The sequence below is a fragment of the Tinamus guttatus genome, unplaced genomic scaffold (genome assembly GCF_059628265.1).
Source record: "Tinamus guttatus ecotype Peru unplaced genomic scaffold, ASM5962826v1 Tinamus_guttatus_pri_ptg000172l, whole genome shotgun sequence".
Lineage (NCBI taxonomy): Eukaryota > Metazoa > Chordata > Aves > Tinamiformes > Tinamidae > Tinamus > Tinamus guttatus.
Genome location: NW_028288706.1, coordinates 6773402 through 6898225, shown reverse-complemented (window position 1 = coordinate 6898225; position 124824 = coordinate 6773402). Strand labels below are relative to the sequence as shown.

At 40.6% G+C, this 124824-nt stretch overlaps 4 protein-coding genes across 5 annotated transcripts; 2 read left to right on the top strand and 2 right to left on the bottom strand.

The window, feature by feature from the left end:
- The first annotated feature begins 23251 nt into the window (after positions 1-23251).
- Positions 23252-28548, top strand: GPRC5B (G protein-coupled receptor class C group 5 member B). The gene is made up of 3 exons (XM_010223218.2): positions 23252-24278; positions 26733-26845; positions 28072-28548. Exons 1-3 carry the CDS (start codon positions 23273-23275, stop codon positions 28114-28116), a joined length of 1164 nt encoding a protein of 387 aa, XP_010221520.1. The 5' UTR covers positions 23252-23272; the 3' UTR covers positions 28117-28548.
- Positions 28549-32678: 4130 nt separating this feature from the next.
- Positions 32679-66763, bottom strand: IQCK (IQ motif containing K). 2 transcript variants are annotated; one of them, XM_088523206.1, is made up of 9 exons: positions 66673-66763; positions 65129-65187; positions 64079-64214; positions 61942-62039; positions 57034-57086; positions 56843-56920; positions 50436-50520; positions 45858-45969; positions 32679-32985 (listed from the first exon to the last, which is right to left on the bottom strand). In XM_088523206.1, exons 1-9 carry the CDS (start codon positions 66719-66721, stop codon positions 32885-32887), a joined length of 771 nt encoding a protein of 256 aa, XP_088379332.1. In that variant the 5' UTR covers positions 66722-66763; the 3' UTR covers positions 32679-32884. The 2 variants fall into 2 exon arrangements, with proteins under 2 accessions (XP_088379332.1, XP_088379333.1); XM_088523207.1 differs by having other exon boundaries at positions 64079-64187.
- Positions 66764-66817: 54 nt separating this feature from the next.
- Positions 66818-76756, top strand: KNOP1 (lysine rich nucleolar protein 1). The gene is made up of 5 exons (XM_088523201.1): positions 66818-66861; positions 67772-69173; positions 73432-73500; positions 74000-74077; positions 76357-76756. Exons 2-5 carry the CDS (start codon positions 67773-67775, stop codon positions 76666-76668), a joined length of 1860 nt encoding a protein of 619 aa, XP_088379327.1. The 5' UTR covers positions 66818-66861; position 67772; the 3' UTR covers positions 76669-76756.
- A 1066-nt stretch (positions 76757-77822) lies between these two features.
- On the bottom strand, positions 77823-123565 carry VPS35L (VPS35 endosomal protein sorting factor like). Its single transcript, XM_088523200.1, has 31 exons — positions 123515-123565; positions 121200-121299; positions 120154-120321; positions 119674-119796; positions 119305-119329; positions 118284-118360; positions 117554-117682; positions 115416-115500; positions 114323-114382; positions 112963-113059; positions 112536-112583; positions 111606-111699; positions 109384-109461; positions 108916-109038; positions 107300-107346; positions 105919-106030; positions 105647-105763; positions 105256-105309; positions 104772-104852; positions 104124-104186; positions 103336-103421; positions 102807-102887; positions 100497-100560; positions 98703-98801; positions 98060-98137; positions 97292-97406; positions 87437-87576; positions 84831-84996; positions 84344-84462; positions 78735-78881; positions 77823-78046 (listed from the first exon to the last, which is right to left on the bottom strand). The coding sequence occupies exons 1-31, from the start codon at positions 123529-123531 to the stop codon at positions 77948-77950; spliced, it is 2892 nt and encodes a 963-aa protein (XP_088379326.1). The 5' UTR covers positions 123532-123565; the 3' UTR covers positions 77823-77947.
- Positions 123566-124824: the final 1259 nt, after the last annotated feature.

Here is a 124824-nt window from a genome sequence, read left to right as displayed (position 1 = left end):
TATTGTAATGTGCAACAGAATGCGGTATTTATATAATAAATATAATAATAACTTAAGCTTAGAGTAAGGTATTAGCAGTAAATATAAGGTTTTTTATATTGCATCCTGAGTCAACCAAGGTCTGCCTTGGGCAGGGCAGGCGGCAGCCGCTACTGGAGACAGACAGGGCTTCCCTGAGGCTGCAAAACCAGCCAGCCCTGCTGCAGGGAGTAGCTGTGGGCAGCTAGACGCAAACTCGGCTCTCTGCAGCCAGCGAGGAAGTGCCTGGGTTATCAGTGACCCCTGCTGAAGTCCACTGTCCTGCTAATAGTATTTTCTCCTCATCTTTGCAACAGAAGTGTAATGCAACTTATATTCAATTATTTTCTTATGACAAAATAAAGTTTTAAGTATGTTTGTCTTCATAATATAATAGGAGATTCTAATCAATTCCTATTCAGTTAAAGCAACTTCTTATTTTCATTATTCTTGACAGTTACTGTTGAATGTTCTGTGCATAATCTATTCTCTCTCTCCATTCCCCAACACTTCATTTCCACTACTTTACACTCAGTTTCTACAGGGAAAAAGTCTGTTGTTGAGTATTTACAGCCAAAACAGATGCCTCAGGAAGAGCTCGGTGGGAAGAGGCGAGCGAGGCCTGCTCCGGGGCAGAGGGTGAGCTCCACGCATCCGCGAGGAAACACGCAGGAAGCGGTGGCACAGGACACCGTGGCGGCCCAAAGTGCTCCCTTAGCCTGTTCCTTGTCTTGCTCCCAGTTCAATGGTGCCACCTAGTGCCACCAGGTCTGGCTGAGGACACTGCAGAGCAGTGCGGTACCTGCACCCTTCCCTTTGGGACCAGCCTCAGGCCTGCGCCCTGGCTGGCGAAAGCCCAGCACAAGCAAAGGAGCAAAGCTTGAGTTCAGCGGGAGCAAAGCTCGAGGGCAGACATCTTGCTCTGGAAGGGGACATGTGGAGAGGTTCCTGCTCAATACCTGCTGAGCGTGGCCTGACTTTACCTTGGGTTTAGGCTGTCTGGTTTCATCCCCTTTTCTCTAGGGCAGGAGAGGGAGATCATCTCCAGTCACAGCAACTCGGCCGGTTTCCTCGGCCAGTGTGTGCAGCCTCCAGCACTGCCGCAGCTCAGGAGCTCTGGTCCAGAAACCAGATCAGACACAAGAAATAGCTGCGTGCTGAGGAACCTGCAGGATGCAATTTAGCTGTCAGACTCCCCTGAATCAGAGGTCTAACATCCTTAACAGGAGCTGCAGGGCTGGCGTGTTGGGTCTGGGCAGGCGTGCCAGGAAGGAAGGAAATGAGCTCCCGATGCCACCGCCAGCAGAGACGAGGCCCGGCCGTGGGAGGCTGCATGTGACAAACGGAGGCGTCTGCTTGGATGACTGCAGCAGCACAACCGCATGAGTAACGGCACGGTTGCTCCAGAACTGTAAACAGCATCAGTCCTCCATGAACTAGCCAAGATCCCAACCACTAAAAAGGGTGCCCAGAGCACCAGGTTGTGCAAGAGAGAGATCTGCAGGTCGGGGGCTTTGGTGGGAGCAGGTCCCTGTGCGGAGAGCCAACGGGGCTCAGTGTTTTCCTGGGCCTAAGCAGGTGAGGGCCAAATCCTGCAAACCAGGAGGCAGAGGGAAACCTCAGTCCCACCAAGACGTGAGCCATGGGCTGCTGCTGCGCTAAGGGCAAGACACAAGACCCAGGCTGAGATCCGGCAGCTGGTTATCCTGAAAGCTGCAGCATGTGACAAAGGTCATCTTAGGCATAAGTCACTGCTCTGTGCCCAGCTATTTTACCAGTGCTCTATACCCAGATGTTTTCTGCTGGTTTCATATTGTGCCAGAAGGTGGAGTTCAAAGGCCAAACTCAAAAGAAGGGAAGAAAGGGGCCTGGTTGCCTTGCGGGCACCTCTCACCTGCCCCAAGAAGCACAATAAAAGTGACACTGCTGCCAGGGCTCTGCTGTCCAGGACGGTGCTTCAGACCAAGATATTAAGGATGATTTTACATGGTATTTGCTTAAGAGGGATACCATATTAAAAACTTTTTTTTTTTAATCCTGAATGTAATGAGAAATGCATCTACTGGGGACATTTTCATGTGAAAAAAAACAAGCCAAAATGTTCTTAATATTCCAAAGTGCCACTGCACATACATCTAGGTAATTTCAACTAATTTAGGGTGAATTAATTCTTGGTGTCACATTTTCTATATGGATATGGGATTAAATTTTACTGTTACCATTAATTAGGGGAGCTGGTCACTTAATGGTGGATTCATTAGAGGGCTTGCCTGTATCACTGGAAAATCCGAATGCCACCATCCCATCCTAGCACGCGCGACACTGAACTCCTCCTTCCCTCTGTCCCCTCGTTTTGTGCTGAACACGAGCAGGGCATGAGTGAGGACTGCAGAACAGCTTCCCTGTGACCAGCACCCACAGCTCTAGCACAGACGAAGCAAGGAAGCACCCAGGCCCTGCTGCAAGGAAGTGAGGATGGCAAGGTCTCTGCAGCCATTCCTAGAATAGGGCGTATTTTATCTGGCCAATCTGCAATCTCAGAGGTTAAACACGTTACCCTGCAGCAGTTTCCCTCTTGAAGATATATATTGTCCCTACTGTCAAAGGGGACTTGTGCCACGAGGTGGCACCAGCTCCTCTCTGCAGCCCTCCAGGATCAAGCGGCTGCACCTACAGACTGAAGGTTTCAGCCGTGGGCACCCAGCGCACAGGTCCCTGTCCCTGCCAGCAGTGACACTTCTGCGCTGCAGACTTGAGCAGCCAGGCAATTCCTGGAGCTTGAAGTGCACCGGGGCTGCCAAGCTGAGCAGCTCATACAGCCTTGGTGAGGACGGTGCCGCTCAGGGTGTCCAGGCATGGACAACAACAGGTTGTTGACAGGTTCTGTCCCCAGTGGCAAAGTGCAGCTTTGCTTCTTCTGTCAAACTTGCCCGAAGAGGGAAAAGACAAGCACAGAGATAACTGAATGCTCTGGCCCTCTGTGTGCCTTGAAAGAGAAATACCATGCAATAACTTTTTTTTCCAGATACCTCAAAATTTCCTAGAGAGGTGCAGTTGTTAATACACGGGTTCCTGATAAATCCAAGACCTGTCTCTAATGTTTATACTCATCATTTTGTTGCTCTTTGATGCGCTTGCCCATACATCACCAAACATGACTGCACGTTGCTCATATTGAGCGCTGCCCACCAAGGCACCTTAGATTCAGTTGCGTTTTCACCCATTTCACATCCCAGCACACAGAGGTGAGGCTCTTTCACTCACACATTTGCCCATATTTCCTTGCAGATCAGCAGCAGAACACAAGGCCGCCAAAATCCCCACTCTGCCAAACTCTTGTTGTCTACCACCTGCCAGCACAAAAAAAATGAGGCGGGCGAACGGCATCGTCCCCGTTGCTGTGGGGTTGCATGGCGACGCCGCGTGCCACACGCCACGCGTGCCACACGCCACATGTGCCACACGCCACGCGTGCCACACGCCACGCGCGCCACACCCCACGCGCGCCACACGCCACGTGCGCCACACGCCACGCGCGCCACACGCCACGTGCGCCACACGCCACGTGCGCACAGCGCCTCCTTCGGCAGCCTGAGGCAGGCCGGGGTGAGGATCCCAGCAGGCCCGGCCCCATCACGATGGTGCAGCTGAACCCGACCCGTAACTTCCTCCATGTCCTGCCCGTCTCTGGTATCTGAACGGATCTGTGAGCAGAGCATTCGGGTGGGCTCCATCTAGCAATCAGCAACGGGCGCTCCATGCCTCGTAAGGGAAAAGTTGTGGCAGAAATGAGCAATTCCTGTGAGCACGTAGCAATTTCTGGGTGGAAGGGTTTGCAGCCACATGGCTCCGGAGGGCTGCGGCTCGCTCTTCCCTCCTCCCCGGTATGTTATCAGGATGCTGCATTTCCATAAGTGAAATTAATTGTTTGCCACCCCAGAGTAAACCAGTCTTTGCATGTCTGAATAGAATGCCTCCCCCTTCCCAGCACAGAGCTGGCTCCGTTGGCATGCGGTGCCTCCCTGGGATGCTTGAAGGCTGCACAGAAGTGACGGCCGCAGGCAGAAGGGACAGGCAGGGCTCCTCTCCGAGGAGGCAGGTGACAGGCACAGGGAGGACAAGGCACAGGGCAGGAGCACAGCAGGCTGTCAGCTCCAGGGGAGCCTCCCAGCGTCTCGGTGAAGGCAGGAGCCTCTCCTGAGCGCTCTTTCCTCCTCCCCACGGCCCCTTTCCCAGGAGCTCCTGTTTGGGTGCCTCTCTGTTACACTTTCATTTTCATCAGACGAAGACAGATTTTTGTTTGTTTTTCTTCTTAAAAGGAGAAGCCACAAATTTGGGGCCCTATTCTCCTACATAGCACAGACCCCTGGCATGGAGCTGATCAGAATTTTCACACATGTGGCCTCCAGCAACTGCCCTTGTCACCCTGGGCTCTCATGCAGTTCGGAGCCACCTCCCTCCTCGCACAACTCCATGGTAAAGAGTCACAGCCCCTGCCACAACACAGCGGTTGTGCTCCCGCCAGCTGAAAACCTCCTGGAGCTCCTCTCTGGGGGACAGTCACTGAAGTACAAGGTGGGTCTGCGCCAGAGACGAGGTCAGGGGCACCTGGGACACACAGAGGAGGGAAAGGCTATGTTCTCCTGGCCAAGAGGCAGAAGGAAAGCTCCCCAGCCACATTCCATAGGGCCAGGAGGTGGAGAAGTGGAGTTGGAGGCTGCTCAGGTGAGAAGTGGGCTCTTCACAGCTGCTCTCCTCACACAGCGAGGAGCACACGCCGCACTGCTGCCTTGGTAAGGCCTACACCTCTGCTCAAGTCTTGTTAAATTTGTTTCCAAGCCACAAAGTTATCAGATGTCATCAGTGAGCAACCGTGTTCCTGAAGTCAGAAGATGCAGGAGCAGGTTCAAAGAGGCCAACAGCAGTGAGGTGCTCAGCCGCTCAACTAGGAAACTGTGGGGAAAGCCTGGGGGAAGAGAGGACTCGTTTCTAGAACCTCTCTTCCCCATGTGAATTTGCTCACTTTCGGCAGCATCACAGCACCATCTGTTGGAAATAAATTAAAACTGGCTAACGCGCGCTTCGCATTCTCAGCTGACAAAGACTGTGTCATGCCCGCCCAGATGAGGAGCCAGTCTTGGAACAGAAGCCCCTCAGCCCCTCAGCAATCAAACATGGACCTGCAAGCCACTGGCCTCAAAAAAGCAAAATGAGAAGCTTGAGACTCCTTGGAGAAGCAACCTTCACCTAATGCGACATCAGCCTAATCCGGGTGGCCCTTCCTGCTGCTGAAGTCTGGTTACTGCAAAGATATGAAGACATCTGGTTGCAATAAACCTGGTCGCCTGCAGAAAGGAGTTGAGAAGAGCTGTGCTCCAAAGAGGTCACAGGCTCTGAGCACATGCTGCAAGATGCAGAGGGATCATGGCTTACTGGGAACAGCACATCAGACAGAGAAATATTTGCTCTGGAGAGCCATGGGCCAAATTTAGTCATTTATGATTATGATTGGTCACAGTGGTAGACTTTACACCTAGAAAAATTGACATAGGTGAAAATGCACCGGGTATATATGCAGTATGCTGTTCTCATGTTCTGCAGTATGTTATTCTCAAGGGAGATCCCTGATTTGTTTGCAATACAGTAAGACAAGTCAAATGGTACACATCGCCCTCCTCCCCTATCCCTTTCCTGACAGCAACCATCGTGTAGATAAACCAGTGAGACCATGTTAATGTCAGTCAGCATTTCACCCACAGAGGAGGATGAGTATATTCTAGTGATGAAAACCTCCTTGGGTGCCTAGAAAAGTGCCCGCATTTGGATCTGGACTGCTAGTCTGCCGTCTACCCAGATGGTTCTGAACTTCTTTTTCCCTGAGAAAAATTTTTCTCAATTCTGTGAGTTAAACTGATTTCAAAGCTATGGATCCTATCCTGGCGCATGAGCTCCCACAGACAGAGCTTCAGTGGCACAACTGGCCATGCCATGTGTCTTACAGTTCAGCGAGGGCATTTCTGTTAAAAATGTAACAAAACAAACAGCTTTACAGAGCTTGCATCTTATTAACGAGGATGCTTTATGGCCTCATTCCTCTCTAGTGACTGCAGAGGAATTAACATATGGTTGCCCGTGGCCATCCAGCACAGCGGCTGCAGCAGGAGGGTTGCCGCCCGCCCTGCTGCGAGTCAGCAGCCCCTCGAGAGGGCAGAACCCCCAGGGAACCCTCTGTCCCTTCCTCTGCTTCATTCCCATCACCTGCAGTGACGCAGGCTCCATTGCTGCAATCCATTGCTCTCTCTCTGCATTCATTTACTGCCTTTCCTCTCAGTATTATTATTTTATGTAATTGGACATGTTAAAATAGCCCTTACATAACCACAGGCACCTCAGGCACATGTCTTGAAACACATGCATGCCTCCTCTCCCTGTCAATTGCAATATTTTGCACATGGATGGATTCAGCCCTTCTCCAGGAAACACTAAAGATAAGGAAAACACACTTCAAGAATCAGAGACTTACTGAGTTCAGTACAAAGCCTGTCTGTTATTTTCTCACTGATTTCTCTTAATTTTCAGTTTTCTCACAAACTGCCTATTACAACAACAAAAACATGGAAAAAAAAACATATTCCACTGGAAAAAATAGTAACTTGCTTTACTCATAGTCACCTTCTCTGCATTTGAGAACTAGAACAGTCGCAGAACATACATTTATCATATTCCTTGGGGAAGAAGTATGCCTTAAATATTTGCAAATGCACCGATCTGTGTACAAACCACCTATACAGACCGGAGACCTATACGAAGGCTTAAAACACTTCGGACAAAATAATTTTAATCATCTAAGTGATTTCATTGATTTTTCTGGGTTACTCACATACCTAAACTAATCCAAACGTTTGTATCACTGCTGCCCAAAATTCAGCTGGCTAAAAGCATTGGCACTGTAACTTCCTGTGAGATCAAATGTATTACTGGCACATAGAACCGTGTGTGACTTGTTCACCACTCTACCTGCATGGATCTTTTGGAAAGGGCAGAGTATCGGACACAGGCAAAACAAGACAGATCCAGTTTTGCAATGGCCAAGTTAAAGAGCACTTTGTCACTGACTTCAGGGAAAATGATACCAAGGCCCAGACAAGGAAGTCATGATTTGTTTGCAAAGCCAAGAGACACTTATTTCACCTACTTAGTCCCTAAGTAGAGAGGGACTTAGTCCCTGCAACCGAACTACTTCACTCCAACAGCAGTACGTTTTAGTCTCCCTTCTCTTCTTTTTTCTCCTCCCACCTCTCCTGTGCGTGAGGTGTTTGCAGCACCCTTCCCTGGGACTGCAGAGCCAGTATCTCAGGGTGCTTTTATTCACCAAAGGTGAGCTGGGATCCAATCATATTTGTTGAACTGATTTTGGCTAACGTTCCTGAGTGCTGAAGGCACCAGTTGTTTCTTCCTTTTTATAGTCAGCACTTTATTTTATAGGACTCATTACGACAGCCATTTAATACCCATGTAGACTGCTAAAGTGTTATCTGGCCTGAAAATCCTTTTAATTTATGAGATGATGTCAAAGCCTTGGTGCTGTGAGTCTCTGCTGACATCAGCCCAGCCAATGATGGCCTTTTTGGAAGGAAATTGTTTTACTTTTCTCTTGGGCTATTATCACAGATTGTGTTAGGGTTATTGATGGTGACCATGGAGTCATCAGACAAAGAGGTCAATCCAATACTAATCATTTAATTACAGGAATGACTTTTCCAGCTCAACAACTGAGCTGGTGCTGAACTTTCCTTGTGTATTGGCACACTGGAAACAAATGTGCATTCCTAGGAGCTGATCCACTGCTCCACAGAGCACAGAGATGAGGGAGAAGTAAAGAGATAGTGTCTTTCTCCGTGGTGGTTTTAGGCCAGCTAGAGATTTGGCCAGGCCTGGGTATCAGATGCAGCATCTGCTGTCTGAGCTGTGGTCTCAGCTCAGGCCAAAGCAAGGCTGCAAGGCCCAGCCAGCCATGCTGGTCAGGCCAAGGGCTTATTGCCCTGCACTTACACAAGCAGAGGTAGGGAGAAAATGTGAGAATTTGGAGGCAGAGATGTACCATTCCCCTGGGCCTCGCCCCCTCAGGGCACCTGGCACAGCTTAGGGCACACAGACCAGCAGGGGGCTCTTCTGAGAGCGGCTGTTTGGACTTGATCATTTTGTTCTTTTTAAATTAAAACGACTTGACTGGAGTAGAACTAAGTCAAAATACTTCATTTAGATTGTCCACACTCGAAAACTCATCACCTTTGGGCAACTCTATGGTGTTTCTGGAGAAAAACTGAGCTAGCCGTGCAAGCCGGCTGCTGTACCTCACGCACGGGTACCCCGGCGAGCACCTGGCTGCTGGTTGTGATGAGCACAGGCAGGGCAGCAGTCCCTGCCAACAGGACAAGTGGCAAAGCCCAGCTCCGTTTGTGTGAGAAACCAAAATGTTCAGGATTGACAGAAAGTCTTCAGGCAGCTCTAATGAAGACTCCCGATTCCCACCAGCCACACGGGGCCATTACCTCCCTGCTCTTCCTACTTTCTCCCTCCGGAGAGCTCGCTGTCTTACAAGCATTAATTAATTAATGCTTCTCACACACTTAAAATGCTTGCTGTGAGGGAAGGAAGGGATTTACGGATCACTTCAGTCACCATTGAAACGCAGCCAGCTCTTCCCGCAGAGGCGTGTGCGGCCGGGCTGCCCCGGCTCCTGGGCCGCACCAAGGCCCTGCAGCTCCCTGGCATGGCTGGATTTTTTTTTTTTTCACATCAGATCTCAATGTAAGCAAAAAGAAAAGGCAGGGGATAGAGGAGGGTGGCGAGGGGAGGCCCGTTCAACACCAAAATCTCATGAAACTCAGCACAAACAAAATCTTTCTCCACTCCTGAAAGTCTCCTGACTTTCCCCAGCTCCTGCACACCTCTGCTCCCACATGCCCAGGACTGTATGAGAACAAATTCAGACCATGTACACTGACATGCAGTGGTAAGAAGGACCGTGCAAACACCACAAGTAAGTGCCAAACACCAGCACAGCAAATGCCTTTCCGTACATACGGAAAACTGCATGGCATTGCTCTTTTTAGAGCAAGGAGGGCTTCAGAGGTGACTTGACTACACAGGACTCACTTCAGAGAGGAACTAATTTCAGGGGTTTATTTCTTTCTGGTCTTATAACAGCAAAAGTTTCTAACCAACCAAATAATTATTCTTACAGTGTAAGTATAATGCTAGTGTGGGAGCATTTCTGCTTAAGTTTATAAAGACCAGATTAGGCTTCACAAATAGTTCTAGCCAGGAGCAGAATTAATCTCATTTCACAGAGGAGCAGCAAGGAGCAGAGGTACAAAGCGCCTTACACAGAGTTTGCCAAACAGCAAGAAAATGAGGAAGATTTTAAAGCATCTCAGGGTTTCTGACTTGCCTCTGAAGCACCCATGCACATTCGGACTCAATATCAGGTGGCTCTTGTCTGATACATGTTTTGCCATACATGTCCTGTTGCGCTCTGCAATATCTCTGTGCAAACACACAGAAAGGCACTTGCATCAGACATTAATATAACTGTGCTCTTAACGTCAGCCTTGCGCTGGGCGACAGAAACCCAGGCAGCTCCTCAGCATCGACACGCGGGGCCGCTCACGGCAGAAGAGCCCGTTGATGTCAGCGCAAAAGCAGCCCAGCAAAATGCGCTGGTCAGAGGCTGCTCCCGCTGACTGCAACACCACTGGGTGGTATTTGAACAAATAACTTAGTGACTTATCTGCATGATTTGGGGGAGGCCAAATGTGTTGAATTTGACCAAAATTCGACAAAATAGTTGAAAAAAAGTTCATGACTTTATGCTCACAGTTCCAGAAAGAAAAGTTCACCAAAATTCAATGTCCTACTTCTGAATTTAGGAAAAAATCATTTTTTAAGTATTTAAAAAGCTTAAAATGGAGCTGAGTTTTGTTTTAGATTAAAATGTTTTATTCACACATTTTTTTTTCTGTGTCTCAGTATAAAAAAGACTTTTTTGGTTGAGCAAAAACTATCCTTTTAGCAAATGAAGAAGAAACCTTTCAGGTCAGCCACCAGCTTCCCCTTTACCCAGCAAATCTCACTTGCTTACTCAATTCTGCCCTTAAAAGTTGCTGTGGGGTTTGTAAATCTGTATTGGGGTGTTTTATTTAATATCTCTGTTTCCTGCCTTCCTTTCATTTCTCGCTTAATCAATACCATTAGATCAAAGCATTCTGATGCTTTGTGGATCTGCACTTCTGTGAAACCCAAAGCTGGCTATTTTAGAAGTCTTTCTCAGCAATCCCTGTCAGCTTCTCAAATTCTAGTAAAGCAAAGCTAGGGCAAGTCAATAGCAGTTTGTTACAGCACAAAGCATCCATCTCGGAGGATAAACAAGTTATTGACGTGGTCTTTCACTCCTACAGCATCACACTCTCCAGCCAATTATAGCACTATAAATAGTGGAACAAAGCAATACTTCATCCTGCTGGCTAAAGACCTTTATCTTCTGATGTTTACAGTGACAAACACCAGGCAAACAAAAATACACTCTCCCAAGCCTTAACAAAATAAGGCTTAAACCTAGATTTTTTTGTTTTGTTTTGCATATGAATGTTTAATTCCCTGAACACAGAATTCGGCACACTGCTGTTGTCTCAGATGTAGCTCTGCAGACATCCAAACTCTTGCTCAATGTCACACATGAACTTCTTTCCATTTAAGTCACCCAGACAAGGAGGGAAAAAAGTAAAACTGTGTGAAGCATCTGGACCTATCTTAGTAACAGAACTTCATTTGGAGGCCTCTTGCTGGAAATGTGGCTCTTCAGTTTATTAGGACATAAACTCAGAGCTGAAAAAATGCTTGAAGTGCCATGATGGCTGAGGGTTCAACTGAAGTTAAGGAGGGCCAACTAAACACAATACCACTTGTATTGAAATATCCACAAAATCAAGACATCTTATAAGCACTTTAAAGATGCTGATCTAACCAGTCTGTGTTAATAAGAAGGCGCCTCTCACCAAGTCACAACTCAGTCCTACTCATCCTAAATGTGAGGCGGAGGTGGCTGCTCCTGTGCGGAGCAGCACAGGGTGCTGTGAGGCGGGTGAGCTCACTGTGCAGGCCCCCAGCACGCTGAGGCGGCCGCGGCTCCGCGCTGAGGCGGCCACGGCTCCGCGCTGAGCGCGCTGCAGCTCGCCCCTGCCCCTTCCTCCCCAGCCCGAGCCAACGCACCCGAGAGCATCCACAGGGACCGTCCTGCGTCCCGCGTCCTGCGGAGGTGCCGCCGTCACACAAACGCTCCAACAACTGCAGTCAAAAAGGTTTCGCTTCAGGCAAGTCCCAACAGCTGCGTGCAACAAATCAAGCCTAAGAGGCTAGCAAATATTTACCATCCTCATGCTGAAACATGAGAGCCAGGCGGGAGTCCTGTTAACTCCAGGAGAGGTTCTTAGTGGGACAGACAAGAGCGGAATCTGCCCCTTTCGCTGGGCTGGCCCTGTCATCAGAAATATTTCTGAGCCCAGATCAGCTTCAGGTGATGAAAACACAGCACAAGGAATTTCTCTTTGACCTTCATTTCTCCCTTTTGCTGTGATACATCATTGCGTTTGCACAGCTTGAGCAGTCTCTGTTTGCTGGATTCATTCAAGACACATTATGTTTTTGCCCAAACTCCATTTCCTTCCTTCCAAAGCAGTAAGAGCTGCTTATGACTCAGCCCTTCAATAAAATACACAGCAAGGACCATTAAAATAAATGTGCAGTACAGGAATAAAACCCATAGGATACATTTTTTACACTAGACTCTTCAGAGCCCTTTATTTACCCCCCAAAACAACATTAACCCCTGTTATGCTTCAGTACAACGTAAATCTACCAGGAAAAGAGTCTCTTTAAATAAAATCCCTCTCCAGTGTTGAGAGAAGCCATGTGATAAATAAAGTGATAGATGAGAACTGAACATGCTGCGTGTTGCTGCCTGAAGGGTCCAGCCCCCTCGGCCTACACTATTACAGAGACCACACTGCAAAAACATATTCTGCCCAAACAGCAATACCACCCAGCTCCAAGGAGATTGCTTATTGAGGAGTGGGGGTGGATAGGAGAGAAGGAAGCCAGAGGGACTTTTCTGGATTTACATTCACAAATTTGAAAAGAGCATTTTGGGCAACAGCGCGTGGTCTCGGCGAGACAGGAAAGGCTGCGTTTTTTCGTCGTTGATGTTTGTGTGAATTGGCTCCAGGCTCTCCTTGGCTGGGAGCCAGAAGTTTCTAAATCCTCTTGATACTGAAAAGTGTTTTACTCTTTTACAGCAGTGCACACGGACTGGGTAATGCAGTAACACAGCAACAACCCTATAGGGCAGGTAAACACCATTAACCTTGCTGTACACTGGGGGAAGTGGGACTCAGCATCCTGTATTAACCACCAGACCAAAGCATCTCATGAAATTCACACGAAACATGATCCTAAACTCTCTGAAATGACCCTTTTCACTGAGCTCACTGGGGTTTCACCCAGACACCAATCTCTGTGATATTTTTAAAGCTGTTTCATAAGGCAGACATCCAGGCTCACAGAGTTCTCTGACAGAAATTAAAGTTTGTGGGTGCTCAAGCACAATGCCGTATTTCAAACACACACACACAAATCTACTGAGAAGTAAAAATATAGCTACTCGTGCATACGCTCAGTGCTAGGACAGACTGCACACATGTGCACATGGTTAAAACACACCTCTAAAGTGCATGAAATGCATTTTTACAGGTGTGAATTAAGAGGCACATGGAAAGACATCCTGTGAAAAAAATCTCTTTAAAGATTCAGCACAAGATACAGCAGGGAGCTTGAGGGATACATCAGATGTGCTTTCAGGCAGCAAATACCCTTGTGTAACACCAAACAAACTAAGAGTAGCTGTCATCAAACAGCCTCGTATGGCACTAGCTTTCCTCTCCTATCTGGAATCCTGCAAAATGCCAGGAATACCTCTCAATTATATATAAGAAAAAAAAATCCTTTAGAGGAAACTACACAAAGTGATGGTGATGCTCCATTACAGTATCTGGTAAAGATGCAGTTTGGCAGTTCAGCACCTACTATCCAGTTCAGTAGTTCATTTCCGTCTCTAAAAAATAGGGAAAAAAAAAAGAAAAAAGCTCAATAGTACATTACAGGCAGCCCATTAGTACATTCACCTGTTCTGAGAGCTGGGAAGGAACAGGGGGACCTGGTCCTTGAAATGAGAGGAATAAAGCACCGTGTTGCAGGCAGCCAGCTCTGGGTCAGTCCACACAACCATGGCTACTTGTATCCTTGTGGACTGTGATGAGAAATCCAGGTTTTCTTTGCAACACAATAAAGACTTCACGAAATGTGCATGTTTTGTAGATGAGGAACCTCTCTGTTCGCTGATCTACAGAATTACCGCTCTATTTACAGTCAGATAAAACAGGAAACCTCAGCAGTGTAATTTCTGAAAGCAAAGCCCGATTGCCACAAACAGGCTGAGACGCTGTTACCAAGAGCGAGCTGCTCTGTGGCCGGTAGGTGACAGTCTTATCAACAGAAAAAACCCGAGCCGCTCTCAAAGGGAAGGACTTTTGCAAGTAAATGATTATTTGTTTTTCTGCAGGTAAATTATGATTATTTGTTTTTATACATACAGACAATTCACAGCAAGGGGCAATATATTTAATCAAATGTGCCTATGAGAGGGAATCCAGGGAAGAATCATGTGTAGAAAATCTATAGATGCACTTGAGGTGACAGCAGCTATTCTAGACAGCGCTGCCTGCACAGCTGCCAGCTCCTATAACTACAAGCATATAATTTAAGGGAAAAACATGGGCAGAATGAGCTAGTCCACACCACAACGATTCCATTTTATGCCCTCCTGTAAAACTGTCACTCTGTCTAAAAACCCCACTGCTACCATCACCATCCACAGCTAATAAATCACTAGAAAGAAGATGGTTGTTTTTAAGGAAAATTTACCTTTTGGCAAGGGTCACTAGCTCCCCAACAAGTACAATTTTAAGAAAATGTTTCATGCCAGAAACAGAAAGCCAGAAAAGATTTGGCTGATCAAATCTATTTCAAAAGAACTGGGCCTTTGCCTGAGCCAAGGTCAGGAGTTTTAATCACATGTGCTGGGTACCACAGTATACCTTGATCTGAATTGTGCATTAATAAAAGTCTGTTGAGAAAAGGAAGGAATACCACATTAACCACATCATAAATCTTGCCTGCATTGCTGCCCTCCTGTCCTGGTGTTGAGAGCTGAAGGGAATGCTGCCCTTTTGTGTAACAGGATGTCAAGAAAGCTCAGAGTGACAGTGTGAACCTCAGCACAAGTTAGTGTCACTGCCAGCCACTCAGAGAGTTACTAGAGCAGATGCAATGCTATAAGAGTGTGCTCTTACCTTGGTTTGGCCAACCCAAGCCAGCTGATTGAAGTTGAAAAACAGGTGCAACTTGGTATTAAACATGGATATGAGACCATTACTGTGGTCTTTTACGAGAGCTATCCATCCTGGGAGTGACGTTATTTCCGGTCATGGACATAACTTCTTTCAGAATTCATTTCTCCTCCATGTTTCAATACTCCTTTCTCTCTCCTTCATGGAGATGAAAGATCTCTTTCCTATCCTCCATTTGTGCTTCACATTGATTTCCAGACTCTTTCCTTCTCTCATTTCCTCTTCCTCTCTCCTCGCTAACCACATTTGCCCACTCAAACCCATTTAGCACAGGGTGCTGCAGAGCACTGGAGTGGGCTCTGCCTTTGGACTTTGCAAGGAGCAGCGTGTGGAAGTCTCTGCAGTTACAGAGAAATTGTCTGGCACTGGTCACACAAATCTTGCTATCTTCTTAATGTCGTCAGACAAGAGGATACTGGGATTTGTATCCTGAAAAAGCAGGGCAAGCATTAGGCAAACTAATCACACGGCAGGGATTTGTATAATGAAGAGTACCTTTCTGCTTGTGGGTCAGCAAGGGTGTAAAGCAACCGCCATCCACTGCTTGGGGCAATTCCATCCCAGGATGTCTTTATCCTCTTCTGTTAACATTCATTCGTTGGGTACGTGCACACGTAGGCAGCCACATCAGAGCCTGCTCACTCTGTGATTTAGCTATGTAGCTTGTCTAGGGGTGTCCTTCAAGGAGCCCTGGAAAGAAAACTGGTTAGCAGCTTGGCTGGCACTCAGGAGAGCTGGCTCACCTCGCACGGAGCCGTCCCGTGTCTGCCTAGGCCTCTAAATGCCCTGGTAAAGCAAACAACAGCAATGCAGACTTCCTGACTGCTGTCATTTTCACGTGCCTGTTACCAAGCTCTTAATGAAATACATCATTAAATAGCGCTAGCCCTGCCACAGCACCCTGCTGGCCGGACCCACAAGACCCATCTACCAAGCAAGAAGGCTCTGCAGGACCTGCAGGACAACAGGGCAGGTGCTGCAGAAATACTGTTTGACAGTTTTTCTTACTGCTCCTGCAGTAAGTATGACACATTCCTGGCTTTCTGCAGGAGAGAACAGGGGATGGAAATTTCCTTTACAACTGCTTGGAGCAAAGAAGAAACTCTGAAATGAGCATGCCGTTTGGTGGCAATGCAGATCTGGCGTTCAGCGATGGCCAGGGCTGCCCACCCTGCGCGGCTCGAACAGGGCACCCTCTGCCCTGGCACCCTGCTAAGGGCACTGCTGCGTGAGGGACAATGTCACACGGCCTCTCTGATTACGGGGAGTTCATATTGTCATAAGTTGGAAGTCAAAAGGTGAAAAAAGCTAGAAAATAAAAACTGATCAAGTTGTAGGAAATAGGTAGAGTAAAATTACTGAAAGGTAGGGTGGTGTTTTTCTTTAGTTGAGCACTGAGTTTGTATGTTTTTAAGCTCTGGAAAGTATTGCATGGCATAAGCAGAATTGCCCTACGCTTCACCTTTGCCTCGGCGTTGCACATGGCACCCCCTTAGCAGTCCTCACGTGCAGGCAGTCACAGGCTGCAGCTGTGGGGATGTCCAGGCCAGTCCTAGGAAAGGCTGTAGGAGCTGGGAGCACTTCACATCATGTAAAACCAGGGGATTCATACAGTCTATAACACTTGGATGGCTATAGCTTGGGTAGATATAATCCTTACTGCATCCTTCTGCTAGTTCTCCTGAGTCTAGGAAAGGCTAAAGTTGCTGCTGGATTAACTGATGGAAGTATTTTTCTTCTGATAAAAGCTGAGCATATTTTCAACATTTACCGGTACAAGCCCTGGGAGCTGTGAGTTAGTTCTGCAGCCCTGTGAAGTCCTCCTATAATTTCCTTAACAATTTTGTGTTCTGTCCTAGGCACTGGTGAGGCAGCCATTGCTAAAGAATGCTCACCGGGGAAAAAGCCGGTATTATTTGCTAATGATCCACACGTAAGTGTTGACAGGGGCAATAAATATCCATCTCTATGATGGCGGAGGCCATTTCCCTCCCTCGTACCAAAGGTTGTGTTAGAGACGCACAGAAAGGAGCAGGGAGCAGCAGTGGGGATTTGCATTTGCTGAAAGGCTCAGTTGCATCGCTCCATTGTTAGTGGGCCAAGACCTTCCGCACATGAATCCGTGCGATTCATCCTCCCCTCTGGTCTACCTCTCTGTCTCCAGTGTGACACAGAGGACTCTATGTGCTTATTTATACACAGAGAAAGAAGCTTTTGGTTGTTATTGTAGTATTTGGGTGCTCGCCTCGTGCTCCCAGGTGCAGAGAAGCACAGAGAGATCCGGGGACATCAGTATTTCCTGCCCTGCCGCTTAGACTGCTGTGTGACCGACCTTGGGCAGTCGCTTCACCTCTCACCACCTCAGTTTCCTTAAAATTAAACTGACTTACTTTGTACAGCACATAGGTACTTACTGGTACAAGGACAGCTAAAGCCTCAGGTCCATGATCAGAGGGACAAAGAGAGTGAAAAGGAGTAGAAATGCCAAAGCTGTTCTGTTCCAGCTGTCCTTGCCCTGCTGCTCTGGCGCTGTTTGGCACAGACCCAACCACACCACGCTCCTCACTCCATGCTCCACCCAACTTGGGGAGCTTGCAGGAAGCCCCAGGCTACCCCTTGCTCACAAGCATCAGGGGTGGCCAAACAAAAGCATGAAGAGGGCAAGACCCAGTTTGCAACGCAGAGTTATCCAATGTCTGCAAAATTTCAGCAACCACCGTCAGTCCAACCAGCAGTTCAGGTGCTTGCACGCATATATTTTGGGAAGCTGTTGTCTACAGGAGCAGACACGTCCTTTGGAGGCAGCTTTGGGGAACGTGTCCAGCCCGTGGCAAAATCCTCAACTATCACAGGGCGACGAAAACTCCCCCCTCCGCAATCCAAGCAGTGCGCACCCCCCGCGCCCGCGCCCCGCGCGCGCCGCGCGCTCCCGTCACCCCGGGGCGGCACGCGGAGCCGCGAGGGGCCCGCGCGAGGCTGCTCACAGGGCCGAAGACGTGCGGGGCTGCACGCGCTGCGGGGTGCACACGTGTGTGAGTGCGCGTGTGCGAGTGCGCGTGTGCACGCGTGTGTGAGTGCGCGTGCACACATATGAGTGCACGTGTGTGTGTGCGCGTGCACACATGTGTGTGTGTGTGCGTGTGCGCGCACACGGCGCCCCCTCCGCTCGGGCGCCCCGCGGGCCCGTCCCGCTGCCCCGGGAGCGGCTCGGTGCGGAGCGGGGCCGGGCCGGGGCGGGGCGGTGGGAGGGGGCTCGGCCGCGGGCCCGGCGGGCGCAGAGCGCAGCCGGGGCTCGGGCTCGCCGCTCCGTGCGCTCCCCGCCGCCGCGGAGCCGCCGCGCAGCCGGCGCCGGGATGTGAGAGGGCGCGGGCCGGAGCGCACAGAGCTGCCGGCGGCCGCAGGACTCGCGGGTGAGTGCGGAGCGGGGAGCGGCGGGCGCCGCGCTTCGGCCGCGGGCCTCCCCCTGCCCCTGCCCGCCCGGGGGGTCCGGGCGCTTCCCCGCTCCGGCTCCGTCGGGGCGGCCCCGGACGAACGTGCGGCCGCCGCGGGGGAGCGGAGCCCGTGGCCGCGGCCGGGCAGCACAAAGGCGGCGCGGAGCGGGGGCTCCCGGCGCCTGTGCCGCCCCATTAGCCCGCGGCCGGGCTGCGGGCCGGGTCTGGCACTGCGGGAGGGGGATTAGGCTGGATCTAGGCCGGCGCGGGGCTGCGCGGGGGCTGCGCGGGCTGAGCGCAGTTGAGCCGCCCCGTTGGGAAGGGGCTGGGGGCGGGCGGGAAAGCCCGGGGAAGAGAAAGCGGCGAGAGAAGAGAGCGCGGGGACAAAAGGCGGCGGGGCCGGAGCGGGCTGGATATAGGACGGAAGGAGGAGGCGGCTGCGGGCGGATTAAGGGGAGCCGGGCAGGGAGGCAGCCGCGCGGAGGGGGCCGCGGCCCCGGGCTCCTGCGCCGGGAGCCCCGCGCTGCTCTCGTCGCCGGTGCGGGCCGGGGGGACACCGGGCGCTGCCGCCCCCGCTGCCCTGCTCTGGCCCCGGGGCTGGACGGGGGACCCCGGCCCATGGGGAGCCACCGGGGGCTGCACAGCTCTCCCGCTTTCATATCCACTTAGCACTAAAATGCCCTATACCTCTCTCCCAGCTCCCGAACGCCCAACGGGGAGGACTTAGCGCTTCTGCGAACCCTTTGTTTACACCTGATCTGATGTTTATCCCGAGGCTAACAGGATTTGCTGTACGCTGCTCTGAGCACCTCGCTGCGCACCGCGGTGCTGCTCGCAGCACTTACCCCAGCGAGTGTCCTGCTGAGGGGCCCTCGCCGCGTCCGGGCAGAGCAGTGAAGGAAACCTGCCTGTCACAGGGCTGCGCCATGAGCAGGGGCAGCAGGAGGGCTAGCAAAGCAAAGAAAAATACCCTGTTATCAGTAGTGTAACGAGTGCCAGGTTTGATCATCACAAGTATCTAGGCATGGGTGATAAACACAGAATGTGGCTGAGAGGAATCTGGAGCTCCTGCAGCATTAGAGAAGTCACCTCACAAAATATCCAGCATTGCAAAGTATGTCTAAGTAAAAGCAGTACTTTTTCTACCTGTCTTTTCTGGAGTGGGGTCGTGCTTTCTGCAACAGGGAGGCTGCAAATAGCGGTATGTGCTATAATGTAGAGGAAGTCTAACTCGCCGCCGTGTTTTGCATACAAAGCACAATCCCGCTATTAATTATTATTCTGGAAAGCCGTCTCTCCAGCAGCCTGATCCCGGCTTGGCTGGTGCTGCTCTCTTATCAGTCCTGACGGGATCCAAAGGAGCTGGCAGGGCTCCTGTGTTGTGATTCACCTCTCATCGCCAGCATCTCGCCACAACACTCGGAGGTGGGGGCGGCTTTTTGGAAGCCGTACAGTGAGCCCGTCTTCTGCCTGTGCACAGCAGAACAGGTTGCTACTTGCGCTACTATTGCTTTATTTACTACATAAAATTTACTAGGCTGTTTCTCTTCTCCGCAGTTGGATTTATCTTCCTGTATCAGTTGATTAACATTAGGAACCAGTAACATCTAGCCATGAATAGCATTACCTTAATTATTTGCATGGTTGCATGGTTGCATATTTATATGCATTTTTTTCCTATTCTCTAAAAGCATACGGTATTTTTGTCTAGATAAGACGTATTTACAGTCAGTGTTTGGAAGGCTTAAGCTATGGAAAGCCTCACTGATTTTTAACCATAACAACTTTTTGGTGACAACTCTGAAACCTTCAGGTCCTGGTTAGTTGCTTGCAGTTGTGCATTGTACCCACTGGGGAAGCTTCGTGTCTGCTGTTTCTGTGACGTTTCCTGCTTTGTCCCTTAATCAGACAATATAGGGAACTTCATTCTATTGAAAGCAGTGAAGTTATTACTAGTGTAATGGGGAGCAGATCTGGGGCCTCTGTGTCTGAATTTGCAAGCGGCTCTGCTGTTTGCTGCATATTCCTGCAGCATCTAAAACATATTGATTCTTTTTATGAACCCCTAATTGCAACTGGGTTTCAGGTATGTTGTCTTAACCCCTTTTGTTATGGAATATAATTTTGGAGGAGGATTTGTGGACAGAGAAGAATCTCAAGTTGATTTCCCCTCTGCATTAGCTGTTCCGTGCAGCTATGCTGGGGATGTCAGTGCCACTTACTCCATCCGCACAGGAATGTTTCTTGGTCACTATTGCCGCGCTGCTCTTGGTAATAGCAGGAGTGCGTGTGCTGGTCAAATAGAGGGCTCTTGTTACTACCGTGAGGTTACATAACTTTGCTAAAAGCTGATACAGGCATAAGGAGGCAAAAATACAATTCTTGTACAGTCACTGATTTAGGTGACAGCTACTGATTATGTGCAGACAGAAGATTTTACTACAAAAACTAGTAATACTCAGAGTTCTGCCAACAAAAAAAGCTTTGAAGAAACCACTGTTTTAACAGTAACCCCATACTGATACTCTTTTTCCCCACACAGCCTTTTTAGCCAGAAACACTTTCTAGATTTCCCTTAAATTTAGCTGAATCTGTGTTTTCAACTAAAGCTGTGCTAATACCTTGCCAAACTTCTCTGTTGTAATGCAGTGATTTCCCTTGTCTGTGTAACAGTCCAGTGCTGAGTAACTGTGCTAGAAAGAGGGTTTGGGCTGGCATCATTGTGGCGTTTGATAGTTAATGTTGCCTTTTTTTCACCTGCTCAGGCAGAAACACATGGTAAACAAGCTCCCAAACACGGCCTTAGTGATAGCCTGGCAAGGCTCTAAGTCCGGTTTGGGAAAGATTTCAAGCCCTGCTTGCGAGCTCTGGTGTGGACAGGATCTTTGGGATGATTTACCTTACTGCTTAGCAAGGCATACTGACATTGGATAGCGATATGATTTCACACCAAGAAATCCTGTCAGCATTCCCAGAGATTTCTCCGTTAATACTGTTGCTATTTTGGAGCTTTCTAAGAGAACCACTTTCCACTTCCATTAGTTCTCTTAGAAGTAATTTCATAAATGGAAGTAACTTGGAGAAAAACTCCTCTGCAGTTGAGCACCTCTGCGTTCCTGAATTCATAGCTTGTCGCAGATGAATTGCCCTTCTCCAGAAGAACCTCCTTCCTGTAGGGGGAAATACTCAAAATCCGCTGACCCTCCCTGCCCCCTTCCAAAGAGGAAGAGGAAACAAATGATGGGCTGCCAATATGACTGCTTACCCATGCAGCACCATCGCCATGGAAACAGACTGCCCTAGAATAGCTCAATCACATGAGGGTTACATGACATGAATAAAGTAACCAGAAAACTGGAAAATATCGCAGAACTGGCAATACTTGCATTTAATTCATTGCCTCCCAGTCATGATTTGTATCGTGATTTGTTAGTGCAAAAATTATGGCCCCCCTCTAAAGGGCTGTTGCTTGTTTGGAGCTGGGAGCCCTGGCTCGAGAATGAATTTTGAGTGATTTTCCCCCCGACCTCTGGCTGCTTGAAGCAGTTCCCTGTGGTTCGCAGGGCTGCCTGCGTGGAGCCGAGGGGCTTCCTCCTCTGTTATCAGTTGGTCACTCTGCACTTTTTAGGACATTTTGGCTATTCTTAAAACTAAGAATAGTTGAAGTAAGAGCAGCCCGTGCATCTAAGGGACTGAGAATTACCTTCAGTATGTTTCTTTCTAGTCACTTAGGGACTCATAGGGCAACTAGGCCTAGTTAGTGTAACCATTTTCTATAAAAAATGATTATCATCTATGGCCGATTACTTTTTCTCTGTTTCTCTGTGTTTTTAAAGTGAATGGTATGACAGAATCATTGAGAAACCTGTCATACAAATCAGATAAAAACAAGTAAATATGCTACCAATTCGGCATAAAGTAAAAGATAGCTCGGTAGAAAGAAAACCAGTAATCACAGCTGTATGTCACAGCGGTGTTAGAATCTTGTAGCCCCTAGAGGAGTGACAGAGCCCTATAATTTCAATGGGCAGGCAAAGATTATTGATGAATTCTTCCTGTTTGTGTGAGCCCAGATCGCATTTTTTGCCACAGCTTCCACTTCTGAGATCAAGTTTTGTAATAAGCTTTTTTTTTGTCTGTTGTATGACCAGGAAAACCATAAAACTATTATGCATTTCTATTAGCACATTTGCTGTCTTGGTGCCTCAAATAGGAAACAGTGCTATTTCCATCATCTGTCTCTTCGCAGAGACCTATAAATGGACATTCTTCATTACGTGGGGAAAGGGAATGAACATTAGTTTGGAAGATTGAGATCCTCAAGATTTAGCTTTGATCATTACAGGACTACAGGTCAAAGGAAGAAAAATCATAGCTCTCATCTGTAGATTAGGTACCATTTGGTACAGTATATGTAAATAGTTTATGTTGGTTATGACTGATCATGTGCAAATAACATTGCATAGTTTCTTTAAACCATTTTCAACTTGCATGAAACTTTGGTATTTTCATTAAATGCATTTCTAATTTATAAAATATCTTTTTAAAGATACTTATTTGGGGTTGTGTAACTCATAGAAGAGCTAAAAAGTGTTTCTCTTTTTCTTGCTTGACACATTAAATGTCACGAGCTACATGAGTAACATTGTTGCCTGATTACATGCTGCATTTTTCCTATGCAGTTTGAAAATACCAAGCCAGACAGAAGTCTTAATTCTGAACATTTTCATCTAGGCACACAGTTCACATCAATGCACATAATCCTCCTGGAACCAGCAGCAAGTGAAGGTTAACAGAATCAGGTTTCATAGCTGGTACAGGCTGTGTTTACTTCAGACTGCTCTTACAACGTAGCTCTCTCTGGGGTGGTTGTTCATTTAAAGACTGTACTTTTAATGACCTCATTCTTTGCCCCGATTTGCTTAATAAACACATATGTTGTAATGTATACCTTTTTGACCTGCATTCCTCCTAAAACCAAGTTGGAATCTGTTCAGACTTTTGGTCCCCATGGTTAGTCTGCTGTTCCTGGAGAGTTTGCAGTCGTTCAGTCTGTGGATCAGGGAAAATGATGCTCTGTTTTCTGTTGTTTGTTTCATTCAAATGGCTTTACATTGGTTAAGAGGCACAATGAGTCGTTCATTTTTGATTAGTTGATTAATGACAAGAGTCATGACAAGAGACAAAAGTAGCTTTCCGGGAGGGCAGCAAAGGGGAATAGAGCTGTATTTCCAATTGTTGTGAAGTCTTCCAGGGTGAACAGTAGCTAAATCAACCCACCTTATTGTCTCAGACAGGAAAATGAAAACCTCCCCAGCCCTTGGTTTCTGCCTCCTCTTCGTGATCAGCTATGGCTCTTCGGAGAACTCGAGCACGTCGCGCGGCTGCGGCCTGGACCTGCTGCCGCAGTACGTTCACCTGTGCGACCTGGACGCCGTGTGGGGCATCGTGCTGGAGGCGGTGGCGGGAGCCGGCGCGCTCACCACGCTGCTGCTGATGCTCATCCTGCTCGCGAGGCTGCCCTTCATCAAGGACAAGGAGAAGAAGAGCCCGCTGGGGATGCACTTCCTCTTCCTTGTGGGGACTCTGGGACTGTTCGGGCTGACGTTCGCTTTCATCATCCAGGAAGACGAGACGGTGTGTTCCACCCGGAGGTTCCTGTGGGGAGTTATCTTTGCTCTGTGCTTCTCGTGCTTGCTAGCTCAAGCCTGGAGACTTCGTAGACTAGTTCGGCATGGGAAAAGTCCATCCGGCTGGCATCTAGCTGGCGTGGCCATCTGCCTGATGCTCGTGCAAGTCATTATTGCGACGGAGTGGTTGGTACTGACCGTCGTGAGAGATCACAAGCTGGCCTGCAACTACGAGCCGATGGATTTTGCTATGGCTTTGATTTACGTTATGTTCCTGATGGTGTTCACCATGGGGTTTTCTCTTTTCACTCTTTGTGGAAAGTTTAAAAAATGGAAGAAAAATGGAGTATGCCTCATTATAACGCTTTTTTTCTCCATTCTGATTTGGGTAGCCTGGATGACTATGTACCTCTTTGGTAACGCTGAACTAAACAGAAAAGACAAATGGAGTGATCCCACTCTTGCTATTGCACTGGTGTCCAGTGGTTGGGTGTTTGTTATTTTTCATGCTATACCAGAGGTCCACTGTACCATCCTGCCATCGCAACAGGAAAACACACCCAATTATTTTGATACTTCACAGCCAAGGATGCGTGAAACCGCTTTTGAGGAAGACATACAGCTTCCTCGGAGCTACATGGAAAATAAAGCTTTTTCAATGGATGAACACAATGCAGGTAAGGATTTGCTCTGTAGAGCACTACATTCTTCTGTAGTAGCAAAGCAAAACATGTTTTAAAGGTGTTCAAAACAAGGCTCCTTACAAATGCTCTATTTTGCACGCTATACGTTCTCTTTGTCCTTTAAAATAGTTCATTAAAAACATCGTAGTAGTAAGAAAAAGTGGGGGGAGAATATAATACAGCAACTACACGTGTTTTGTTAAAGTGGGCTTTGGTCTTTTTCATTGAAAAACGAAACAATTTAAAGGACAAAGACAACTCAGAAAAGGATCAGTGTGAAAAAAATAACCTCCAGTTTAAAATAGTTTAACATTCTTTGTCATTATCAGTTGTTATTGCATTTTAGATGAAATATTTTCCTGAAAGTTTTATAAAAATAGTCTTTATTCTCACAGCTCTAGTAAATTAATTTCATACTATTGTAACATGACGTAATTTCAGTGGAATTATTTCTGACTAAGACAAATGTCAGAACAAAACTGAATTTGCTCTATGATTCTCATTCATGCACACATTTTAAAAGGAGTGAAGATCTTCTGATCTAATCACATCAGTGATTTTTTTTTTTTTTAGTGAGATGGATAGAGGTATGGTCCCTATATCCAATTTCAGTATTTAATATAGTGTAATTCATGATGTTCTGCTTTAATCTGATATTGTATTTCCAACATAATATAAAACAAATTTCCTTATCTGGTATCCTTGTTAATCATAATGAATACATGTCATTTCTATTCCTATGGCATCTGGAAGAAGGATAAATATATTTTTGATAAATCAAAATGGATGCTTTACACTTCCAATTCATTATTCTGCTGCAGTTGTTAAATTAAATATAGACCTATGACAACAGAGTTTGAAGATAACACTTGCTAGTATGGTAGAGACTTAAAATAAATGCAGATAATAATATTCAAGTCACATACCAGGGCTGCTGAAGCGTTAATTGAAGTCAAGTCACTACATTGATGGTTGTCAGTGGCTAAGCACCTGGAGTCCATTAGTAATTGGCTCTCTGCAGGTATACAGAGAATAGTCTTTTTTTTAAAATTCAGTTCAAAAAATTATTGTTCAGAGCCCAGAAATTAAAACAATGGTACTTTTTCTTTCAATTATGCCTAAGAATTATATTTCATATGCAATCTATTTATTCTGAAGTCTTGGATGACATGATAACCATAAATCACACTGAGGTTTTCCTTTTTCTTCTCCAAATGTTCTTATAAAAAGATTTAAAAACCCAGAGGAGCTAAGGTTACGTATGTACGTGAAGAAAACCAGTGGAACATATCTATGCTAAATCAATAGTGTTCTCTGTGCACAGTCCCCAGTGAGCAGCGTAGCGATGGACAGAGGACAGCATATGGCAGTAGGATCCATCTAAATCTTGTTGTGCACACTGCAGCAGTATTAAATCCTCGCTTTGTTAAAGCCTACAACGAAATTCTTGTAAACCTCAGTTGGTCTAGAATTTCAGCCAGAGTGTGCAGAACTGTAATTCGAATTAGACCTCTGAGAGATTCTTGCCCCAGGTGCCTGAACCAGGCAGGTTTCTGTTTACCAATTCATAGATGTATTTCCCTAGTATGGAAATTGTAAACACTCAAGTTGCACGTATAAATGAGATTGCTTAGCTGGCAAGATATGAAGCCACTAGTTATCCTTAAAGTAAAAAGAAAGTATGCCCCAATTCCCTGACTGGTTTAGGGAGAAAGAATCAAATCCTTAACTATGCCTATCTCTCGTTTCAAATATACATTTTGAGTCCAAACTTCCTCTGAAGTTAATGGAGGCTGATGTATTTCTGGTACAAACATTCAGAAGGACAGTATCTCTGCTTTTGTTTCCATCAACTTCCATCTTTAAGCTATTCAGAAAGAAAGTTTACTTCATATTTCTAGTTTCTCAGAGTAAATATAATCTGAAACATCTGGAAAAGCCTCATTGCTTCATTACTTCAGTCATGCTGAAGTAATGCTCAGGGGGCTGTGAGTATGCTTACTGGCTCAAGCAGTACTTTGGATCTCAGGCCTCTGAATTTGATAGAAAGCAAAACGTAGTATCATTTTACTTAACCCCACAATATCCTGACCGATGAAGCAGGCATTGCACAAAATATATTGTGCAAGATGCATCAAAGACTCAGTGCTTCAAGACATTTAATTCCTGTTGAATTCAGAATAAGAAAAATTAAAAAAATCTAGCTTGAAGACATTTCTTCCCTTTCAATAGTATACAGTTAATTTTAGGTAGAACTCATACTTTTAAGATATATCCCCAGCTACATAGTTTAAAGGCCATTTCAAATCCGGTACACAATGTAAAAGCTAAAATCAATGGTGAAGTTCCCACTAGCTAAACTGGGAGCAAGATGCTTTTAGTGATTTTTAAAGGAAATACAGAGTATTAATTGTGTTCATAAGACTAATCTCTCTCTCTTAAACGCAGCACTAAGAACGGCAGGATTTCGAAACGGCAGTTTGGGAAGCCGACCCAGTGCTCCTTTTAGAAGCAATGTTTATCAGCCAACTGAGATGGCAGTTGTGCTAAATGGTGGGACTGTAAGTATCAGAAGTGATGCTTTAAGAAATCTTTGACATGTACTGATCTATACAGCCAGTACTAATTGAAAAACCTTCTGATGTAGCTTATTCATAGCAGGAGGCAAAGCTATAAATGAAAACTCTGGCGCAAGTATGCATGTAATGCTTCCCTTCCTCTTTAGAAACGATGCAAATATAAAATATTTTGCATTTCCTTACTTGTCTATTCAGGTTTTGCAGTGTAACTTCAGTGAACCAAGTTCCTTGGTGACTCTACATATTCAGAGCCTCTTTTGAATTAAATATATGTTAAGGCTGCTAACATAACTATTAAGTGACACAATTTCTAGCTAGATTTTTTTCAAGGTTCTGCAAGTGACACAAATGTATTCAGGCCAGTACATTACTTTGAATAAAAATCATGGTTCCAGATTGTGGTTGTCCTTCACATATCTTCAGTTTTTTCTCAGATGTAATTCATTATAAGTTACAGATGTATAAATTCTCTGGGAAAGAGATTCATGAAAGGAGAATAGAGAATATTTTGTTATTTTTTTTTCTTTCTCAGACAATAGTTTGGTATGTCATCATTTGATACACCCCTTTTTCTGCAGCCTGTAGCAAGAATGGCTTAGAGCTCTGATGCCCAGCAGCCTCTGTTTTTTGCATGATGTATATTTAACTGACACTTGAAGAAATTGCATATAGCACTTGCACTGTTAAAAGAATTTTTCATCCCCATAATCTTCATGCATAACTACATGCTTCTTAAAAATCTACCCATGAGCCAGTTTATACTCATGTAAGTTGGCTTTTCTTTATTTTGTATCATAAGCTAATTCCATGCTTTGCTTTCAGTAATGAATAGCATCCTTTTGATGCTTGGACTAATCTATGCCTATGTTTTTTGATACCAGAATAGGCAGATCACAGAACAGGCAGCTCAGGATGAGACGCGTGAGACTTGGTGGGTGGGAGGGAAGGGAGCAGTGTTTTGTACTGAAGTGGACGCAGAGCTTCCTGGAGCACGCTGGCACATAAATGAGAGCTTAAAAAGCTCATGCTTTTGACGTGTGCCCAGGTGATGCACGTACATCTGTCCGGTATCGGCTGAAGTTGAGTTACACTGTATCTTTCTGCTCTAGAAAATTGGCTCGAAAGCTCTCATGCACATGTAGTATGGTAACACTGATTTTTGAACAGACTAGATCTCCTAGTTATGGGTTTATTATCCTTGTTTCCAGATACCAACTGCTCCGCCAAGTTACACTGGACGACACCTCTGGTGAAAGGCTGTAGGCTCTAGAAAAAAAGAATTTTTGTTACAGATTTTGTTCCCTGGCAGTGTGTCTTTGAGGGAGGAATCCATAACAGTACCAGAACAAAGCAGCAAAACATCCAGGAGCTTTCGAAATCCTACAGAGGATTTTACGTAAATGTGAACATCACTTTACTGATAAGCTAAATGCAAAAACAAATTGTAAAGCTGAAGCTGAATCTAATTTAAAATAGAAGCAGACACACTAAAATGGAAGAGGGGATCTTGTATTCTGAGATGTAAGATATACTCTGTCTGTAACTAGCGTGCGAGGCAAGCCTCCTCTTTTCTGTTGGTTGCCCGTTGCTTGCAAAACACCCTCCTCTCACCTAAATTTAATTCATGTTGTCACAAGAGATTGCCACTACAATGTGAAAACATACAGGATTTATTTCCCTTTTGCTCTTTTTCCCTCCATTTCAAATGTCATGAAAATATACCTTGTTTGCTTCATTATCTATCTGTACTGTAACATCATTTAGCACCACTTGTAGTTAAGCATTGCCACTTTGTGGCAACTAAATTACCGTTACACTGTACATTGATACTCTTTTCTCTTTAAAAAGACCATGTAAGAAAAGCAGTTTTGGGGAGATGAAATAATCTATGCATGTTCCGTGCGCGCTCCGGAGCCTCCCGAGGCAGCGCGCGGGCGCAGCAGGCGGAGCTCCTCGCAGCGCGGGACGTTTCCCCGGGGCTCCGGGCGCGAGCGGAGCCGGGCGTTCTCGCTGCTCCTGCGGACGAAGCTGTTCAAGGAATCTTTGGAGGGACACGCGTTGGCAAGGACTTAGCTGGGGAGAGGAGGTGACCGGAGCTCGCCGGGAGGTCTCGGTGCCGGCGGAGCGGAGCGGAGCAGCCCGCGGTGCCGCGCAGGACGGGGCTCTGCCGAGGAGCAGCGCGGGGGCAGCTGGATGGCACCGGCCTCGCAGGAGGGACTCGGCCGCATGTAGGATCAAGCCCTCGGTTTCCCTCCCTGTTCACGAGTAGTCCCACGACTGCAGTTGTTTGTGCATTTAAATGTGGTTGTGCATTTTGGTGCCTAGCTGGTAGAATCTCCGTTCTGGAGGTGGTTTGTTGTTATTTTATGTTTTTAAGGTGGCTTCTTCCCTGTCCCCCCTGCCCCTCCACTCCTCTGAGTTGACAGAAGGCTGACTTGCTCGAGGCTTTTTATCTTTGCTTTCACCGGGTTATTTAAAGGTTCCCATTGCCCATTATTTGTGCCATGGTTTTCATTATGTTTAAGCAAATCATTCCTTTATTTAACATTTAATACATATCAGACACTGAAAACATCATTGTATCTTCACTGTTTTGCCAATGTTAATCTTAGCTTTCCTCAATACTAAAAGCAAATTGTTTTTACTTGAGGGCATAGGAAACATATAAGGATTAAACTTTGCATATGCTGTAATAAAAATATATATTTTCAAACTAAGAAAAAATATAATGTACAAATAACTGAATAGCATAGTAGCTTCACAGAAAGAAGTTACTTTCTGTATTCTGCAAAAGAAAGACAAGCTTTTTAAAGAGTCTTCCTGATTCTTCACATACCTCCATTTCTACTGAATTAGGAACCGAGTCCTGCAGCCCTGTACCCCCGGGGTAGCCCCGTGAGCAGCAGCAGGTCTAACCCTGGCAGTACAGGCTGCACGACCAGTCCCTCGGTGTTGCACACAGATATATACGTGTATTATATATATGAAAAAATTATATATTGCCATTCTTGCCATGATCATCTTATAGGGGTTTTTATTCAAAGCCCTTCTCTTCCAGAAGCAATATTTTTCTGTCATGCATGATGAAAGGAGCGTGTTAGCTCCGTGTCAGTTGTTCCCCCTGCCCTTCCCTCCTCAAGGCAAAGGAAGCATGTGCTTGTGCTAAGGATTTTTGTTTGTTTGTTTTGTAACTTGGTGGTCTAAGTAATCAGGTCGGGTAGGGGTGGCTCTTGCATGCAAATCAGTGACTTAGAAATACATTTTGCTTGTTAAAATTAAAGTTATGATCAAATAAGGTAGTAGTTATGATAATGTTACGATAACCCAGAAGTTGCATAATTTGGAACAATATAAAACCTCTTGATCATCACTTGCCTGCAGAAGTTTGTTTTAAAATAAATGCATAAAGTCTCAGAAAACTATTGTAAAAACATATAAGATGACCATGGCATAAATGGTAGGACAGTTTTCCTTTAAAAAAATTATCACACTACAGCTGAGATTTATGAATTATTATGAATTATATGCATTTTACAGACCGTGGACAAGACTTGTACAAGATGGAGTTACCTTAAGAAATGTTTGTTCTTTTTCTAGATGTGACTGAAATGATAGAGTTCCCAATCCTACTCTTAATGAACTAATTGGAATTTGAGGCCATATGCAAAGACATGGCCAGATCCTAAAAACTCACTCATGTGACTAGTCTCACTGGGTAGTCATGTGGACTATTTGCAAATGAAAAATTAGCAGGATTGGGCTTAATTTGTGGTGGTGAAAGTGTGGCAATAGATTAGGAGGGTCCTTATTTTATAATTTCATACAATTAGTAATAGGCAACTTTTCTGTCAGTCACTAGTCTGTGATGTAAAATGCCCTGATTAAAAATGTAATTGAAGAAAGGCACTTTTACGTTAACTTATATTTCTGTTACAGTAAACAAATTGTTTACTTTTGCCTTTTATGAAAGTTATCTAGAATGTAGAGCATCTGTGAACAACATAAGTATGTGTAAGCACAAGCCTTTCACAGTTCAGTTTAATTATAATTAGCTTTTATGCTATAAAAGCTACTATGTTGTCCCTTGATGGTCATTTCCTCATGGTATATCAATACAGGAAAAACTGAAATCCTAAAGCTTCTGAAAATATCGTTACCAAAATAAATTTTTAATAAGTGGCTTTTGCTCAATGGCTAGGAATTGTTCAGGGCCATAATGTCCAGACCCTGTCCTGCTTTCAAGAGAGTTCAGGGTCTTTGGCACATGCCAGGAAGCATGTAGCATCTTGCAGGTGGCACTCTGGATCCACACAGTTGTTTCTATAAACAAGGTACATGAAGTATTATAGAATTAGCTGTTTTTAGTGTAAACACAGGCATCTTGGTTGGCTTTGTTTGAGCTGGATGTCTTGGGTCTAACCAAAGGCTGTAAAAAAGGGAGCATTGTAGCTTTTATAATAAAACAATTGGACTATTCTACCAGCTTACAGGATTACAAAGCAGGTGCTTTTTATTAATTGATGAGAGCTAAAGCTCATTTTTGATAGATAATATATATTTATTAAATGTATTAATGTGTGTTTTATAACGTACCCTTTTTTTTCCGCTGATTGTTGCATATTAAGTACATCTTTGAAGGATTTTCAAGACAATCAATGTGTACCATGAAGACTGTACATAAGTATACAAAACTACAAAGGTTGTAAAGCATGGGCAAATGTTTTATTTTCAAAATGCTGTTCTTAACGAGAATAAAGGCTTTACTATTTACTTACAACGTTTGTGTTAACTTGGTGTTAAAATCGACACAAAATTTTTGCACTCCCACTGTACAGACAGCATTAAAGCCAAGCTAACTAAAGGACACTGGCTCCTAAAGGCTCAGGCTGCCTCTCCACACTTGTTGCTACCAGCTCTGGCACCTCCCAGAGCCCCGGTGAGCCGGTAAGGAGCTGAGCAACCAACACTATGGTAATAATGATACTTTTTTTTTCAGCTGCCTCAGCAGTTTCCTGAACTGACTCAGTTTTTGAGCAGACAGGGGCTAGCGCTGGTGAAAAGAAGGGGTCAGGACCATCCTGATGTTTTCTGACACCTACATATCTGTGCTTTTGTATGGTTTAGTGTTCCTGACCTGGATCAACAACCAGCATCATAAAATACTATCTAACAGCCCTGGGGTAGGTGTCAGTATAACAACGAAGGCAAAGCTTAGGTCACGGAAAAAAAAATACATATTGGAAGACATCAAGAGTTAGAAGGTACCCATGTTTTACCATGGTTTATTCAAACCAAATAGATCTTTGTTGGATTTATTTACAGTTCTGATCTAATTCTAATCATTCTATCCATCTCTAACTGGGAAATTGAAAATACAGGACTGTGCCTCACAGGAGTGAATTGGAGAATAACAAGGGGTTCTTCATCTGAGGGCCAGGTCCATTTTTTAATTTGCTTGCCCTTTTTATAAGAAAGTACAACTCTGAAAGATCGTGACAAATGCTATTCTGGGATCTTAATTTTAGACTTTCTTGGCACATGGATTAAGTGACAACAAAAGACCCTTTGAACTTTTGTCCTCTGCAGAAAGGCCGAGCACCCAACACTCTCACTGCCTTCCCTGGACTCGGCAAAGGCACAGCCACTTTGAAAACTAGACCACTAGGAACAGAGTGGCGCAAACTGCCACAGCTCTGCAGAAGCTGTTTATACCAAAACAAGACTTTTGCCTTGGTTTTAACACTTAGCCTGCACCTGGATGTAACCCCATTTATTTCCTCTGGAGTTTTGTCTCCATCAGAACCTTAGCTCTAGGACTCAGAACATCAGCTGAACATGGGCGTGAAAATTTTGGCCCAGTGCAGACAATCCTGTCTGTTTTAACAGAATTGTCCTCACACAGGACAGAATTCGCTCTGGCAGGCCGAGTCCTTATGTAAAGTCACTTTGATTTACAACACCTCACGCGTCAAAGTAAAACTGTAATGCTAAGAGAGTTTCTAAATTAGTTCCACACAGAGTTCAGTCCTTGATCTCAGTGTTTTGTGGTGATGGTGAAAGAACTAAAGGAGATCCTGAGTGATCTGGTGTAGGTTCTTCTGAATCTTCTAATTTGCTTCCCACTGCAACCATATAAAACAAAATATTACTTAACTTTCCAAAACATTTGTAGAAATGAAAAGCACCCGTACTTCCATAGTAAATACTCTGTTGTTTAGTACAAAAATCCCCAAAAAAATCACCCCACCAAATGCCAAAGACCTGCCTCCCATGCAGGGCACTCTTTGTTCTGACCCAGACCTCACGCGCTTGTACACGTTTCTCAGTGCCTGCTGTGGGAGTTGTGTATGTGCAGCTGAGGACAGGGATGTTTGCTAGTAAAAAAAGTCATTGGGCTGTTCACTTGATGTTCAAAAAAATGAAAGCAGCTCTTTGAGTTGTTTTTACTTTGAAGATTTTCAATTAAAAGTTAGTGATGACTGAAGTCATACTGTTCACTTAATACATAAATATATTTTTTGTCACTGAGGACAACAAGCAAGGTCAATAAAGAATAGTTTTTCTATGTCTCAGTAGAAAGAAGAATGTTATCCATGTGATTGCAAAAGGGCTGCCAAATGGGAAAATCAGTCAAACAAAGAGCACAGGGTGGCTTGCTGGAGTAAACAATCCTAAATGAACAAAAGCTCCACATAAAAGGAAAATGTCCCACCCCCCAGTGAAAGCTGTTTTTCAAAGCTCTGTATTCTTTTCAGAGGGCTCTAACACAGTTTAGCCTAATGTTTTTCTTCTGCTGATCCAATAGTCTAGCTCCTCAGTCCATTTTTATGATTTCAGCTCTCATATTGTGCCATTCTTCACATTTTTAAAACTGCCCTTTAACCTGTAAAGATAAACATCTGTTTCTGTACCCCCTACACTTCAGAAGAGGTTTCTGTACTATCTGCCCTTCAAGTAAAGAAAGTTCACTGGGAAGCTTTTATATATAAAAGTTATGTTTTATATATACAAAACAAAAACACAGATTAACCACCTGGAGCTATCTATGCTACCTAGAGCTATCTATGCTACCTAGAGTTTCAGGAGAGCCTGGTTGCCTTTCTGGAACACGCAACTGAAAACCAGCAACGCAAACGCCCCTGCTTTGTACCAGGATACCAGGTCACAACAAGCCCATGATCTCAGCTAAGGTGCTTCACGAGCTACCAATGTGGAAGATCTCATCTTGCAGAAAACTTACTGGAAAAAAGTTGCTTGGCAGTGAGACAGCCCTGATGCCTAGACATCCAAAATGCCATCTAGGTGGCAGGATATGGCCTGTACTACAGTGGTCAAAGCAATAGGTGCCAGTTGGTACAAGGCATTTCTGGATGTTTAGGACTTGGTTAGGGCTGATAAAGAGGGAAAATAGACTAGATTAAATATCCCGTGACTGTATCATACAGAGAATACACTAACTATTGGGTAGAATCCTGTGTAACATTCCCCAATGTGATGCCAGTCTTTGCCAATGATTCCTAAAAGCTTTCCACACATTCAGAAACGCCAGGCCTAAGGCACATGGCTCCAGGTCAGAACCAGCAGGTGTTTCAGGGAGCTGCTCGCAGTCCTTTAGTCAGGAGCTCCCCTGTCTTATCGCAGCCTGTGTTAGTTAGGCACAACATTTTCAAATCACATCACACTAAACAGGACACCCAGGTTGTCAGGAAGGATCTGGATTTCAGGCAGTTATTTAAATAGCTTTGGACATACACTTGCTTCTTAGGCAGACAGAGAAGTAAGATGTCCTCAGGATTCACATACGCTAAGAAGATGGGGAAAGACTGAACGACTAAGTCTTCTCACTAGAAACTTCCATCAGAAAAAAACCGTACACCTCAAAGTAAACTAGCTTCCATTTATCATTCTGAAAGGCCTAGCCAGTAAGTTGAATTGGTTGATCAATGTAGTTCCCATGAAGTTTAAAACAACTCACACTAGCTGGTTATCCCACCCTTTATTTTCAGACAACACAGCTAAAAGGAAGGACCAGTGTAAATGTCAACATGAGCAACTTGCTTACAACTACGCAGCTGCAGACAATCTCTTTTTCCTTTAGAAAGATGCCATGAACACAGGGAAAGGCTGTGGGCACGAGCAGCAAGGACAAGATGCCCCAGGATGTCACTCACGCAGCGGCTGCTGCCGGGGCCCCGCCAAGGAGAGCTCCCCACAGCGAGACTCCCCGAAAGGGGGACAGCTCAGGCCCCACGGATCTGCTTAACAGAGTGTGCAGAAATCACCTACCGAGAGAGCCAACGACCCACAGCAACTCCTGGGGGGTGAAATACATCAAATAAAAAAAAAAGAAGCCTTCAAAACCCCATTAGACATCCAAGGATTGCATAGTGAGGCCTCTGTCCTATTCATTTATGCATTAAGTTCACACATCTTTACATTTATTTATTTTAGATACAAGAGACATTTTTCCTTCATCTTAATGCAGATGCAGAATCAAGACTGACATTCTGGTTTAAAGACTTGGTTGTTTCAGTGTAACAGTGAATAAACTATGACCTACTTTATACACTACACTATAATACCACTGGTTTGTGACATATCTTATGAAAGGTTTATACACCCACACTCCTGATTTTGTTTAAATCATAAGAACTATGAGAATTACATTTAGTAATTTAAACAGTTGACAACAGTAATGAAAAATACCATATACTCAGACAGTAAGAAGATGAAAATCCATTAAGGAAAATCTATTGGAATAACTTATTAGTAGGGGCTTAGAGTAAAATTTATAAATAGAAAGGAGTTTCACCCCAGCCTTCCAATGAAATGCCAAAGAAGTCTGAACATGAAATTAGAGCTGCCAGCAGCCTTCTGAAATAAGACCTGACTTTTAAAGAGACAGTTCTTTATAAAGTGTATATATAAAATTTTGGCCCCTTAGTCTTTGAAGTCATCATGCATGCCACAATTAGTGAAATTTGTCACCTAAAGTATCTTCAGTCACCAGCGATAGAAGACTGATGTATTATAAACAAATATATTGAAAAAAGCCACATAATTAATTGAAGAAATTGGAGATTACACCCACAGATGCATGTGCTATCATGAACCTCCCAGCAGCTCCCTCACTGGGACGCTGTGTACGTTAACCGCGCGCACGGCGGCGCCGGCCCAACGCTCCGTAGCGACAGCGAGGTTGTGCCAACCCCTACCCTTGTCTGGGTGACACCGACCGCAGGAGCACGTCAGGTCTGAGCCCCGGCTCTGCACAGCTCCGCACGGGGCAGCGCCACGTCCGAACGCAGCACCGGCCCCCGAGGGCTGCCCACGGGGCTTGGGAAAGGCCGGGCACACGCGGACGCTCCCTGCAGCGAGCGCCTTGAGGGAACACGCACGGCTTGGGCAAGTCCATCCACCCACTGAAGAGCTGCGTTAAGGAAGCAAGGACTGACACAGAGAGGACAACTAAACACCAACAACCAGTAACAGAACTGGCAAAAACGCGTGAGAGGTTCCTAGCTGTCCTTGTGTCATGCGCTGTGTTTCCTGCATCTTTTAATAAAAAGATGAAGGCGACACATCCGTGCGGCATTTTTACGAGTCAAAGCACACAAAGAGAAACGCACAGGAAGAAACACTGAAAAATGAGATTCTCAGAAAGTAACACAACATTTTGGGGAAAATGAGCCTGGACTGTGGAAGGAAAAATCCAGAATGAAGGCAGTAGGATATCTTCGTTGGGAAGCAATCAATGAAGCTGTCCCCCATGTAAGTAGGGGGGTGGATTTAAGAAAAAAAAAAAAGGTGAAAAGCGAAAGCTGACCCAAAGTGGGGAGAAATAACTACTGTGTGCTAGAAGCCAGCAAAAAGCAGCTTGGGAATTCCAGAAGGAAGCCAAAGAAACTCCATGGGCCTGCATTAGCACACCTATTTCTGCAATGCTGGAAAACCTGTCAGGTTCTGTGAAGGCACCAAACTCAAATGCTCACACAGAGTAAAACAAACGATCAGGCACAAAGCTACATACAAAAGCTCCTCCACGTAACTAATAACCACAGCCCGGATTTAAAGGGAAGTTTGGGGCTAATCAATTGATATTCTGCAATATATCACTCCTGAGCACACCTACGAATCATATTTTAAGACTCCATTAACAACTCAGGGGTTTTTCTTTTCCCCTTCTTTTCCCCCTAAAAACATCAAATCTTGTTTTGCTGCAGGACTTGATGCTGGTTTTGTTTCTTAATTGAGGATAGTGTTTCCTCCAGCACTAAAGTTACCCTGTGGTTAGCTGGAAATTTTGTTTTCATACACCTGAATGACCAACAGAAAACAAAAATGAATTTTCATGTAAAACAATCTCATGTTTTTCACTATTATCTTGAGAAATGAAAATAAAGAGACAAAACCAAACTACCTTCCCCTACAAAAACTGTGAAGAATTCCTCTTCTCCTTCAAGAGGAAAACAAAACACCTCAAACGTATCTATCTTTATATATCACAGAATCACCACCAAATTGTATTTTTTTCCCCACTGCAGATCACTATTACAACCTGCAAAGCGAAGGGTAAAACCAGATCTTTGGCACTGGAGGATTAGTTGAGCGAGCTGACAGAACTGCACAGCAGTAAGTGCATTTCAGAAGATCACACATTTCATAGCTTGTCTAAATTATCATCTGTATCTTTTTAAATATTCCCCATGCAGTTTCAGAAATTAAACATTACTGCAATCTATATGGCTTTTCAAAGACATTTGAGTCTGGGTGTGGACCAATAAAGTGGAATCTACATCACGAGTCTCATGACTTTTATCACTACATTCTCAGCTGTTAGTGCCAAGATTAAACTTGCAGAAACATCTCAAGCATCTTGAATTAGGCTTGATGAAAAACACCACATACTAGGCTACTGGCACGGCTTTGTTCTTGCATTTTCTTTTATTTTAAGTATGTTTTTAAGGTCTCTTGTATAACTAAAGGTTTAGATATTTGCTTTTAAAATGCATGCAAATTTATATCTGAACCCATTTAAAATCATGTTGAATAGAGCACTTTTGCTTTACGAAAGAAAGATTAGTGTTTTGTATCAGCAACCCTAATATCTATAAATAAAATGATGTTTAAAAATATAGAGTAAAATTCTTTTAATTGCACAGAGCACTCTATTGACAGCAATTAGTCCTCTGCTTTAAACCTCTTTTTTTACTCTATACAGTCATTCTGAATGAAAATCATTCAAGGAAATACTTGCAATATGACAGATCTTAACTGATATTAATAGAGAAATTCATACATTTTAGAAGTATAAAACCATGGAATATTTGTGGTGCCCACTTTCAAGAGCTCCATAATAAGACACATTAAGGATCTACAGCTATGGTAAGAAGAAAACAGATGAAGTTAGAAAGAAATGACATTATGTAAATTCCCTCTAAAATATAACTGAGTATCATCCATTCTTGGTCAAGGTGGAAAATAAGGAAGGAGGAAAACTCTCACAAAAGAATTATAAAATACCCTATGTTTTACTGAGATGAATTTTTCTATATAAACCACCGAGGTGTAGTTTTTATGAGATCCACTCTCTGTGCAGGCTACATCTGCTAAACCAGAACTATAACCTACAGTGCATTTTAAGTGTTTTTTAAACCTCAGTTAAGATGCCCCTTTCATATATCCCCTCTTTGCTGTTTTGTTTGAAATCTTAGTTGTGCAAACATCCAGGCAATTGCAACCTCATGTACGGCCTCATTAATAAGGATCAGTTGGAGCACATGACTCTACTCACATGTTTACTTGTTTATAGAACGAATTCCAAGAAGGTTCACTCTGTAGATATTTTCCTGGGTAATGAATTATATCACTCCTTCCTCTTTTTAAAACTCTATGTTTTGTACTCTGTGCTTTTCCTCATCCCTGATGCAGCCATTCTCCAGAAGTGTGCAGACTTGACTCTCCCCTTCAACCTCACCTGCTAAACACACTCCGCTTTCAAACCTTTCTTTCCAATTCAGGTGGAGACACCACAGCTGTGTAAGGAGCGGCTGCATTTCCTTGTTTGACAGTAGGCATCTGTTCCTGCTCTAGTGCAGCACACGCTCCCAAATATGCAGGCTGTTCTCCCCTTTATCTGCAATCTCATTCTGGTTTTCAAGGATTTTCCAATGACAGACCACCTACATTTTGAGTTCGTCTTCAACACACTGCTGGCTGCATCTTCCTGAGGAAAAGGAGTCATTCTTCGGAAGAAATCTCTCTAAAACCTCTCACTGTCGGTAAGTAATAAGATACCTTTTACTGCCAGAGAGAAATATAGCTTGAAAACTGAAAGGCATGTAAAGGAATATTCCCCTCCTGTAGAAATCAGTCATCCCCTCACGCACACCTGCTGTTAAGATTATTTTGTTTCTCCTTTTGGTTTAACTAGATTTTTCACATACTGAGTACATTCACTGTTAGAAAAGCACTTTGCAAAGCTATTATCTATGGCTGATCTGTAAGAACTCCTAAGCAAATAGGGTCACAGGTTTTTAACAAAAAAAATCACAACTTCATCCAATATCAGTGCTTTTTAAAGATAAAATTATACAACATTTACCAGGGAAAGAAGAAAAGAAAGTCTTTAAGAAGAAAATAGCTGAAAGTACTAGACAGTGTGTACAGAACCGCATGTCTTTTCAAGAGTACACTCGGACAGAAATAACCGCTGTAACAGATAGTGTCAGTAGAGCGCTCTGTGCTCTTAAGAGATGAATAAAGGTTTAGACTTTTAAAAATAAAGGTCAAATATTTTCAAATTCCTTTCACTGTTTGACAGATACTTTTGCATTCTCAGTGCTGCCTCATGGGTGCCACATCTGCATAACATTGCTCCGAATTGAGACTAGACAGAGCTTGTCCATTGTACAGAGGCACAAAAAAAGAGGAAAATTAGAAGTTCTCCTTTAATTGTAGCCCCTTGCAGAGGTCCCAGTTCCAAGTGCTTTCTCTGTACTCTCCACTTCTCCTTCATCTGTCACTGCCAGTTAAACTATTACAGAATAGCTCTATTTCATTCCCATGAGGATCTGTTTTCAAAGACATAATTAGGTCTTTAACCAAAGCGCAAAGGTTTACGTTCAAAAACGGTAAAGGAAACACATGAGGGGACAATATGGAATACCAGGTAAGACAAGATGTAGCAAACAACAATTTCAGAAGGATTATTTTAGGCTGCAGATATTGACAAAATTCGTATGGACAGCCCTAGAGAAACGCGTGCCGGGAAGGGACGTCAGAGCAGACGGACATTGGCGCAATAGGTCACCAGCCGCATCGAACCCAAGCGGGTCTTGCACCGTGTCCCCTATTGCACCACATCCTGCCAACCAGGATCCCAGGCAACAAGCAGTTATTGCTTGCTAATGAAGAACGTATTTAAATAAAATTTCTATTAAAGTTGCTTCAGTGAACTCAGCTAACAAAACCAGAAAAGACAACATCTTCAGAAAAAGCCCCAGTCCATCTGCTGTTCTCTCCTATCCTCTGGAGTTTGTTTTTTTCTCAGTAGCACTTTCTGTAGAAGGCAGTATTTTTAGAAACATCTGTAAAAGATTCAGGAACCAATTTATCCCATCCACTGTGCTAAACCAGGACAGTCATTTTGGGGGCGATTCTCCTCTCTGCAAGTGTAAACCTGTGAGTCACTACACCGACTCTTCAGTTTTATGCTTCTCTACATTTTCAGTCTGAAAGCAGAAACCATTTAGAGCAAGGACTATCAGACCCTAAATACAGATCACAACCAGTGTAGCAAACAAAATAAATGATTCAACTGTATGATCTTAGATAAGGGGTGGAAGAAATGCATCTTTTTCTTTTGAACGCAAGAAGAAATTAAGCACGCAAATGCATTAGGAGAGCTCAGCAATCCCGCAAGATACTCCTCATTTCCAGACTGCATTTTCTATAGCAATTTTCAAACAAAGTTTTAATATATATCCCAGAACACTTCTTCAACATTTTTAATATAAGGAAAAAAAACCCAGAGATATACAAACAAAAAAATGTTTTGAAGTGGGTGGCAACCAGAGACTGGCATAGAGGTCTCATGATATCCTGGCCTATGAAACCCAGCAGACGTCCTGCGCCGCGCAGGGCTTCACGTGATGCAGCAGGCACAGGGCCAGCAGCTCATCTAAAAGGGAGCTGCCATCACAGATGGGCAGTTTTCCTTCCCTCTGTTCCGCTGCACCATTTCCCTTATACTGGATCTAAGGATCAGGTCACTGGAGTCAGTTCAGCTGTCTGATCCAGCAGAAAACTCCCCCAAGCCACACCAGGAATGAAAATGAAGGGCAGTTTTTGGTCAGCCCAGCCAGCAGAATTAAGTGACCCCAAGGCAAGGCTGCTGCAGCCCGGCACGGCCCGGACGGCAGGAGCGCTGCCCAGGGCAGCACGGGGCTGCCTCTTTAATGGGCCAGTTGCTGGAGCACCTGCTGCCACACAGACATCCCCCTCCCGGTCCCTGCGTAGCACAACTCAAGGGGAATTTGCTCTGGTTCTGTTCTAATGAAAATTAGCACTTCAGTATTTGTCTCAGTAGTAATGCATGTATGTGAACACACTTCTGAAAACAAATGACTTTGAATTTCTATATAGAGTAAGCTTACATTTATAACTTCTATTTAAGATCCTCTTTACGCGTCACAATGTTCAATATTATACAAACACAGACTCATAAAATTCCAAGCGTTGAAGCCGCACACAGGAAGCGCCGCACTGGGACGCACAGCAATGGTCTGGCTCCCGCGGGCAGAGTCTTTGGCTGGTATTTCCACGGAGGGTGTGCTGATCTTTCTAGTAGTGTCTGTAGAATCACATTACTGCTCCAGTCAGCATTTTCTAAGAGCTATTTGGCAGCTCAAACCATTCATCCCCTACACTTAGATCCACCTCTCTTTACAGCACTTAATAAACAGGTTTGAAGTCACATACAAATTCAAGAAATAATTCATTGTTTCAAATAATGTAATACAGTTTGTAATAAAATGCTGTATCTATTTTAAGCTTTCATTATTATTATGCATCTAATTCTTTTCTTGTGACATCTGAGTCCTGAGCAACAACAAATGCTTTGTTCTGCCTGGTACAAATAGCTCAATGGTTTAACTAAAGGGGAGATTTCACAGTAATTCAGTTAAACCAATGTGTAGATAGACGAGCTTAAAAAGTAGTTGTGCTGTGCTATCCATTATTGTATGAGCGCTCCTAATCCACTTTAGTGCAAAGTCAGCTGGGTTAAACTGAATCACCTATGCTGGCAGTTTAAACTAACCATTTTGACTTTACAACAAAACAGGGTTTAATAACGGTAATAAACAACAGAATAATAATAGCAGAAATAAGAACAGCTGGAGTATTAACAAAATTATGGCATTGCAGCTGAGATGGATAATGAAAAACACTGGACAGGAACTATTACAGCTGCTCCTAAATAGGCAGCTGCCTGTGCCTCAAGGCTATTTTATGTATGGATACTCTTAAGTTAATGTAACAGGGCTCAGTTAAGTCATTATAGGAATAATTTGATAATATGAAAAGCTAAAATACTAGAAGTAATACAAATGTGAACTGGTTAAACAGAAAAAAATGAAAAGGGGCAATTTTACAATTTTCTTTGAAGTGGTAAAACAGCTGTGTGTGCTGCAGTTCTATAATATTTTGATGGAAGGAAAGCTCTGTGAAGGGGTTAAAAGGAAACTTTTTTTTTCTTCTTGAAACACATGGTAAAGAATGTAGAGGAAATCTTATCACTACATTATTCTCCAAAGCAATATATGTATAGTTTATGGAAATGCTTCATTTTATTCAGTGACAGGAGCCCCTTGAATTCAGCTACCCCGTGAGAGCAGTCCACTCTCCCTGTTTTTGTTGCCATTTTATGTATTCTTACTAGCAACATTTGCAAAATGATTTCAACCTGTCCTCTGAAAATCCACTTGTAATTTTACCTCTTATTTTTTGTATGTGTGATAATTGTGAATTGTGATTGCCCACATATACAACACAGAGCTACCTCGTGCACCTACACAAATACAGCCTTACACAATTCTCCTTGCACGCATGTGCAAACTAAAGAAATCAACGTGGACAATTTTAGCAGCTCATTTCCTAGACCAGTTTTGCTGAACTATCCCACTACTACAACATCTGGAGAGAATTCACTCACAGCATTGAGCTGGTTCCCTGCCTTAACTTTTCTGGAATGCAAGAATCCTGAGCGCCTCTCAGGGCTCCAGATGCTGCACTTGGGAATAAACCGCAGGACAGCTGTGCGTGTGCGCGCCTGTGCACGCGTGTGTGCACTGAGGCCAGTGTCCCTGGAACTGAGCCCTGCCGCAGCGATGCAGCACCGCAGACGGGACCAAAGCCTTGGTCCTTCTGCCAGCCTGGGAGCTGGGTCTGCTAGCACAGACCACTGCTCATCAGGGATGGACACGACTTTTCCCTGGTTTTGCACGTGGTACCACCTGGGAAATGTGACAAGCAGGTGAGCACTGTGCTGGGCTAATGCAGGAGACACACACAGGCAGCTCTAAAAATGCAGCAGCCTACCTGTCCTAGAGTGTGAGAGTTGCCACTGGTTCACTTAATATTACGTGGGGAAAATAAAAAGTAGATTAATTCATAAATACAAAAACAAAAACCCACTCCCAGTACGGCTGGAGTCTACTGCATGGCTGTTGTACAAGAATAGGTTTAAATGCTATTCCACTTGACTCCTTATAGAAGAAATTTTATTACAATACCACTATTTATTACGACATTTAGTAGAAACATTTATACTATATATACAGAACCCTGAGTTCATTAGAAAATATCCCCTGCAAAAATCTACTTACACCGTTCTGACAGAATTAGTTTGTTACATATCCAAATGCTTGACAGTGACATTACACTTGTATCTGCAACATTACCTTGACTATATCTTTTCAAAACTAATGCTATCCAACAGATGTGCAAGTACAAACAGGAAAAAAAAAAATGAGAAGATGCTTAGGAAATCAAATGTTATTCAACAAGGAAGCTTGAAAAGATGGAGAATTTATCAATTTATAACTATGTTTGCTATTACTATAAAAAAGCAGCCCATCTGAAACCACTGGGATTCCACACAAGCACAAGAATCCAGCATGTGTTTAAAATGTTATCATTATCCCCAAGTGCCTATTACATTTATACTGTATGAAGGGAAAAAAGTCAAAATTTGAAAAACTGAAAAGAAAGGGCTATTCTGTAACTCCAGTTATTATAATAATCATTATTAGAAACAGATCTGTCCTTTCACATATGTGAAAGGAGAAACTCCTTTTACCTTTGGCAAAGACTTTTCAAGATTGCAAACACAAAGGGAAAATGCAGGGAACTTCCATGTTGTACTTTCAGCCTTTTCTACTTGTGACTGATGATAAATGGAATGGAAAGAACAATAAAAAGCGAAAAATAATTGCAGTGCAATAGGTTAATGATCTGACTGCTGTTAATTCTTTTGGCATTTACAGAATATGGAGTATTTTATAATTAAAAGTTTTGTTATATCATCTATTAAAAAGCAGTTCTGAAATTAGCAATTCCACAATATTCAATGAGTAAAATTACTGAAGAATAGGAAAGATCTAATCATTTACTACAAGCTCAGCTTATTACAGAAGTGATGCTAATAAGTACTATTTATGTGTAGACATTCTTACTGTTGCTTCTAAATTAAAGGATGTTGTGTGAAGGCAAACACAACTCCAAAAGACACTGTTTCACACTTGTGCACGAATACAATAACTCCACTTATTTAAGAAGTGCCATTAGGTTTACATACGACTTGCATTATGAAACACCATTTGTGAGGAAGTCCAAAAGAGCATAGTCCATGCTTCCACTTAGACTTTTAGTGCGTAGGAATTGGGTACCTTTCTCAAGGAGCTGAAATAATGAAACACCAAGACAGTCTATAGAGATAGGACAGACAAGCATCTCCATAGAGTGACCCACAAATACTCAATGTTGAGTGAAAAGCTGCCCAGATCATTAGGCATCTCTAAGGGGAGAGGATTCCTGTTAAGAGGAAGGTGCTAATTTCAGATGGAGCCATTTGAAGTGTAAAGTCAGATGTCTTTCTGGATAAGAGGCATCTAACTGACTTGGAGGCAGTACTTGTAAAACCTCTCAGAGGCCCTCAACCTGCAGGGATTCAAACATAAGTCTTGTTCAAGCTTCAGCCTCTTCTCATCTTTACCCATGACACATAATTCATAGCCCTCTTCTCTGTTTGAATATGGTCCACTGAGGTTTATAACACATGGACCAGTTCAGGAGCTAGAGATATTTTCAAGTGAATCCTTCCACTTTAAAAGACAAGGAGACACAGTGAACAATCAGAATTATATGGCTGTGCTTCAGTGAGTAAAGAACAACGTTGCCTCTGTGGATGAGGCCTTGCTGACAGCCATAACGAAAGCAACCCTGTTATGCTGTTAGTTGTTAAAGCAATGTGCCTTGTTTTCCCTTGTAATTATACATGGTCGTTTGGGTTTGTTTTCTTTCTTTAGAACTGTACAGTCCAACTTCTGCTATAAAAAAACTACTGGAAAATATCAGTGTAGCATTTACCAGACAGAAACCACAGTGCGAAACCTGTCTAATAAAAATGAGTATTTAAATTCTCTACAGCTCGTAGACAATCCTGCCCTAGGAAATATCGTGTCCCAACATATCATAGTCGTACACAATACTGAGCACTGTACTGTACTTTTCATTACCGTTTTTAGCTATTCCAGCAACTAGCTTAGAATAAACAGCAATTGTAAAGAAGCAGCAAAAACACTTTAGTCAGACCTTGGCTTCTGTTTTCACTTCTGATTAGTGTGCTACAGTACATTTCTTAATGTATAGCATAAAAATTAAACACTTGATATAAAAAAAATCCTGAAAATATCCAATTTAGATAACTTACCTTTGGCTTCCTGCTTAATCCAGAATTCTTTCAAATTTTGAATAACATTTTTTTCCTCTCTCAATTGCTTTTGCCACTGACGGAGCATTTTTACCTCAGGATTACGGCGGACCTGGAAAAGGAAAATAGAAAATATATCTAAAACTACATATGCACATGGATCCCAAGAAGACTTTTATTATTATTATTATTTCTGTAGGGCTGTAACTATGCAAAACACATGACATCCATCATTTTTATGGGCCAGATGTAAAAGCACAATCACAGGTTTACAGTTTTCCACTGACCTAGAAATAAACCCCATATAATTGACAAGCCCCACTGAAAACATAAATATGCCAATTATCAGATCATCCTGATTACCAAGCACTCCTGAGAATGTGACTTGAGTGAGATGTTTATTGAGTAAATTAACATTTAAGCATTATACTGATGGGTGATAGTGCCTTTAGAGAACCACAACACTATAAAATCAACCCACTGACCAACAATAATAGAACAGGAGAGGTGCATGAAGGGTCATACAGCAGAAAATTCATCCCAGCAAACCAATTCACACCTGCTACCAGCTGCAAATAGGCTTAGTGACAATCCTAGCCATACCAGGGGAGTCATTAATCCATTATTTAAAGTATTTGGAATGCCCTACATGATACCCGTTCTTTGCCCGTCATCCATACAAAGAACTTCAATCTGCTGTCATAGAGCACAATGATAAAAGGCACAGGCCTTTGTCTTCATTTAAGATAAGTTATATTCTTCTGTTACTTCTTTAGAGGTGGTGTAGATCCTACTTACATGAGTAAGAGTTAGTTTTGCACCAGTTGCTTTTACTGCTCTGCTACTTAAACTCGCTCAGTGCAAGGCCTTGATTAAACAGCAGTTGAATATCTTCCCAGGTGTCCTCACTGGCACAATTCCCACAATTACTACACCAGTGCTAGGAAAAATGGAGAGTAGATGCAGTCCCTCTAAAAGTGAGGGAAAGGAGGATGTACTATTTATTAGATTAGACATGGATAAGGGATCATTCTTAGAGTCACATTTAAATTACAATCAAGTAATTAAAAATGTACTTTCCCTTTTTTTCTAACTGTTATATATATAAAAAAAAATGCCCTCATGTTCTAGGACTTACTGTTTTTGTACTCTGGCTAAAATTGAATAACAAATGGTAGAACCAAGTAGAAATACTGTTGTTTTTTTTTCCAGGATACATTTCTGCTTTCAGGCAGCCAACTACTTAGAAAATTTCTTAGATTTTTTTTTATCCTTGTATGATATGGTAATGAGTTTGCTAGGTTATTTGAACTCTATTCCATTACCTCCTAGTTTTCTCCTGCTTTCCTGAAATATAAAGAGAGCAAGACTTGCTGTTCTCACTGGTTATAAATTATTTAGCAAAAGTATTCTTTTTAGAGTACTCTTGCTAGCAAGAGAGCAGAAATACAATGCAAGGTTTCATAATCAATACAAACAGGGAAGACTCTTGCTCGGTGACCTGACATCAGATACTTCATAGGCCTCTTGCAATACCCCATATATTTGTTCTGATGAACAAATTCAGTAATACCTTCCATAAAAGTTGCAAAATAATCTTATAAGGTTATACAAAACCCTAAGCACAAAAAAAAATCTTACTAGCAAACTTCTTTTATCTAGACAAAAATTAAAACCATTTTTAAAAAGCCATCAAAATTTATTTCCAAACATAGTACATGAACCCAAATACTGGGTAGTTTCTTTAGACTCACACAAGACATTTCATCTCTTTTATACCATCATGTTCACTTTTATAGAATCCATAATTCCATATTACATGGAGTTGTTTTGTTTAGGAAACAATAAAGGAAATGCTTAGGGGACATATAAACGACAGTGTCAGAAAGGGGATGGGAAGATACAGAATCCGGCTGTGCCTCTATTTCTAAACATTAAACTGTTGAGGAAAAAAAAAATCTTCTGGGGCCACACTGATTTCTATAAACTGAATATAACATCTGAAAGATAAAATATGAAAATAGTAGATTCTGTATGGTCAGAAATCATCTGAATGAAAAATTATTTTTAGTTGACAGAGCTATTTATTTTAAGGGCAAATCATGTTAAATCTTTGATTAGCAAATTTTTAGAATATACTTTATCTTTAATGTGAAGAATTCCCACATAAACTTAATGTTCTCTTAAGTTACAAGCACAAACATAGTGTGTTATAACAATAAACATAATAGTAAACTCTTACTAATAATTTTGATTCTATATTCTAATTTCAATTAATTTATTTTAAACTCAACTTCTTTGAGATCTAATAAGCTAAAATATTATCATTGAATTAATTTTCAAGATCTCCTACATTTTGTTAACTACATTTCCCCCACTCTTCCCCCCGCCGTTTTGGGAACTGGTTTAGAATTACAAATATCATGGTAAAAACATTAATATAGCAAGGAAAGACAGTGACCTTCAGAACCTTTGCTAGAAGCATAAGGTATCTGAGCAACCTTGCAGTGTTCAGCTAAAAAAACAGCTATTGGATAATGGCTGCCTTTACAATGCTGGACTAGGAGGATGCCTGCAGTGATACTGTCGATGCTCATTAATGTTACTGTCGATGCCACCGCTGGTTAAAAAAAGCAACGGAGAAAACGAACAAACATCAAGTGTCACAAAAATCTATCAGTTAAGGAGATCACTTCAGAGGATTTCACTATATTTGCCAGCATGGTAGATTATAAAAGCCACTCTCTTATAATCTTGCTCGTTAACAGCAGAAGAAAACCTTAACAGAAAGTGTTCTATATGACTGTTATTTACAAAACACCTGGTACTTATAGACACAACTTCCAGGAGGAAAGCTGAACGTAAACTGGAGTCAAGTATGAAGTGCCCTTTCAAATGCTATACTTGAATTTCTGTACTCGCCAATATCTAAATTTATGTTTTTGTTAATATGAGAGAAACCCATAGTTGTATGCAAAGCTCCACAAGGAGGACTAGGACATGCAGGCTGACAAGCCCCTTGCAGTCTCCTCTCTTGCCTGCCCAGCTGCTGTGCTACACTGTCCACCTGGGCTGTGCTAATGTGAATCAGGACAGTCATCCACTGATCCACCCACCAACATTACTCCTATTCAGTGAGAAGTGCAGCTACTGTAAGAGCATCAAAACACAGACTTTGTGTTAGAGCATCAGACTTTGTGTTAGAGCATCAAAACACAGACTTTGTGTTAGAATGCAGCTGCCAAAGGTAAGGTAAGTTTTGACATTTCATGTGTTACTGAGTCAAATACAAAATATAACAGTATAGAATATATGGAATAAAAGACTGTGAGAATGCAAACAGAGAAAGGAATGGAAACAAGGTTATACAATCTAATGACTCTTGCCTCAGTTTCCTTCCTCATCCTTCCTTCCTTGCTAACTGTCTTCAATGTCTATCTGTTGTTTTTTTTTTCCCCCCTCCCTCCAGTCAACCTTTTCCTGTCACCCATAGTTGCTTCAGTACTCGTCTCATCTGCATTCAAATCAGGGAACTTCCTGGACTCAGCAGGGATGTCACCGAGAGCAATTCAGACATTGGCTCCCTGTTCTACATTCAGATAATCTGATCTGGTCTTTGTGGAATTTCAGAGTTAAAATTACAAGGAAAAGTCTTCTCAGGCTTTCAGCTGCAGGCTGAAACATGTCTAGAAAAGGTAGACCCTTCAGAGAATGCCTGCTAAATACTAAGAAGTCTTTGCAAATCACACGAGAAGTACACATTTTTAAAAGCCAGGTTTGCTACAGTCAAATTTAGGATATATTTTGGCCAAGGTGGTTACAAACACCACGTTGCCAACAAAGCCACCCAAATGCCAAGTACCTTTCGTTCCCAAGCATGAAGGTGTTATAGCCTTTCAAAGAAAGGCTTGTCTGAATCTATTCAGTAAGGCCAAAATTAAGCATTTCTTATCCTAACCTTAGCACTGTTATCACTCTCTATAGCGGTATCAGCCAATTTTCTTCACAGTTACGTTATGTGCCTTACCCTTCCGCATTAAACTGGTGATTACGTTCCTTTTGTATTAGTAGTATGGCTTAGAGTATCTGCTTGCCATTTTGCTTTCCCTTTCCCTGAATAACAGTCTTGTTCCTCTCATAGACCTCCTGTCACATTCTTTGTCTCATTTTTTGTCCCTTGTTTCTCTATGCTTCTATTTCTAACTGACCTCACCAAACCTCGTGTGTTTGTGCACATATCCCTGCATGAAACAAAAAATAGCTCATGCTTTAGTAACTAGTCAAAGATCAACTCAAACAAATGAAAGCTGCTCAGTGTTAACTCTAACTCTGAAAATCAAATTTCTGCAGGTTTTCTGTTGCTCAGGAAAACAAGGCGATTACATCAGCATAAATGCCTGTGAAAAAAATATAGTCTACTAGGCATCCTATGCATAGAAACATCCAAAGCCAATGAACCGTGGGGGGCTCTAGTTATTTATAGTACCTTCTACTTAAAATTTATGGAAGGATTTTCCCTAAGGCCTTCACAGTCTTACAGATTCAACATCAAGCAAAGTAATTATAGATTACTCTTACCCGATAACCTCTCCAGAATGACTGAATTATTCTGCTCGCTTCTTTTCTGGATAAAAGGAGAGACAGGGGAAGTGGTGGCCTAGGACTAAAAATAAAAACAAAAAGTTTTGTAAACCGACTTCAAAATTAAAATACATTCTTCCTTAACAACGTATCTCATAGAAAAAGACAGAGGCTGTTTGTGAGCTTGCAAGATACAATTTCTTGTTGTTCCAAGATAAAAATGTACAACAAACAGCTCCCTTAAAATACATCCTGTAGCACTACACTACCAACATTTTTTCATTAAAACAATAATAAGACTTATCAGGAGGCAGTAATGGCCCCAGTAATTGGCAGATTCACCCATCTGAGTGACTGTTTTATCAAAACTAGAGACACATGCAGCCTCAACTGGAACATTCTTTATACTATTTATACTATAGACACACCTATGCTGGAATGTTAAAAGAAATACAAGGTATGTATCCAGTCTTGTGGTTAGTGGCTAAAACATTACTTCTGCCATTTCTTTTGGAAAGATATTTTACAGCAAACCGTGGCTCAGGCTAGAAGCCTTGACAACTTACATCTTCCTTTTTCTTAATACTGTTCCTATTTGTCTCTGCTTCCTATGCTCTTTGAAGCATGCTCTTGTAGGGCTTTTCTTCACTGAAGGAGTGTTTCAACTTAAAGCACAACCTTAGCTGTTATTTAGCACTGTACCGACTGCATCATTTGAGTTGGTACACTCAGCTAAATTGGTCTCATCATCATGTCAGCTGGGTTTTGGCCTACATACATTTTATGTGAAAGAAAATCTCTGTCTGTTTGGAAGAATAGAAATAAGGCAATAATAAAAAGAAGCCTCTCCATTAAGCTAAACAGTTACAGCTCTGTGAACGTTAATTAGCATTTCTACTGCTCCAGGGAAATCATAACTGCTGGACAAGCAAGGTTTCCCAAGCAAGCTGCTTTTTATAATCTCACTTAGAAATAAGAGGTTGGACTGGTTTTGCTGACAGACCCGCATCCTCTATTCTATTTTTGATCTTTCTGAAAACCAAAACTTTAAGTGGGAAATCAGAGAAACAGACCTATATATTTTGCAGCAGCTCCACTAAAGGTACGGATATTCTCTTTGAATGAACATCGGTCTCTAAAGAATAAATAGACATTTCTTCTCTATGCAAAGCTACTCTGTTATTCAATAATAAAGCAAAGGAATGGCAGTGCAGCGTAGTTTATAAGCCAACACTAAATTGGAGAAAGCAATATAAAAATCAAGCAAGCCAAACAGGACTTAATTTTCAGCACAGCAGCCACTAGGAAATATCAATCATATCAGCAGGGCAGCTTTAAAGAACAAGAGTCATGCCAGGTCCATTTCTGTCTAAAGGAATATACACAATTGGCTTCGGGTCAAATAAAAATAGAAGTTGAGCAGAGGCAACCACCCATCAACAGTGAAGTAGGGGAGGATATGTCATTTGTGGCAGAAGACAGCTGTATCACTCAAAAAAGATTAAAACTGACAGTAAAATGTACAGTAACTATATTCTGCTTATTTAGTCTTTGATTAGAGATACTCTTAAAAGCCCATATGTTAAAGGTTTTGATATTTATTTTGATAGATACAAGGGATATACTGTGCAACTTAAGTTGCACCTGTAAGATAGCATCAATAAGAAAAAAAAAATCAGGAATCTTGCACTTTACCAAATGTGAATAAAGTAGACACCAACTAGAGGAAAGTTTATTTTCAGGAAATATGTTTCTTCCTTTCTGAGCAATCAAGCTTATACAGATTCTGATTATGTGAGACACTTAATTACATAACATTATGCAGATGGAACGTGGCACCCAGAAGATACAAACCACACTTGCATTACATAAATGTATGGGGTATTGAAAGAGGCTCTTACTGTAGACATGAATATCCAATTTCCTCTTACACTGAAGCTGGGTTTCTCAATGAACTTGATGTTCTCCAGAAGGGAGGAAAAAAAGTATATTTCTCTTTCTTGTGAGAAGGAGAGAAAAGCTAACAGGCAGAGATTTATAATCACACAGATGGACAGTGTGCCCAGCATTTTCACCACAGGCATCTTCAGAAGCCCCAATTGTCAGTAAGCTCCCAATTTACCACAGAAATTGAAAATCTGACCCCTTCCTTTAAAAGTTTACCAAATACAACAAAGGTAATATATGGAAAAAAACAATCAAACAAAGTTTTCACTATGTATCATCTGGGATATGTAATTGCTGGTTTTAATCAGCTCCAATTCCCAGTAGTCGCTCAGAGCCTCCACTCCTGCAGCTCCCACCGTTCTCGCAGCTCCCTGCCTGCAGGATCACGGCGCTCACCACGCGCACCAGCAGGACGGTGCGCAGGGAGCAGCACAGCCGCCGCTGCCGGTACGCGGCCACGAGCGCTTCCCCTTCCCTTGGCTGTGATGCTACTGTCCTTGTATATTTGTGTATGGAAAACAACAAGGACCTTGCATGCATCTGAGAAACCCAAGAACATCAACAACGACAAAGTCGGTGCGGAATTCACAAACGAAAAGAAAAGAAGAGCAGACAAAGGAATGGGGATAAATAGGACATGCCAGGAGATGAACATGGTGTTCTGCATGATTTTTAAAGAGAGTCTGATAAAGTGTTGGATTTTGAAAGTACTTAAAAATGCAGATGCTGGTCTGAATAATAAAAAATCACTCTGCAAATTTGAGACAAAATTTTCTATTTCCACTATGCCTGTTTTCAGGAATACTACTGTAGTACCCCACCTTTTACAATTATTCCTTTCTTCTTTCACGCCTTTTCAGCCATGCAAAATTGTGCAACTACAAATCTCATATTAATAATGGAAAAAACAAAAAAACAAAGCAAATGAAATGTACACTGAGCAAGGCTGGTTTAGAGACAGTCTAGTGAAATACAGCAGTGTGCAGAGAGCAGTCTGCAGAAACTGGGCACAATATGGGAAGAAAGAAAGCAGCCACCCATGCTAAATTACCCCTATCGGCCATCTGAGAACTGACAATGAAATCAACTGTAAAAGCAGCTGAGACCAGCAGACTTTACCTAATTAGAATATTGAGGGAGGAGAGGGGAAAAAAAAAAAATCCATGTGAGTGCATGCCTCTAAAGATATTTCGGCAACACCTTCTTCATATTTAGTGAACATTATAAACATACATATGTGCTATCTGTCTATATCTATATAGACATATATATCTGTTATATTAAAGGTATGATAGATCTATTTTCTCTCTATCTGCACATTTGTTTTGGAACTCACCAACAGAAACCCAGGAAATGTGTCCTTCTGAACATGACACATGTTCCTGATATAGAGTTATCAAGAGATACCCCTATACAGAAAAAAGAGGAAATGGAATTTTTTTCCTCAAATTAATTCTTACAATTGAAAATTTATTTATAAAAGCATCTTTAGTTCTTGTAACCCCTCTAAAATATGCATACAAAGACTAGTCTTCAACAGAGGAAAACACATGTGTGTCCTCCAATCCCAGATCTATATACTCTTTCATTGAACTCAGGGTGGAAGGTGAACTTGAACAAAACTGAGTATTATCAATGTGACAGTAAACTTTTATGATGCTAATATTTTGCAGAGCACTGGAGTTTTCTTTTACTGTTTTAAAGTTTCTTTGATTAAAAGGTTCAAGAAGGTTGGGAAATCATACTCGTGACACTCAGAATCAAGACAGACCTGACTTAAAAAAGCAAAACATAAGAGGTACAGGGCACACCACAGATGAATCTTCTCCCTAACTCCATGCAAACAGCTTGGTTACTGGCGATTGCGCTCTACGGCTGTTCAACCAGAAAAAAAACCCTGGGAAATGCTGACAAAAGGCAACTGTGTTGCTTGTTTGCATATTTATAGGAGGAGAACAAAACAGTCAGGCTTTAATTCTGTTTAGTTTACTTGAATAAATGAGTTGTCTTGAATGTAGGAATAGGGACAAGAGTAAATATCTAAGTAAATTTCAAAGACTTGGGTTAGCTGCTTATTAAAACTACAGTTTTCTCTCATCTTAAAGGTATGGTTATTCTTCAGGACAACATAAATATTCTGTGTGCCCCTCCAAGTGAAATGGAGACTGCCACTCAGTACTGGGGCTATTCCTCCTATTGCTTCTGAAATCTGCTTCAGGAACCACGGATTCCCAAAGGATATAATATTTGTCAGTGTTATTGCTAGTACGCTGCACACCTACTTCATCTACAGAAGCCAGCTTCAAATTACAGCTATGCTGTTTGCATTTGAAGTTCTGCAAACAGATGCAGCATTTGGGTCTCCTTCTGAGGAAAAGCAGGCTGCAAAATCTCATTTAGAAACACTACACTGAAAATGAGGCTGGTAAGACTGTGGCTTTGACTATTCTATAAAAAAAAAAAATCACATTTCAGCTTCAAAGGAAAAACTGGAGGCACTGGAAAACGGCCAAAAAAGTCATATTCAAGTATGTACTATATTAAAAAAGCTGGATCTCTGATAGAAGAAAAAAGAACTATCCCTCTTTTTTTTTTTTCTGGTAAAGATGAAGATCGCTCTGCACTAATAAAAAAAAAAAATCCTGTTTAACACAGGATAGTGATGAATTCCTATTTAACAAACCTTTCTGAATCTTTTGCAAATATAGGCATGCAACTGAAAAAGCAAAACAGTTTATTTCTTACAGATTTGTAGCAACATCTTCTGCCTCTATCATACTTCTACCATCTAAACATTTAGAAGGAAGTTTCACATCAAAATTTGACCATTGCTAAGCATATTGTCTCTTACATATTCATAAATCCTCATCAAAAATTGAAAACTGCATTACAATAAAAATAGAAACTACAATAAAAAAAACACTGAAACCAGTAACTTTTAAATCTTATATCCACAAGGACATAATAATAATAACTTGTTTTCTCATCTCTAATATGGCAGATATTTCACTTTGCTCTAATAATGATTACTTTAGAAGTGATATTTGTCAAGAAATCTATAATTTCAAAATATATTTAGAAAAAGTTGCTTTTTCATGCAGTGTTTTAAGGATCTAGATGTAAATCTAGAGGTTTTAAGATCAAGTAAGTATCAATTCAAATAGGACTTTGACACTTTGGTGTCCTTGTGGAGCTGTCACTATGTTATTTAGGAGCACAAGTCCTAACAGAAGCTATGAGTCATGCAGGCTGTGATTCCACAGTGTATTTCTCTTGTTGGCAAAGCTGACTCAAGCAGTTCCTGCCACCACCTCTGTGTCTTACTGCCTCATTTGTTCTCTTCACCTTGCCCCTAGCTCTTCATTTTAATCTGTTGTTTATGCCAGTACAAAGGCTTATGAGACCCTCAGGTGAACCAGATCAAAGAATTGTTCTAATATTATCAATACCTATGCAAACTCTCACTTCATATTTTGAGAAGTTGCTTCTAATTCAGATGATTCAGAGGTTCCTGATCAGAATAGTCAAGCAGCCAGGCAAAGAGACAGTGTGACCATTTCAGCCAGCTTCGCTTCTGAGAGAAATGTCTATAAAACCACAGTCTTAGTTATCTATCTTAAGTATATCCATGCATCCATCCTCACAATTCAGTGGTATCCAAGCCAGCTTTCTATTCAATGTCTCTTTACCTATGAAATTTTATGTCATTAATTAATTAATGTCATAGCCTCACTCCATTTCACAATCCAAAGTGTAATTTCCATACTACAAAATCTAGGACTGTGAAGCAATCTTGTTGGCAAGACCCAGCAGACTGTAATGAAACTCTTAGCTGTGAAGTGTCCCCCGTCGGTGGGGCATTTGGTGGCTGGGCAGTATGATGTAGCAGTAGGTTCCCAAAAGGAATCATCCTCCAGAGATTTCCCTCTCAATACAGAGACATCCCACACAACTCTGATCAGGTGACTACCTTTAAGATAGCTAAAGCCAGACTAGATGAATCCCAACTGTCCTTGCCTTCCTCACCAAGTTGTCACTAAAGACCTGTGAACACCATGGACCTTTCCTCCAGCTGAGGCACTCACTCAAAATTCTGTTTCTTCTAAAAAATTTTCTCTAAAGTTTCGTTCACACAGCATAATAAAGTGACCATATACATGAAGATACTCATCACTGACTACTAGGCTATCAGAATGCCCTGCACCCTACAATAAATAAATAAATAAATAAAGGTTTAATTATACTTAATTGTTCCATTAATGATCCTGGTACAAAACGACTTGTAACTAATGCACTATCAAGTTAGAAAGCATCACATAGTTAATTATTTGTTGCAGAAAGTAAAGGGCATTTAAAGGGAACAATTAAAATGCATTTAAGCTCTATTACTGTTTTGGAATAACTAGAGGAGAAGAAGAGAAGGAGAAAAGGTTACTTGGAGTAGCGTGATAACTTACTGCTCTTTTAGCCAGTCGCTAACGAAAGGAATGGAAAAGAATGCTGTGAATGATTCATCTTTCCTCTTCGGGTTCTTGCTGATTTAAAAAACAAAAACCTCATGTTAATCTAAACTGGAGCTATTCTACTTGTAAAATAATGTATTGGAATCATTAGACATAATTAATTGTAATGACAGTGATTAACTTACTTGTACAACCACTCGGTTAGGAAATCACAGGCGATAAATTTGGTTCTTTTTCTCTAAAAACAGAAAATAGTTTGAAATTGTTTATTATCTTTGGATTGGTCACATATTTTTACAAGTGACGAGGAAGAAAAGCTAAACTGATTGTTTTTACTAAATAAAATATACAGTACACTATTCTGTATACTTTAATATTAATATAGCCAACAGTCAATGCTTCAGCCAAAATTTTAGAAACTGCACTTGTAGAAATGCTTCCCAGACAAATCTAAAAAGGAATGTTTTTTTTTTTTTTAAAAAAAAACACATTTACTTATTTAAATTGATATTTAAAGATCAAATATAAATATATAAACATATCTATATAATATATACAATTAGATATAACATACTCAGGCACATATATAACAGTATTGCTTGACTGCTCAGTTAAAATTATCTGCTGGGGAGTCCAGAGCAGACAGCGCAAAGGAAGCTTACGTACACCCCCCGCCACACACACCACGGGCAGTCAAAACATCAGGCAAAAAGAGCCTGGAGCTTTGAATCAAAGTTCGTCCTCTCCCCCTAATTCCAAGACTTCATCACTACCAAAGGCAATGCTGGAAAATGCTTTGCAGAAGCTTATCCTTAGCGACTCATGCGGGCAGGACCTGCTTAGCTTGACTGCTTTGCACTCCATAAAATAAGTTTTGAGGACAAAGTTCAAGGCATGAGCTTTGATCATTACAAAATTGATTGGGGCCTTCCTTTGCCTAGAGATTTTCTTTTTGTGCTCCATCCTTACAGATCAGCTGTAAAGAAAAAGTGTAAATTCTTATCCTGCTTACTCACAAACCAGGTAACCATGACGTGTGGAGCACAACCTAGATGACTGGCTGGAAGGAGAAGATGTTGGCTAGCATCCTTCGGTCCCCTCACTGGATGCATTGCATGTATACACAGTCAGAGAATGAGCACTAAAAGATACTTATTCTGTTTCACAGAACAGAATTTCACAGAATGTTTCACAGAATAAATTCTATGCTTTGACAGTAGAATTCGATTTAGTCTAGCAGTTGTAATTTATTCCCTTTTAAGTAAATTGTTCTTTCCTTTGCAAGGTGGGAAAACAGAGCAAAACAGTGCTATCCAACAGTTCTCGCTGAAGGAAGTGTTCTGAACTTCGTTTATCCCTATTAAATCCAGGCAATTTATCAGAAAAGAATTCACTCCCTCTGACTATTCTTATTATTGTTTGCCTGGGAAAAAATATTTTTGAGAGTTTATTAAATCTTACTTGTACATCAGCTGACCTTTACAGAAGGGAAAAAATGACATTAATTGACCTGCCTGTAGCACATCCTTCCAATGCTACACAAATCAGGACAAACACAGGAAATATCTGCACAATGTGCATTGTTAACCTGCAGATGTGTTTACAAAGTATTTATGCTCAGACTTCATTTCAGATTTTTCATCTTCTATAAGATAGATTTGATAATAACAATGCAAAAATACTGGTGATCAGAAGATTGCAGAAGTCATTAGGGAAAATTATTTCATTCACTTTCCATTATCTAATATACTTTTCAAAATATTTCATTAGAGAGTCTTCTACAGTAACCTCTTTCTGTGATCATCAATAAGAAAGAAAAAGCGGGGTTATGGTAATAAACATGTTTAAACATTGTTGAGATTTAATTCCGAAAAAAAAAAAATGAATGCATTAGTCAACTCTCATGAGAGAGAAGATGTAAGAAAAGAGTCTTTCCCCTTGAGATACTTAGCAACAGATAGGATAAAGCACAGGAAATTTATGGTATGGAAGAAACCTACTTCAGCAAGGCAATATACTGGGAGACCTAGGAGGTTTCTTTCATCTCTCATTTAAAAATGAAGCTTCTGCAGACTGTGCCCATATTTATGTCAGTCTGAAGTCTGCAAACATATCTAGCAGATGGTTGTTTTTAAGGCTTTTGCATTTCAGATTCTTCAAATGCACTATATAATGAAAAGAGACTGTTTAAAATTAACTGCTTATGTTCCCATAGTTCTGTATCACTTTTCAGGGGATCTTGCATGTATCTTTCCTTCACAAACGGCTACAAATAGCACCAGCTTTTCCCTTTCCTAATTTTCCCTTCTCATTCCACAGGTCTTCCTTACTAGACATGAATGCATCTTCTCTGCTCTCTTCCTTGATTTCCTCTGTTGCTTCTATCTCCCAACCTTCTTTACCCCAATTTCAATTTATAATTGACACACACTGCTTATGTTTTCATTCTCTTCTCGTTCTTCTTTATTTCCCTTCAAAGCACAAAAATTAGTCCCTCTCCTCTTATCAAAAACCCACCCTTCACTCCTGCTTGTTGTTCTTCCCTTCTCCCAGGCTCAGGGAACACTCATTGCAACCTCTTTTACTGCTCCTACTTTTTTTCCATGGTCTCTTCAGTCTTCCACTGCTTTACTCTGTTGGAGCTGTCCTTGACAGGCTTTAATAACTAGAGCCTAGTTTGAACTAAATTCAAACCCTGTATTCTGTTCTCATTCTTCATTATTTCAGTGACCTTAGTCACAATTCATTCTTTACTTGTTCTCTCATAACTTCCATAAATCTTTCTTCTTTCAGCTCTCCTATTTTTGAAGCTATGTTCCAACATGCTCATTCAAAGACCCCTTCTCCCTGTCCCCAACTTTCTCTGGCTTTTCCAGGGGCTCTGTGCTTGACCAGAATAAGCATTTTAATGCAAACAGGACCATGATCTTTTCTTCTAACCTATACAGAACAATGCATTTCTTATGAATCAGAAGTATAATTAGAGTTTAAATATTTAAGTCAAATAAGGGAATGGAACATCTAAGTATTAAGCACCCGGACAACAATGAAAAATAACACAAATATTCACGTCAGGAAATGAAGAGCTATTGTTTTACTACTTATTTTTCAGAAAAAGGAAGAAATTATGTCATAGTGGAAAATGATCATCTGACATAACACGGCTTAATTCTCTAGCAACCTGGCATTTCTCCCCTTCAAAGCAAAAATCACTTAGTGTCTTTTTTGATAAGAGGTGTCCTTTATGTGAAGTTCCAAATACTGGTAAAAGGTGCTTAAACTTCTCATTTGATTTTTATTAATTTATTATAAAACAATATATGCCGAACCACATACAAAAATCTGTTTTCAGAACAATTACTTCCTAAACTATCTACCATAAGGTACTGAATCTTTGAAAACAAACAAATAAAAACTCAGACTAAAAAAGAGATATAGTAAGCTCAAATTTGTACCGAGTTTGAAAATGAAATATTTCTAAGAAATCTCATATTTTTACACTAAGTACTGCTTTATTGCCTCTTATTCTTCACAATTATGTAAGTCCTATTAAGGATTGTATTTTAAAATAACTTTAAGAGAGGCCTTTTTCTATTGACGGAGATAATTTTCCTTAAAAAAAAAATCAATATAAATTTCATTAAAAGTGTGATGACTAATATATATGTGCAATCCCTACTTGGATAGATAATATAAATGTGATGGCAGGAGTTATGTACAGAGTCATTCTGTAATCCCCTGTAGAATAACCACTTGCCTATTTCACAGTATTAATCACAGATTTTATATAACTCATATAATATAAAATCTATAAATCTATAGACCAATAAGCTTATAGACATATCCATCTTGGCCAAGTTTTGGCAAGGTTCATACTAATCTACTGTTATGAGAAGTACGGATCTGAATTTGAAAGCTGAGTTTGGGATGTCCATGCAAGCACAGAAAGTTTGGTGGGTTTTTGGTTGTGCCCAGGGCAGTGCAGCACACATGCACTTCAGGAGCTGTTTAACAGTGCCTGTTATCACGTGCACACAGGTCTGCATTCAGATGGCACACGAAAGTAGGTCACTGTCAAGAGCTGGCGTGGAGGTAGACCAAGATATGAATAATAATCTACTGGCATGTTAAATCATTCTTACCTAACAGCCACTCTAGTCTGTAAGCCCACGAGCCCAGACTGCATTCCTCAGATACATAGCCCATACACCAAAATTATTGCTATTTATATTAATTACTATTTATATTATGATGCTGTAAGTAAGATGTGGCTCAGACGCAGGCATAAAGATACAGGGAAATTTCACACCGAATAATGCTGAACACAGAAGTTAGGAAAGAAATAAAAGAAAGATTACTTCCATGGTGGGAGAAAAGGGTAGAAATCACAAAAGAACCCACAACTCCCCATTCCTAATCTGTTGCTGGGAGTCTCTGTGTTAGATTGTGATGAGGCAATGAGCTTTCTTTTGAACCAGTCCTAAGTTATTTTAAACATTCAAACATACAATGAAGAGTCTGTTTCTACATGCGTGTTTATACACACACAAATATAACAAATACAAATATTTATGTAGCAGATAAATATTAAAAAGTACTGTCTTTATAGGTTCATTATGCTAAAGACTTTACCTTCCACTTAAATGCAATTTTACATAGCATTTTAAAAAGCTTTAAAAAAAGAAAGAAAAAAAAAAAAAGGGGTGCCAGACCAGGTGAAATAATTGAGTAAGGTACATGGTGCTACATAAAGCCCATCCTCTCTGCTTCATTCTCTGTAAAGGAGCAACATGCAATAACCTGAAAGGAATATTGTGTCTTGAATCACTGTTTAGGGTAGATACAACTGGATTTTTAAAGAAGACTTGGTGTGATTCAGAGATTGTCATATTGATCATGTGTCTGCAGGATGAAGTCTGTTCTAAATTACTGAAAACAACAACATTCAGGACTGAGTTGCTCTAAAACAGGATATGTTATTTTGTATTATTGTGGTCAGCTTTCTTGTGAAAGACCAAATAATGATATATAGCCTGTGAAATAAAAAGCTCTAATTTCTTATTCATGATTTGAATTGAAAACTAAGAACTAACCTCAAAACACTTCTCCTTCTTTGCCTGATGTAGAAGTTCAGCCATTCCAGGTAGAAGCACTGGAAATATGTAATACTCTAAGTATTCTTGAGGAGAACCTGGATAAAACAGCACAGTTTTCACTTACAAGCAACCACTCAGATTTCACAGAAAGATAAACATCAAAAAACATAAAGCAAGTATCAGTTATCAGGACCATCGCAGCTGGCACCAGGCAGAGATTCTTTCAATTTAGATACCACTAAGATCTGTCTTCATTTTTCTTCAGCCAAGAACACACAAACTTGACAAACCAAAGGTACGTGAGCAACCAAGGGTACACGAGCAACCAAGGGTACACCAACACTGCAAGCTCCACTGAGCCTCAGAGATGTCAGGCTTAGTTTTAAATTAGCTAACTTGAGCATCAGAGGCAGTTTAGCTACAGAAGTGAGAAGACATGTGGATTAATTTACCCTGACAGGAAGAAAAGTAAATTAGCCTGCACTGAATTCTTGTACTGTTACAGCTAAACTACTTTTGGTATCTATATTCATGTCCTTTACACACTACAGTAAAACTGGATTTCTAGATGGAGGGAAAAAACAAAGACTATATTTCAGTGATGGCCTGATTTCCTTTTCACGATCACATTCTACTTGCCCGTTCCTCAGGAAACGTGAATATTATATACCCAATTTTGCCATCTTGGCAGGGATGTCTGCGCTGGCATCTCTCTCTGTTATTACTGACTACTGCCCCTATGCTCACATCTCCTTGCCACAGAGCATGCTACGCACACAGCACTGCGTTCCACACCAAAGAAAGCAGCTGCAGGCACCAAAACCCAGCAGGGATATGCAGGTATAGTGCTCCATATCTAGCCTAGTGGTTAAACACGCGTCTGATGAGGAGACTCAAGTTCAATTTCCCTCTCAGCTTCTCCTTACATGTCCATCTTCCCTAACAAGGCCTTTCAATACAAACTTAAAACTAGGCTTTGAAGTGCAGGATCCTTCTATCGCTTTTGTTGAAGGGATCATATATGGAGAAACTCTGATTTACTAAGCCAGAGAGACAGGATCAGAGGGAGCAAGACATCAATGAAGCTACAAGTGCACTTTCCTCAAAACAGAGCTCATTAGCTTGGGTGGAGAGGAGAACAACCACAGACATATGGAATTTGTATCTCTGGAAACATGCTACACTGCAACCTGTCAGCCTCTAAGTTAGGTCACTGCTAGCTCGGAAATCTCAAAATCATACAGACTTACTATACCTTTAGAAATCTCAAAAGACTAACAAAAATTCTTTGGATCTTAGACATGAAAGCTTATTAGCTGAAATGCTGTTCTCAGTCTGAAGTCAGACTGCCCATCCCTGTAGTAAGCATTCAGGTCTTAGGGCAGTCAGTAAAGATTAAATTACAAAAGGTTTCTCCTCTGGCAGAACACAACTGCAACACGGAATTTATTATCTGGTTCATACCTTTAATTGGTTTACGCACTGCCAGAAAATGTTCACAACTGGAAGACAGCTATAGATATAAAAGCTGAGGGTAACACTCCTTCTAACAACAGGAATTCCTAATAAGCAAGAATGAATGCCAGAGAAGAAAATGAACACAGATTAAGAAGTGATGGGGGGAAAAAAAAAGACTTTAGGAAAGCTGAAAGATACATTGTTACTTGGTGAATTTCACAGAGAGTGATAAAAAAAAAAAAAAAAACAGAAGAACAGAACTTCAGAGGCCATTTCCATTCTAATTTGTGATCAGATAGACAAAGATAATATTTTCAAAGTAGTTTTCAGGCTTAATTATATATTTAGTGTATTGATCCTAGTTTAGCGTTATTAAATCAGAGGGAAAAAGGAAATGTTTGTCCTCTAAGTGGCTAAATAAAAAGTCACTTGTAAGAAAACAGAATTATCTTAACTGCAAGACACTAATACTGATTTCTCATCTGCTGCCATCTTATCAGGGCTTTTTTCCACTGACAAAGGGGCAAATCTGGCTCCCTGTCTAAGGAACTAGGGGACTAATCATGCAAAATCCAGAAAAGTGTTGCAGCAGTTAATATTATAAATTAAACAAATGACAAATCCTCGTCAAATGCAAGAAATAATCACAGAAGGGCTCAAGATCTTACACACTTACATGTTTTTGGATCAGGTGGCTCTGAAGAGATTCTTGCCTTGCATTTGGAAAGCAACTGCTCGCTGACATTAGCTGCAGAGGTTGTGTAGAATTGTTCCATACCTAACGACTGCAATATTCCTGCCTCCAAAGACACCTGTCCAAGATAAATGTAACTCTTATACATTTCCAAGCCAAACTATAAAAGAAACAAAACAGCAAACTCAGCAGGAAAAAAATTGTAAGGTCAAGTAAAAAGAATTATGCATTTATAATTTCTAATTAAAGTAGTAAATAATTTCGCTGTTTTGCTTACAAATGTTAACCAGACTGTCAAGCAATTTATCCTCGAAAAACCTTCAGTGTTAAAGTAAGAAAGTAATCTAAATAAGAAGTAGCAAGATAAAATGACTACAGAATGCCCAGTCTAAATGAAAAACCAACAACCAAAAGAACTAACTTCTCTACTCATAGAATTGCTTGGGGCAAAGTGGTTTTGTCCCCAGAAAAAATAGATTATCTTTCTGAAAAGTTTTTAGGTATTCCTTCTATCAAACAAACAAACAAAAAAACCCCCACCTTTTCTAGAACCATTTTATTTGACCAAAATTAGCATTAAAACAAATTTGAACAGATATAACACTGCTGATTTCAGCAGACACACTTAAGTAATCTGCCACACTGTGAAATGGGGCATAGCTCCCTTGCTCCGCTTGCACCCCTCTTTCTTGCACATTTTAGGGCACAACTGTTCGCAACATGACAGCAAAGACACTTGCATACTTCAGAGTCACAGCAGAAAGACAGTGAAATGCACATACCAAACACAGCTGGTAAGCTATTTTAGGACAGTATTGCCCAAGTTGCTTTAAATAAAAGCAATAATTTGAGGAATATTATATTTGTTGACTGACATCAGTTCTTTGCAACATGTAGCTTTGTTTTCATTTAATTTTATGAATGAGTCTATTCCACTGCCAACTAATTTTCCCATTTCGTTACTGAAAAAAAAAAAACCACAACCTTTTAAAACCAGCCCTCTTAGGATTATTTTGCTTTAACTATACTCACAGACTCTTCCTCTGATTCATATAAATCATCTGGAAATGTAGGTTGTTCTGCTTCATACTCTGAAAGTAAGAAGAAGCATGGCATTTATCCAAAAGACCTAATAATAAGTATTTAATTTTCCTTCTGCACAAACATTACTTTCTAAGGCTACTTATTCTGGCTTGAAACAACAAAAATACACTTTATGCCAAATACTTGTTTAACATAGGGTCTAATGTGTTACAGCACATGTGAACTTTAAAGCCTCCTGTCTTGGCATGAAGTCAAGTTCAAGATTCTCAATGTTAAATGGACCTTTTATTGAGAAAGAGGTTTTTATCCAAAATCACATTAAAAAAAATAATGCAAGTAAAATGTATGGAATTAGTCATTCTTTTTCCTAGTACACAACAGAGTTTTTCCACTTGCAATCCACTATAAGCAATAAAATCCCTAGGATATTGCTAAGTATTGCTGTCTTCACTTTCAAAGAAGAAAAAACGCAAATGCAGAAGCAGTACGTGACCCACACAGACTATGGCTTGAATCAGCAAAACAATTTTTTTTAAAAGTTAATTATATCAGATTGAAAACTTAGGAAAATGGGGTCACACTACAAGCAAAACAGCTTTTCATGGGAAAAGTTGAAATTAATGCAAATTTCATGATTTCTATAGATAACATCATTCATATCCCCCCCACCCATATTTATGGATTCTTACAGAAGGACAATGAATCCACTGTAAAAAATGGACAGGTTACACAATATGAGGGAATATTCTTGTCGACAAACAGGCAGGTTTATCATTCTACCAATATTAACAGATTTACTGGTACTACTCCCACATGCAGTTCAGGTGCCTCTGTCAAGTCACATCAGAACAAGCAACTTTACTCCTGCAGTAAAAAATGCCATTTTAATGGGAAGTACCTACATACTACAGGGCTTTACGAACTATTAAAGAGAGAAAACATCATTTTGGCCTCACAGAGGTGCCAGGACCAGACCCCCAGTTTCCTGGGCCAGCCCTGTGGCCCCAGGGAGTGTCGCAGCACTCCTGTGACTGTAGCTGAGAACAAGCTTGTTAAGTTGGCATTAATTAAACCTGCACGATAATAGCGATAACGCAGTAGTCCCTCTGCTTTCCCAGGGCAGCCAGGTGTTCCCTCACCACAGGAAACCGGTGCTGGACTCGCTCGGGAACAGGTTCCTGCACCGTGAGGCACACACTGCACCCAGGACCTATGGCCCTGCCACACAGACCTATTTCTCCCAGGACTCGGAACAGTAACAGAACGCTGCGGAGCTCGGGGCGGCGCTTTTTAAAGCCCTCCCTAAGGCAGCTGCTGCCGCCATCCCGTTTCCCAACGTGAAGGGCGCGCGGCTCGCCTGTTCCGAGCCGGCCCAAACCGCCCCACGCCCGTGGCGGTGCCCCGCTCCGTTCCGTTCCGTTGCGTTCCCGCGCGGGCTGTTGCGTCGGGAGGCGGCGGGGAGCGGGACGGGGCGCGGAGCGGGACGGGGCGCGGAGCGGGACGGGGCGCGGGCTGCGCGGCCGCGCTCCCACCTGCGCACACGCGCTCCCACAGGCTCGGCGGCCGCGGCGCAGCCGCCATGGCGCCCGCGTCGCCACGGCAACGGCCGCCGCGCGCGGGGAGGGCGGGAGAGAGGGAGGGGCGGCGCCGGCGCGGTCCCGTTCCCGTTCCCGTTCCCGTTCCGGGTCGCGGGGCGGAGCCGCCGCACGTGGCCGCGGCAGGTAAGCGGCGGCGCCCGCAGCCACCGGGCAGCCCCTTCCCCCTCCCGCCCGCAGCGCCGCCCCCCGCCTGGCGGGAGAGGCGCCCTGCGGCGGCGCTGCCCGCTCCCCGCCGCTCCCCGCCGCGCCGGAGGGGAGGAGCAGGCCGCGAGCGCCCGTGGGGCCTGGGCCCTGCCCGGGGACCCCCGGGAACCCACCGGGAACTGGGCTCCTTCCCCGCGCTCCCCCTTGGCGCGTTTTAGCGGGGCGCCTGGCAGGAGGTTAAGGAAATTCCCCCTGCGGATCAGCGGGGCTGAAAGATAGGGAAGGAGGGGGAAGCGCGTCCCGGGCGGAGCGCGGCCCGAGGCCCTGTGGTCTGAGAGTCCTGGAGAAGGAAGGGGGTGGCGAGGGCGAGGAGCAGCCACGAGAAGCAAATCAAGGGCGATAACGAAGCTTGGGAAGGAGCTTGTAGTGCTGAGTATCCAGGTGACACAATGGTGGAAGCACAGTGTAAATAAATGCAAAGTGATTCATACATGTAAAAGCAAACAAACAAAACCCACCACCACCCCTTTAACTGTAGATTCAATGGGTGTATGTGCGTGTTCATACACATATGTCATCATATAGGAAAGATCTTTGAGTAGATCTGAGATAATGCTGTGGCTTAGTGACTGTCAAAAGAGAAGTAAAAAGTTATGAATGAGCAAGGCAGCAGTAAAGAGCAAGACAAAAATCACCAATTCCCCAGTGACCGGGTTGTATATTCAGTGCTGCCTAGGGCTCCGCGTGCCTCCCCACAGAAAGTGCGTTTTGAAATTGGAAAAAGACTCTTAGAACTGGGGGAACAGGACAGTGTCAGAATGCAGGAGGATCCAGTAAACCAGGGCTTCCTTCACCTCGTCCACACTAACATGTGTGTTGTGTTTTTCAGAATGATAATAAAGAAGAAGGAAAAAGAACTTCATGAGGAAACTGCCCAGAAAAAGAAAAAGGTGAAAAGTAGTGGGAGACAAACAGTGGTTAAAATTGAGCAAGATGATCAGAGTGTCATTAAAACTGAGGATGACGACTGGTTTGAGACAAAGGTAAAAACGAACGGAAGTAGAATTTTAAAAGAGGATGAATGTTTAGACCAATTAAAATTGAAGAAGAAGAAAAACAAAAAAAAGAAAGCTTACTCCGAGTTACAGGAAGAAGCACATCCTGAAAGCTTGGTGAATGTAGAAAGCCATCTGGATTTAGAACCACAAGAAGAATCAGAGGAACAAATTAAAATTGTCAAAAAGAAGAAAAAAAAAGACCAACGTCATTCTGTCTTGTCATTAGAGAATAATGAGCGTAGTGATGAAGCTGTTTCAAATCATCAGGCAGGTGGCACGCCGGAAAATGAATTTGCTTTCAAGAAAAGCAGAAAGAACATTGCTTTGAATTTGGAATGGGAAGGCGAAGTAACTAAGAAAAAAAAGAAAGGCATTTTTTCTCTAGCATTAGAGGACTACCAGGACAATGAACAAAAACAATCAAAAAAAGATCTTAAAAAACACAAAAACATGTCACAAGAAATAGATGCTACTGGCAAAAACAGTGGAACAGATAATGCCCAGAATGATGAGGAGAGTTATGCGAGGAGAAAGAAGAAAAAGAAGAAAAAAGATAAGCCAGTCTCCTCTTTACCAGTGGCCTGTCATCAGGACAACATCCATGGAGTTCATGATAGCCACACTGCAATAAACGATTTCAAAAAAAGGAAAAGAAAGAATTCCCAGGAGTTTACATTCACAAACAAAGAAGATGAGGATAACACTGAAAGCCCTGAAAGCTTTAGAGAGACAACGAAGAAGAAGAAGAAGAAAAGCAAAGATGTTTCCTCTTCAATACCTGAAGGTAATCAGGACTACGGTGCTAGAGTTCCTCATGAGCATCTTCCTGCACAGCAAGAAGTTGAGTCTGGAGAAGAGGAACTTTCTGGAAAAAAGTGCAGGAAGAATATCAAGGACAATAATGATGAAACCAAAAGGAAAAAGAAAAAGAAGATTCAGAAAGAAGAGGAGGAAACAACCAATTCGCTATTTGTTGATGACAATGCGTCTAAAAGAGAAAAAATAATCCTACCAGAAAGCAACGAAAAGAACAAGGACAGTGAAGACAAACTAGCTAAGTGCGTTACAGGGGATGCCGCAGAGAGAGCTCTGTGTAATTACAATCCTCTGCTCTCTGACAAAAATGCTAAAAAAAGAAAAAAAGTGCAACAGGATTCTGCTCAAGAACCAGGTTCAAAACCAAATACAAAAAAGAAAAAGATGAAAAGAGAAAACCCGGAAAATGAGGCCTTGGTAAGTAGAAAAAAGAGGCTAACGATGCACCCTTCTGAAAGAATTAAAAATATTTAGGTAGACGGCTTCCTATTTTGTGAATGTTCTGCCTGCTCAGACCTGTAGGTTGTGTTGAGGTCAGCAGAGTGGTGAGGTCTCCTTGGCTCTGAGAAAAAGCCTGCAGGATCAGTCTGCTGATTTCGGCGTACAGCAATGGTGAAAGACAGAACGGTGCTTTTTAATGCCTACTGCTACGCACATCTAGTGTTTCAATTGCAAAAAAACAGAATGCATACATGCTGTGTTATAACTAGTGTCAGGAATTGGCACAAAACCAAAACTGGCATCTATGTTCATAAATCCTTTCCTGTTTCCCCTACAGTTGCTTTTATCAAAGTGAGTGGCAATGCTCGTATAGGGCAGGATTTTAATACCACGTCACCTACTCCGAGCAGCTCACAGAGCATTGGCATCATGAGTCTGTCTAACTGTGTGTGGCACACTCTTCTCCTCGAGATTTTGCTGATGCTGGAGCTGCATAGTATTAGAAACAAGGCAAATTTAGTAATATCCTAAGCAGAATAAGCCTAAAACATTGATGTATAAATTCTGATAGAAAAATATTATGGAACACCCTAAGTGAAAAATCAAAGGTATTTTTTTAAAGAAAGAAAAAATGTATGCAAGGCAAAAATAAATTTATTTGAGAGTGGTGTGAGCTAAAGTTCAAAGTAACTGGAACTACATGCAGACTGATTGACTGTTACAGAAAATACCATGCAAGTGTCTTAGAGTGTTGACATTTCTGTGCTGAAATATGCATAGAGAGGAATTGGTTTGATAACAAGGAAAACAGTAATGCTTGATTGAGGTTTTCTTTAAAAAAAAAAAAACGGAAACATACGGGTTTCTTCTTTCCAATTTTTGGAAAATTAGACTATTAAGACGTGTTTGCTTGTTTGTTTTAAACTTAACTCTTCCCTATTCTCTGGTAGTCTTTAGTATCACGTTTTAAGTACCTGAAGTTAGCACCAGCCTAGCCTGTGTTGATGTCATTGGAAATTAAGCTGTGAGACACAGAAATTCATTGGGCATCTATTCTGGCTTCAGGTGCTTCAACAGCTTTCAGAAAGCAAGCTGGTTGCAAGTCATTAGGAGCCTTTATTTGCACAGGTGATTAGAAACTGAGTTCCAGCCAGCCTTGATAGAGAGTGGTGAATGCTTTGTGTGTTGTAATAGGCATGAGATAATAAATAAGCCATCACTGAAGATTTTGGTAAGATGGGAGCAGTGGAACTTGCTGCCACATTAAATTTTGTACCTGCTAGCTCTTAGTTCCACAGTGTAAAGAGGTAAAACCTTGATCCTTTCTGGAAAAGGTGCTAGTGTGTAGGTTAGCAGCTGATTTACTGGGTACGTGGAGAGTGTAAAAAATCCTGTCTTCTTCCCCCCACAAATCGTTGCCTTAGACTCCAGTTGAAGGCTGGGTTCACTGGATGCGGTTTAACATTTAAATCACTTCAGTGTCTTTGAAATGTTTGCTAAGTCTGTTAGCAAAGCAGAGCACATACTATGAAGTGCTATGCACTCACTCATGTGGTTTCTTCATGTTCTCTAGAAATGCGTAAACTTTCTGGGGTCCTGTACTAATAATTAAATACAGATTTCAGTATATAAACAGGTTCTTCAGCTTTCTTGGAGACATAGAAATGGGCTTTTTACAAAGGTTTGTGCATGCTTATCATTAGCTAAGCAGATGCTTCTTTACTAAGATTTTTCATTTCCACCTTTTAAAGAACAAGGTGGTTTCACTGCTGGGGTATAATTTCTAATTATATTGACATCGCCTTGTTAGGCCTGTTGGACATTATTTAGATTCTTGCAGCTGCTCCCATGTGTGTGGAGGCAAGATAAGCCTCAGAACGACAAGTACAATTGCACGATAGTGGGGACCAATTATGATGGGAAGCAGCAAGTGCCTTGCAAACAGCTGAGAAGGGGGTGGGGTGATTTGTTTCTCTTCATATTCAGCCTCATACATAAATAATAAAAACTACTTCAGAGAAATTCTCAAGATTTAAAGCCTGGGTAATCGTTTCTGAAGAAAGCTAGTTCTTGCTAAGCCAAATGACATTACTAGAATAAATTGCTGATAATGTCAGTCTTGCATTTATTTGTGTCACAGACCTGACACATTTTCCAGGCTACAGTGCGTTATAAGTATTGCTGCTTTCCTTGAAAAATCCTCTCCTGGGTTTCTGCAGCAGGCAAAGTGGTGAGTTTCTATAGACAACGTGGAGTGATGCTCACTCAGTAGTGATTCACATTTGCCCCGTTGAATGTCGTAACTCATAAGAGTAAGGGGGAGGTTGAAACAATCTGGGGGTAGCAAAAAGATAGCTACTAAAAGCAAGCAAAATATGGCCTTTAAGCTTGTTTTATGGTGGTATATAGAATTGGTGGGAACTGATTGCACCGACGGTAAATGTTAGGTGTGAAAAGTAATCTTACTGTAGTCACTATGTAGTCAGCCTTGATTTGTAGGTCGTTTGTTAAGATGTGAAAATACAGCTGACAGTGACAGAACGGTTTCCTAATAATTAGTTGAGCTGTTGCTAGTAGCATTCTCTCATTTTGGTGGTCCCACTGCGCTGCCTTTAGCGCACGCCAGCACCTGTGCAGGCTGCTGCTCCCTTCTCTGTTGCGTGTGTGCAGGTAGCATAACCCTGCAGCGTGCTCGTGTCCTCCCTGAAGTGCAGGGGAGGGTGAGGGAGGCTCACCCCCAGGGAGGCTTCATCCTGCTAATTCTTGGCGTTCAGTAATCCTCAGTAGGCCAAAAACAGGCCGAGAATTAGCAAGGATGGGGGTGCACACGTCCTCTCTGCTGGTCTACCACCTACCCTGTAAGCTAAATAAAAAACAAACAAAAAAAAGCCATTCTTGCAGCTGTTCACAAAATCCTGTCACCACAGTTTTCCACTTGTTTTAAGAGATCTGAATAGACAGTACCAGGTCATCTAGAAGTAAACTGGGTATTTCTTTTTCCAGTTAAGAGAATGAGCTCTCCTTATTGTAGACAAATATTTTTCTCCTAATCTTTGATGGCGGATGTACTTGTGTAGATATAAAATCAATGAACACAAGGTAGATTTGGAAAATATGTTAAATCATTAATGACTTTCCTTAAAGAAACCTGTAAGCCATTGAAAAAATAAAAGCAGCTTGTGCTGATAGAAGTATGTAACAAATCTCTTCCTTGTCCCAGTGTTCCTGGCCTATCTCATGCTCGGGTTACTGTGCTAGCTGCATCAATAGATCTTCCTTTTGGCCACCTTTTCCAGGCTGTTTGAAAGCTTATGGCTGTATAATTTATCACTGTCCTGGACTTGCTAGGTATCCTGTTATACCAGATGCTCCAAAACCTTATCCTTATTACAGATCTGGAAGAGAAGGGTTGAGGGCAATGAGCTAGGGACCAGCCAGGGGAGCGAAAGGTGCCGTGCTGCGTTTCATGGAAGTTGTTAGCAACTGGCTCCTCTCTGACTCGGCCACTGATTCACTGCCCACCACCCCCCTTCCACTCCTGCCCTACCTGCTCCGCTTCCAACATCATCTTCCCGCTCCTCCGCTCGAGCGGGGCTCGCGCTGCTTGCTGCTGTTGCAGGGGACGCTGCATGTGTCACAGCTCTCCCCTTACTCCTTGTCTTTGCAGACTGGAAGCTGCTTGGGCACCATCTCCTGCTCTGCAGCGCTGCAGTCCGGAGCAGTGCAGCTGCCTTCTCTTGTTCTGCTTGGGCTGGAAGGGGCCAGCAGGACCCACGTACTTCATCAAGCTTGTTCAGAGCATTCAGAGGAGCCGTGACCTTATCATAGATTTTATTTTTTACTTCACTCCCTTTGCTGCTCATTTTTCATGTAAACTCAGCTTTTACAAAACTGTTTAATTTCAAATGACCTTGCTTGCAGAGTTGATTCTGGTCATGCTGGCAGCTCCTTTTTAGCATATAAATTTAAAAAGTCCCTTAGGCTTTTTGTATCAGAAGAAGATGACACTTCCCTAGATTTCTGTTGTGCAAACCTTCAGTGGATCTCTCCCTCTCAGAGCAAAAAATCTCTGCAAAGAAATGCACGTGTTCAGTTTGCATTTCCAGTTTTGATTTGACTGTTTCTTCTTGCCTCAAAGTACTACATGATGTTGCTCAGTGTTTTGTGCTTGGGGACCTACCTATGTCTGACAGAATGGCTCATAATATTTATCCAAGTTTTTCCTGTTTTACAGGAACATATGGATGATGTAACTATTGTGCAGGAAAAAAAAGGAAACTGTGATGAAATTAATATAGACAAGGTATGCTTTGACTCAGTTATGTAAAATTCAGTATCTAAGCAATTCGGTATCTAAAGCATGCATAGAGTTTGTAACAAAAAAAGAAGTTCTACTATTTTGTTTGTCTGTGCCAAAATTGTACTGGGGAGAGCTCTCCTTTAAGGGTGTTGGATCTTCCAGGGGCTAAGTTTGAAATGCCATCGCCAGTGAATGCCTGAAGGCTGGGAGTGGCTGGTTATGTTAAATACACCTTTGCCTGCCTCTCCTCACTGCTGGCTATTTTAGTGTAGCTGTGACCTGCAGTTAGAGGATTAAACATATTTGTTATGGCAAAATTTTTACAATTACTAAAAACATAGTTCTGAAGTTGTAAAAGGATAAAATGCAACTTTCTAATTGCCCTTCTAAAATACAGGAGATATCTAATCATCTTATTTATCCCTCATGTTTTCACTGTGAATTATCTGTTAATTAATGTACAGAAAACAAGCCCTTTTGCTGTTTTCTTCCTGCATGCTAGGTGAGACGGCAAGCTCTGCAAGAAGAAATCGATAGAGAATCTGGCAAAACGAAGGTTTTCAGTACCAAAGTGGAACCGGTATGTATAAATGGAGACCTTGATCTGATAAAAACATTGCGGCCAGAGCTACTTCCTGAAGATGCACTGTACTCCTTTTTGTATGCGGCTCACGTATGTGGCTTGGCACATCAGTCCTCCTTTTGATTGTAAATTTAAGGTCATGCTATAGAACAAATTAGTTGAATCTCAAGAGAGTCTGGAAGCAGACCAGTGAACTACAACCGTGGTTGGAATTGTGCAGAGCTCTAAATCCCATCATCAGTCCTGAAAAGCATTGTTTTCTCGGGCTGCTCTGGAGAATTAGACAAGATGAATTGCTACAAAAGCATTTTCTGTTTATAGTGAAATACAAATAATGCCATGCCACGGATAGAGCTGTCATTAAATTTTCTCTTTATTGTTATCTGAAGGAATCTGCAGACATTAAGCAGGGGGGATGCATCTGGAAATGTGGAAAGGATGACACCTCGTAATGCCTGCATGTTCCCTACAGTCAAGCGCATCTCCCCTCCACCTCTTTGAAAGATGCTGCTTTGTTCTGTTCTTCTTTCTCATACTCAGCCTGGGTGCTGACAGGTCTACAGTAACCTGTCAATAACTGATGCAGTAGCCTTTAGCAAAGAGATTCAGGAGTACAGAGAGCTCTACAAATAATTCAGGATTCTCAGTTGTCTGCAACACTATTCCCTGACAGTTTGCCTAGAAAGCAGGAACCACCTCAGACAATTGCCAGAAATAACTCATGTAAATGTGTGTAGTGGGAGGCAGACTGTGCGAGAGCTCTAGAACTGCAGCCTCCAAACCAGCTCCGAAGTCATTGAGAAAAATGACATCTTCGGCAGGGAATCCCAGTTCTTTGATGCAGAACTGTTCCTGGTTAGTGGTGCCCTGAAGTATAGAAACTATGAAAACTAATTCATGAGCATCACAAAGAGTAAGCTGGAACTGCTGAAGTAAAAGCACAGTGTAGTGAAAGCAGTTCCCTTAAAAATTAATAAAGAAAGAAGTGGGGGGGAGGGTGAAAGCTGCAGTTGTTTCTGCACATGTGCTGGTATCTGTCTCCCATTCCAAAGGGAGGACAGATGGGTATGTATGCATTTACTTAGTCTCTGTAAGGTAAAAATAACTAAATTATTACAGAAGACTTTCTTTTAATAGCAAGTATGTTAGTCTGTGCTATTGAAGGATAGACTAACCCTGCATTTTTCTAAGAAAACCTGCTCCAGCTTGCCTCCAGTACTGAGGAGCATCCTGTGTGCCAGGGTGGCTGTCCAGGGGGGAATGGCTGTTTCCTGCAACTACAACTGTTCAGTTGGAAGGATTTCAGACTCATATGAACATAGCACTAAATTCACTTTTGTTCCTTTGATGTAGTCAGTTCAGTCTAATTAATGATCAAACATTCTTCCATTAATGTGATCCCCAATTTTAAAGAAAAATAGAGGAGAAGCACTCCTGCCAAAAAGAGTTAGAAATGATTATCCCTCTCCTAGCCTAGTAGTCAGATAAGATCTTTAGCTAATGAAGCTTGTTATTAGGTAAGCCAAAAGTTCATAAACTTCCCAAATCATGATATAGTCTGGATTATCCACATATGGTTGAATTATTATTTCACTGGAGATATTACATGTATTCTCAGAGAGAAGCCATTATATGCAGCTAAAATAAATCCTGAAGGAGTCCGAGAATCCAGTCAAGAGCAGAGATAATGAATGGCAAACTGGGAGGGATTGGCAGGGTTAAGAGTATTGTGTTTAATCCTGTTAGTTAGGGATGTGTCCTCAGTTTTGCAGCTTTGTAATATAATTGGTAACTGGGGGGGAAAGGTAATGGAATGCTGTCTCCAAAACCAGTATGGCTGAAGACAAGAACTGCCTAACTAGACAATAGGAAAATGAAAAGATACCTTAAGAAGTGACAGAGTAAGAGAGAAAGATGATTAAGTCTGAAAATTCTCTTGGAGTGAGAGGAATGATTTGGCAAAATATTGAGCTAAATATTAACCAGGGAGCAGAAGTCATATTTCTAGAGAGGGAGGGGAGATTCTGAAACTGCCATATACCCTGTCTGTAGGCTAACTGAACTGAAATGCTAATGCAGATGCACTCGTGCAGGGTTGTGTCCTCCCTTCATCACATACCCCAGTAAGGCTGCAAGTGGAGTGACGCTGTCCTAGCTCTGCGAGTCCTGCGTAAGGTTTGGAAGCTGGTTCTCTTCTCAGGCTACAGCGCCAGACATTTGAGCTTTTTCACCTGGGTAGTTTTTAATTTTAGTGTTAATTTTGTTTTGTTTCACAGGATACAAAGTTTGGCCAGTGGAGTACAGCTGCTTTTCAAAGTCCTGACCGAGGAATGAAATTTCTTAGACTGATGGGGGGTTTTAAAAAGGGCTCTGTGCCCACCCAAGGTCTCACAGCGACTGCAAACAAACCAAACATGGCTCTGAACAGGGAAGGGGAGGAGAAGTTGCAGCAGGCCCTGAAAGTGGAATTTGATAAAGCAATGGACTTGAAGCAACACAGAAGAATTGGTCTTGGATTCCAACCTGCTGCCAACAAAAAAGTGTACATAGACAAATACACATCTAGATCTATAAAATTTCAAGATTAAGCTCTTAAATAATATAAAATTAAAATTCATCATGCAAAACTTTTCCTTTTCCTTTTTACTTGAAATAAAGTACAAGATGTTTTAAAAATATGATTTATGAAGTAATTGTGCAAGTTTCCAACTGGATACTACAGTGTCTGTGGAGCTGGATCTTCACTTGAGCTGAGCAGGAAGTTTTTGAAACCTTTATGCTACTTTTTTACAAGGTGAGTGACAACCTTCAAAAAAGACACATGGGCAAAGCCTGCAACAAGCTGCAGCTTGGTATTTTTTTTAAATGATGCTATTTAATAATTAGTTGCACTCATGATTCAAAGGGAATTTAGTATTCAGTAAAATCTTCACATTTCTGCACTCAGCAAGTGGTGCAAAGTGATGACTTCTTCCTTTGAAGCACTGCTACTGATACGCCTACATGTTGGAGGATTTTTAATACGAGAATGGATTCTTAAATTAGCATATTTGTTACAATAAAATACCACTAAGCAAGTAACAATAAGTAAAAGCCCTCCGCATGGTTCTTTATCACAGGCTAGAAATAAGAGTGAAATGTATTAAGGAGTACAAGAGTAACTGAATTCCAGAATGATCAAGTGAAATGATTGTATGCACAAAGAATTCCCCAACACACAGAGGGACTGCACATTGACTTTTTATTCAGTGATACAGTGTACTTTGAATATGTTCCTATTTTCCTTTGAAGTAGCATTTAAGGATTCTCTCCATTTTACAATATGCCATTGAACTAAAGTGAAAACATAAACATGTCTGTGAAAATGTACTGCAGAAATTAGAAGAGCAATGCCTCAGTCATTTCTCTCTTGCTGGAAGTGACCATACAAATGCTGGCAGCAGCCCAAGTAGAAGGATGACTTACTAGGATTGTGACATTGATTCTCATTTTTATGGAGAAGAAAGACTATCCTACAAGTGAGATGAATTCTGGAGACAGTGAATTTACCTGTGCATGTTATCTTCTTGCTAAAATGACGTAAGATTAGATTTGCAGCTTTTGCCACCAGAGAAGTCCAAAATGCCTTTAACTGAATCTAGGCTAGCATTTAAATAAAAATGAAATGGCAAAACTGGAAACAAATACAGGTCAATTTCAGGTTATTGCACTCTCAGAACAGTTTTAACCTTTGTCCAAGTAAAACTGTCTCACTGTAAGTAGAACGAAAATACACTGAGCTCCAGTCAAAAAACTGGAAGAGTCAGTGATTCAGGGCCTTGGCTACGTGCCCTCTGGACAGATACCTCCTTGGAAAAGAAGCGTTCATCAGGTCCTGGACTGCAGGGGAAGTCGAAGGGCCAAGTCTGTGAAGTGACTCATTTCAGGCTGTTTGCTTCGGCTCTTGATATATTCTAGTGTTTTTACCTGGGTATAAAAGGAAGACAGTCTGAGAGTCTTAGTCTTTGTCTTTTCTCATTTCAGAATCCATCATTTATGCTGTGTATAAAGGTGTTTCAATAAATACTCTCTTGATTTTCTTAAATTCCAGTAGATACATAATCCCTAGCATTTCTGACTCCAGAGCTGACTACTATTGTACATCTACTTTAAACAAGACTCTAACACATCTACTTTTCAAGCCCAGACTGTGTAAATCCTCCACTAAATAAAAAAGTGATATTTCTCTTAAAGCTTCTCTCTTCTAGGAAAAAAAATGTAGGATCATTAGAGCTGTTCTTTGGTTTTTTATTGTTGTTCTGTTTTTTTGACAAGAGCTACTTGCAGACCAGGTAAAGTTCCATCTCATTTTATTCAATGCTTAGCATGCAAAAGGCCACCAACTATTTTTATTCTGAACAGACTCTGAAACAAAATTTGCCAGTTAACATTTTCTCTCCTCCTTCATGAAAATGCCATTGTAATTTACTGAAGTATCAGACTTTTCTATCCCTTTATATATGTGTGTGTGTGTGTGTATATTTTAAGTAAGCAATTTTTTAAGTGCGCAATTTCTAAAGGAATCAGGTTTGTTTAAATGAGGCAAGTGGCTTTCCCAAGTGGAAGGGTGGTGGGAGAGGTCTTAAGACTTCTCTGCACTATGTGTTTTCCTTACCATGGTCTTGGTATCAGCAAAGCCATGTTTCTGAGCAAGATTCCAGAGATTGACTGAAAGCTGGTTTAGTTTGTTGTTTCGTAGATCTCCATGGGCTACAATAGTATTAAAGAAATAGAGCGCTAGCTGGCTCTGTCGCTTCAGAGTCTATAAAGAAAAAGAAATACTCATATTATCATGCAGTCAGCCTAAAATACCTGGCATAATGTAAGAGTCGGGGAGCTCAGAGGAAAAAGCGCTAGAGGCAGAGAGCTTTTCTCTAATAAACACCTATCAATAATTGGAGCTACAAGGATATGAGCACAAGAAGTGATACTCGTCAGTCCACTTCTGAACTAACTTAAGTTGCCGCAAGTTAAAATAATCCCTGACTCTGTATCTCACATCACTTCAGCAGAACATACTACTATTCAGTTTCTAAAACAGACAAACAAGCCACCCTCATGACTCCTTACTTTTGCCTAGAAATCAGTCTTTCACCAAGCACCTTGCACTCACCTCAGATCAGCGTGGCTTTCCATTTCCAATTACCATGATCGTTAAGTCTAGTTGAATACAAGTCCAGCAGTCATACAAATTAATTATTTCTATTTTTATTTCCAATTACAGGTTTTTGTTCCTATTCTTTCACTAAGACCTGAGTGACACCAACATACCCGCACCACATTTGCAGTTACCCTCCCCAAAACCGCTGAGGAAAGACCTTGGGAGACCCCCCGCTTTGTGGCCCTCCCCGCCAGCCTCCAGGAGCAGTTCTGGGGCTCACACCACCCCGTGCTGAACTCCAGGGCTGCTACCACCCAGCTCTGATGCGAGTGGAAACCAGAAGCAATCAGGATACTACTCCAGATCCACAAAGAGGGTAGTTCTAGTGCCTCTTTCTGGCCATTCCTACTAAATAAGCTTAGAAAGGCTAGAGGCACAAATCACTATTAGCTGCATCTGAGACACACTAACTGTTACAGTGCCTGGCTGCAGCTGTGCTTTGTTTTGCTCAGGAAAGATTGATGTGGAGAGCAGAGCTCCATCCTACCCTGAAGCAGCAAGAGAGTCCTTAGAGCAGAGCTGGCAGCTCATCTCCCTCACGGAGGAATATAACACTTCAGCCCTCTAAGTTCAACGCCTGCTCGCTGTAGCCAATATACAGCACTCAGGTAGGGGGTTAAGGAGAGCAAGAAGGTGGCAGGGCTGGGAGACGCACCGAGCTCTCCCGACACGGTACTGACGCAGTCACAGCCTCTGCCCTTTCCCTATGGGATGGGAAGTAAATTAGCTCCACTTCCCACTGCCAGGAGAGGAGAGGCCAGATGCTATTAATCAAAGAAATAGCACAAGCCACACCGTCAGTCCTCCAAATAAATACATGGCAAGAGAAAGAGCTGTCATTAAGGAGCTGGCGAGCCAGAGAAGAGGACGAGGCAAGGCCACATCACGGGGGCCAGTTCGTGCATGCAGAACTGTGACACACACAAACACGGTGTCCAGGGGTGCAGAGGGCCCCAAGAAAAGTTCACAAAGCACTAATTCACTACATGGGACTTCCAAGATGAAAGTTCTTCCTGCAAGAGCTAGATATTCCAGCAATTTTCACCCAGTGGCACCAACACCTGTTCACAGGCTGAAACTGCAACCATTATTTTACCCATTTGAATGGTAATCCAGGGTTGAATTGTATTCACTACCAGATAGGGAAATACAGCCAAGTCCAGCAATGGTAACATGAAGAGCAGAAATGCCTCCCAAAGACAAACAATGGAAAGAGTAGTTGTCGATGCTTAATATTTCTCTTGTGGGACTAGCATTCTTAGGGGAAAAATGCACACAGTGCACAGCCTATTAGCCCCTGTTTTGTCATATTATTCACAAGGCACATAGTCCCCCCTCATGCCCCATCACCATGCAGCCTAGATTAGCAAAATGTCTTTTTTTTTTCTCCCTTCCAACCATCGAATGCCTGAAGTTGTTTGAAGGTTTGCCATAAGAAGTGGCAGAGCAGAGCAGAATGCAAAACCAGCAGTACACAGGAATGTGAGTCTCACCAGCAAGGTTTTCCAGGCAATATTTATGCAAATATAAAATCAATTTTTAAAAACACGGATGGTATTTCAACAGATTTGAACCATACGTACTTGAAAAAGGGCCATACTTCAAAGAAGACCTAGAAACACATTAAAGAGAACTGGAAGACTAGGATGCCATACGAACTCTCAGTGTTCTGGGGAAGATTTAACTGTCACAGACAGCACTGAGGCGCTGATCACAGAATGGCTAAGGTTGGAAGGGATCTTTGGAGATCATCTATCCAAGCCCCTGCTCAAGCAGGGCCACCTAGAGCACATTGCCCAGGATTGTCCAGATGGCTCCCGAGTACCTCTGAGGAAGGAGACTCCAGAACCTCTCTGGGCAACCATCTGTTACACAGTGCTAAGTGGAGAGAGAAGCTCAGGTATGCAGCAAATCCCACTATGACTACAAATTAACCAAAGGAGCTGGGCAGGACTTCACACCCTGATGGACAGGACTGGTTGTGCAGCCCTGCACTGACCTGCAACCCAGGCGAGACCCCCTGCCAGCCCTGCCAGGACCGCGGGGCGGCTGCTGCCCTGACGCACACGAGGGGTTTGCAGGCAGCAGGGAGAGGGGGACACCCCGGCTATTTGGCAGCCACATACGCCATGGGACTAACAATTCCCATACCAGAAAGAATTGCCTTTCTATGCAGCATGTTTTCCATAACCTTTGGAATAACACTGATGACATTGAAATAAAGTACAAACTACCGGGCTGCATGATATGGGACTATACGTTACATCCCTTGTGTCCTATCCCCTCCATCAAAGTGCAGAACATCCTAACTTCATACAGCGTAACAGAGGAAAACAGACTTGTATATCATGGACCATGTACTCTGTACCTCATTAAATTCTGGCTAGTGATCCAAATATTTACTCCTGCCTTTCAGGGAATTTTGCCAGACACCTATGACATAAAGATACTTGAGACTTCTGTTAGAAGAGCAGACAGAGACAACGGCACAATGAACGGGCTGGAAGTGGGGACCCTGCAACTCAGACAAGGAACTGGAGGTGACAAGAGCTGACTACAGCTCCTCGCCGCAACACTCCGGGCTCACCGAGCCATCCAGAGGGAAGCTGCATCCCAGGGAGCGCCATTTCCAACGCTTGTTCTAAAGCAAGTTCTTGCAGAGCACAGAATAACTGCCATCCTGCCACGGCCTCCTTGACACAGTCATCGCTGAAGTAAGAAGCAGGTATTTCCATTCCTAAGAAACCTGGAGCATAAGATTAGTCTTTCACCCAACCAAAGGCAGAAAACGGAACCCTTGATGCAAACTCTCAGGACCAGAAACAGCTTGAACTTTACAGAACTGTCCAGAAGTTAAAACTTCGGTTTAAGCATCTCACCAATGAGACATGTAACATCTCACCAATGAAGCATTCTTTGCTAATGCTTTGATAATGCTAAAGGATGACACCGTGTTAACCTAAAATGCATTATTCGCTTCCAAACTGCAATTCTGAGGAAAGTGTTTTATTATGAGAAAAAAATATATATTTTCCTTTATTGCTTTTAAAGCAAATGAACCAAATCACCCAGCATCATCAGTGGCTTGTTCATGTAAATGAGCAGCCAAGCAGACAAATAATAAAAGGCTGCCAACACTAAAGGCAATCCAAATATCATGGTGATTTTATGCTAGGCTTTACTTTAGCACGAATGGATGCAATTTCAACAACATTCCTATCACTTCTATTTCCTTAGCAACAACAGTTTCCTTAACCAGTCTTTGTGCTTACATAGCACTGCGTAATCTCTCACAGCCTTTTATAGAAGAAAACAAAATAAATACACCTCATATACACATGTGGATGAACAGAGCAGTAAATCCGAAACTCATAGTGACAAGGACAGAACAAGGATCTAGCTGCATGTCATTTAGCTTTAAAACAAGTTTTCTATGTACCTGCTTCAATGAAACAATACAGCACTTTTTATTAGTATTAAGAAGAACAAAAAAAAATTAAGAAACTGCAGATTTCAAGCCCTACATACTCCATTTCACCCACATACTCCATGTAAGAGTTAGATACAAAAAAATTAATGTGTAACACAAAGACCTGCCAAGCTCTGTTAAAGATTTCTGGGTAACACTTGCTTGGGCAGGGTTTGGTTTTCTGCTGTTACTGTCCTGAAAAAGAACTGCCATTCACCGTGGCAATGCATACAGTGATGTGGAGACATTTCAGCAGAGGATTTATTCATCCTGAAATTCTATAATAGCTTAAGGAGGACAGCAAAAGCTTAAAGAAACCTAAACTTTGCATAGTGGTTCCCAAACGTGTATCACTATAGAGGTAAAAATTATAGGCTCCTCCAAGCAGCTCATCAAAGAAGTTCCACTTCCTATTTTATCGAATTATCATTGCCTCACCTTCCCGCTCCAGACTACAACTCGCAAGATTTCTACCAGGGTGCAATAGTTTACTAGGGGTAATTAGAAAGTTGCTGAGGGTCTGAATCTTGGGAACAGATACATTACCAGGGCAGTACGTTCTCATGATTTCAGTAATATGGGAAACTTCAGTCACCAGCCTCTCACGTACAATATATTAAGCTATATTTGATCTTTCAGAACCTCTAAACTCCATCAAGAACTTCAAATAAGAAATCCAACAAGCTGCCAAGATTTTGCTTTGTCAAATATAACCCTGCACTAAAAACAAGGTAAAGCCAGAATATCTTTTCCCCTTCTCTACATCTCTCTGCTGAATTCATCCAAATGTCTGGGATTCAAAACGTCTTCAGTAAAGATTTCCATCTTATTTTACCCAGTAGCAGCCTATCTAGCGAATTCTCAGTTTGCCCATTACATAAGAGGACATTTTAGGCCCTGATTTAGCTGGCAAGAAAATAAAATAGTGACACCAAGGGAAAAAAGTAATTATTTATGGAGAGAGAAAAGTGAAAGTGAGAAGGAATAAAAGACGACATGCAGCAGGTTCAGGTATCGCTGTATCACAATCAAAGGAGTGACTTTCTTAGATTTCTCTAGCTTGGGTCAATAACTGGAGTCTGGCAAGAGCACCAAGGAGCTCGTTATAGACAGAGAGACCTTCAAAAGAAAGAAATTATCCCACACTGAGCTTTATGCTTCCATGGCCAGACTGCACTAAGACTCAAGCTGGTTGATTTAAAGCCACCTCTAACCTGACTAAGCTGCTCTGCAATCATCATTCTGCTCTGCAGTAAAAATACATCCTCTGCTGCACCTTCAGCGTCAGTACTATGCAGTACCCCTGGTACCATCCATGCAGAGACCCATCGTGTACAGCCTGCACCTCAGCAATTAGCTTGAGCCTGAACCTTAAAAATACATTATAAACATAAGTGATCTCTTTCATATCATTAGGTCTTTCAGAGGCCACACTATATGACCAGCTCCACTTTTGCAAGCAAGTAAAACTACCTAATTCCCTCCCATGAATTTCCTAGAGCTTTCTGAAAGGCCAATGCCTGGTGAGAAGAAGGTCCATTTATTTAACTCTGAAGTCACTTTATTTCTGCAGTGAAGTTAAATAAGGACATACCTCCTCTTTTCCAAGGGTTTTGAGATGATCGAGGATCTGTGCTATCACCGTTTCACACAGTTTGTTGATTTCAGCCAGAAACTTGGAGTCTCCACCATACAGGGCATCATTGGAATCAACTGCAGAGAGAATTCAAGCTTAAATCTGGCTAAAATTACACATCTGATTGTGTTTTGGCCTGATTTAGGTTTTGTTTTGTATTTAAGCACCACCCATGCACATCTACTTTAATAATGCTTTTTCTAAGAAGAAAGTTACAAGAAATTTATAAATTTAAGTGTATTCTAAGTAAGCAATAGAACATAAGATACATGTAAGTTTACTTCCCCCAAGTAAATTTCATTTTAAGTCATTAAGATACACAGACCTGGAGAGAAAAACAATCCACTGAGCAATTTTCACTACCATTATCTTCATTACCTAGCCTCAACTGTGATGCAGTACCACAAATTGCACAGCAGAACACAGGATCATCCCTACGTATTACCTTTATCTACATGGTAGATATATGTTTCTTGAGTCATTGCAGACAGCAGATGCAAAACATTGGTATAAATCCGGATTTTATCATCACTGTTATCCTCCCAAGTGTAATCCTGGATCACATTTAGTAGTCCTCGCACAACAAACAACACTCCTTGTTCTGGATGGTCCTACAGAAAATGGGTCATGAGAAATAAAACCAGCATTACTAGGGTTTGTATGATTTTTTTTTCAGTCACAGTACCAGCTCTGCAACAGCAAAAGCTACAATATAATTAAAGCTGACAACCACTTTACTGCGGCATGCTTTCAGTAAACCCTTTTAAAAACATGTTCTAGTTTCCTTCTAAAATGTCTATTTGACCTGTAATCACAAACTTGATCTAGACAGCCTCAGTAGATAAACTCTGAAATGCTTTGTTTTCTAGTCAGAGGGGGAGTAATTCAAAAGTCATTTGGTATTACTAATAAGAAGTCAGCTTCTTAAAAGCTAAGCCTCTAAAAATCACACATACTATATAGGGTTTTTTTTATTCAAATAATTTCAGTAAGCTGCAGAAACAAGTATATTACTCATATAATTATGAGTTTCAGAAGAACTCCTACACTGAGAAGTCAAAGTTAGAGACAATCAACAATCTTTTAATATGAAAGGAATATAATTATAAAGGCATCTGCTTTACATAAACCATGGGTTTTTGCAAGTGGTTTTAATACTGCACTTGGCTCATTCCAAGCTGGCAGTTGGTGCAGTGATGCCAACATTTATAAGACAAATCACAGTTTACTGCAGAAGTTTCCTTTCGATTCTCTTGTAAAATGGGAGAAAAAAATAAAGGAAGCTGATTGCTGCATGCTGGTATTTCCTTGCAAATTCTTCTGCATTTACATATCTGACATCTTAGACCTGTCCTCCTTCAACCATCTGACCTGAACCACTTCTCTGAGGAGCATCCCAATCTGCCATACCCTGCCCTCCACGTCCTGCTTCCAGAGCCAGCAGAGAGCGATGACACAGACACTGGCAGCCAGTGCCTGCAGACCCCCTGCCCTGCAAAAAGGGCAGTACCCTGGTCTCATTAGGAAGACTCACAGGGCAATACTGTGCTGCTTCTCTAAACCTAGCCAAAGAAAAAGGAAGGACAAAAATCTCCCTTTTTCCTCCCAAAACCCACAACACTAAGCTGGTCCTTGCCAGGAAAGCTGAATCCTCTCGGACAGGAACAGAGCTCTTAACAGAGGGAGGTAAAATCTCCAAGTTCCAAGTTTTCACGGCATGCAGTGAGGTAGAGGCCTCCGCGTTTTTTGTAAGGTCAACAAAATACCTTGCTTACAAAAGCTTTATTGCAGATCTTTCAGATTAGTTTACATTTTCTCCTCATCTTTCAGTGGTGATTGAAAAATATGTGAAGAAAGGTAACATGCATTTGCATTTAAAGTTGGCAACTTTAAGAACTGGAGGCATGTGGAACTGTAATCTTTTGTAAAATATCCACGAGAAGAGGAAAGTAATGCACGAACGCATCTTCTAATTTGTATTTTCACTCAAAAAAAAAAAATCTTTCAGATTAAGCAATCCAGAACAATAAAATGAACATGAAAACTTCATTTTTTTCCCCTACTCAAGCATTACATTTTATAAAAGCTCATCAGAACATTGCAGAGCTAGAAATACATATTGTGTTTCTAGCAAGGATCTATTAAACAGTAAATAATTTTTACACAGGCAAATGATGATGAGGTTTCACACTACCCCAAATCCAGTTAACTGCACAGTGCTGTGCAGAGAGGCGGATCTCTGTCTCTGCTGCCCCTCTTGCCACTGCAGCTTGGGAATTTGCAGCCACTGGGCAAGTTGGTTCATCCTCCTCATGGAAAACGCAACCACTACATTTCCTACTCCCCAAAAAATCACAACCAGTTTCTGTTACAATAGCTCATGGGCAGAAGCAGGATGAGCCCCCTTCACGATAGCCCGCAATTACACTGGATCAACTATTATGTAAAACCACACCACAGGAAAGCACTACCTTGTGGGCCTGGGGGCTAAGAGCCTGCATGAGGACAGCCACTTGCATTGGTTGCAACTTGACTGCAATGTCCTTTTCAAGATGATGCTGTCAGCATAATATTTTATTTTACTCTTACAACAGGCAACATGGGTGTTTCAGAGTCAAGCTTAGGGTCAAGAGGATTCCAGCTCAAGTCCCTAATCACAGACCTGCTGCACAATCTGTAACCACTACCGGGACTGTTCTGCTACCAATGCCAGAGTCTTCATATTTCAGGCAAGGCAGGTTTTGATGACTAGGAAAAACTGGAAGGTTTGATTCAGTAAAGGCTACCTGCTAACAGGCTTTCAGTTTTGCTGCACAGATTCCTTTGCTGAAACAGAGAGCAGCATTCCCCAGACTGAGTAATGTTCAAGAAATTCTGATATCTTTACCTCACTGTATGATAAAAATGTATTAACACCATGAGATGCAAACCAGCAGGTATATGAGAAAGCACAAGCTCAAATTAAAGCAGGTCTACTCTAAAACTAGAAAAATAAATAAATAAATAAATAAATATTTGCTACCCTGTGTGCTATTCACACATACAACTTACCGGAACCACTAACAATGTGGAAAAAAAATTACAGAGGAATTCCAGGAGGAATGAATCAGAAGGTCGCATCTTTCCATCTATATTGATCATTTTTGGCACTTCAGGAACAAGGCTCACTGCAGCTTTGAAAAAAGCATCAGCTACAAAATAAAATATAGTTGCTGTATTATCACTCTAATTTCTACGGCAGTCATGAATTGAACTCTAAACAATGACTAGGTATGAGTCAAATCAACCACAGAAAATGAACATATGCAGAACTGCATTTATGACCTTGGCAAAATAGCTATTAAGAGATTTTTCATAATTCTTTATTACGCCTCTCTCTAATCCTACAAAAATAACATTAGAACATCTTCTTATCAGCTGATTAAGTTAACGTCCATAACCAAAACCACAATATTTTCCTTTTATTCTAGAACACTTCCCATATGGTAACACACAAACTACTGATACAAACACTTTTTTGCACTTTTTTGGCTACTTCTCAAAATACCAAATTTCTATATCCCATTCAAGTTGTTTATATTTCAGAGAATATTTAGCATTAATACTAGATTCATCTTTATTTTACAAGAATAGAGATTGAGGCTAAGATGCAAAATTACAACAAACCGACAAAAACTCCCAGTGAAAGACAAACTGTGTTAGGTAAGGATGGGGATACCAGTGACAGCAAGGTCATTTTCCAGGAGCGCGACTTGCTATGGAAATACTCATTTGAGCACATGAGACTCCAAGCAAATTTGCTAAATATAGGACAAGCTGATATCTAATTTAAGCTTATGAGAAATACCAATGAAACATGTGCTTTGGAAAAACTGCAGTTCTTCTGACTCTTGTTTCTTTTCAGCATACAAGCACTCGAGACCTCCTGAACCTTTCCGTGCCTAGAAAGCACACTTCTGCACTCAAACCTCATATTTCCTTTTATATTGCAGATTTATTTCGTGTGGAAAGAATACATTTTTATTTAGTTCAAACAACATATTGGTTTACACAGCCAGCCCCAAGGCAGATATGTAATCTTTCTCAGAGCTTTATTGAAGGCAGGAAAGCAGCAGCAGATGTTCATTCTAGCACAAGTAAATGAATTGCTATCACTTCCACAGTTGTTTTAGTAGAAAAAAAAGTACATGCCCCACATCACCACATAATCAGAACATGTGACCAGACAAATGAAAATACGTGTCCTAGAAAATAGTGAACATATCAAAGTATCCCTGTATGAGAGGTAGGGAACATTCCTGCCTTCCCAAGTTATTTTGTATTGGTGCAGGAATGATCTCTACAGCAATTAACCTTCACAAGGAAGCAGAAAAGCTGCAGACTACTTCATCTTAATTAACTACCTGATTAAGTAACTAACCCCCAAAGACATCAGTCCCAGATATTCTCCTGAAAACATTAACATGAAACCAAAACCTCTCGCCTTCATTACAGGTAACTGTTCGATCCCATTTACCCTTCTTAATCTCTGCCATTGCCGAGCTCGGAGCTGCCCTCCCATGTTGTCTGACCCCCGGGGGGCAGGAGCCCCCTCCGCAGCCCAGAGCCTGGCTCCACTTCCAGGAGTGCCGTGGGGAGCAAGCCCAGCCACAACACGGCCCCCCGAGCACGGCAGCACCGTCCCCACGGGCCGCTCTCCTCCCCACGGGCTGCTCTCCTCCCCAGAAGGCAAACCAAAAAAAGCACATGGGGGCAAAAGCAATCAGTGACATTTTGTCTTGTAAAGGAGGACACTCTGCTTTGCTTCTGGCACATGCAGTGTGCTGGCCCTTGGGAAGACCTCCCGCCTGCCCTGCTGCTAGCTCAGCCCATCTGCATCGGGCACAAAACAGTTCTTCCGCTGCAGCACTAAAGGCACCCAGGCACTGAAGTTCACCCAGGGTATATATGCTTCATAAGAAGCAAAAACAGAGTAAATTTAGATTACTGCAAAGGTTTGATTAGAGTTTTCAGAAACTTAACGGTCCCTAACGCACTTCACTCTATTCTTTTGAAGGAGGACATCAGAGAAGTCATCTGAGCTTCTGAGTCTGGAGAAAGACTTCACTAAATAGGTACTTACGGGAGGACTATTTTCTTAAGAATGAAATAGGCACCAGTATTCAATTCTGAATCTCAATAATTATATGGTTATGTAACTGTACTTTTCCTCTATATTTTAAAGTCAATTTATCAAGTTATTACTGTATTTATACTTCAAGACAAAGAAATGCACTGGTCTTTCATGGTTTCCATAAAGTATATAGTAAAGAGCTGCCTTAGAACATCAAAAAAACATAATGATGCATGTTCTCGATTAAAACAAAAAAAAAAAAAACAAAAAAAAAAAAAAAAGAGAAAAAAGATCAAACATGCTTTTTTCTGGTGAAAGATGCTTTTTCCTGGATTGACCAAGAGCGGGATTTTGCTTCTAGGTGGAGCTGCTGTTAAGCTAGATAAGGGGAGAGCAGCCTGCTCATTACTACAAATCATCATGATAAAGTTTTGCCAGATGTTGTTAATATCTTGTGCAGTGCACCGAGCACGACAGACTTCCTGCTTCACTAATTTCATCCTTTCACAGCAGCTCCTTCAGTTCGTTTGACCACAATCCTATAAATCTTTCCCCCTGAGCATCCATGCTGACCTTCAGGCTAGGAAAACCAATAGTCTCATCCAAGTCAACACTTCCAATAACATTCTGCAGCAGAAAAACAAATGCAACCAGTGTGTAGGTGTTTTCCTACGTCATAATTCACAATGGTACATACACACACACTTATACCTCTCTCTCTATACATATATATGGACACATAGATCTGTGGAGATGTTCTTACAAATAAAAATTAAAGTTTGCATAGAAGCATTTATTTTACAGTTGTATTCAAAGCATCTGTGATGGTCCATGAAACTGTCTTAACATAAGATTTCAGGCAAGCAAAAGACAGGGAGAAATTCTGCTCGTGAAGAGCATCTCCAGAGGGCAAGGGGGAGTAAGAAGCTTGACATACCTACACAAACTATTTAATCACGTACAATTACACAAGGCTAAATCCACTCAAAGAACAACAGCAGGGACCATCTGCAGTCTTCTGCATTCCAGATCACCTCTGTGTCCTACAAGCCTGCCGAGCTCATCCTAATACTTCATTAGATTTCCAACATCTGTTGGACATAGAATCAGAATCCTTGAGAACTTGCACTCCAACACAAAGAAACTAATGACAACCAAGTGTGCTTTATATAAATTAACACATTACTCATTTGATGATGAAGCACTGCAAACACTTGGAGCTCTTTCTCTTAACACTGATGAGGTAATGCTGAGAGTTTTGCCACGTCTACGAAAAATGTTCTTCCCTTGAGCTATTAACCTACTGAATACCCTGAGTCTTAAAGCTCTCTAAACATCACTTCTAATCCAGAAGTTACAATCATTTTAAGTAACAAAAATGAAATAAGAAAATGAAATAACGTGATAGAAAACATAAACAAACAAACAAAACCCCCAAGCAGACTGAAAAATGATATAAATCACTTAAAGAGTCAAAATGGATTTTGCATTGAGAAACCGTAACTCAGAAACCTATGAAGTTTTCCAAATAACCAGTGAGATTGTGGTTAAAAGTGATCCAGACAACATGAATAGTTTTTACAAAAGAGCTTTAAAAAATTAAAAGAGAAGCTTGTAATATCCCTCACATAAAAAGCTCCTAAGGAACTTAAAAGAAGTTGACAAGAGATAAGGAAAGCCCCCTAAAGGGCTAAGAGGAAAGATTAAAAGAGAGGAAGAGGGGAGAATAGTGGAAATAAAAAGACAGTTTTCACAGTGAAATGAATCTACTAGGAGGTTCCTTAAAGGTATGAGGAAAATATTCTTAAAATGACCTGGCCATAACAGTGAATGGGGAGGTGATGAGATTCGCAGAATATTCTGGAAACTGCCTGCAAAGAGTGGCAAAAGGACCTCCTAAGCAATAAAACAGCAGATGAAATCTAATATTAGCAAGGCATGTGGGGAAAGAAATAATCCTTACTATAACTACAGACAGAGAAGTTCCAGATAAGCTATTTACACTCATGAAAGATCCTGGAGTCATCATGGATGGTTTCCTGAAAACTACGTCCTCAACAGCTGTCCAAGACAAGCAATGTTAGGAATCATTAGGACAGTAATGGAAAAATAAAGTGTCACTGCAGCATTTATAAAGCAGTTGTGCATTTATATCTGGAATACAGCCTTCATCCTCCTATCTTAAAAGGACTAAAAAAGATTAAAGAAAGGTGATACAGAATGGACTGTTTCCCAATTAGATAAGACTAAGTTAACTCAAATTTGTCAGGAATTTATCAGCTCCACCATTTCATAAGCAGCAGGAAGAAAATGCACCAAGAACTGATTAACTCAGATAGCAGTCACCTTATTTCTTCAAATTTCATACCTTATCATCTCTCTGTTTATATTCCTCACATCTATAAATATTTTTGGGTTAGAAAGCAATCTTATTAATAAAAATGGAATGTAATACTACTGAGAAAATAGACTAGAACAATACAATGTAAAAACTTTACTTATTAAAATACTCCATACCACACATTGTCCAAAGTGCAAAAAAAGCCTGACACATTTATAGAACATAGAAGATAAAGCAATGTTCTCTTGAGAGAGAAAAAAAATCATTTTGCTATCTACTAGGGAAAAGGCATTTCAGCTACATTTAAAGATCAGAACAATAACTATTTCAAAACACAGTAAGCAGAGATTTTAGTTCTGAAGCATATACACTATTTGTTAAAGATCAGTGTTGGCTGTTTAGGGGGGATGAAGATTTTTTATTATTATTTTAATTTTGACAATATCTTAGTTAAATTAGTCTCACACAATCCTTTGAATTACATTATTCACTCAGCATGTTATTTCTGAAGTGAGACAAGGATTTCACAGCCTTAAAGATAAAAAGCGTCACTCAACACGCATTACCAGAAAGTTGTTTCATCTCTATCCACCTGCTGAACGCGGTGACCACCAATTGAAGTCAGGCTGTCTGTCTCTGACAGGCAAAGCAGCATTTGCACAAGGAGAAATATTGTGAAATTAAAATATTGCCTGTTTGAAAATCCAGAAGAGTGACACAATGGAGCATGCATTGAATCTAAATTAAGTAATCCCTATGACAGATAGTGTGACTGATGACAATTTATTATTCTGTGTTGGCAGCATTGCCGCTATACAGCAGTGTTTAGTGATTCAATTGGGGGAAAAGCCCATACAATCACTGTAAAATCCCAGACCCTGCTTCCTGAGGTGGCTTTTAATAAGAAATACAAGCTATGCTTTCAAAACAAAAATCACCTAGATATTTGAAGCTTCATTAAGGATTCCTTTTATTTAAAGCCCCACTTGGAAGCCAGAGGCAAAGACAAGACAGCAGTCTCCAGGAAGAACTTTTGCTGATGCTGGACCTCAGAACCTGCCACAGAATCAACATCTTTTGCAGCAATTCACCACAACATCTCTACCTACCAATACTCTGACAATACCAAATTTTAAGACTGAACAGTTTACAGACTGCTGGGTTTTTGACACGTTTTCATGTGTCCTTATATGTAGAATTACTGCATACTAAATGCACAAGAAGAACTACTCTCCAGTATTTCTGTAGCTAAGGAAGCAGTTTTCAAAACATTCTTTATGGCAGACTTAAAATATCTCATCATAAAATGGAACTAGAAGACTGATCCAAATAAAAAAGTTCCTTTTTTGGAGCAGATTAGTTTTAATTTCAAGCCATTCTGGTTCACTCTGCAGTTGTACCTGGCACAACTGAAAGGCAACATGAAAGACGCACTGAAAACTCACGCCTGTCAAAATTATAGACTGAATTTCAGAGCACACTGGGTTTAAAAAAAAAAAAACTGCAAATGGTTGTTAAACCTTAATCTCCAAATCATGCAACGAGCTGAATCATTTCAGATTCTTCACTGTCCTGTATCAAAAATGTGAATACTAAAAGATGCTCTCTAAATCAGTTTAATACGCCTTTTACATGAACCTACAAATGCATGTTTCTGACTCAATTTCATTGTATAACATATCTGTTCCAAGAAAAATAGCAATTGCCACACTAGAGTACTTGAATGAGTGACCTTCAAGGCACAAGTGGAGATGGAGCTCAACAAGGCGTCACGTAGGAGCTTTAGTGAGCGACAAGGCAAATCCCAGCCGGGAGGCTGTGACGTGGTGCCTGAAAGCGGAGCACTTTGACACAGCCCCTGAGAAGCTGCCACTGCTGCACCCTGGCATGGGGAGGAGGCCAGCGCAAACGCAGCTCTAGGCACATGAGCTGTGGCTCTGGTTCTTGACAGCCTCTCACTGCAAGCTTCGGCTCAGCAAACCATTTACTCCTATGACCTGGGCCTCCTCTTTATGACAGTCAGTCTTCTCAAATCCCCTTATCTATCCCAATAGATGAATTTATTCCTTTTCTAAATTAGGCACATCGACAATTTAGTTAAATATTTAAGGAAAACCTCATTGAACAAATAGATAAACTCCCCACAGGAACTAAAAATAATTATAAAAAACAATTAAATGGCTAAAAGGAACATCTGGAATAGTCAAAGAGGTACTGCATGTACACACACATGCCCTGCTACTGACAAAGCTATGAGATCAGGTCCATTACCTTTCAGTTCTATTTCTCTTCCTAATTTTAAATTGATTAAGCTAACCCCAATTAGCATGAAATAAAGGTTACACACAAGGCAAGACTTCACTTCCTAGTCAAACGATATCATTAATGGCATACTGAAAATTGCACTTCATGCTGCATTGGTTTTAGTGGATCAGCAGCTATTTGGCATCATTTAGCTGGCTGGGTTTAAATATGCTGTTACGAATGTATCCATGTTTCTCATTATAAACTTGAAATGCATTCCCTGCTCTTGAGATACAGACTAAGCTAGTTACTTTCAAGGACACATTATCTCACTACAGGTAATCAAAACATGCAAAGATCATTCATAAAGTTCATTATAAGTTGTGTCATTGTTCACCTGCTCAGCACATGCTAAATTACTCATGCAAATACAACTGTGACCAAAATAACAAATTTTTCTAAGGGGAAACAAGTATATAAAGTGACTTACAAACAACAAAAGTATTTCAGTGTTTTACACATGAAAAAGAAAACAGGGTTGGCTTCATTTCAACAAAAGCTGAGCAGAGATTGACAAAATATTTGTCTCTGTAGCTTGCAGGTCTAAATTCAAGGGAGAGTGGCTAATAAATACACATTTAAAGGTTAAGTTCTCAATATTTTGGACACACCTGCTACCTTAAGAGGTTTTAGAATGGTGATGCCTGTGAGTTGTTCAGTGGGCGCATGGGGTTCATGTGGGAAACCCTGCTGTGCCCTTCATAGAGTCTCACACTGAAAATGTGAATAATGGTTGGGGCCCAGGGTCTTGTGAGAGGAACCACATAAATAATGGAAGAGCAGTTTAGAAAAGTTATTAAATCATAATGTTGATCCCAAAAAGCACAGGGCAGAGTCCCCAAAGGCTGAATATTAAAGAGAGAATGCTTGGAATTGGTTTCCATCAAAAGATGCACTGCAACACAGCAGCAACAAAGACTGATACAAAGCATGAGGTAAAGTGATCAATTAAAATAGCTTAACAGGGAAAATAGTCAAATTTGGGGTTAACTCATAGTTCATCCACAAAGAAACTGCACAATACCAATTACACAACAACTGATTTTGCAGATCCTTCACTCGGAGACAAAAGCCAGCTTTACTCTAAATCCCTCTGCTTTGTTATATGTGCGGCATCAGGATTGAAAAAAAAAGAAATGTAACAGTCATCTTGTACTAAAAAGCCTTAATCAGCATCCAAAGGCAGCTTGTTTGTGCAGCTGGAACATACTGGTGAACACAGAGCTTGAGCAACACCAAAAACTGGAAAAAAAAAAAAAACCTAAGTAAGCGAAAGAGAGGATACACTTGCCTTTGCCTCATGCAAAACGACAGCAGGGAGTAGGTGATGCGCCCGGCCTCAGCTCCGGGCGCAGAAGGGCTGGCTCCCTGTGGCGTCCTTGGAAAGACTTCAGAAGGTTTCTGCCTTGTGGATCGTTTCAAATTCTGATGCATTTCCTCTCTCAAAGTCATTCCTTTCCAATACTCTGTGCCTATCTAATTTCTGGCAAGTTAAACTCATTTGAATCGTTCTCTCTCCACCCACTGTAGGAAAGGCCTTTTCCAAGACCTAACCTATGAAATTAGGGAGAGCAGGAAAAAAATACCCAGCTACAATTGCAACTACCGTATCAATGTTTTCCTGTAGCATATGATGTAAGAACTTTTTGTGACCTGAAGCAACCAAAGCTTTACCTGCTTTTACTGCAAATTAAAACACATTTAGTCTTCCTCTAAAGGAAAGCAAGACAGAACTTTCCTTCAATACTCATAGGCATCCAGAGATGGCAGAATCTCACAATACTATAAGGCAAGATAAGCATGAGCGTCCTGCAAGGAGAGTCATCAAACACTGCCCGTAAAAGGAACGACCTGATACGGAACATAAGCAGGAAGAGTAAAAGTTCTAAATCTCAGAATGGCCTGCATACCTTGCCAAATTCAGGCAGTTCAAAATTGTTAAATAACTAACTAACTAAATGAATCTACAGATAGATAGATCTTCTCACACATACAATCCACCCTGAACTTTAAATACCCATTGCAGGAACCTTAATAACAATAAAATATAATGTCAGCAAGAGCAGAATACACATAGCACAGTGGGATGTAGTGATGATAGATTAAAATCACCACAACAGGAACATTTTTAATCTTCTTGCAAAGAAGCACAAAGTTAAAACAAAGAATTAATTCCCAAAACAAAAGATGCTGCAGAGTAATCCAATTTATTACTTTCAGTGCAGCAACAAAAATAAAAAACAAAGAAAAAGCAATTTACCTTTGGAAGGCAGACACTTAAAGTCAGTATTAGAATTACAAAGCAAAGTAGACGACAACACTTTAAAAAGGAAAAAGATAGATACTATTGACAATTAAAGGTCTGAAGACTTTTAGAATAGGTATCTGTTGTATCTGTCTTCTAATTGGAATATGAATAGGAAAAAGATCATATTAAATTATGATACAGAATAAATAAATGCTCACACTGTTGCCAGTCACTCCAAAGCTTTTCTCCACCACAGCACCATTTCTCAGAATTTCCATTCAGTTGAGACTGAGCTAATGGGAAGGTGAAAACCAGTACTCAGGCACTGCTTCTATCAGTCATTCAGATTAAACAAGAAAATATTTTTTTTGTTTTTCATAATGCCTGATATTATTCCCTCTATTACTCTTTAATACAGCGGCGTGCTTTTCTTATTTGAGAATTTATCACTCACGCGCTTTGATGGGCAAACAACACCAGAAAACTAACTTAATTCCATCCCGTTCTTGAGGGACTTTGTCAGCTGCACTACTATGCAGATGAACTAGTTTCTTCATCACAGTTAATATAAGCATATTACTTGTGATTATAGTGCTTAGAAAATTCTGCGGGAGAAAAAACAGTATCTGTAGTTTCAAAGTTATTTAACTTAGGACAATCTACCTCAAAGCCAGGACTTTGGCAAATGGAGTCAGTTGCTCCTGGCTATTTAAATCACAGAATTAATGCTAGACATGAAGAGTTGCTTTAACACGGGGAGTTCACATTGTAAAGAATGCTTGAATCAGGGCTACGTTTTAATCACATTGTAAATACTGTTCCACATTTCAAAGATGCTCTTACCCATTGCTGAAAATACTCTGAAGTAGAAGCTTCATGCAAACAACAATCCTGCCTTACCTTGTGAAAGGCACTGGTTTGCCAGAGCAACCTGTCCCGAGTGCAGATAAAGATTAAGACGTGCAAAGATACTGCTCAGGGAGGGAATTGTAATGAAGCAAAAAGCAACACAAGCCTACAGCAAGAAAAGAAATTGAAGAAAATTCTTAACTCGAGTTACCCAATTTGTTTCTGTTGTTTCTTTTCTGATTAAGAAACTAAATGTTAACCAGATTAGATAGAAGATTTTCAATAAAAGCAAATGTTATTGGAAGTCCAAATTGTGCCACTATTATTCTATTATTAATATCTACATAGTAACTATATTACGTGTTATAATATTTATTGAGGAGTGCCCCCTAGGCATACGTAACTTGGCCACTACTACCCTAGATTTCTCTACCCAGGAGCCATGAACTAGTGTCTACTCATCAATGGTAGCACACGCAAACTCCTCTTACTACACATGAAGATGTAGACATGTTAGTTACTGTGTTTCAGGTGAGAAAATGGATATAAAACTTGAACATCTATTGCACAGTTCAAAGCTCATTCGACCATTAAAATCAAACAAGTCATTTGAACTTCAAATATTGATTTCAGCATATCGGCACTGTTATTTTGAAAAAGAAAATTTAACATCACTGCTTTCCCCATCTCCCATCCTCTATTTAATTAAATTGGATATAATATTCCATTTAAATTTTTTGGAGAAGCTATAAGCTTACATGGTAATAGATTGCATTATCTGTTTGGAAGGCAGGCCCAGAGTCTATTACTCACACCTACCCTGACAAAGGCAGCAGTTTTTCTGGAATGATTTCCTTTCATCACCTTCCTTGTTTCCATTGCTAGTTGGTTCACAGACTACAAATAAAAACAAAGCAAACCGTGAAGAAAAATGAGCAAATTTACTAGGTCAGATGCAATTATCAAGCTGCATGTTTTATTAAATGCGCTTAGATAACAAAAACAGCCAAAAGAGACACAGATACTATATGCCCTCACATACTATTTGTTTTTCATTCTCTCTCCGCTTTGAGGATCTTAGTGATCGATTGGTCCTTAAAAGCAAATATGCTTCTTACGGTGTTTCAGGGTAGGGCTGCCGATTCATTCAAGGCTTTAGCCCACCCCTTCTTAGCCACACACCTCCAGCACCGCCTTCTTGTCCCGGCACAGCGTTTTTCAGCTAACCCTCCTACATCCTAGATTTCTTTGTTGCATGAAACCAGGCATTCCTGCCCGGAGTGATAAAATGAGAGATGAGACCAAAGTCTACTGTTAAAATATCTAATAAAATGGCTTTGAATTTACTATTATATAGACCAGTAACCCAGGCAGTGTGGACATCTGCCAACATATCTCCTCTTACAAACGATAGCTGCAGATAACATGCACATTAAGGATAACATAGATAACAGTGGCTTACATGAATCAGCTGGACAAGAACAGGCTCCAGATTGCAAAACATTGACCTGGCTTCAACATAGAAACTCAGCTGTTGTTCAAAGTCACGGCCAAATGAAACCTACAGAAGTCAAAGAAAGTCTTGTTTTACCATTGTAGACAATTAACTTTAGGAAATACTTCAAAAATGCATACAGATAAATCACAGATATTCAAAAGTCAAAATATGACAGTAAGAAGTGACACCACCCCCCAAAAAATTAACGCTTGGAGAATCTCTGCCATTTCTAAGTGTCTGCTTTCCAACATCCAGTCTTCAGCAGAGCAAACCAACCAAAGAAATATGTATTCAAATTGTTGTGCTTTCTGGTTGGTCAAAATAAAATCAGAAATTTCCTAAATAGACACAGCATTAACAAAAACAGCTTTTGGCTTGAGTTTAGTAAATGTATATGCTTATATAAGATGGTGAAACCTTGTATTCTGGCAGGAAAGGAGAGGAGAAAGTCAAAAACAACCCTTTTATGGGAACATCCTATTTCTAACCCTCCCAAATTTAAAATCAAGTGCTGTCAGCTGGAGTGTCTCAGCTGTCAATCAAAAGCCTAGCATGAGAACCAGTCTCTAGGCAGTCTACATCTATGTATTCAACTGGAATTCTTTTCTAATAAAGCCAAAGGTCACTTTATTTCTTATTTCTGAAGTCACATCCAAGGAACCGCACCAGAAAACAAAGGATTACTTTTCACATTACAGAGACAATGGCCTTTGCCGTTCTTGTATTTGTGCAAGTAACTGCTGATTTTTTGAGTCCTAGTCTCAAGATAATTTGTCTAAAAATGTAAGGTTTTCCACAAAAAGGCTGGCTGTAAAGATAATTGTTATAACTGCTTTCCCTCCATATCTTAATTAGTGAGCTTTAAAAATTTTAACTAGTCATTTTGCTGCTATGCTTTTGTTTTCTTTTCCAAAGTTTAGACTACAAATAACCATAAAATATTATTCAATGTGTGAAATGCTCCTGAAGGAAATTATACAATACTACATTACATGCACTGCTTAATAAGGTAAAATTACAGTAAAAAAAAAAAGGGCAATTTAAACAGCTAAATAGTATAGCTGAAGAGAAAGCAAACATCAAGAGAGAAATTCATAGCATTGCAAAAAAGAACAAAGATGTTGACAAGCAAAGACAAAGCTTGTCAGCTACGACTACCTGAATAAAGAGCCAAGCATTGAAAATATCTGGCTAGAGATTAAAAAAGCCTGAGAAGATCTCCTAAAACAACCTGACATCTCAAAAACAAAGCACAAGACCAGAAGATTTTATTGGGATAAAATTGGAGGGAAAGGTTAAAAATAATCTCAGAACAAAGCAATTCATTTTTTGTGAGGCTTATTAACACTAAAAATCTTATTTTGTGGTTATTAAAGTTGGTATTGGTGCCATTTAGAGATGAGTAGTGGAATTTCATTCATGCATTCTGAATAGTTGCTCTTTCTGATGCATTTTTCTTTCATAGGCATGACTTTAATTATTGTTTATCTTTCAAATACATAATTACATGACATCTTAAAAAATATATAATGCTTAAATAAACAATACATACACTTTAACAGAATGCACCATATCCATTCAAACAGCTGTATGACTTTTTTTTAATTTTATTTCACTCAAATATATCTGCTGAGACTTTTAACATACCTAAGCAAATCAGACACACACCGTCCAATTCAGGCACCTACTTCTTATGGAGATCATAAGGAAATCCCAGTTATAAGGTACACCCCAGCAGTCACATAAATTGTCACTCACCATTTTTATGAATCCATTTATCAAAGCTGCTAACATTCTTTTCTCATCCTCAAGGGTTAGTGCACTGTAACAGAAAATTTACATAGTAAATGAGATTTTAAAACATTGCCTAGCTTCATTATTTATTCAGTTTAAAAGTTCAAATGATACCTACTAATTCATATAATGTTATGACCATATAAAACATTTATTGCACACTAGCATATTAGCCTCATAACCTTAGTTAAAAAGAACTAAGATAACAATTTTATTAAGAGTACCAGCAAGTCAACAACACAGTGCAAGAAAATTCTGAATATTAAAAAAAACAAAGAATTGCTAAAGGAATTGTTTTAGATTTTTAAGAAGTCAGATTTGCTATGAGAGGCAGGAAGCTAAGCTAATATTCTTAATAATAGCCAGCAAGCAAATGGCTTACTGATGATTTAAAAAAAAAAAGAGAGAGAGACAGAGAAACTCATCTCATCCTATTTCAGAGAAAAATCTTTTAAACGAATTTTTAAAAGTAAATATCACAGTTAATGTATTTATTTGAGAAACATTTGAGTGTTTTTTTAAATGAATAACACAGCTACATTACTCAAAAACTAGCCTTAACATCATCTTGTTATGATGCTTTTTTTTATATATTTTAGTAAGGAAGTAGTATGAGAAAAAGTTTCTTTTCAAGATGACTACAGATTCATATTCTATAGAAAGAGTTCAAATCTGATTTGAAACAAATTTACATCACGTGGAAATCCAATAAGTCAAATCCGTTTCACTGAAAATGGATAAACAAAAAGTTAAATTACACTTAACTAATCCAATTTAATCCTTTTACTATTATGTACTTGGCTGCAGGTTTGACCTCTAGTGTATCAGTTACCATTTTCCCAGCTCAGACACCAGATGGGAACAGGACAATAGTTTTATTATATAAATTCAGTAAAGGAGGAAAGAAAATCTCAGCATGATTAGCTCGTTAGTGCTTTGCCAATCAAGTGAGGCAACTGATGGACTCTGAGAGGCTCAGAAGACTTGTAATGGGATCCCTAGGTCAATTACAGGTTTCCAGTTAATTCTGAACCAGACTGCGACCAGTTGGAAGGCTGTTACCCTCCAACAGCTGCTGCAGGGCTCAGCGAGCTCTACACAATCAACCGAGACTTTCTTGAACCAGGATACGAAAAATAGATGCAGGAGTTACTTTAGGTAGAAGTTATGACAATTTGCTAATAAAAGATGATAGAACAGGATCAAGCAATCTTATCTCAGCTAAAAAGAACTGCTGGTTTAAGGGATTTTAAGGCTCATAGGGAAGCACGAGAATTGTTTTGGCAAAAGTTCAGAGGAAGTACCAAGTATGAAACACCATAAACTATTTCATTTCTTTTAATAAGCTATTTTAGCTTCAAGTCATTGTTCTATTTAAAGGCTTAAGTGGCCCTTAGTGCAACATATAGTCAAAAAAGATGATCTAACCCACAATAAAGTACTTAAACTGATATTAATTAGAACTACATATCAAATAAATTATTTTTATTGAAAAATAGATCTTGCAGTTTGGAATATCAAGGCTAAGAAAGTCACAAGGTCCCTTGAAGCACTGACCCTGCAAGAGATTATGATATGAGAGTGTCAACAGGGGCAAAGAGGAAGAGGAGAGGAGAAAGATTTCAAGCATGATAACCATGGCTGTATTTGCTATCATACACAGATCTCCATTACTTTTGCAAGTTACCTACAACCCACATCTGTTTTCTAAATTGCCAAACTGAAAGTATTTGAATCTTGATTTATTAGTATCTGGTCAGTACTCTAAGACACTCTATATGAAAGTACTACGAAAATTAAGAAAAGCTTCATACTCAAGCTCCTAGGGATCTTCAAGGTGTCCTTTCAAAATTGCACACTCACTGAAAGTGGCTGAATAACCACAGAAAGGTATAAATGAGTACAGAGATCTGTATTTTAATGGCTACATATTCATTTAAAGCTCATAAATAGTTTATTATTCACCACAAATCAGAGAAAATGTTGATTTCATTCTTTAAAAAATGGGTTTTTAAATGTTTTTAGTTATCTGCTTCAGCAGAATATTCCATAATTATTGCTATTTGCTTTTTAAAATGTTGTTTCAGTATTCAAAGAAATCAGTAATTAAAGAGAAAATATATGCTGCCACTTCATTGCACAGTTCTTCCCTCACTGCTAATTGGATTCATGTCTTAATCTACCACAAAACAGTCTCAGAAGTGTGAAATCACACGCAAAGCAGCCACACTTTGCATAAGCAATGCAGTTTAGTTTGAACAAAGTTGATCTTACTTAACAGAATCATGCATCGTCTTGCAGATATGCAGAAGAGCATTGAGTATAACAGGATCCTTTGTAGATTCCTGCTGGTGCCTGTAAGATATTTTTGAAAAACATTGAAGAAAAATACTCCACTGTGCAAATTAAGATCCTTTTACAATATAATTCCTGAGCAGCCCTGTAAGACACTAAGAATGCATGAAAGTTTTGTACATGTGTGTATATATGCACACAAACATATATATATACACAAACACATACATCTACATACAAATTATTATTATTATTAATCAAAACAACTAGCTTAATAAACTTAGAATTCTAACAAATGCCTGTTAAGAAACATCATCTTAATGTATGCAGGTTTATTGCCCAACTGCAGAATTCATCTTTGGAAGGGGCGCCGCAAGCTAGATGGGCTGGAGTTGGAGTGGACAAACTAAGGGGACTACACACGGATTCAATCTATCTTCTATCACAGTCTTTCATTAGCTTGCCCAGATCCTCCAGAGTGCATTTAATCTGAATATTCTCCACTTACTTAATAAAAGCTTCCATAATGCACTTGCAAACCTCCACTCTCACACATTCTTTTTGGAACATATCCAGAAATGGCAAGAATTTCTCCTGAAAGCAAATAAACACAATGAGAACAAGCCCCACAGTAGCAACCATTCTAGATTCATCAAAGGCAATTTATAAAGGTCCAAGACATTTGAATTCTCTTGAAAGACAAAGGTCATTAAGATACTGAGATAATGAGGTTCTCTATCTTCTCAAGAATATAGTGAGGGTTCAGAATTGCCTAAACAACACGTAATGCAGCTTTGACTCTCCGGAGTCTGTCTTGACTTTTACTCTTTGGCTGATTTTAAGTAATTTGAAGCCCATCTATCTTCCTTCCTCTCTTTCAATGCACATGCAATCTCTGAACTCTAAAATCTTCTCTTTGTTTCAACATTAAAATTTATGTCCTACAATACAACATGACAAGCATATGTTCTAACACACAAACAGCTATTAGCAGTTAGAGGAACACATCTAGAAATAAATGATACTTTATCTTTCATTGACTATCAGTTATGCCATAACAACAAAAACAACTTGGAAAATCTAACAGCTTAAAGAAAAAGTATAGAAAAGTGGAATTAGAATAATGAGTATCTAAACAGGAAGAAGCAGAATGTTGGGAAAATGTTTTAGCACTTTTCTACTTGACAAAAAGTCCTCTCATCATGTGAGTTTGCAAACAATCTAAATTTGCAAGTCACAAATGTTCTTACAGAAACAGTAAAAACCTAAAACTTGAATAAACACATTATCACTTACCACTGAAAAAAGCAGAGAGAAGTCATGGATATAAATAATGACTTTCTGAATAATTGACTGCAGCTAAAAATAAAATTAAAAAACAAGAAAAGATTACACTACAAGTTAAGAAAAAAATATACTAGGATTTCTTCTGACACATATTTATCTTTAAGACTACCCACATCAGAGATTATTCTTCTCCAGTTCTTCATAGAAAATGGCTGGAGGAGACTTAAATGTTCACTTATGTCATCTCTTTTCCCCAAAGCAGGACGAAATTCAGGTATTTTATTCCTAATATGTTTTTTCAACATGCCCTTCAGAGACTCAACTCACTGATCTCCCCAGCCAGTCTTTTAGCTATTCTTTACTTTTTACAGTTAGGAAAATTTCTGATTTATAACCTATACTCTCTCTGGCTCGCTAAACTAAAACCAAACAAAAAAAAACAACAATAAACCTCACAGTTTGATTGTTATTCTCTGGTATTCGCTCTTCCTATCCTCCAAGCAACCATCAACCCCTTTTTCTATAACACACATTGCAGCATTACATTGCTCCAAAAAGCTTCCCAAATTCTAGGTATTCTCTAAAAATAATAGTTTAGTGGTAAAATACACCAGCAATGTTTCAGAACTAACTTCATCTAAAGAAAATGCATTTTACCTGTGGGTAAGCATCTTCAAATGCTCGATCCGGAGTCATGTGTTTGATAACATCAGCCAAAACAGTATTGACCTCTCGCTTCTGTGTATTGAAAGTTAGTTTACACATTACAGTCAAGAAATTAGTACATAAATAACTAAAACCCATTTTGATAATTCATTCCCATTTACCAAAGCATTAGCTAGCTACAGAGTTCTAGTTAAACCTCTAAAACCAGGCCAGTAAACCTTTAAACTAGTACGTTTGCTATATTTAAATAAAGGTAAGAAATATTACACAGAGTTGAAAAAAACGCCTCCTTCAAAGCCACATCTTTTGTCCCTCCTATTCATCTTTCATAAAGGGAAAGATATTTTTCATACACTAAAGAAACTCTACACAGTTATAAATGGTCATTACCTTTTCTATTATTAAAACTCAGTCTGTACTAGAAAACTTGTCCCTTCCTCCCCCACCCCCCCAAAATTAAGTAATTTCCACATACCGTGAAATGCCTGCAGGTGTACTCCACCCACACTTCAGCACAGTTGATATAATCCTAGAAATAAACATGTCTTGTGATTACCAAAGTTTAAAGGGCAAGAAAATTTACTTCCAAAAATTATGCTTAAAAGAATATATCCCAAGATGGCATTCATGTACACCTAAAGATGAGTCAGCAATGATGAACCTCAGAACTACACTGTTTATACAAGTAAGCAGAGCTCAGAAAAACAGGATTGTATAGAGTTATTACTAGCTATCATATATTTTGGCAACTGCCTGTAACTAGGAAAGATAAACTAGCTAAGTGTACTGCTGACTGAACAACTGATTTCAATTTGGGTTTAAACAGAAAATCAGTTAGTAGTAAAATGGAACCATCGGTAACTCACCTGAGGGTTCTTCAATTTTGTTATAACCTTCCAGGCTTCGTTTAATATCTGAAGGCGATCATTTTCAGGAGGATCAGCCAACGCCAAGTTTAATCCCAATGAGCGAAAGAGAAGATGCTGCAAGTTAATCAGAAACAGAAGACATGCGTTTGTCCAACATAGCTCAATGTGTAACTCAAAAACGTTCAAGCTATGTAAACAATTATCTAAGACTATAAAGAAGTTAGTCAGACAATGAATAAGCAATACTATAAATTACAAACAAAAGTTACCTTAGGGAATCCAGACTCATCACACTCTTTAATCATGCCAATGAAGTCCATCGACCTTGCAGCAATAAACTCTGCTCTGAACGCCGACATTACCGAATTCAACAGCAAAGCACTACAACAGACATAACACAGGTTGATACAGCACAATATTTTGCCCTCTCCTTTATATTAATTTGAACTTTTCAGATTTTCAACAATTAGTATCTGTTCTGAAGTTAAAAAAACAACAAGAAAAAACAGCAAGAAAAAAGCAACAAGAAAAACATATCCAAAAAAAATTTCAAGTTGAACTTGTATTGATGAGGACTAATATTACATTAGCAAAAGCAGAAAACTGTTAAGCTATCAGACAAGCAGAAGGTAAGCCATCCTATCTGTAGAATACTTTTTTCTCACACAAGTCCTTTGAAACCATAATTTTACTGAAATTTGGTAGAAAGAAAAGCAACTAAGCCAGCAGTAGCTCATGTGCTCAGTAACCTACTCTTTTTAACAACAGTTCAGAAGCATACTTTGACAGGGTAAGTCTCTATCAAACCTTTTCTGATTGATTTGAAAAATAGAAATCTGACTGTCATAAGGTATATATCAGCTGAATTTTTACAATTAAAACAAATTCAAAGGATGATCACAGAATAATTGGCAATCATATATTGAGACACATAAAATTAATCATTTAGATCAATATATATATTACTAAAGTTAGCCATGGAGGGGAGCCATTCTATTATTGTAAAATCCAGTTTACAGTCACCATAATCCACATAGGAAAAAAGAAATCTGACATTGTTAAAAAAGGCAATCCTTTAGGTAAACTCAGCCATGAGTTAGCACAAAAGCTGTTCTAAGATCTTAGCTGCACCAAGCCCTTCACTATTGCAAAGGAGACCATACCAGGCCGTTTATCTTGAGGGATTCTATACTGCACTTCAAAGAGCCCAGCACTACCTTGCTTTCTGAATGAGCATCATTGGTCCCATTTGATAGAAATTTGCATTTAATCTTAAGAAAAGAGTCACCTAAATATTAGTATCTTCTGATGTCTGTTGATTCACAACTTCCCTTGCCAAATTCATGGAGGGGATAACTAGAGCCCATGGAGGGACTGGAAGGGAGGGATGGGAAGACAAGAAAAATGAAGCACAAGCAGGAATTATAGGAATGGTGGACAGGGAATGCTAGGTTAGGGAATGCCCTAACCTAGCATTATTTTGGAATTCATGACTGGAAAAATGCTCATAATGATGACTTTAGTCAGCTACTGAGAGAACAATAGCTAGGCTATACCTCCAAAAAGGGTTTTCAGAGGGGAAAGACAATGCTATCCACCAGGAATTCATGAGTATACAGACTCGTGGCTTCTAGGTTGTATGATACTCACTTGTTCCCCAATTTTTTACATCTCTCCATCATCTCAGTAAGCAGAACCTAGAAGAATTACTTATTAAAATTAGTGAGTAGAGACTATGCAAAAAATGTTCAGCTTTAATTAACATAGTGAAGTCTGCTAAAAGCTGCTTTAATTACCTACCCCATACATTCAAATAATCCTGTCTTATCCTGTATTTACAGCAGAAGGAAATAATTGTACAGTACAATATAAAAACACATCTGCAGGTACAGTGACATTTTAATCAAAAACACCATTTTATGGAAGTCAAATTTGCAATCTTTCAGCCATGCCATTTCTCAGAACAATTACTATTTGCCTACAAGGTCAATTACCTCTGGCTAGAGAGGAAAGATTAAGAGCTCTCTGCTGCAGAATACAAAACAGACTGGAACTAAAATAGCCTGCTGACTATGTTAAGCAATTACAAAGCTACAGTTTACCCAAATCATTTTTATATCAGTACAACAGAAAAAAAAAAAAAAAAAAAAAAAAAAACGAATAAAGTCAGGAAAAAAAAATAGCTAAAAGCAGTGAGAAACAAACAATGATATTGCCTATGAATTTAAAGTGGTCTCATATGAGCTTTGTGGAAACAAGTATTCTTTCTTGCTGCTGCTGAACTAGCATCTTTAATAATGCATCTTCAGAAAACAACTTACTTAAAACTATCTTACACTGATTGTAACATATTGATCAAATAGATCAAAAAAATACAGTTTATATCAGTAAATTAAGGAAGTAGGTAAAAAGACACAATAAATTTTCATCACAAATGAGCAATGTTGTCATCACTTTGAGTCTTGCAGTAGTTATGTGACAAATCAGTCCTGGCCATAGGTTGTTAATCAGATGACGATTATCTTGAACCTGCCTGCTGTATTAAACAGATCTACAGGCTTTGTTTTCAAGTGATGATGGGGGAAAGGTTTTGGGCTGTGTGTTTTCTCTTTTAAATCTCTTCTCATGCTTTCTGATAGAGTCACTTTGCTACATAAGAGCAGAGCTTAATCAGCAACTGCCTATACAGCAAGTTAACACACAGAACACAGAAAATGGTGTTTGCTTTTTATGTCTTTTAACTCTATAGAATTCTATATTAACACTGAATGAAAAATCTAAAACCTGAGTAGTGCAATAAATTGCATAAAACAGAGCAAATCATCTTGCAGATGCTGCTGATATTTTAGATTACGTCACTTCTGATTCATTCTATGCCACAGAAATCTACAACTATAATAAAATGAATATATGATGCCTAAGCTTTGGTTTCAGACTTAACACATAACCCTTCATATCAGACAACTCTCTCCAAAACCTTCTAGCATCAAATATATGGTGTTACTAGATCAGATGCCTTCAGAGTTCCTAAATTTTACAAAGTACTGTGTATTTGCAGTTCTCCAAAAGTCTCTCTGGGCTTCTTCCAGTTCCAGGTGGGATACACAACATGTTCCTCTCAATGCATTATGTTGTTAAGCAGTAGAGAAAGAACAAAACAACCCACACAGGAGCAGGTCTATAGATCATTAAACAAACAAACAAACCACAACTCTTTACCTCTCCACATTTCCACTAAGTTTTCCAGCAGCACCACACCTACTTACCTCAGGAGCACGGTAGGCAATACACTGTAAAATCCAGTCTATAGCAGGAGAGTATAGAGTCAAATACAGGGGAATCTCCACACATTGTGCTACCAGCTGATTCTGAACTGTATCCCCATGAATCTGTTAAAATAAAAAGCATTGCTATGAATAGGCAAGTTAAACAAAAGTTTGTGTATTAACCGAAGTTATAACAGACAGGATCATAAACAGACCTTTTGAAAGATTCTCTGCATGCATTTTTTCATGCATGAAAAAAAATCCAGCATATAGCAGATACAATTACAGCACAGAAATAAATTGAATGAGGTAGATTAAATTTATCAGCATGTATGTAAAACTTTCCATACTATAGCTAAAAGTAGAGCTAAAAGGTAAAAGAGTATCCTGATTTTTCAGGAAGTATTTCTCTTATAGGTTGCTTATGGAGCACAATTACATGATTTGGCCAATGAAACACTTGCTTACTTGTTTAAATGTTAGAAGAAAATCAAAAAAATTTTTGTTAAGGCTTTCTTTGAGTTGTGGTGCCACTTCCATCCCAACCTGTATTAAAAGAAATAGACAGATTTTATCTGTATCCATCGCCTACCATCATTCTCCAGCTTCAAAGTAAAAATGCATTTCCCAGAGGAACATACTCAAACGGACCTAGCAATCAACGAACAGTCTTGAATCACACGAAGAAGTCGGAGGGATTATTTCTTTGTTTGCTGTTACAGCTATGTCCATGGACAACAGACCCCCAAGTAGTTACAGCTGTGTTTAAAAACAATTCTCATACATGGGCTCTAAGCATGTGTAAGCAGTGAGGAAAGCAACGCCTGTGCCAATGCCTGCACTGGCAAAGACAATATTCATTGTATACAGAAAGCCTATTGCAAAGAATATTAAAAAGGGCAGGCAAAAGTTTAGAAATTCCTTAAATTATGCTTATTGATGTTGCAGACAGGATGAAACACGGTTTCCAAAGGAAAATACTATTTTTTTAAATTAGTGATGCACAAATATAAGGCTTATGCAGTGAGTTAAAAATGCAAAAGGAACTAGATGAGAAAGGACTGTTGTTTCCGATAACACAGGAAAAATATTTTATATTGTGGCATACAAATGGAAGATCAAAAAGAGAGAGGGGAAAAAAAGAAGTGAATGAGAAGCAGTAAGAGCTCAGACTTAACATCTCCCCCTTCACCTCCATTCCCCCAAACACCACAACAGCTGAAGACTTCAGCCTAAACAAAAGGTCTCAGTTTTGGTGATCCCAGAGCATAGAAAATCAAGCTAAATTCATCACAAAGCACAAATACCAAGTCACCTATTGTCTTTCTTTGCTTCCTTTTGAACCACAGGGCAAATGAAACACATCACCTTGCTGTGCAAAGAGCCATTGCTTTGGTTTAATGTGAGAATGATCATTTCCACATTGTGGCTTTAAAGATCACTTATATCTGTAGCATTGGTTTCCTAGACAGGAACTTACAGTTTTGAAAATTTTTGTTTGCAGTATCTTCACTGTTATTAGGGAGCATTAATATAGTGCCAATATAAGGAATCTAGAATATTAAATGCCTTCCTTACTTCAAATCAAAGTCAGCATTTTGACAGTTGGCACTTTATTCCAAGAAAACTTTCACTATTTACTTTGTATGGATAAAAGGGTATGCTAAACTCTTAGTATAAAATTCCAATTATTACTATTAGATTATTAGTCTTAATGGCTCTATCATTATGCATCTCTTTAAGAGTTATTAGGACTAATAAGGTAGACTCTGCATAAATATTCATCCAAACTGATTTCTACAAGCCCTCAGAAATCGTGTACTGTGTAGCAAGAATGACTAAGCTATGACAAAAATGCAGACATTACTGTATTTCAAGATTCAAATAAACTCTCAAGCAGCTCATCTCTCAAGGCAGAGGCTAGTGATTACTTGCAGATGCAGGAATTCATGTGGAGAGCATACTGAAAGCAGACTGGACAGTTTATTCAAGCTCACTGGCTACATCAACACTGACCACATTTGGGGCATTTGATAACAGCAGTGAGACTCATGTAAGTATTGCTAACCCACAGCCCCACCTCTTCCTAATTCTACTCAAGTTCTTTGCCACTGCTCCCAAACTGCAGTCTGCAAGTATTTTTCCACCGCTGAAGCCTTTTTTTGAGTCATTTTAGGTTCTTTCCTTGAGCACTTTTGCCTGAGCTGTTCAGGTGACTGCAGGAGCAGCTGAGGACAGGACCCCAGCCACCCTGTAGGGACACTTCGTCATGCAGCTCCTTCGCCAAGGAGCTGGCCAGCCCTTTGCCCACTGCTGCAAGCCAGCAACTGGAGGAAGAAGAAAAACTGGCAGAAAGCACATGTATCAACTATAAAATGCAGCGGCTAGCCATCAGACAAGAGCATTGAACTCCAAACTCTCCTTACACTTGGGTTGCTAACTTCTGCCATCCCTGAAGGGGTAAGACTGGCGTAAGAAGCAGAGAAGGTTACTTTTTAATTATAAACATTTAAAGGAAGACTAAATTTTATTAAAACGAAAGAGATTTTGATATTTAGTTAAAAGAGAAAGACAGACTGCTAACCAATTTTGAAAAAAGAAAGAGCAGTTAAAATTTCCTTTAGGGGCAGAACTAGCTGTACGAAGTATTTCATACAGATTTAATGGTTAAATGTTAAATGGTAGCCTACCCTGCAGAGGTACGCTCTCGCATAGACTGCAACCAGCGGATCTCCAATTCCTCTAATCATAGACGTTAATCGTGGGAGACATTCTGAGATCCCCCTGTTAAGATTTTTCAGAAGTTATATTGAAATTGAACAATCGATAACAGAATTACACCATCCATGGGTAGCTTGAGTGGCTGTCTTGCCGACTGTGCACAGGAACACCTCCCACAGATAAGTGTATTAGCAGAAAAAATTATTTCAGGAGTTAAATTTAATGTGTCTGTGCAGCCTCAGACACTCTATACTTGAATGGCAATGTTTACTTTCAGGAGTAGCCCAGCTGGATGCTTAAAATTATAAACAGACAAGAGGAAGTAAACCTTCTCCTCTAATTTGGGGGAGAGCAAAGCTCTAGAAGGGTTCTGTTTCAACACAAAAGGAGCATCCATTTAAAGAACTGTCAGAACTCTTCTTATTTCTCATTTTCCCATAGGTCCTTTTTGAGAGAGTAACAATGAAGATGTCACCAGAGTAGCAATTTGGATTACAGCATTCATTCTGATGGTGGTTCACCACTCCTACACTGTTGCTCCTGCCTGTCTCTAGCAACACGGTACACCAAGACATTCCTTTCAGTTTTCTAGCCCTTCTTTCTTCCCCTTAACTACTCTTCTCAGCAATCTTGCTTTCCTCTTCACCATCCCAACCCACTGTTTCTTAATTTGCAAATTCTTAATGCCACAATTATGAGTGTTCTGTAACGGCAGACGTTGTATTCCTTGTACTTGTAAGTGACTTCATGGTGTTCTCACCAGAAACTCCAAAGCTCCTCAATACTTCTTCCTCTCAGAACTATTCACCATTACACATGGAACTCGCACTCTTAACTTCTCACATTAGTTTATAAATCTACCCATTCATTTCCTTCCCATTTTTAATATTTGCTCTTACATTTTGGATAGGAACTTATTGCACTTCAATATTGCTGCTTCCACATAACTAAAATAGAGCAAAATTAAGGAAAAAAAAACGAAGACATGCCATATAAAAACAAACTTATACGCCACACATATACTGAAGCACTCTGTTAAAGCATTCTCTAATTAACCTCACTACATTGTAAAAACTCAGAAAATATATCTAGATTTTCATTTATTCCCATGCTTTCACACATTAGCTCTATTCTATCACTGCTATACTGATCATAGGCAATAATTTAGCACTCATGTCACTATTGTAATTCAAAATTAAATGTAAAATATCTATCCCAAAACAGTGAGATAAAGTCAGTATAGACAACAGATTATTGTGGATTTGCTTGAAAGCTTCTACGAAAAACCTGCAGACGCTTTCTGATAGTCTCATGTGTCAAGGATACAATCTGGGAATGAGTTCTCGGATTGATGCAATCTTGAAAAACCAGTTTAAGCAAGTTTCTTTAGCTGTATCATTAACACTCTCTGGAGAAAAATTATCTGCAAAAGAAAATCCCAACCCAGAAATAGTTACATTCTGTCTGCAAATCAGTTACTTTTCATTCTAGATCTTAAATTTGGTACACCACGCTAAACTAAGCAATATGTTTGATCCTCTGCTCTCACTTGCAGTATTAAGAACTGATTATAGAAACCATAAGCAGCAGTAACTGGAGTTTCCACTTGCATTAAGTAGCATTTTAAAAGTTGCAAAGTCAAGAACTCAAAAACTAATCTTAGCTCTGCTGAACATATAAACTCTGCCTTCCCATGGGAGTGGAATGGGTAAGAAACAGAGAATATATGACAAATGTATACAAATACAGAAGATCACAGAAGTTTAGGTATTCAAAATCTTTACTCTGAAAGTAATATAATTTTTAGAGAATACTACTTAAAACCATATTGGAAGGAACAAAAGATATTAAAGCCTGGAACAAAAGTTGTTTTTGTAACATTGTAGGGCAGTCTTCTCTTGATCTATAGGACTATTTATATCAGCTGCCAGCAGGAAAAAGCTGCCAGCCCAGCATGGAACAGATGGGTTATGAGGCCAGGGCTCTGACCAGGGTGACACGCAGTTCCATGGCTAACTGCCGCTTCTCTCTCTAGGTTGCCTCGAACAGAAGGCAACAAAGGGCTTCTTGGGATCTATCCCAGGGCGGAGGCAAGACAGTTAGGAAGGAAGAACCCCTCTTCTCTTCTCTCACCAACAAAGCTACTCAAGCAGCTTCTGCTGGGAATATCTTATTTATAAATATCAGTGGGTATTTACTCCCCAAGGGGTTCACAGAGTCATGCACAGCAGAATTTCCTTCTCCCCTCTTGCTTTTGTAACTGTTCTGGAAGCTCCCAACACCCCCTGCAATGACTCCAGCACCTGGATAGCTGCAGCAGGACAGCAGCTCTCCAGAAGGCAGGTAGCTGTGCTCAGCAACTGCCACATGCTAGCAGAACCCTCTGCCTACATTAATGTTTAGAAGAATAATTTGTAGATCTGTAGCAACTATATTTAAATTTGTATCAATTAATGTGAGCAAAACCACAAATCTTTTATTAGTAAAAAAGTAAACCTAAATAAACGCTGTGAATGATGGAAGCAGGAAGTTATGAATATTCTATTTTTGTTAAAAATGAACAATAAGTGGACATAAGGCAGTTTTTTCACACAAGATACAGTAGCACAGGTCCCATTTAACCTTTCTCAAATCAGTTCAGACATGATTTATTCCATGACAACAGTATAAACAGACACAAAGTTACCTGGCAAAGATGCACGATTGTCCATACACATTGACAAAATTCTTTCATACACTAACTTCCCTGTTTGACAGAACAAAAGGATGTCATTCATACACTGTAAAACACAGAAGGCTGATACAGGGGTTCTCTTTCCAATATACACTGAAGTCAGTTGGAAAAAAACTTCTTGGAATTCTAACATTATGCTGCCCTCTAGTGAGGTTGGAATATTAATGGCCTGAATTTAGCATTTACACACTATAAAAAATTTATCTGGCTCCTTTATGTGTAAAGGTAGCCCACAGGTCAGACTACTCCCGAGCCAGGAAAGGACAGCTGGCGTCCTGTGTTAGCTGAGTTCAGATATTAGGTTTTAAGTAACTTTCAGTGAAAAGGAAAGAGCATGAAGAGCAAACAAAACCTGGATTTTTTTCCACAGTATATCCTGTTAAACACTAGAACATCCCATTAAACATCACCTTATCTTTCAACCATGATGTCATCATAAATCATCTCATAATATAGTAGAAAAAAAAAACCCAAAATTATTTGAAGTACATGGTAATATCATGAAAAGAATAATTTAAAAGTAATAAAAACACATAACTCAATAATAACACATTTTGGGCACTTCATAATCCCTATTCAGCAAAAGAAAACTTCTTGACTTCTTTATATTTAAAGAGATTGAATGAGATAAAGGTTGAAGAGGCTGCCAAAAACTAAAATATTTTCGTAAGTAAAGTGTGGTCAAAATATCAAAATTTACAGATCATCTTTTTTTTTTCCTGAGGATATTGCTCTAGATTCGCACTAATAGAGAGGACAAAAACACAAAATGGAGTATCTTGGTTTTAAAGATTTCACGAATGAGAACTTTTGACCAATCGTATTCACACCACTGCTGTCCAAGTGTTCACACTGGAAATATTCAGTGTGAAAACTGATAGTCATTCCAGCACTTTAAGGATGACTTACTTGAGAAAAAGAAAAAAGAGAGACAATTGGGAAAACAGACTCCTGAGAAAGTAAAGTCTATTGTTTTTATTAGATGCTTTCTAGCACCATAAAAAAATTGTTACTATATAATAAATCTTACACTTTGGATACTTACCAAATGTATCAAGAATGTCTGTAATTAAAACAAATTTACTTGGATAAAACTGAATTACTGTTGTGTCTGAAAGAAGCTTAGAACACTAGAAGGAGAAAGAAAAAGAAATTAGAGGATGGATGCAAGTTTGTGTTCATACTCCAGATAGACTGGAGCAGACTAGTAACTACAGATGGAAATAACCAACATGAAGAACCAACCAATGAAATGCAAAAGTATGACCAAGGCAACATATACACTTCTGATAAAATGTATAAATGTATAAGTATACATTTCTCAATATAAAGACAATTAAAGACCTGAAAGATGATAGATACAATATCGAAGAAAAACAAAACACAGAGGTGCTGTGTTTAAAATAAATGTGCGTGCGTGTGTGTGTATACACTTACTATGGCTGACACGCAGCGATAATTTGAACATCCTTTTTTTTTTTTTTTAATATCTATACCCACATGTATATTTATTTGTTTTTCACATGAGACATCACCAACCTATTTGAAATACTGTCATTCCTAGGAGGAGTGGGTTTCATGCTTCCATTTAGGAAGCTTGTATTAAAATTGCTTATATTTATCTATTTTTTAAAATGAAAATATTCCCACCTCACAATGCTGTATGTGGAAGATTGTTTTCCTGAGTAACAATGTTAATTTCCTAGTATTACAGTAGAATATTAGTAATGGAAGGTCATGGATCATTTTCTGACCACCACTCACAGCTGATTTGTGTATTATTTCCTTTGTTATTTCCTTTGTTATCTTTGCCATGATTTAAGCTGAAAATAGAGCAAACAGTTCTCATCTACCATGACTGCCCCCTGCGCTAAAAAAGAAGACTTTATATAACCTCTCTTGATGACTATTAACATTACATCAGTTTTATAGCTTTTAAGGATGTCATTATCTCCTTTGTCCTCCAATGCACTCTGCCTGTGGCCTTTTCTAAAGGCCAAGTCAAACAAGGGAACATTTAATTGTCCTATTTTTCCCTCTCACAGCTCATCAACCTAAATGAGCCAAAAGGAAGACTGTGAATAACCATAATAAATAGATCAATCCTAAATTGTCCTCTGCTACTGGTAGGTCAACTTCTTTAAGGGAAATTCCATCCCACACACTAATCAATATCCTCAAACCACCCTGTCCCCTTAAGATTCAAGTCCACGGAGCACAAGGGCTAAAGATGAGCAGGTAGGTAGCAAGCCGGTAGCAAACTCCATACTGTGTTACTGATCATCTTACTACAGATATGAAGTGTGTTACTCAGGTTAAGTACAACGTGATTGTATTACTGATAGCCTATCCTTTGTTCTTCTCCAACTTGCTGCATTTTGCCTTTAAAATAAAAGCTGACTGCTGCATGGCATATCAACCTATGTGCTTGGTAAAACAGGGATTAGCAAGGCCTTCTCAAGTTCGTGTTGTACATCAGAACTGCTGTGTGATTCTATTACAGAAGTGGGGTAAAAATATTTAAAAAATAGAATTTTAGGGGGGAAAGAGAGATTTTGCTTGCTTCTCCAATGGTTTCAATCCAGAAGTCCTAAATAGGCATATGTAATCTATTGAAGGTTTTCTTCTGTCTGCAAGTGTACTGAAATTCCCTTTATGGAACCAAAGCAAAAGGACTTTTATTCTCTTTCGGTCTCTGAATAAACATAAAAAAATAGGTCCCTTTGCAGCTACTGGAATGAACTGCATGGGAAACAGCAGTGCCTCTGCACATAAGTTATCCTTCTACCAGTATTTTGTTTTTATTGTGGCTTATTACTGGCATACAATACTTCATAATATCAAAAAAAGTGTGCACGTGTGTGTGTACATTCATAGACATGAAAAGCATCTTGAAAGACAGGCATGCAATTTCCAAATTATCATCAAAAACCCTTTGATACTCTACGTTTCATGAATCCAGTACATAAATCCAAAGAGAGTTTTTCCTAATTTTAGTATTCCAATAAATCCCAAAGAGGATTTCCATAAATAATAAAGAAGTTGAAAATCCAACTGTTGTCACAAGCCATAAAATCCTTTATATGAAGAAAGAATTAAGTTTCAGCAGAGAAGAGAATTTAAAATAACAGAAGGCCTGCATTTGTTCTGTACAGAACAAAAACAACAAAATGTAAAACTGACCTGGATGACTATTTTTAGAGCCTTCACCTTCTGATCGGAGGACCAGGCATCTTTCAATGACTGGTTAAGTTCTTCAATTCGATTCATGTAATCCTGCTGAGTCAAATTCAGCAGCTCTTTTTGTGACCCCTGTCAATAAAGCACAAATCTACTTAATAAGGGACAGTAGTACAGTAAAAGGGAGTGTCATTATTAAAGAGAGAAAAGAGAAAGGAAAAAGGAAAAAAAAGTTATAAAAAAATTCCTAATTCTTGACTTTTAACTTTGCAACACGAATACTTCAATAGTACAAGTGTGAATCACTACTGCTTTGTTTTTGTACCCAGAAAAGCTGTTCACAAGGTCAAAACAATGCAAAAAACTCAGTTTCATGTTTACCTATGATGTTTTTTTTTACTAAAGCAATCTAAGCTGGATGCCTTTGTGACATGCAATTATTAGAACTGTGCTCAGGCAACAGACAGTCTGAGGTACATTATAAAGCTTTCAAGACTATATTCCCAAAACACTTCTGGACATACCTACTTCAACAGATTCAGGTTTTAAGAAGTTATGGATCACTGTATTTTTAGACAGTAGAAAACTGCACTGTAAGAACACTGCATAAGCATATGCAGAATTAAGACCCTCTTAAAAAGTTTCATAAAGATTTCTATTACACAAATTTATTTCAGTTTTAGTTTTATTTCAGTTTAAGCGGAGATGTCATCAGATCAGTAAGACTGCTCACCTCTTCCAGGTCATCCAGTTCTTCTAACCTTGTCCTTACTTTCTCAGAAACTGCTGAGCCAGGAACTGTGGTTTTCCCTACAAAGGATTTTATGTTTGAGTTCTTTAAAGTTTTAAGCTAAAGCAAAAAGACATGGAGGAACTTAAGAGCCTCAGACAACAGCCACCTTCCACTACAGGAGACAGGCTAGTTTATTTGGTAGCTATTGCTGAAGATGTCCATTTAATCCTACCTATAGTTCATTCATTTTGGATACAGAATGATGAGCTCTATATTTCCTTGCAAGTTTTGCAGGTAAGGCAGGAATCATGAAATAGTATCACGGGATAATTTAAGCTACAAGAGACCTATGGAAATCTGTGGCCCAGTTCTTTCAGCCTTTAAAGAACCCTGCACAGCCTTTCAGCCAACTTTGAAGTTATGTCAGGCTGTGCAGGGTCATATGCAGTCAAATCTAAAGATATCCAAGAATGAAGATTTCATAACCTCTTTGGACAACCTGTTGCAATGCAAAACCATTCGTATTCACTCAGAATTTTTGGCAAAGGCTAAAATCCTGTTTAGTTGCACATAAAAATTCGGATTTACTATGAAATCAGCTAGGACTACTTAGCCCAGATTTGCTTCACTAGAAAACATTATAAAAAATTTAAGATTTGGCTCTTTTCTGAACACTCAGCACACATTTCACTTTCATATAAAGAGAATAACTGAACAAGATCCAAAGGGACTTGTTTCCCTTCCAGCAAATAGCAAAGTTGCTAAATGTGATCCTCACTTTAATCAGGGGGAAGTTTTAAGCTTTAAGGCTAAGCAGTGAAAGACAGTGCATTCCACTTCCTTCCAAAATGTGTATTAATGAATTCAGCAGCCTCTAGGAATACAAGACAAGGTTCTTGATTTTAATAACAATTTTAAGGGAGAAAAAAAAAAAAAAAAAGCAGAAGTCTTATTCAGAAACAAATATGGTTATCTTATTTCAAGCAAAACTGTTGCTATTTGCTACAGAGAAACAATTTACCTTTTTCAGATCCCATGTACAGGTTCTGTGAAGAAACAGAAAAAGCAGACTTTTAGAAAACACTTCTGCCAGCTGCCAGCATTACAAGGAGTAATTATACTGCTAATGAACCCCTTACTCATTTACAAATGAACCAGAAGTCAGCTGTATCAATAGAAAGGGACAAAGCAATGGTTCAGAGTGATAAACAGACTTCTGGACTTGGTTCAAAAACAATTAGTTATAAGTGAAAACTTGTAGTACAGCTTCCCATTGTGCTAAAATTGAAATTTACAGGACCCCTATTAGTTCAGTAAATAATTACAGAACAGCAACATCCAAAATCCATTCAAGTTCCATAAAAATAAATTTGGAGGAACTGTCACTTACTATAGAGAGCTTCTCTGTTGTTGTATATCTGGCAAGAATTTCACTGCGTTTGCTTGACCATGGTTCAAAGTCACTTCCTACTGCTGAGCTGTCATCTTTATCACGTTTCTTTCGTGTACTATCCTACAAGGAAAGTATGAGTGCAAATGTTAAATACAAATCTGTTAAAAAAGGAGATAAGGGTCAATGTTAAGAGTCAGAATGTTTCAAGAGGTGACTACCTCTTTCACAAGCTACAACACTAAAAAAGTTCCATAATTAAACACAAGACAAATTAAAAAAGGAAAATTGAAATGCTTCTTCTATTGTTGTATAAATTATTATTGTATTTAAACCAATCAAATTTACTGAATTTTGTATTAAAACAATCTTTACGTTGGTGAGACAAACATATTTAACCTCATCAGATTTTTTGTGTGTGTTCCATTGTTTTGGTTGTTTTTATTATTTTCAATTGAGATAACAGCCCTCCAGTATTACCATGGTAGTAGTAGTAGGCACTGGATCTGCAGCTGCAGCAAATAATGACAAGGGATCAGTACCATCCAACACGCTGCTCAGGGGGTCTATCATAGAACTAGAAGAAGAAGAAGAGGTAGAAGAAGTGCTTCCTTTTCGGCTCATTTTCTTGGTCTTTGATTCAGTTACCTGGAAGAAAAGTTTAAAATAATTAGATAAAAAGGGTTTATTTAACTCTTATTTCCTTTAATAAGTCATCAGGCTATGGAGTACATAAATGGTGCTATTTTGCCAGGACCCATCTACAAGAAACACTTTAGAATCAGCATTAGCATTTGAAGAGAAACACCCCTTTTCCTCTCAAAGATGGGGGCTTCGCTTCAATAACTTTTTTAACTTCAGGTTCTACAGAATCGTAAGTGTAACCATTTCAAGTTATTTTATTGATCTCCTCTCCTCTATTTTTTGCTATTTGGTTGCTTCTTCTGGTCTCATCTCTATTTCTCTTTCACAGCACTCAAGCCTGGCACAGCAAATCCATTCCCAAGAAGTCCATCTTTCCGCCCTGATGGCCTGCCCTGGAGGAAGCTGCTCTCCATTTACCATTCACTGGTGTACAACTATTATCTCTTGGAAGCTGGGGGCATTTTTAAAAGCCTCTCGTACATTAGAGCAATGATAAATGTTTTAAAGCATACAGTTGACTGGAAGTTAACCCCAACACAAACTGTACATCAAGCAATTAGACAGGTTACTTGTAATCCAACAACTTATTTATTATTCAGCACTTAGTGCAACTAAGAAATACTACAAGTTTGGGATGCTATATTAGTCAAAAATAAATCATTTTTGACATATAACATCAACAACAAAGTTCTGTAAAAGACACGCAGTACAGAATAAAACCTTGATATTTCAAAAACAATAGGCCACTGACATAGAAAACAACTTCACTAGTGCCACTAATAATCTCAAACCCATTTCATTTTAAAAGAACGGAAGTAAGTAGAGGCACACAATCATTTTCAGTTCACAATCATTTTCTAAGAGTACAAAAAGAAACTTACCGTGATGGGCTTTAGTGGATGGTAATCACCAAAATCCAAGAGTACAGATTCCAGCTTGTACACGTCAGATTCGGAAACATAGTTTCTTGATCTTGCATGCCTTAAAAAGCAAAAGTAAAGGGGAAGTTTATACGCATATAAATAGCCATGTATTTGTCAATGAAGAAACACATGTTCTATTTCCATATGGATGTAGGTCTATTTACAGAAAGAAACACATGTTGGAAAGTAGACTAAAGGTATAGACTAAAATTTCTCTAATTTGAGAGATATGGAAAATAATATTGTGAAAAAATTCTGGCAGACATGGAATTGTATTCTACATCTGCAGCTGAATTGAACACCAACAGGGCAATTCACCCGAGCATATCAATGTGTTAAAGCACATCTTCTAAACTGAATAGAGAAGAAAAAGATAGGGTGAAAACACAAGGGAAGAAATCAAAGTTATCATGCACGTGTAAAATAAGATCGCAGATTAATTTGTGTAGCTACAAAGCTTTCCTGAGGAATCTATCTTCAGCTGTTCACTGTATTCATAATTAAAGTTGCAGAAGGCAAGTGACAAGAGAAAAAAACTATTAGTATTCATAACTTGCATAGGAGATAAGTCCTTGTATAAAAGCCTTGCCTTTCCTATGCAAATTAAGTATATCACTAAATGAAATCAAACTACCTAATCGTAATTTTTCTAGAAAGCCTTTCTGGCACGGCAGATACTGCAGCTCTGCAAGGAAGCTGGAGCAGAAAGTCCTCGTCACGCTGCTCCGCGGAGAAGGGAGCGGTGACAGCCAAGGAGATACAGCGGAGCAAGAGAAAGAGCCCCGAGATCCGCAAGCCTCCTCCTTTTGTTTCCTTAATCTCCAGTTCCTTTTCTTTATACACGAATATTCCCTTTAATTTACTATTGTTCCATGCTTCAGTGATGCTCCTTTTTCCCTTGCCTCATGGGTTAATTAACATTTGGATGCAAAAAAAAAAAAAAAAAGCCTTTCAGATAAACTGTCTGGCTTCCTAATTATAATATTTCTATTACCTTGATTACCTTGTTAAGAATTGCATTAGAGCACGATGAAGAGAAGTTATTACAAAAAGGAATTCCAGCCTTGAGTTTTAAATGATATATAAATCTGATCATTTTAGAATGGATTGTGATTTTTTTTCCACTCTAACAAAAGTTTAAATCAACCATTTTCTTAAATTTCATGTTTAATGTTAATGCAAGCTCCTTTTATTCAGCATAAATAAGACTTAGAGGCCAAGAAAAATAATCCATAAAACAGAGTTTTAAAATAACCAACAAAGCTTAAAGAACAGCTAATGATCTCCCCCAAGACCCCAGTATGAGAAGAAACCGTTTTCAAACACGTCACTCCCATCCACTGCACCTGTCCCCTAGCCCAGGTGCCCAAGCACCCAGCAGGGAAACACCCCCAGAGCTGGGCCTGTCTCACACCTGCAAAGCTTCATTACACAAATTCCGGTTCCACAGTATCTAGAGCCCCCAGAGAATTTATTTGAAAAAGCACAGCTTTGATGTTGTTATAAGGCACACATTCTGTCAGCAATGAACCTTTTAAAGACACCAATTACTTCTGCTGTTCATTAAATGCCTTGCTGACACATTAAATAACCTGAGGGAATTATCCATCATAACTAAATACACACAGGGAAATCTTTTTAGCAATCCAGCTCCAAAAATGACATATTCTTTTTCCAGCTCCTCACTGGATCGCAGACCACACTGGCAGATAGCAGCACATCAACACCCCAACAATTAGATGGATTTAATGTGCAAACACGACTAGGCTCAGGACAGCAAGTCTTGCTAAAATAGAGTATTGCTCATTTGGAAATGAGCGTGACGCTCGGACAACGTCACGAACACGTTTCCTCGATTCCACCCAAGAGAAAGCCCCGCTCATCCCTCCTGCCACCAGGGATCCCAGACCCCGCTCGGCTTCCCCTCAGCAGGGACGGCAGGAACACAGCCCAAGCACACGCCGCGCCTTCCCCTTACTCCTAACGAGCTCGTGGGCGAGGACCAACAAGCGCTAAACACCTTTAAATTCAATAAATACGGAAAAGTCCGTCTCTGCTCGTGCGTCACGAGAGGCCCAGGCGCCAAGGGGTCACGGGGCCTCGTCGTGGCGCAGCAGCAGCCGCAGCCGCCCGGTGCCTCAGCGAGGCTCGGGGAAGCCGAGCGGGCGGCCTGGCCCGTGCAGCTCCCCGGCGCCTCCCCCGCCGCCCGTCGCCCCCATGGCCCGGCTCCTCCCCGCGCCGCCGCCCGGCCCGGCCCGGCCCGGCGGGCTCACCAGGGGAAGGCCGCCATCTTGCCGGCCCGTCACCTGACGCCGCGCGGGGCTCGGCCCCCGCCGCCATTTCCCCGCCCCGCGGGCTGGGCCTCCCGCCGCCATCTCCCCGCCCTGCTCGGGGGCTGCGAGGGCCGTCGTTCCGCTCCCGTGAAACTTCTGGGAGTCCCTGGAGCGGCGGCAGCTCGAGCGGCGGTCCCGCTCAGGGCGAGGAGCGCGAGGGGAGGCGGCAGGAGCCGCGCTGCCCCCCACATTGCAGCCGAGGAGCTCGCGCCTCCCGCACCGGCACCTCGGCCCGCCCCGAAATGCCCCTTGAAAGGGGAGAAGTTACAGCACGGACACGGCTTTTTTAAGTACACTGCAAATCGCTGGTAGCTTCAGCACATCTGCATCTGACTTTGGAATAAGCACAAAATATGTAACAAAAGAACAGGGAGTCGAGAATTTGAAAACAGCCAGAGCAGGCCCTTGGAAACAGGGACATGTCAGTGCTTAACAACACTAACAAACATTAAAATTACCATTAATCGTGAGGGGGAAGGCCACACAGCCCAAGGTGGCATTTTACTACTCCTAATGTGTTTTTTTTTTTAATTCAGAAAAAAAATGAAAGAAAAAGCAGTTTTTAAAGATTAAAAGTTTATTATGCAATGTTTATGTAAAAAGCAAGAGTGGTGAAAATGAAATAAAGTACAAAAATAAATAGACTTTTATGATAGTACATTCCACACAAAAAGTGAGTTAAATATGCATAAATAAAAAGCATATTAAAAAAAAAAAACATTCTGGCACTTGTCAAGAAAAAGGCCCCATAAAAACAAAACAAAAAAAAAACACACTACAATGTTTTACTGTACACATTGGAAACATTCTTGAAGTAAAAGAGGTTTAGATGACAAGCCCAAACAGACGGTAAGCATTCCCTTTTACTAACATTTAAACTAAACCTACTTTTACGTCAACATATTACCTATGCTAATAATTAACACAGCACATAAAAAGATCTTTTAAAAACATCAATCCTTATCAATCATATATCAACAGCAAACTCAATTGCACTCTGAAGTTTTATAACCTGTGAGAACAGGCCACATTTGTCACTTACACTCTTTTTTTTCCTCTTAAAATCTTTTCTACTTGGATGTATAGAGTATCCAAACAAAGGAAAGTTCAGGATTGTGAGACCTTATGACTACAGGGAAGCAGAAAGTTTGTCTCAGCTGTTTTTTCTATTATGGTGGTAACTTTAAAAAAACTATAGGATTTAAATGAAGGAGACAAGTCTCCACTAGTGTTAATTCTTAATTTACACC

Excerpts from the sequence above, each read along its gene's own strand:
- IQCK (XM_088523206.1), bottom strand. The coding sequence starts at position 66,721 with ATGGCGGCTGCGCCGCGGCCGCCGAGCCTGTGGGAGCGCGTGTGCGCA. Across the intron at positions 64,215-65,128 it reads ATGAATCAGAGGAAGAGTCT|GTGTCTTTGGAGGCAGGAAT; the intron begins GTGAGTATAGTT and ends TATCTTGGACAG. Across the intron at positions 56,921-57,033 it reads CTAACCGAGTGGTTGTACAA|CAAGAACCCGAAGAGGAAAG; the intron begins GTAAGTTAATCA and ends TTTTTAAATCAG.
- VPS35L (XM_088523200.1), bottom strand. Across the intron at positions 114,383-115,415 it reads AGACATTCTTGATACATTTG|GGAAGTTAGTGTATGAAAGA; the intron begins GTAAGTATCCAA and ends TCTGTCAAACAG. Across the intron at positions 78,047-78,734 it reads TTGCTGATACCAAGACCATG|GTAAAAACACTAGAATATAT; the intron begins GTAAGGAAAACA and ends TTTTATACCCAG.
- KNOP1 (XM_088523201.1), top strand. The coding sequence starts at position 67,773 with ATGATAATAAAGAAGAAGGAAAAAGAACTTCATGAGGAAACTGCCCAG. Across the intron at positions 73,501-73,999 it reads ATGAAATTAATATAGACAAG|GTGAGACGGCAAGCTCTGCA; the intron begins GTATGCTTTGAC and ends CCTGCATGCTAG. Across the intron at positions 74,078-76,356 it reads TCAGTACCAAAGTGGAACCG|GATACAAAGTTTGGCCAGTG; the intron begins GTATGTATAAAT and ends TTTGTTTCACAG.
- GPRC5B (XM_010223218.2), top strand. The coding sequence starts at position 23,273 with ATGAAAACCTCCCCAGCCCTTGGTTTCTGCCTCCTCTTCGTGATCAGC. Across the intron at positions 24,279-26,732 it reads AATGGATGAACACAATGCAG|CACTAAGAACGGCAGGATTT; the intron begins GTAAGGATTTGC and ends TCTTAAACGCAG. Across the intron at positions 26,846-28,071 it reads TTGTGCTAAATGGTGGGACT|ATACCAACTGCTCCGCCAAG; the intron begins GTAAGTATCAGA and ends CCTTGTTTCCAG.